At 50.9% G+C, this 140,096-nt stretch overlaps 3 protein-coding genes and 3 pseudogenes across 3 annotated transcripts; 5 read left to right on the top strand and 1 right to left on the bottom strand.

Moving 5' to 3' along the window:
- The first annotated feature begins 29,749 nt into the window (after positions 1-29,749).
- LOC148593789 (olfactory receptor 14J1-like) lies at positions 29,750-30,347 on the top strand (annotated as a pseudogene).
- A 9,765-nt stretch (positions 30,348-40,112) lies between these two features.
- On the top strand, positions 40,113-40,721 carry LOC148593790 (olfactory receptor 14J1-like). Its single transcript, XM_088529480.1, has one exon. It carries the CDS (start codon positions 40,113-40,115, stop codon positions 40,719-40,721), a length of 609 nt encoding a protein of 202 aa, XP_088385606.1.
- A 19,930-nt stretch (positions 40,722-60,651) lies between these two features.
- Positions 60,652-98,061, top strand: LOC148593791 (coiled-coil domain-containing protein 81-like). The gene is made up of 8 exons (XM_088529481.1): positions 60,652-60,685; positions 70,850-70,911; positions 71,490-71,643; positions 72,854-73,110; positions 74,494-74,579; positions 78,854-78,960; positions 84,744-84,861; positions 97,917-98,061. The coding sequence occupies exons 1-8, from the start codon at positions 60,652-60,654 to the stop codon at positions 98,059-98,061; spliced, it is 963 nt and encodes a 320-aa protein (XP_088385607.1).
- A 7,367-nt stretch (positions 98,062-105,428) lies between these two features.
- On the bottom strand, positions 105,429-110,169 carry LOC148593792 (uncharacterized; annotated as a pseudogene).
- A 10,824-nt stretch (positions 110,170-120,993) lies between these two features.
- On the top strand, positions 120,994-121,605 carry LOC104568757 (olfactory receptor 14J1). Its single transcript, XM_010215656.2, has one exon. It carries the CDS (start codon positions 120,994-120,996, stop codon positions 121,603-121,605), a length of 612 nt encoding a protein of 203 aa, XP_010213958.2.
- Positions 121,606-135,470: 13,865 nt separating this feature from the next.
- LOC104566008 (olfactory receptor 14C36-like) lies at positions 135,471-136,061 on the top strand (annotated as a pseudogene).
- The last annotated feature ends 4,035 nt before the right edge of the window (positions 136,062-140,096 follow it).

A 140,096-nucleotide genomic window follows, 5' to 3' on the forward strand; every position in this document is an offset into this window, starting at 1 on the left:
TTTCCTGGAGACATGTCCCAACAGAGCAGCAGGGCTTCTCTTTTTAAAGCTTTTCTCTTCTCTTCCACGCTGTTCTTCCATGCTCTGTTCTGTGGGTATGTCCCAGGAGCTCTCATAGCCTGGTGCTCACAGGGCTGTATTCCTATGTGCAAGTGTCCTGTTAGTACGAGTGGGACCAGTCACTGGGCAGCCTTATGCCAGAGCTGGCCTTCAGAATAACATTTCCATAATAAAAGGGGATCTGCCCTGTGATGTGCCTGAATCTGACCTGTCTTCAGAAGCTGGAGTCAAACATATGCCCAAGGGGGTGCAACCACAAAAGGGCCTGCTCTTCTGCTTGCAAACTCCATGGGATCCAGGGGATGAGCTCAGCATTCCTAGGTGATCTGTTAGCGTGGATTCAGGGTTCATCTCTCAGTAACCAGTGAAGATGGGGATTAATCTCTGCATTTCCTGCCTTGGGCTGCTCCCACAGGGGACAGTGCTGATGACAGATGCTTCTGGAGGGAATGGGGAGGAGACACTTCAGGGGATCTGCATGGACAGTGTGTGCTTGGGGGTGGGCAGGGAGTGGAGCTTCACAGACTGAGGAACGATGGACAGTGCAGTGACTAGAAGGCAGAGCACTAGATTCAGGTGCACATGGGGAAATCATGCCTCTGCAATCCCCGGAGAGGCTGTGGGGACCCAGAAAGCCCAGGGAAGGGGCACTGGAGAGTCATTCCTGCATCCTCAGTGAACCACCACAGGCTGGGAGTAGTGCCCCCCCCGCCAAACATGTCTCCTGCCATTGCAAACACCCTGTGGTCACTCTGAGCACCGTCCATGAGCACAGACATGTGCCAGCAGTTTTAGTGGTGGTGATCCCAGTCCAGTTGGGTCTGCTTCTCTCTCTGACCAACATGGACCATGTATCACATCCACTCACTCTGCAGAGCAGCACAGCAGCCTGCGACCCTATGGGGACCTCAGGGCAGGGTGCAGGAATGGTCAGGCCAGCACGGACACACTGACTTGGGGAAGAGCTCTCTGGGGAGCAGGGAGGTCCCAGAGAAGGAGCAAGGGAGCCTCCAGACAGAGAAAATATGAAGGAAAATCAGATTTCTCTGTGCCCCAGCTTGGAGCAGGCGGATCTGTCCCCAGTACAGTAGGGGCTGCTGGAGGACTGTAGGGCCAGGGTTCTTGTGCTATGCTGGGCAGTAGGGTGTGCATGGAGAGGCTTCAGGCAGATAGGAGGGTATCTGCTGGGCACCAGAGCAGGAGAGACAAAGAGTGACCAGCCTCATCTCAGGGTCTCATTCCTGTGCCTGGGAGGTCTTGCCCTTGTCCCGGGGCCTGTCCTGAGTGATGCTGTAGACATGGCTGTGCCGGGTCTTGCACCTCTTGAGTCCTGACATGACCTTGTCCCCATCCTGCTGATCTGACTCCCCATCTCTACTTTGCACCTGCCTCCATGCTATGGTATGGAGAGCCTTGGCAAGTACAACTGAGAACACGCATATCCCACATCGGGCAGGGCAGAATGAGCCCAGCTGGGAGAGCAAAGGGGCAAGGTTCAAAGGTCCCTGCCTGCATCATCCCTTGGTTTGGAAACCTCCATCCTGCACACTGAAAAGCTCCATCTTCCTCTTCCATTCTGCCACTGAGTATCAGTCTGAGGTGGGGCTGGCACTGCCACAGTGGGTGGGAGAGGACTGCTGTCATCTTCTCCTCTCCATTGGTATACAGAGACCTGCAGGAAGATGGAACTGGCCATGCAACACTGCAGAGCTGGGGGAGCAGCCAGTGCTGCAAAGGGCACTCCGGGCACTCACCCTGCAGCCCCAGCCTCCCTGTAGGCTGAGCAGCCCCTAGGGGCAGAGAGGGGTGTCAGTCTCCCCATCACAGCCTGTGGGCTGGGGACAGCAATGGCACAAGGAAATGGAGACCACTCACCTCATGACCCACTGTTTTCATGACCAGAGGGTCCCTAACCCTGGCTGCCTGCAGCCCCTCTGGGCAGCCCTTCTCCCTAGAATGACACACGAGTCCTAGTCCTGGGGCTCCTCAGGCGTCTCCAGTGGCAAAGCAGCCTGCCCCAAACTGAAACCCATAGGAACCCATAGAGTTTTGCATTTTTTGCCCCCTCAAGCACACCACTGCTCCTTTGCTCTTCTCTGCAGATATCCCAACTCCCCAGAGAACCTTTCCTCAGGTCACTGTGTCCTTGCTAGCCTGGCCATCCCTGCACCCCTCCTCTGGGTACCCCAAAGGGCACTGGGCTGGCAGTGCTGCTCTGCAGGGTGAGCCACTGTGGGGACACAGGGTGACTCCACACTGGCCGTGATGGTCAGGACAGACCTCCTGGACCAGCATCACTACAGCTGACCACCCTCTCCCCAGGATCTGTGGCTGTGAAGGGTGCCTGGAGCAATCTCAGGGCATTTCACATTGCTCAGGATGTGTTTGAAGATGTCATTAGACCCAGCCCGCTGCCACTCTTGAAAGCTCTGATTTGGGGTAGTGCTCAGTTTGGCCCTTCAATGCAGGTAACTCCATGTAATTTTGAATTTCAACATAAAACCTGTTCCAGGCATGTGCTGTCCCTGGAGACCTCTTCTGCTCTCCAGGTGGCTCCATAACCCTTCTGGAAGAATAGACCTCTGTCACCAGTCCGTTACTATTTATTTGGGACAGTCCCTGGGAGATACTTCTTGAGCACTCATCCTCTCCAGGGCACTGGGCACCCACAAGTGGCAGCTGAATCCAGCCCTCATTCCCATCACTCTACAAGCTGATGCCCCTTGGCCCAGGTACAACCCAGGCACGGCCAGTGGGCCTTTATGGGTGCAGTTCCTTGAGCACATTCTTGGCTCCAACTTGGGCAAAGAGCTCAGCCTTCAGGCACAGTGCAGAGAAAAACCCTTTTATTACAAAGATGTGACTCAGGAAACCAGCTGTGACACAGTGAGGGCAGATTGACAACTGGCCTCTAGATCAGACAGACTGGATTTGTGCCTTAGGAGAAGAGGGATAAATACAAATGTTTGTTCACAATCATGTGTATCACAGATAAAACACATGAAACAAAAGGGTTGCCTGAGAAACATTAGAAATCATTTGCGAAGAGAGATGGGCAGCTCATTGCTACGTAACCTGTAACCTGTGCAGAAGTTTTGTCAGTGTCTCCTTGAGAGCCTTGTTCTTCATGTTGTAGGTGAGGAGGTTCACTGAACAGAGAGCACCACGCAGCACCAGATCCAGAACTGGGGAAGAGATCTGGGGGCTTCAGGTAGGCAAATACTGCAGTGCTGATAAGCAGGGAGACCATGGCCATGTTTGGCAGGCAAATGGAAAAAGCTTTGTGCCTTTTCCATTTGGAGGTGCAAGGGAGGTCAAGGACAACAAGCGCTTCCTCAACTGAATGAGTCAGATGAACTGTAAAATACAGGTACCTTGCTGAATGGCAAGCTCTGAAGATCTGCACGTAGGACACCACAATGAAAATGAAACACCCAAAGGCTAAACAAACGCTAACCACAATAACACCAACTTCCCTGAGGTAGAAGTCTGAGCAGGAGAGCTTGAGGAGCTGGGGGATTTCACAGAAGAACTGCTCCACCACATTGCCTTGGCAGAGTGGAATGGAAAATGTGTTGCCAGTGTGCAGGAGAGCATAGAGCCAAGTAGTGGCACAGGCAGCTGCTGCCATTCTGACACAAGCTCTCCTGCCCAGGAGGATCCCATAGTGCAGGGGTCTACAGATGGCAACATAGCAGTCATAGGCCATGACTGTGAGGAGAGAAAACTCTGCTGAAATGAAAAAGGTAAAAGTTAAGACCTGTGCAGCACATTCCCAGTAGGAAATGGCCCTGGTGTCCCAGAAGGAATTGTGCATGGATTTGGGGACAGTGGTGGAGATGGAGCCAATATCGAGGAGGGAGAGGTTGAGGATGAAGAAGTACATGGGGGTGTGGAGATGGTGGTCGCAGGCTACGGCTGTGATGATGAGGCCGTTGGCCAGGAGGGCAGCCAGGTAGATGGCCAGGAAGAGTGAGAAGTGCAAGAGCTGCAGCTCCCGCCTGTCTGCGAATGGCAGGAGGAGGAACTCAGTGAGGGAGCTGCTGTTGGACATTTGTTCCTTTGCAGCATAGGGGCAATATCTGAGGAAGAAAAGACATGGACGAGTTAGAGAAAACTTCTCTGAGCAAAACTTTCTCATATCCTTGTCCAAACACACGCTCATTGCCTCCCCCCCCATTTTAGCAGGACCATCCTTGAGCTCTATGGCTTCATCTCTTGGCCTTGATGCTGGGGGAGCAGAGCTGGCCTCTCCATTTGCCTTGGTCCCAGCTGCCCTATGCTCTCACCTTGGAGCTGTAGGACGCTTGCACTCATGTTACCCCTCAATTAAATGACACCATGGGGAGCAGAGGATTCCTTTACATCATGTCCACCAGCACTCTTTTGGAGGGGATGTCAGGCAGGTTTCTGCCCTCCCCTTGGAGCCCAACACCTTGGGCTCCTGCCAGCTGCCCACATCCACCTCCCTGCAGCGATTCTGTGACCTCAGATTCCAGGAGGCTTCTCCCTGGGGCACCCAGACAGCACCTGCTGTAACGGGGGAGCTGAGCTCTTCCGGAGGGCAGCTTGTAGGCCAGACAGGCACCCAGGGAGATGGCAGGACGTCCTAAGGATGGGGTGTCCTGATGAGAGAGGTGGCCCATTCCCTGCCCCGCTCCACAGTACTGCCCTGAGCCCCACAGCTTAGAGGGCACTTGGGCACCTCACAGTCCAGGACCCATCTGCATGGCAGGACCCACAGGGCCAGTGTCTGACCTGCATCAGAAACCCCCTGTCCAGAGAGTCCAAGGGAAGGAGAAGGGCAGCGTGGGCAGGTGGGATCATGGAGTAACACCATGATAGCTGTGCCGAGGGAGGCAGGGTCTGGCAGGGACAGAGGGGCACTCAGATGTCTCTCCTCTCCTGGACATCTGGCTGCTCTGGGACAACTCCTGCCCTGGCCCCCATGGCCTGGAGTGCAGAGGGCTGTGCTGGTGGGAAGGGACGCTGCAGGAGGCACTTTCCTCTCACCCTCTCACCATGATTCCATTGCCTGGAGCCGTCCCTACAGGAACTGCTTCTCTGTCCCCACGTCTCTGCCCTGTCCATGTTCACAGACCCCATCGCACCCACTGGGTGCTCAGCTCTGCCCTGTAGACACCTGCCAGGGGCAGGACCCTGCCCAAGGCACCTCTGTGTTTGCAGGTGCAAATGAGCAGGTGAGACAAACCTTGCTGAGGCTGGGGAGGGGATGCTGGCTGTGTCTGCAGGCTGAGGGGTGGGCGAAGGCAGCCGTGATCCCTCTGAATGTGTGGCTGGGAGTCCCTGCTCTAAAGCACGACCAGCTCCAAACAGGAGAAGCTGGGAGAGCCACCCTGACAAATCCAATCAGCTGCTGAAGGCGCCAGGTTCAGAAGATCCCTCCAGGAACCGCAGCAGTGTAGCCCTGCAGCCAGAGACTTACCATGTCAAGGGCTGGGGAGGTTTCTGCCTGCAGTGAGCTCAGCCATCCTCCCATTCCCAACTGTCTTTCACTTAGGAGCGACTCGTCCCAGCCTGGTGCCTGCGGGCAGTGCCCTGAGTCTTGGTGCTCCTTTATGAGGAGCTGCTCCTGGGCAGAGCTGTCTCTCTGCAGCACCTGCCAGGTTGCCATGGGCTCCCGCAGTCCCAGGAGCCAGGCCCAGCTCAGGAGCAGGGACCCATCTGCAGATGGGACATTTTCTGTCCCCTGTGCAGCCTCCAGGCATTTCTGGGGCTCCAGGGCTGACAGTTCCTGCAAGGCAGCAAGTTTAGCAAGTTTCTATAATTCTATGAATACCCTCATGCTTCAGGTGGTGATTTAGAGTAGTTTAGCAGTACAGCTACTGCCCATTGAGAAGCTCCAGGAGCGCAGGAGGATTCAGTTTGCTCTTGTGCACTCCACAAACTCAGAGAAGGATTCCCTTTGTCCAGCTGCTGGGATGCACAAAACGGTTGCCTGTATGGGAGCTGGTTTTCTGAGCTCCCACTGCAGTCACTGGGAGAAGTGAATCAGCTGTGCACACACACTCGCCCCTTTGGACTTTTTCCAAGGGGGAGGCAGTCCACGTTGAACAGAGCTGGTCCAAGAGAGGTGCAAATGTCCACTTGTTCTGACAGAGCAATGAGAAGATCCACGTCCATTGCAAAGAGCTTGCATGATTCTGTGCAGACACTTGATTTCATGCAAGGAAAACAGGTCTACTCAGCCGTGTCAGATGCCTGAGGTATCCTGCAAAACCGCCACATTCCTAGCATATTTAAGAGGGAACCAACAGGAAAATCAGGCCCTTCGAATTAATTGGCAACCACCTAGGACACCTGGGTTTCATACATGCTCCCCCAAAGTTGAGTGCCACCACTGCCTTCAGGAAAAGTCCCCCTTGGAGACAGATAACAGCTCCCCTCCTCTGGTTAGCCATGCTACTACTAATGCAGCCCCACAGGCATCTGGCATTATTCACATGACCCTGCACCACTGCCTCATGTGGCATCCCTAGTAGCACCAAGACCCTTCCCTTCAGCCCTGTCCTCAGTTCCTCAAGGTTCTATCTGTCCTGACAGACAAGGTTATATTCTTCCCCACACTGTGGTATTACCAGGAGCTTTACTTGGTAGTGGGAGGCAGTATGAATAGCCAAAACAACCCGAAAAATCCCCAGTTTAGAGAATTTCAGACTGGACATAAGGATGAAGAAATGACACCTGAAGGCTGGTGCTGTGGTGCAACAGGACACCCAGGAGGAGTCAAGGATCATCCCATGGCTTTGGGGAGGAACAGCCAGTGGGGATGCAGAGACAACAGTGAAGGGAAGGAGATCCCGTGTGAGAGCAAAGTGGGGAAGCAGGGTGAGTGTCTACAGGCTGCATGGACATAGCTGCGGGCATGAGACAGCACAGGACAGGCTCTGCTGGAGACAGACAAAGGCACTGTCAAGGCTCAAAGACACCAGAGCAGGTCAGCATCTTCTTGGCTATGGCTGTTGTCTCTGCCACCAAGGCCTGTCAGGAGACACTGGGCCTCAGTGTCCCTCTTGCTAAAACCCCGAAAGGTGTCATATCATTGTCCTGCACTGAGCCCTGCACACCCCCACCCACACACTGTCCCCAAGAGGACCTGGAAAACATGTGGGGGAAAGGATCTTCTTTCCCAGAAGCTCAGTGGCCGAGCTTGGACATTTTGCCTGATAAAATACCTCAAGGGTTAATGTGGCATCAGAGCCACCTGCACGTTTCCTCTGCCTACCTGTTATCAGTGATGACAATTTTCTGCTCTAATCAGCCCCTGGAGACACTTCACTGCTAACAACTATCAACGGGACCCATTAAAACTCAACAAAATGTTGTGGGTTGATCTTGACTTTGAATTCTCCTCTCAGTAACTGAGGTTCTGGGGTTCAGCACTGTAGAGGGATGGCTAGAGAGCCGCGTACATGGCTGCCCAGCAGGCCTGCTCAATTCCAGCCTTCAGGTTTCAGTGAAAGAACAAAGGGAGTGCTAACTAGGAGATAAGAAAGTAGACCAAGGTCAGAGGGAATAAAAGAGCTGTTGAACTAAAAGGATGAGCTAAACAAGTAAGGGGGGCTGTAAGGGTCTGAGTTAGATCATTGTCTACCAATTAGGAGCCTGTGTAATTACATCACTAATTGTTAAGAATCATATAAATGTACTGCATGAAAAGCTAATAGACGAAGTCAGTTCCAGCTTCTATGAAGTTGATGTCTGGCATTCCTGACCCGCTCCAAGCTGCAACAAGTGGCGCCCGAACAGGGACAAGATTCCGAACAGGGACAAGATTCCGAACAGGGACCTGGCACAACGGTGCGGGATTCCGGAGGACGACATACGGGTGCAGCCGAGTGATCCGACCAAGAAGGTGGACCGGAGCGGGTAAGCCGGCCGTGATTGCGCACACGGGAAGACGGCGTGGGGTAACGGCTAGAAGCAGAATTCCCAGTGCACGTGTACATGGAGCGAGAAGCTGCTGAACAACTGCTGCTGGACTTATCAGCAAAAAGGGAAGCAGCAGTGAGCACGAAGAAGCTGTATGAGTTGATTAAGTGGGCAAGGGAGAAAGGACATTTAAAGGAGCCACAATTTGTTTTTAGTATAACAGAGTGGCGTGAGATAGGGAACTCATTATGGGAAGCCACTCTGGAGGGCAACAAAGCTGCCAAAGAACTGGGTCAAACTTGGCGCGAGGTGGCGAATCAGCTCAAGTGTATGCAGGCTGAAAAGAAAATGGTAGCAGCCGCGACGCAGATGCTGCAAGGGGAGGAATCAACTCCTGAGGGATCGGCAGTGCAGAAGGGCCCCCTTGGACGAGGCGCCACTGCGGTCCCAAAGAGCACCGCCAAGGAGTTGATCGATAGCGTTCTCGGAGGTGGGTCGTCGCAACTTCAGCGTCCCTTGGAGTCATCACCTCCACCACCGGAACCTGTGCCAGCCGAATCGACCGCGACTCCCGAATCGCCACAGCAGCCATCGGCGCCATCACTCCCGGCAGGGGCAGCTGGAAATAGACCACAGGAGCAACCACCAGAGCGAAGCCGGGACCGACCCTCTGATAAGCTGTTCCGAGAAGCCCCTAGAGTGCTGGTTCAAGCCCAGGCAGATGGGCGAGCCACAGATGGGGGGTGGTCGGGAGCTTCCGGGGGGCTTTCGGGTCCGCGGGTTTCCTCTTCGCGTTGGTCTGGGGTTATCAGGGATGCAATTCTGGAGGGTCAATGGGAGCCGGCTATGAGGGTAGCGTGCCCGGTAACCTTTGAGCCGGATGGTCAAGGGGGGGCAGCGGGTAAATGGGATCCGTTTGACTGGAAAATTCTGAGTCAATTGAGGGATACGGTCGTGCGTTGGGGGATCAAAGGCGAGCCCTCCAGACAAATGCTATCCTACATTTTTAACAGCGATATGCTTCTTCCTAGTGACTGTCAACAAATCGCAAAATTAATCTTGACACCAGGTCAGTTACTGTTATGGGAAAGACAGTGGGCAGCTCACGCGGCACGGGAATGCGCTGTGCCGCGGGGGCAGGATGATCCGTTGTTTAATTTACGGCCCGAAACGGTCATAGGACAGGGAAACTTCGCGGATGTGGGGGTGCAGATGCAGTATCCTCCTATTCTTTTGAGGCTCGTGACACAGACCGCCTTATCAGCGTTTATGTCCTTACCAGAGGAAAAGAAGGGGCCGTCTTTTGTAAATGTTAAACAGGGTGTAAACGAGCCTTTTGGTGAGTTTGTGGATCATCTGCTTAAGGCCTTAGAGGAAATGGACGCGTTAGATGAAAGAACTAGGAGGCTTATGGCACAGTCCTTAGCAGTCGAGAATGCTAATAAGCGAACTAGGGATGTGCTGGTGACATTGCCTCAGGGAGTGTCCCTTGAGGAAATGCTTGAAGAGATTGTTCGTCGGGGTGTGGGAAACCCAGGAGCATTCTTAGGGGCTCGGGTAGAGCAGGCACTGCTTGACTCAGCCGCTCAGCAGGCGCAGGCGACTCGAGTGTTAGCAGCGGCACTGCAACCCCTTGTGGGAAAGGGACAGAAGAAACGGCCGAGTGATGATGGCCCTAAGTGCTTTCGGTGTGGTCGTCGGGGACATATTCGGAAGAATTGTGATGAAGGGCGTGTTTGGTGCCCCCGATGTCAGAGAGACACTCATTCCCAAAAGGCGTGCCGATCAGCCCCTGGTACTGTTTGTTCGGGAAACGGGAATGTGAGCGCGAACCCTGCCCGCGCGAGGAGAACAATGGTGCAGGGGGGGAGCTCTGGCTGCCTGCCACAAGGGGAAGCCTGGGCATTGATCTGGCAGCCGCAGTAAGCATCTGTCTACAAGATGCCTCCCCCGTGCGAATCCCATCCCAGTTTAAGGGCTTACCTTGGTCAGGGAAAAGAAGTGAGGGGTTGATATTGGGACGATCTTCGGCGGGAATGTCTGGTATTTTTGTAATACCTGGAATTATTGATTCGGATTCGGAAGGAGTAATCAACCTGGTGGTATACACATTGACCCCACCGGTAACTATTGCTAAAGGTAGTAAATTGGCTCAATTAGTTCCTTTGCAGAATTTGTTAGGGGCTATTAATCCCCGGGCGGCTTCATTGCCGTCACGGAAGCAAAAAGGCTTTGGATCTACAGGAGGACAAGCCCTCTTAACTCTAAACATGAAACATCAGCCGTTAGTAAAGGTGCAAGTGAGTTTCCGGGGCCAAAACGTGTGCTGTCAAGGGTTAATGGACACTGGTGCAGATTGCACCATCATCTCAAGCGAGTGTTGGCCACGGCATTGGCCAAAAAGGATAGCAGCAGCGTGCATTGGAGGTGTAGGCGGGGTTCAACAAACAGAGGAAAGTGTTTACCCTGTACAGCTTACAATAGACCATCAAGTGGTCAGCACTCACGTGTCTATCCTGCCGTTGCCTGCTCCTATTCAGATGTTGATTGGCAGGGAGTGCATGGCCCAGCTAGGAGTGGTTCTCTCAACTGCGTCAGGACAGGGTTTTCCTTAGCGGCTACTGTCGAGCAGCCCATTGCTATCACCTGGATAACAGAAGACCCTATCTGGGTGGAGCAGTGGCCGCTAACGAAGGAGAGGCTGCAAATAGCGGAAGAGTTAGTAGAGGAACAGTTAAAGGCAGGTCATTTGGTGCCCTCCACTAGCCCATGGAATACACCGATCTTTGTTATCCCTAAGAAGTCAGGGAAGTGGAGGTTACTTCATGATCTTCGTGCAGTTAATCAACAGATGCAGGCAATGGGGGCTCTACAGCCCGGCCTGCCTTCTCCTTCTATGATCCCGGAAAATTGGTACTTGTTGATAATTGACTTAAAAGATTGTTTCTATACCATCCCGCTACAAGCCCAGGACTCCGTCCGTTTTGCATTTACGCTACCCTCCATAAATAGGGCAGCACCTGCTAGGCGCTATCAGTGGGTAGTGTTACCCCAGGGAATGAAGAACAGTCCGATAATGTGCCAACTGTTTGTGGCTGCGGCCCTTCAGCCATTGCGTACACAGTGGCCACACACATTGATCTATCATTATATGGATGATATCCTTTTTGCGCGAGCAGAACCTATTACGGTAAAGGAGGAGGAAGTAATTTCGAAGGCCCTTCGGGAGCGAGGGTTGCAAATCGCACCTGAAAAGGTACAACGTACTCAGCCTTGGAAGTACTTGGGCTGGCTTATATCAGAGGCTACCATTAGGCCACAGAAGGCAGAATTGAAGGTGAGCCTGCGCACGTTGTCTGATGTGCAAACCCTTATGGGGGATTTGCAATGGGTACGGTCTGTCCTAGGTATCACCAATGATGAGATTGCACCATTAGTGCCCTTACTAAAAGGTACCGACCCAGCGACGCCAATCAACCTGACAGAGCAGCAACAACAGTGCCTTCAGAATCTCTCCCAGGTCTTGTCTCAGCGGTTAGCCCGCCGCCGGAGGTTGGACCTCGGTATAACCTTACTACTGTTAAAGGGGCCGACTAGTTACGCTGCTGTAATTAGTCAGCTCACAAAAGAAAAAGGGAGAGAGACGCAGGTATCGGTGCTAGAATGGGTATTCCCTGCAGTGCGCCCAAAAACAGCCCTTGCGACACCCTTTGAGATTCTGGGATCTCTAATTCGGAAAGGTAGGGATCGGGTTGTAGCGATCGCAGGTGAAGAGCCAAACATGATAGGTCTACCGATACAAAAGGAAGATTTAGAGTGGGCAATTAGGCACTCGACAGCTCTGCAGCTGGCGTTGTTGGATTTTTCAGGGGACATAATATCGCACCCAGTGTCGGGGAAAATCGGTCATTTGTTAAACAATTATGATTGGGTCGAACGCCCTAGGCGATCCAAGCGACCATTGGCAAATGCGGTGACAGCTTTCACAGATGCAGGTAAAAAGTCGCGCTTGGCCGCAATTACCTGGCGGAATGGAGATCGGTGGGAGTCTCAGACTTTATCTGCGGAGAAGAAGGATTCCCTTCAAACCTTGGAATTGAAAGCAGTAGTTTGGGCCTTCACCAAGTGGGTGTCAGTACCCTTGAATGTGGTCACTGACTCCTTATACGTAGCAGGAGTGGTAGACCGAATAGAAGATGCCTTGATTAAGGCCATGGAAGATCAGCGATTGGGAAAGATATTTTTTCAACTAAGGAAGGTGATTATGATGAGGTCCGAGTCCTACTGCGTGATACATATCCGTAGCCATACATGGGAATTAGGCCTAGGGGAAGGGAACGCCCGAGCAGATAAGTTGGTGAGTGTAGCCCCTCGGATGGGACCATTCAGTCGGTTCGAGGCAGCAAGAGTGGGTCATGGAATGTTGCATGCTAATGCTAAGGGTTTGGCAAGACAGTTCGGGATATCCTTGGAAGATGCACGGGGAATTGTGCAGGCGTGCCCACAGTGTAGTCACCATGGTCCAGGATTGGGTATCGGGGTTAATCCGAGAGGATTGAGGGCCTTAGAGCTGTGGCAAATGGATGTCACGCATGTGTCGAGCTTTGGAAGACTGAAATACGTCCATGTTTGTGTCGATACCTTTTCTAAAGTCATATGGGCAACGGCACAGCCTGGGGAAAAGGCCATACATGTAAAAAAACACTTGTTAGCATGCTTTGCAGTCTTGGGGGTACCTGAAAAGATTAAGACTGACAATGGCCCCGCGTATGTTAGTCAGACACTCCATCATTTCTGTGATACCTGGGGGGTGGAGCACAGTACGGGTATCCCACACTCTCCTACGGGACAAGCAGTAGTAGAACGAGCCCATCGAACCTTGAAAGAGTATCTGGGAAAATTTGAGGACATTTCTGACCCAAAAGAGCGCCTTTCAGTTGTTCTCTTTGTGCTAAATCATCTGTGCATTTTTGGTGCAGAGGAAGTGCCACCTATTGTCAAGCACACACAGTGTGTTCCTCCCGTGGAGACCAGAATGTGGGTACAGTTCCGAAACCCGAAAACTGGAATCTGGGAAGGTCCTGCTGAAGTGCTGTTCCTCGGCAGGGGTTACATGTGTGTTTCTACCATTTCAGGTCCCCTGTGGGTGCCCAGCAGGTGGACGAAGGTAGCAGAGGGGCCAACGCCACCCACGCAAGATGAAGACATTTCTGGTGCTGATTCTCGTGGGCCTTAATGTCTGTGAGTGGGAGGCTTCGGTACTCCACCCACGGCTGTTCGACTCTCGGCAAAATATCTGGGTAACATTGGCCAGAGAGCTAAATACTACACAATTTTGTGCTAGCTTAGCGACACCCAGCACACCCTTTGTGACCTGTTTGGTAGGGGTCCCACTTAACGATAGCGAAGCGGTGGTTTTTGCGGCTCACTATGATGATAGTTGTAAGAACGCAAGTAGCAGCTGGTGTGACTATAAGAACATGTCTGTCGTGATGTCGCAGTTCGACCAGTGGGTTAACGGTCAGCTGGATATGGATAACCCCCCACAGGAGTTTGAGCTACTAGATTCTCTTAATGCTACTGCTTGCATTTTTTTTTAAATACTAGCGCCACGGCAGTACCACTGCCTTATCCACTCCGCTTATCCAATAACACCACCCCTGTAAACCCGATTGGAAACAGGTTAAGTTGGGAAAACTGGTGCGCCGGGTCAGTCCCTGAGGTTAAAGGTAATGCTCTGCCTCGTAAACTTCCTCCCGGATATTTCCTTATATGTGGAAATCGAGCCTGGGCTGGCATTCCAGCCCAGCCCATGGGAGGACCTTGCACAATCGGTCGCCTTAGTATGATATGGCCCCACGGGCCTCCTGGGAGCCGGAAAATAGCAGTTAGGCGACGAAGAAGTACAAAGGTTGCTATAAGCAGTGATTGCATTGATGATGTTGATTTATGGAATGATTGGGAGGTGATAGTGGCGTCTTTCTTCGGTCCTGGGGTGTCAGCCGCCCGAGCCCACAGGAATATTGAACATCTTGCATGCTGGGCAGTCAAGCAGGCAAACGCAACCAGTATGGTGCTTAGCGAATTGTCAGATGATTTAACCCAGGTACAACACGCTGTATTACAAAACCGTGCCGCTATTGATTTCCTGCTTCTTGCTCACGGACATGGGTGTCAGGACTTTGACGGCATGTGCTGTATGGACTTGAAGGATCATTCAGCGGCGATACATCAACAGCTCCACGACCTGACCAAGCATACAGAGAAAGTAACAAAGGATGTGGGATTCTTCGGTCTAGATGGACTAACGGACTGGTTAGGAATTGGGGGATGGATAAAATCGTTGATGAAATCGTTGTTAATGTTGTTACTATGGGGACTGTTGTTTGTAATTGGCTTAATGATTGCTTGTACCTGTTTGCGCGCTTTAATGTCACGGTTATTAACTGCTTTTTCACGCAATCCGAATCTGACGCCTCAAGGCTGGCTTGCTTCCCGGGGTCACCTAATCTAAAGAAAAGGGGGGATTTGATTTCTCTTTTAAAGTGGGGGTTGAAGAATTGTAATGCTTTAGACGAGGATAGCAACCGCTAGTAGGGCTAGTATTTCTATTTGCTATGTTCCTCTTTATCATGTGTTTCATCCTATGTATATTGATGCTGACATGAGGTATGGTTGAAGGCTGGAAACTTGTACGATCCATAGAATCATAAAACTGTTGTACAAAACAGAACCTAAGACCTTGAGAAAGAAGATGTTTGCCTGCCCGGGTTGAGGGATAAGGAGCATGGAGGTGACTGCCCAGCCAGGCTCAGAGCCGACCTCCTCCAAAAGCAGCTGAAGGCGGCTGCTCAACCGGGCTTGTAGCCAAATTAACTGCAAACATCCTCTAAATTAGTTTGAAGGTCAAACACCCGAGAGGGAGGAGATGAGAAAGGCAGGACCCTCAGACTGACGGTTGCGACCACTTACTGGTATGTGCACCTGCACGACCAGGAGGGAAGGTTATGTGACTGAAGGTGGAGTTTGTCCACCCGCCCCGGTCTGCCTGCTGGCACGTACTGGCCCTACGTGACAGGATGCACCGGGCTTAAACAGATAAAGCAGAGCGTAAAGGGGGGGGGCGGTGAGACTCCTAACACTGAGACCCACGTTGTCTCTGCGGGGACGCCTGCCGAGTTGGGAGTCTGTCAGCAACCCTCTAATCTGCTAACTCAAGAGAATACTCAGTCTCAGTATCCTGCCGACGAGTGTTACCTCAAGAGTAATTATCTATGCTTGGTTTCTGAAATCGGATGGGTGACAGAGAAAATGGGAGAGGCCTTAGCTGGAAGCAACCTCACATACATCAGATGTAGCAGGCAAACAGCTGGTACCCTAGCGGTGGGAAGTGTGAGCCTGCAGAACATCATGAGAGGAAGAAGTGTCCTGTACTACTAAGCAGGCCTTGCTGGTACAAAAGAAAAAGGGGGAATTGTAGAGGGATGGCTAGAGAGCCGCGTACATGGCTGCCCAGCAGGCCTGCTCAATTCCAGCCTTCAGGTTTCAGTGAAAGAACAAAGGGAGTGCTAACTAGGAGATAAGAAAGTAGACCAAGGTCAGAGGGAATAAAAGAGCTGTTGAACTAAAAGGATGAGCTAAACAAGTAAGGGGGGCTGTAAGGGTCTGAGTTAGATCATTGTCTACCAATTAGGAGCCTGTGTAATTACATCACTAATTGTTAAGAATCATATAAATGTACTGCATGAAAAGCTAATAGACGAAGTCAGTTCCAGCTTCTATGAAGTTGATGTCTGGCATTCCTGACCCGCTCCAAGCTGCAACACAGCACCAAATATACCACAAGACCCATTAAAATACAAAAAGCTCTCACAAACCATGTCTCCCCCTGCAATTTTTGTCTAGGCTTGCATGGCTAACTGGAGAGGTTTGGGGACTGTAGCTGAAAGGTGGAGACATCAATAATATACAAGTATTTCTGATTTTACAGGTTTTTATTGTTACTATTAACATCCAGCTTTCAGAGTAATCAACAGCAATATTCTGGAATTGGAATCAATCCAGAATGACTCCCAATGAAGTCTGGACATCTAGGAGAACCAGTGTCCCAGACCTCAAGCACTGTATGGACACTCTTCCTCACCTCTTCCCAACCCTGCTGTTTCTCACATCAGCCACCTGGGACTTCCATCACTCTTGTTAGAAGCTTCTCTGTTCTACTGAAATCAGCAACTGAAAGTTAGAGTTCATCTGCTGCAAATCCCAACTGCCTTCCTTAGAGAGTTCCTTAGAGAACTAGCTGCAAATAAACACAGGATTTTTCTTAACTGCAAAGAAACAGAAATAAAGCATGGAATAATTTCATAAATAATAATTGTGCTCTTTGAGTGTAAGCTAAGTGCAACATGTCAACAATGAGGTCCCCTTGCCACAAGTGACAGCCTTCCTGAAAGAAAGAGCAACCTTTAAATCCCTGAAGTGCAAACCAGCAGCTGGGTCCCGGAGTGAGCAAAGAGTAACAAAGGGAGTCACCATACTGCGGGTCTACAACGGCCTGTAAAGATGGTGTTAGAAATTGTCAGTTTAAGCAGGACATAACAGCTCCTGGGGGTCCTGGGTTTTGATGCTTGATAGCTTCAGGGGAGCTCCCTAAACCAATACTTCCCATGACCCTAGTGCATCGAGCAGACTGAGCAGACACAGAGGAGACAGGAGAAAGAATGGGGAGAGACTCCCGGGTTCAGAATGGGCCTTCCTGTGGCAAAGACAGGATGCTAGAGGCTGAATAGGCAACTGAAAGAAAGGAGGAAAGGTGTGCTTTGCTTTTCAGTGTCTGGAATGCCACATATCTGAAAGCTTCAAGAGGGATGCAGTCTCCCTTCTTCAATACTTGCTCCAGGACTGTGCCAACACTATGGAAAGAGGATGTTGGTTGTTGGAAGCTTCAGCAGTAGGGGAGTGGGGAGATGGTCATCTCACCAACTTGTGAACAAGCCAAAATGCAGCTCCTGAGGCACGGCAGTGCCTTACAGGCTCCATACGGGAGTCTGGACAGAGGGATGCAGTGTGTGGGCCTGTCCTGAGAGACCCAGGATCAAAAGTGTGGGAGATGCAGGATGCCAGGGCTCTACAGATCCTAAAGACAGGCAGGTGCCAAGAACTATACCCAGGGGAGAAACACTACTTGGAGGTGTAATGGCAAACCCCAAAGCATAAGTAAGGTGCAAAAGAGAAACAGCTTTCCTCAGGGTCAGATGAAAGAAAGCTGGGCAAAATTCACAGGATTTGGAGAAACTTCTTCAGATTTTCTACTGGGCCTGACCCGTGGTTTTGGAGCCTATCAGGAACAAATGTCCCGTCTCAAGCCCTCTGGAGGGAAGACATGTATTAAGAATATGTTTGCTCTTTTCTGACATATCATCTCTATCTTATCACAGATCAAGAAACCTTCCTGAGGGCTTTTAAAAGCGAAGAGCCTGTAGACCCTTTTTCAGAAGAGTAGATTCCTTGAAGTTGCAGCAGGGGATCCTGCTGAAGGCAGTTCCCAGCAGGCAGGTCCTTAGGGCCTTTTCCAGTGAACTTTGGGTTATCTCCGAGGATGGAGATCTGAAAATCTCTCTGGATCCTGTGCCAGAGTTTGGCCATGCTCATAGAGAAAAAGATTGGTTCTTAACATCTAAGAAGCATTTTCCATTGTTCATTTCTTTTTCTCTCACTATTGCCTCACACGCCATTTGTGTGACCCTCCAAGAAAATCCAGCTGCTCTGTGCCCTCCACAAAGGAGATTTGCACAGCATGAAGATCCTCCTTGGACTTCTCTGGTCTACGCTGAACAAACCTTGCTCTCCCACCATCTCCTTTTCTGCCGCACACTCCAGCCCCTGGCCATCTTCTTGTCCCTGTGCTGGACTCCCTCTCACTTGTTAGTGCCTGTGCAGAACTGGAGAGACCAAATGGGATCTGGTGTACAGGCATGGTCCCCACTGTGCCAAAAACAGAGGTAGAATGTGTCAGTGGCCCTCCTGGTGGTGTTCTCCCAAATACAAATCCAGGATCGTAGGCAAAATATGGCACAAGGACCCGAAGAGGTTCTCAGATATCCTCCTATCCTCAGAGATAATGTAAATTTCACTGGAAAAGGCCTAAAGACAACACCTCTACTGGGAAGTGTCTTCAGCAGGGTGCTGGATTCCTACCTCCAGATGGCTCCCTAAAAGCAGGCTCAAGGAATCTGCTATTCTGAGACTCTTTCCAAAGGGACCTGTGGATTTCAAATTGCCGCCTCCACCACTGACCAAGAACAGGTATCGCAGAGCCATCCATTACCCTGAGAAGCCTGATTCTTGTGAGGGGGCATCGCTCTGTCTGCAAGTGTCTGCATATCCACAAAGTGCAGAAATGGCTCTGACTGCTTTGTTTAACTACCAGTTTGTATGAGGGATCACAATGGGTTAGGGTCTGGGAAGGGAAGATGTAATGAGGGTCCAGCTTCAACAGAAAGCCTTTAAAGGAGTGAGAAGATAACTTACTCCACCAGAGTGACTCAAATCCCAAAGACTCAGATAATCACCAAGATGATCAGAAACTACAAGCCTGAGCATCAGCTGACAGAAACCATCAAACTGTGAGAACTCCTGGGTCGCACCAGGATGCTCCAAGGAGAGAACAGGGAAGCCAACAGTCCTCCCTCTGCTGTCCCAGTAGGACCCTGGGGTGGCAGGCTGGGCTCTGGAGCAGAGCACTGCAGCACGCCACTACCTGCACACCTAAACAGAGGGTCCTCAGCCTACCTCTGCCTCTGCATCAAGGACACACTGGGATAAGCACCACACTTCTGGCGCCATCCTTGTTTTTCACAGCGCACAAGGCCCAGGTCCGGCCTCAGGCAAGCAGTGGCCATGCTCTGGAACTGCCCGGTGGGGAACACCAGCATCTCGCTTGGCTTTTTGAAGGGCAGGCAAATCAAGAGACATGGACTCTTCCAGTCTCTTCCCGCACTCCAGAGACATCACAGCACCCCCATCAGCCCCTGAGGGTTCCCTGGCAGCAGCTTCCCTGCAACTTATTGCCACTGTCTCTAATCCCTCCATCACCATGTCCACCAGTCTCCTGGCCACATCTTCTGTATCGATGGCATTGGCCCTGCACGTGGCAGAAGCTCTGCAAGGCTTTTCTGGAGCAGGCAGTTTCTTTTTCCCTGTAGATCCTGGTGTTTTACATGCAGGAGCCTCCAGGCCTCCATGTGCCTGGCTGGCTGCCCTGGCAGTGCGCGGTGGTTTGGGAGGCAGATGTGGCACCTCTGCTCTTAGCCCAGCTCTGCTGGGCAGGGTCTCCCTGAGCTTCACAGGAGTCGTCTTGAGAAGGGCAGCGGTCAGGCAGGGCCTTTGCCGTCCTCACTGCTCAGCTCTGTACCTTTGCGATGGCCTGATCGGCATCTTCAAAGCCCTGGGGGTCAGACAGCAAAGGCCGCCTGTCCTTTAGTGGGGACGAAGTTGGCATCCGCCTGCGTCGCCTCGCTGTGTGCGGCTCCTGCTTGCCCACCTGCAGGGAGAAGGAGGCACATGATGGAGAGGGTTGTGTTGCTACAAGCAACCCCTGAGACACAGGAGGCCCAGCCCCATGTCATAGGGAAGCTCATGGTCGAGCACAGCCCAGCTACACATGGTCCAAAGAGGATCTCTGACTCTCTGCACAGGGCTCCCAGGATCCATATGGGCCTTGGAGCATCCCAGTCATGCTTTGTGTTCAAGAAAATCCCCACAGCCAGCAAGAAGCAGCTCCTGGACGGAGAAGGTCACACCTAGCTGGCTTGAACTCCCATGCTTGTGCTCTCCATGCAGCTCCCATCCCTGCTGTCAGCCTCCCCCTCCAGCCCCAGCACTCACCTTCCTTGTGCGCTTGCGCCTGGCAGGACGCCCATTGCTGGGCTGGGAGCCGGCGTTCGCCTGCCTCTCCTTCTCCATCTCCAGGGCACTCGCTGCACCTGGGGACTTGCTGTTCTGGGGACCAACGCGAGCTGCTCCTTCTGCTGGAGCTGCTCTCCTCAGAGTGCGACCCCAAGGGTGGTGCTCTGGCCCAACACACCCTTGGTTGCCATGGGCATCGCCCCATCACAATGGCCTTGGAGACATGATGCCACCCCCTCACAAAGCCCTGGCCGTTGCCATAGGGACTCCCAGGGGTATGTCCTGGTGGTGGCCAAGGGCACCCACAGCTCATCTCAGTGCCTTAGTGGTCAACAAGGGGAGGCCTTTTGGGTCCCTGTGCCATAGTTTGGCCATTCTCACGGGTATTTATCTGGGAGAGCACAGCCAGCAGGGCCACATGTGTGTTCTATCGCTCTTTTTGGCACAGTGGACACCATGTCTCTATACCAGATCCCATTTGGGCTCTCCAGTTCTGGAAGGAAATGAACAAATGGGAGAGAGTTCAGCACAGGGACGAGAAGTTGGTCAGGGGCTGGAGCATGAGACAGGTAAGAAGAGGCTGGAAGAGGGATGTTTGTTCAGCCTAGAGCAGAGAAGGCCAGGAGAGATCTTCATGCTGTGCACAAATACCTTGTGGAGGGCACAGAGCAGCAGGATTTTCTTGGAAAGCCACATTAATTGCATGGGAGACAGCAGGGAAAAGATGGACAATGGAAAATCTGCAGCGTATGAAGGATTCACAGACTTCGGTGTTGTGAAACCAAAGACCTTAACTTAAACGCAACTTATAGAGCTCCTGACCCCAGAGACAGCCCCCATCCTGCCTGGCAGCACGTGGAGCCCAGAAACCCCACAAATCAATGAACCAGATGATCATGCACTGGTCATGCATGAGGCCGTCCAAGGAGCTTCTTGATCATGCGCTGGCCATGTGGCTGCAGCTCCTGCCTTTCCTGCTCAGCCCCCCACCTGCCCACAAGACATTCTTTGCTACTGACCTTAGGCTGACCTCCACATCTCCCCCTTCCTTATTTAGTTTTTATTTGAGCGGTCATCACTTGATTGATTGATCAATCAATTAACCATTGTACACATGATAACAGACAAAGTAGACAATTAACAGCAAGCAAAATACAATTAACCTAATAATCAAAAACTTTACAATTTGTGTTTTCCAAAGCCCAAACTGTCTTAACCAAGAAAATACTCCTATTAAACATGTTTGAAAGGGATTGTCTGTTGTTGACACGGCTAACATTACCCATATGTTTCTTGGCTGTTTGACCCAGTTTGGGACAAAGGCTGCACAGCTGCTGAGGAAAGCCAGGGCTGTACACATCGTGAAGGGACCCATCTTGGTTTCCTGTGTGTCAAAACAAAAGCATAGCTCCTTCCCCAAGTTACTAAGTCTTTTGGACCTTCCCACTTCCCTGTAACTAGATCTTTTATGGTAACTTGGGATCTTGGCTGTAAATTTTCTGACCGTTGGCCAAAGTGTTGAGTAACTCAGCTCTCACCTGCTATATTACGATTTAAAAAATTAAATACATATAAAGCTTTATCCAGTCTTTCTTGGGGGCCATCTCTCTGAACTCCCCCTCTCTGTTTAATGAACATATTTTTTAGGGTCTGGTGCGAGTGTTCAATAACTGCCTGCCCAGTAGGAGAATGAGGAATATCGAAGATATGTTGAATGCCCCATTGTTTAAGGAAGTCCTGGGTTTGCATAGCACCATACACAGGCCCGTTGTCTGTTTTTATCATTTTTGGAACATCCATGACTACAAAACATCTTAACCAGTGCTTACACACATCCCAACTTTTCTCCCCAGTATGTGACCATGCGTGAGTAATAAAGCAGGGATTGGCTCAGCTATTTAACAAAGTCCATAAATTTCACAATTGGGCCATCAGCAAAGGATTGGCAACCTCTCAAAGTGTAGCTCCCTCCAAGCGCTTCACCAGGCCTTCAACATTTAAGGAATCTGTTCCAACATTAAGATTTAGAGTTGTGAATTTTTAAAAAGCCATGGTTGCAGCTACCAGCTCTACCAGCTGGTACTTGGAGCCTGGTACTTGAACCTCAGTTTGCCGCTCTGCGTCCGCTGACGTTTTCCAGGCAATGGCAGCCTTTTTAGTTTGTCCTGATCCATCTGTGAAGACAGTAATACCTGAAAGGGGAGTATGCTGCCAAAGACACCTTGCTAATAAGGGAATGTTAGGAAGTTCTGACCACAACATATGCAGGGGATAGTGAATGTTCATCTGTCCTGCAAAGTCTGCTAAAGCCACCTGCATGGGTAAATGTTCTGCTAATAACCATTGCAAATTTTCCTTGGTTGCAGGAAGATAAATGAATCTTGGATCGCTGTTGTTTAATATTCTTAAGCGCATTGTTGCTTTCTGAATTAACTGTGCATATTCTTCTGTTGCGGTGATAATTTCTTTTTGACTGTCCATGAGGTAAAAAGATCCATTCCAGCACTCGAAGTGGATCTGTCAATGACCCATACGGCACATGAATAAGTGAGCTGGAGCTGGCTTGCTTCCACCTCCCAGCCTTTGGGGCAGTTTTTCTTGAGATGGCCATTCTCTCCACATTGAAAACACTACCCTGCTTCTCCCTTTTAAGGCAGGATTTGGTTTTTCTCAGTCAAATGCACCACCCACGCATACATGACCGGCATAGCTGTTAATATTTCTAAGTTCCCCTGCTGAACTGCCTCTCTGCTAAACATTTCCCAGTGAATCAACCCTCGATCCCCTTTTGTAACCTCGTTATGTGGGTCTGAGGGTGTAAATCAGGTTCCTTCTCCGGGTCCATGGGGCCTGGGTCGAACAGATGGTCGCACGGAGGATCAGTCGCCCCCCCCCATACGGTGGTGCTGATGGTGCTGTTGCATGTGGCTGATCGCTTTTGTCCCCCTGAAGATCCCAGGCCGTTTTTAAGGCGACCATGACCTGCCACCCGGTGCTCACATGTTTTACTGCAGTTGTATCACCATCCGCCATCTCCTCCTTAAGGCCCTTTCCGAGTTCTTCCTACACCTCTCGCTGGAGTGTGCCTTCCTTCGGGAAAGTAGGTACCTTCTCCCGAATCCACTCTAGTAGAGTGACTAAATCCTTCCTAGAAACCTGCCGGTTCTCTTCGTGCACTATGCGCTGCAGTGCGTCCAGGCTGTGTTTCTGCCCTTGAGATATTCCGCCTCCCGTGGTTCCCAGGATGCTGTCCTCTAATTAGGCGATGGGTGCACACCGGAGTTCTTCCTGCTCTGTTACTGGTTCAGCTGGGCTGTGCTGCCGGGTTCGGACTTTGTGAGCTTCCCCTGTGTTCTTGCCCCAGCTTCGGATGCCATTTGCAGTGTCTGAAGCAACCATGGTTTTTGGTGTTGTGAAACCAAAGATGTTTATTTAAGCACAATTTATAGAGCTTCTGACCCCGGAGACAGCCCCCGCCCTGCCTGGCAGCACGTTAAGCCCCAAACCCAACCAACCCATCAACCAGATGATCACACGCTGATCACACGTGAGGCTGTCCAGCGAGTTCCTTGATCATGTGCTGGCCAGGTGGCTGCAGCTCCCGCCTCTCCTGCTCAGCACCCCCATCTGCCGAGGGGACATTCTTTGCTACTGACCTTAGGTTGACCTCCACAGGTGGTGACTTGTGTCTGGGGCCAGGGCACTGCTCTTCCCTAGACCCTCTCCTGGGAAAGCACTGCAAGAGCAAGCACACCCTGGAGAACAACCTTGCCCATGTCCCTGGGACCAATGACAGGGTCCCTTCTGTGTGAGAACGTGACATGCCAGGAGCAGGGCCATGGCTGCCCTTCGTACTCGGAGGTCCTTTCTGCCTGAGCTCCTGATAGCCCCAAATTCTGACTCTGAGGACACTTATTGCTCTGGATAGGCCAGAGGGGGCTCTTAGCTCCCACAGGCTGTTGTGATGTTACCTCAGTGTCCGGTGGTGACAAGGCAGAAAAGGCCCATGGTTTGGATGTTGGTTGTGTTGGCCTTTCTGCCTCAGGATCTGATAGGCCAGCAGCAGGGAAATGGCCTGGATGTTTGTTAGTGAGGTCACTGCTGTGCCAGTCCCTGATAGGCCAGCAGCAGGGACATGGCCTGGATATTGGTAGTGAGGTCACTGCTGGGCCAGTCCTTGATAGCCCAAAAGCAGGGATGTGGCTCTGGGGGTGACTGCGAGGTCACATCCTTCTCTGTAGACTTGACATCATCAAGAGGCTCTGGGTTGCTGAGGTTTCTTGTGACGTCACCTCTGTCCCTGCTGCTGATAGGCCAGAGCCAGTTGAAGGTTCCAGGGCACATTGTGAGGTCACTGCTGCCCCATGCGGGATTGGCCAGCAGCAGAACCAGCCCCAGCCAAGGTCCTGTGAGGTCCCCTCAGTGTGAGCATCTGATCAGAGGACAGGGCTGTGACATGGACTGTGTGGACGCGTCTGTCTGTGTAGAGGACAGGCTGGAAACACTCTGGCCGTGCAGGGCTGTCCCCAGAGCGAGTCCTGGAGATGGAGGTGGAGAAGGAGTAGCAGGTGAATGGCTGCTCCTCATCAATGGATGGGATCCATGGAGTGCAGGAGCGCACGAGGGAGGTGAGCGGTGGGGCTGGAGGGAGAGGCGGGCGGCAGGGATGGGACCTGCACAGAGAGCACGAGAATGGTAGGGAAGGAGAGCTGGGCCAAGATAGCCAGGCTGGAGCTTCTCCAGAGAGGGGACACCTATTCCTGGCCATGGACATTTCCTCTCACACAAAGCAGCCCAACGGACACTCTCTCCTGTGCCTGACACTGGTTCAGGAAGAACAAGGTGCCACCGAAGATGTCCATGGGCCTTGACAGCCTTTGATGCAGCCACCCGGAGGTCCTTATTAGCCCATTGCCTGTTCATGTCATGTGATGGGATGAAGAGGAGTTCAGGGGAGGAGAGCTAGAAGGGTTTGAGAGTGTAGGGCCTGGAGCAGAGACATGGCAGGGCCAGGGTGCCTCCCATTTATGCAGCACCCTGGATGTAGACGGGATAGGCTTTCCCTACAGACAGTGCGGAATGTCTGTGTTTGGGTACAGCATGGAAACGCAGGATGCCCTGGGGCACTTGCCCAGCAATCACTCCAAGGGGCATGGTTTTCCTGTGGGTGCCCTGCTGTATCTGCTAGAGACGTGTGGTTGTGCTGGACACTCCAGGCATCAGACAAGGCCCTGCCAGCACTTTTCTGTGACATCAAATCAAGACTCTGCATTGAATTACAAGAGCTGTTGGTTAATCCTGCAATCTTCCCATACCTCAGCTTCATGGGGAGTGTTGCTGCTGTCGTAGTTGGCATCTGGGGTCATTTCAGATGGCCAAGATGGCCAATTCCCCAACTTGTGCTCTAGGATGATGCAGGTCTCCTAGTAGCTCCATCAGAGCAAGCAGACACTGACACATGCCTTGCACCTCCTCAGTCTCTTCTGCTGTCACCAGGTGTTTCTGTGGGAACTGCTGACTCTCACCCTGCATCTCCAGTGATTGTGGTGGAGCTTTGACAAGGACCTCGTGGGTAGATCTCTGTGCTCTGCTCACTTCAATTTTGGCAAGGGAAATCCCACCATTGCTGTATTTGTGGAGTTTACAGGAGGGATCCGAATACAACTTCAGGTCCAGGCCTAGACAGGTACTGCCCAGATTGATATTTCTGAATCAGCACCTGAATCATGTGTCTATTAACTCCCTATTTGTCCACTCCTCGGTCTCCTGTCTAGTTAACGAATGTGAAATGAGGCTTCCAGAGTGGCGTGTTTCCTAATTCCATAGATAGTCATCCTTTGATGCAATAAATTGCCATGTTGGAATAATCTCTCTCCAATCATTAGCAAAGGACAACAGGTGATTATTTTAGTCTATTGAAGTGCACTTTTCCCAGGAGGAGAGAGCACAAGGGACAGAGAAATTGGTGAGTTCAGCTGGGCCTCTGCTCCTGAGCGGGGCCAGGCTCCTGGGACGGAGGCAGCTTGTGGCAGCCTGGCAGCACTGCCCAAAGACAGCCGAGTGCAGGAGCAGCTCCTGTGCCAAGAGCAGCAGGGCTGCGGGCACTGACTGCTGCTGCAGACAGCAGAGGAGAGAAGGCAGCGAGGGATGAACGGTGGTTTGGAGCGAGGGGAACAGAGCAGAACTCAGTGCATGACAAAATCTTCACAGCTGTGTTGCAGTTCAAACGGCTGCAGCGACCTGGTTCAGGGACGGCACGGCGACCACCCCCAAACCACTCGGGCTATCAGCTAGTTGACACCAATGTGGTGGATGGCAAATGGCCTTTATTGATGGGTAACAAGGTGTTATATAGCTAGGTTTACAACGTCACATCCGTCTGCTTACACCATAGACTAAACACTATTGGCTATTAGGGGCCCTATCTTTCCGTACAGCACGATATCTTCCGGCCGCCGGACCCTAACTATCTGCAACAACTTCCTCCCTCCCTATGCATAACAAAACTAGCTAAAATACAACTATCTTATTCTTATTACTATCTTATTCTCTTCTTATAGTTATACCAATCTTAAAATTACATATCATAAACTTGACATAAAACATAAGGCACAAAGAAGAAGGCGCGTAGAAGGTAGGGGATGACAGGTAATACCAGGGTGTAGGAATAGGGTGTACCTTGGGATAACTGGGGGGTAATACTGAGTGGATATATTCTTAAAGCCATTGTCGGTGTTCTACTAACATGATGTTAACCTTCTCTAGCCGATTCTTGACAAACGGCATGAGCTTATTCAATATACAGGGTCCAAAGATTAGCGTCATCATGATCATTGTGATCGGCCCTATCAAGGTGGATATCAGGGTGGTTAACCACGGCAAACCGGTGAACAAATTTTTGTACCAGCTGCGTTTGGAACAGGGTTCAATGGATGCTAGTTGGCAAGGCATGGCACTGAAAACTGGTGGCCCTGTAGTTATTTTTGTACTAATTGCTCGAGATTGTTCGATCTGTTCAAGTACCCCATTTAAAGGGCTGGTGTGACTCTACCTGTCCTATAGTGACAAGCTGCAAAATTAAGATAACGCAAAGGCATCGCGGCCCCCTCTTGCGGAGGCTGTTTTGTTGTTTTCTGGATTCGGTCAGCGTGGAACTCGCAGGCTCGGGCGGGACGCTTGTCACCGGGGTGTACGGGTTACGGGGGTGTCCGATGATCCGGTCCTGTGAACAGAAACTCACAATTTTCATTAGTTTTATTTTGAAGGTAACAGCCACCTGAATTGGGGTCAGATGCTCTTCCTTTGCAACATGCTTAATCATGAATGCTCCCGCCGGTTTTTCTTTAATTCGGATGTTTACCTTCTTTTTCTCCTTCCTTAAGTTTGAATCGGTTGTGAGCCACTCGTCCTGACTAGTGTCTGATCCGGAGTCGGAACTCGACTGACTGGTCACTTCCGGGCTCCGGTACTTTTTCATTGGGCTTCGGCGTTTTTTGAAATGTCCGCTCTGATCAGTTCTCCGCCCCTCCCTCGGGCTCGCTCCAGGCCCCTCACTCGGACCTCCTCTTCGCCCCTCCCTCGGGCTTGCTCTCGACCCCTCCCTCGGGTCTTCTCTCCGCCCCTCACTCGGACTTGCTCTCGACCCCTCCCTCGGGTCTTCTCTCCGCCCCTCACTCGGACTTCTTCTCGACCCCTCCCTCGGGTCTTCTCTTCGCCCCTCACTCGGACTTCTTCTCGACGTTCCCTGCCACTGTCACAGGGACAGAGCATCCTGCTTCCTTCTCGCAGGGACGTTGCAGGGGGTGAAGCCAGGGAGTGCGGCCAGGTCTGTTCTTCAGAGCAGTGTCCCTGCGCCTGCTGTGTGCCCGGGGCAGTGACTCTGCAGCCTGCGAGGGGCATCATTCAGCCTGCCTGGGGAGCTCCCCATGGGCCTCCAGGGAGGAGCTCTGCGTGAGAGGAGAGACACCTGGCAGGGATTAAGGCAGTGAGGGATTAAGAGGTCTGTGAGAAACCTCAGCAAGCCACTTCATCCCCACCTTAGATTACAGATAGCATCACCATCATCATTGTGCCTTTGGAGGACTTTATGTGACCTAATCACTATGACCTGCGGCCACAGAGCCAGGAGGTTTCTGTAGGGCAGAGCTGAGCACATGGAGGGTGATACGGGATCTGTGAGCCATGGCAGGGACAAGACCCAGGGACAGAGGAAGGGCTGCCGGCAGGGACAGCTGCAGGCAGCAGAGATGGGCACGGAAGGGGCAGGAAGTGCAGGGCAGGAGCTGCCTCCTCTGCAGCCAGACCTCCATCCATATCCAGGGGCATCTCTCCTGCCACAGGCCCATTTCCTGCTGCCCCACCAAGGGGCTCAGCGTCACTGCTCTGTACTGTCACCATCTGTGAGGTGACATGTCCAGCTGCGTACGGTGAAGGCTTTCCAGGATGTCTCTCTGTGCCTCTCCTTGCCTGCCTTGGTAGCAGTGTCATGGTCTAGCTCCTTGTTTCCCCTCCTGTCCAGGTTGCTCCTGTTCCTGCTCTCAGCTCTCTGGGGTTGGGTGTTTTCAGCTGCATTTCAGGCGCTGATGTTGCAAGCTGTGAAACAGAGGGGTCTGCAGGGAAGGAGCTTTTCCATCCCCCTTCTGTCCTGTGCAGCTCCATGAAATGCAGTGCACAGGGCTGGGAAATGAGCTGTATCTCCCTTAAGGAGAGCCCATCCTCACTGCTAAGAGATACCCATGAGGAAGCTGCAGAGATGCTGAGGGTATGGAGGTGTTGGGGAGAATCTGTCTATGGGCAGCTGAAAAGAGCCCTGTGTGCTCTTGGCAAGAAGGGGAGTGAGGAGACTCTCTTAAGTGTCTGGGGAAAGGGCGAGAAATTGAAAATCTGCATTGTGAAATGGGACTCCTCTGCCCTCTGCAAGGTCTGATCTCCTGTTAGCATAGTAGAGGAGTGTGATCATCCTCCAGCATAGAACAGCTGGGAAATAGTCTAAGAGACAAATGAGATGTCCCTAATCTGCACACAGCAACAGTGGAGGATTTCGTCTCTGGACTCAGTAGAAATGCCAAAGAGGTCTATTTTGAGGAACACTCCCCAGGGCTGACAAGCATAGCTCCAATCAAATAAAAAATATTGAACAGTTCAATGAAATTCTGTTCCTCAAACCACCCTCTTTATATTTGGTAGGGAAGATGCTAAAGGGCCCGTTGACATCTTGATTGGATTTCACCTGACAGAAACGGTGAATGTTCAAGCTCATCACCTCTGTTCCCTGATTCCCAGTGCTGCACAGCAGGGCAGACTCCCTGGAGTCCAGGGGCTGAGGTCCCTGCTCCTCGCAGCACACTCAGCCACTGCAAAACAGAACTCAAGCAAAGGACTGAGAAAAAAATCCTCTCAGAAAAGACAGAGGCAGTGTGAGAGTGCATGGGGGGAGGATGTATGAAAAATGAGCAACTAGAGAGTTTTTCTTTTTCTTGAAAAGTTAATTCTAACTTCTCAATGTCTTATCTTTTTTGGACAGTGCCCAAAGACTGGGGGCAAAATGCCCAACAGCAGCTCCTTCAATGAGTTCCTCCTCCTGCCATTCGCAGACACGCGGGAGCTGCAGCTCTTGCACTTCTCGCTCTTCCTGGCCATCTACCTGGCTGCCCTCCTGGCCAACGGCCTCATCATCACAGCCGTAGCCTGCGACCACCGCCTTCACACCCCCTTGTACTTCTTCCTCCTCAACCTCTCCTTCCTTGACCTTGGAGCCATCTCCACCACTGTTCCCAAATCAATGGCCAATTCCTTCTGGGACACCAGGGCCATTTCCTACTGGGGATGTGCTGCACAGGTCTTAACTTTTAACTTTTTCATATCAACAGAGTATTCTCTCCTCACTGTCATGGCCTATGACCGCTACGTTGCCATCTGCAGACCCCTGCACTACGGAACCCTCCTGGACAGCAGAGCTTGTGTCAAAATGGCAGCAGCTGCCTGGGCCAGTGGCTTTCTCAATGCTCTCCTGCACACTGCGAACACATTCTCAATTCCACTCTGCCAAGGCAATGTGGTGGAGCAGTTCTTCTGTGAGATCCCTCAGATCCTCAAGCTCTCCTGCTCACACTCCTACCTCAGGGAAGTTGGATTTCTGGTGGTTAGTGTCTGCTTAGTCTTTGGGTGTTTCATTTACATTGTGGTGTCCTACGTGCAGATCTTCAGAGCTGTGCTGAGGATCCCGTCAGAGCAGGGCCGGCACAAAGCCTTTTCCATGTGCCTCCCGCACCTGGCTGTGGTGTCCTTGTTTGTTAGCACTGCATTTTTTGCCTACCTCCTCCCCATCTCTAGATCTGGTGCTGGCTGTTCTGTACTCGGTGGTGCCTCCAGCACTGAACCCCCTCATCTACAGCATGAGGAACAAGGAGCTCAAGGATGCCATTAGGAAAGTGATTTCATGGACATTTTTCAGCAGTGATAAAATTGCCACTTCTCTCCACAAATGACTTTTTTCTGTATCCCAACCAGATTGAGCACTGTTTCGTCATGTTATTTTTACTCTGTCTTTCATTAGTAGTAATAATGGTTATCATGTTGCTACACAAGTTCTTCGATTCGTGGTATTTATTCTGAGACCACTCTGTCTCACCTAGTCCATTAAATTGTGTCAAATGCTGGATCAGGACAGGCTCCCCCACTGACTCCTATGTAATAGAAAAGGTTCTGCTCAGTGCACTGCCTGAAGGCTGGACTTTCTTCAAAGCTGGTGTCAGTAATAAGTCCAAGAAACTGCACACCAGAAGGGCCTGCTGAGCTGCTTGCTCCATGGGTTTGAGACCACTCACATGACAAGACGGCTGTGATGGCAGAGGACAAGCTCTGCAGGAAGAAAGGTTAGGGGGAAAGAGCAGGATGGGGTGGATGTCCTTGATGTGAAGGGACAGCTCAGATGGAAGGAGCTCTTGCATGGAATGGATCAAGGTCTGGGTGAGAGCTTGCATAGGCTCCCTCCACTTGGGGGAATCTGGCAATCTGAAGGGTGGTGGAGCTTAGGAAAGCCAGCAGGTGTTTAAGGAGCACAGCCACCCAGCACAAGGATGGTCCATCCCGATGCTCATTAAAACTAGAACATGACTTGGGAGATCAGCCTGGCTACACAGGATAATATTGTCTACTTTGTAGTGATGGTGTTCCAATAAGGACAAAAACCAGGTCCTGCCGTTGGGATAAACCAACCCTCGCAGTGATATGGACTGGGGAATGTCCGGGTGCGCAGCAACTCTTTGGAGAAGGACCTTTGTGGGCAGCAAGCTGCATGTGAGCCAGCAACATGCTCTGGAGGCCACCGTGTCCTGGACTGCATGAACAGGAGTCCCTACTCTGTACTCGTTAGAGTGCCTCTAGCTACTGCATCCAGCTGGGGCTCTCTGTAGAAGAACTCTGCTCATCACATGAAGTGAGTTCAGTGTCAGGCCCCCAAGGTGTTTGGGGGCTCGAGTATCACTTGCCCCACTGTGAGGAGAGGGTTGTGAGGAGAGAGTTTGGGCTTGTTCAGTGCAAAGAAGTTAAGGTTTCTGCTGGAAATTCCTTTTTTGTTCTTTTCCTCTGGATCAGCAGCTGACATCGCCAGAGTGAGACCCTTCTACTGGGGTGGGGTTGCCTTTTCAGGCCTGGGCAGCACATGGCCTGCATGCAGAAGCTGAAGGCCATGAGCTTCTCTAGCTTGCTCAAGTGCCACAGCTAATGGGAAGAGAGCAGGAGCCTGTGACTGCCTGCAGGGTGGTTTCAGGGATGATGGAAGTTGTTCTGGTAGTGGGAAAGAAACTGAGAAGGGGAAAGAGCCACAAACTGCCGCTTGAGGTACAGACTTGACTTGAAGAAAAGAGAAATGTCACTTAAGAGCAATGATGTGGTGCATCATGTCACCTAGAGGGGACCTGAGAGCAAACCATGCCATTGTGTTTCAAACAACAGTCACTAAGGACAGAGAGACATGAGAAAAGATGGAGAGATGCTGGGGTGAGAACAAGGTGGGGAAGCAGCTTGATGTCTACAGGCTGCAGGGAAACAGGCACAGGCATGGGAAAATGTGGGACAGCCCAAAGGGGGAGACAGCTGAGGGCAGTGCCACAACCAAAAACCTCCTCAAGAACTAGGTCTATGTCCTCTTGGCCATGGCTGGTGTCTCTGCCATTGAGGCCTAGAAGAAGAAACTTCTTCCTTCTGGCAACAGGGCCTGCTTTCCCCCAGGCGCACAAGGTGTCCTGTATCAGTGTCCTGCCCAAGGCCTTGAACACCCCCACCTACACACTGCTCCAACCAAAAGCCTTGGGCAAAGCATGGTGGAAAGGATGTCCGTACTCAGGGACTGGACTCCTCTGGTCAATCTGCTTGATAACACACATGAAGTGTTGAGATGGCATCAGACGCACCTGCCCGTTGCATTTTCCTACGTTTAATCATGGCTTCCAACTCTCTGCTCTAATCAGTCCCTGGGGAGGCTTTGCTTGGTAATGAACCACAGTGGGACCCATTAACCCTCCAAGAAACTTGAGGACGTGCTTCTGACTTGAACTTCTTGAGAAGTTTCTTCAGTCTCCTCTCAGCATTGATGGTTCATGGGCTCATCTCCATGTACTCCCAAGGGGTCAGTCAAATGCAAAACCCCTCAGGAGCCATGGTTCTTGCCATAATTTTCTTCAATTTTCAAAATCTTCTATAGCTAATCGGAAAGGAGTGTATTGACATTAGACTGATTACAATGAGCAACTGGAAAAGAAACATGTTTTTTTTTTTTTTTTGAGCTTTCTTTATTCTTCCATATTCTGAATCAGCCATATGCACTTTCTCCACTTCTTAGAGTGTCTCCTCCACATGTGTGAAAAGTAATGTTTTTGTGGGGAGACCTGTATGCAGAACCTTCTTGCGCAGCTCCCCAGCCCTGCCACTTCTCTCATCAGCCACTGGGGCCTTGGATCACTCTGGCTAAAATCAAACTGTTTTTCCACTCCAGTAGCTGAATGTTACAGCTCATGTGCACCAATTCCCACCTGAACTAGCTGCAAACAGACAAAAGTGTTAAGTGTGATGAAACAAAATAACCTGGATCCTGGGTTGATAGGAAACAAAATGCACTCCTCAACTGCAGGCTGAGTCCTGATTGCCTCCAAGGAGCTCCACAGCCTACAAGGAATAAACTTCCTTGAACTGCTTTTCACAGCCAGATAGAAAAGCCCAAATAGACACATGGTAAAGGAGCCTGGTTAAGAGACAACAAGAGACTCCTGAAAGACTCCCTGAAGCTCAAAGCAGCAAGGGAAGAGTTGAGACGTATCTGAATGATAAAGAGCAAGGGAAGGAGGAAGACTTAAAAAAAAAAAAAAAAAAGAAAGTGCAGATGTGCAGATCATCTGCTATTGGTGAAAGCATGTATATGAGGAGGCAGATTCCACCCCCATGTTTGACCCTATCCGTGCAGATGTTGCCTGGATTTCCCTTTATGGTCAACGAAGGGAAATAAGTGCTCTTAACAGACTTTTGATTTCAGATGTATTTCCTAATGACAAGCTAAGGGCCTGCAGGAACCGCCTCCAAAATTTTCAGCACTACAGGGGAACACAATGAGCCCAGGGCATCTCCAGCAGTGCCAGCCTCTGTATGTGATCAAATCACCTAATGCACATTTTAGCCATAAGTAGGAACATTCTGAAAGAATAACAAAGATTGCCTTTTCCAAAACTTCAGGCAGTTTTTAACACTATGAAATACATTTTCATTCTTCTAATCTGGCAGCACCATGTTCTTGCACTACTTTCACCATGGCCATGAAGTAAGGCAAGAAGCAGAGGTCTAGATAAAGTTCTCAGAAGGATCTGTGTCAAGGGCACCTTTGCTCTTTTCTGGCCTATCCCTTCTATCTTGAGTAGCACAGTGCATGAAACCCTGCTGAGGAAGTGAAGAACAGCGAGCCTGCTTTGGTGCCTCCAGGAGGAAGACTGTCTTCTGCCACAGACTGTCCTCCATCCCACTTCTACCCAAAGAGCAGCCCACAGCAGTTATCATGGAGCTGAGGCTCACCCTCATCTCAGCCTGTGCTCAGACTTTGTGCTCTTTCATCCCACAGGACTTTGATCCTCTCTTACCAAACGCCAAACCCTCAAACCGAGCCCCAACCCCAGGCAATCCCACAGGTCTGCCCAGGGCACACACTTGCCAGGGCAAGGACAGAGAAGTGACCTCTCCAGTTGCCCCATTAAGACGTTTCTCAGGCTTCACCTTGTTGATGAAGGTTGACTGCAGCCAAGCGGGGCTGCACTTGCTAGAATCCCAGTCCCATTCAGCAGTGAGCCCACATTTTCCTTCTTCATTCTTTTACTCTCACTGAGGCAGGAGCAGGGAGATTTGTCTTTCCCCAAACCATCCTTAATTTACCGGACAATATCTGTGACTTCCTCCTTTGCAGCCTCTCCCTTCTTCCGCTTTCCACATGCTGCCTTACTGACTTGAAGGCCACATGCCAGTTCCCTCTTTAGGCTAGGTGGGCTCCAGCGATGTTTCCTACTTTTAACAACTATTTGTATGGAGCATTCTGCTTGACAGATGCTTAATTAATGGCTGCCTTTCCTGAGGTCCTCCTCCTTTCAGAGGTACTTGCCTTGGTCCATCCTATGGAAGATCTCCATTTATCCAAGCTCTCCATTCTAGCATTTCCCTCTCCTCATCTTCCCTGGTGGTCTCTTCTCCAGAATTCCATGTTGCCATTGAAGGAATGTAGCCATTCAAATGATCTCACTACATCTCCCTTATTCTAATTACGAGGCACACCTCTTGCACATCACTCTTCAAAAGTGATTTCATAGCTGTTTTAGGTAACAGCAGTGTTTTGGCTATTCTGTGTTTGAGACGTATTTTTCTACACAAATATCTAAATTAATCTCTCTCCTCAATAGGCACAAACCCATTTTGTCTAACCCAGTGCCTTTCTGTCAATCTGCCACACACTAGGTCAGAACTGGCCTCCCTAGTAGTAAAACAGGATTGTCTCCTCTATGCCTGATGACTGGGCTCTTCTTCCAAAGCTGGACATAAGAATGGGATCAGGGAATAGTCCTCAAAAATACCCTCTGGACATGTCTGGGTTTTGCATGGGCCAAAGGCCAACAACTCCTGGAGTGATGTGTTAGGGAAAGAGGACTGGATTCAGGTGCCACTTGTAGGTGCCCAGTGCCCTGGAGAGGGTGAGTGCTCAGGAGGGATCTGCTGAGGACAGTCCCACTCATTACAGAGCTGGGACAGATGCCCATCCTGCTAGAAGGGGTTATGGAGCCACCTTGGAGCACAGGAGACGTCCAGGGGCAGAACATGCCTGGAGTGGGGGTGAGTGCTGTGCTGGGAGAGGGGCTGCAGAGAGGGGCTGCAGAAATGATTAATGTATTCAAGACATAGAAAATACGGGGGCGATCACAGAGGTTTCCTCTACAGCCCAATGGAGAGAGCAGTAGACACTAAAAGGCAAGGGCAGATAAATAGTTCTTCACAGCAGATTCGGCAAGTTCCTGAAGATTTCCACTCTTTCATCACTGGAAAACATTGAAAACAGTCCTTCATCTTTGCAGGCAGAGCTCAAGTGCCTGAGCACCAGCACCCAGTGGGACTTGGAGATGTCCCAGTGTCTCTGAGTGACCTGCGTGGGCCTGAGAGCTCTTGCAGGGACCTGCGGGAGAGCAGAGCCCCTTGGAGCTGCAGAGGGAGGCTGGGGACAGGGGACCACGGCACCTGGAATGGCACCAGCTGTGCAGGACGCTGGGACTGCATCCCACCCACTTCTGAAAATCACTTCCCTTTTCACAAACAAATGCGAAAAGTATAACAAATGATGTTTTTGCTTTAATTCTTTCTCTTAATTTCTTTCTAGATTAGTTTTTAAACGAATTTTCTAAACCTTTCTGTTACCATCAGGCCTATACCTGTAAGGTTTCCTTGTCCCACTCAGAGCCCAGCGCTCAGAAAAGCCCCGTGCCCACAGCTGTCCCTGCCACCCCTCACTCTCTGCACAGAGCACGTTGCACTCGGAGGTGTCGTCCTCTCTCGACTGGTGCAGGAAGTTGGGGACCAGCTTCAAGGGAATGCTCTGTTTTGGCAGGGCCAACTTTGCACAAACTAAATCTACCCCAGTTACATCAACTCCCAGAGCCAGGAATAAATGAACCTTCCCCAGAAGAGCTCTCAACTCTTCCCTCATCCCGGCTCCCCTTCAACACCATCCTTGTGCTCTCCGTGTTGATGCCATTCCCGCTGCCTGCCTCTCCCTTCAGCCCCACTTCTCACCTCGCTCCCGCTCTCCTGCAAGCCTGAGAGCTCGTCTGTGGGCTGGGAACAGCCGTTCGCCTGCCGCTCCTTGTCCATGTTCAGGATCCTCTTGTGGGGACCTGACAGTGGCACCAAGGGGAGCTGCTCCCTCCTGATGGAGCTGCTGTCCCCAGAGTGGGGAGCCTGGGATCTTTGTCCCCAACCAGGGCATGGTCACCATGGGGCCCGTCCCCTCACAGCGGCCTTATGGACATGATGCCACTGCCATCACAAAGCTCTGGTGGTTTCCATGGGGACGTTATTCTGATGCCCGGTGGAGACCACCGAGACCCTATCACGATGCCTTTGTGAGGACTATGGAGATCCCATCATGATGCCTTGGTGGAGACCATGGAGAAAGACGCCATCACGATGTCTTGGTGAAGACCATGGGGACCTCATCATTATTGCTTTTTTTGAGATCTATAGCAGAGATCTTCACAAAGCCATAGCTGGTGCTCTGCCCACTAATCCTCATACCAACAATCCTGACTGGCTCTCTTTCCATCCCTAAGCCTCGCTCCCTGCATCCCACTGCTCTCTCACCTGCACCTTTCCCTATCATTTCAGGCCATCACCTTCTCTCTCTTGCTGGAGTCTTCTTCTCCCCTGACTCACTCCCAATTTAAGGCTCTCCTCACCGGCTTGGCCATCTATTTGATGACCTTCAAGTGGGCAGATGGGAAGAGTCTCCTTCCAAATGAAATGTGACACCTGGTAGCTTTGCTGCCTTGCTGTGGGCTCAGCTCCAGGTCCTTCTCCAAATCCTGTTAAAAAAGAAAAAGTAAAGTAAAAAAAACATCTTTGCTCATTGTTCTCTCCATTTTCAGCTTGTAATAAGCTGGTGTGAGTGTACAATAAAGCAATATGAATTATGATATCTGAAATGCAGAATTAAAGCATGAATCCTTAGGATATGTTTCCCCTTGTTGCATGAGTGCATGCCCAGATGTGCAGGGATGCTGCTGCTGGAGGCATGTTCTGTGCATCACTGTGCCAGAGCAAAGGCCACCCCAAGGACATGGACTGAAGACTCCAAAGCCCATGGAGAGACCAGAAGGTTGTGAGGAAGCTCCAGAAGTGCCTTTGCCCACTCTGCCTGTTGACAGCACCAGCAGCACCTTTGCTGGGCCTGTCTGGCCAATAAGCACAAGAAAGGAGATACTCAAGGGGAGCCAGGCACCCAAAGGCCATGCAAATGCCATAGGCACCATGCGTGTATGTGTGCAGGTGCTGTAGGTGGGCACATGGAGCACTTGTGATTGTCACACCTGCATAGCCTGAGGGACAGGGCAGGATGGCAGATTTCTTGAAGCAATCTCTAGAAAAACGAAGGTGCTACTGAAGAAGTCCCTGTTCATATAATCTAGTGGGGTGAGCAGGAATTCAGGGGAGGGGAGCTAGAAGGGTTTGAGAGTTCAGAGACCAGAGCACAGAGCTCGGAGTGATGTGCCTCCTCTTTTTGCAGCATTCTGCATGTACGTGGGACAGTTCTGCATGTAGGTGGGACAATTTTCCCTGCAGTCAGTGCTGGAATTCATTGATTAGGGTAGAGGTAGGAAACTCAGCATAGCCTGGGGCACTTGTCCAGCATGCACTGCAATGGGGCATGGTTTTCCTGCAGGTGCCCTACTGTATCTGCTAGAGACACATGGTTGTGCTGGCCACCCCAGGCATCTGACAAGGCCCTGCCAGCATTTTTCTATGCCATCAGATCAAGTATCTGCATTGAATTACCAGAACTGCTGCTTTACACCAGAATCTTTCTATGCCTCATCTTCATAGTGAATGGGGCTCCTGTTGTATTTAGCATCTGGGGTCATTTCAGATGGGCAATGCAATTCTCCTGAGGCCCCCACCCTGATGCTCTAGGATGATGCAGGTCTCTGAGGAGCTGCATCAGAGCAAGTGGGCACTGGCACAGGCTTTGGACATCCTCAGTCTTTTCAGTTGTCCCCAGGTGTTTGTGCAGGAGCCACTGACTCCCATCCTCCATCTCCAGTGACTGCAATTGCAGCTTAGACAAGGAGCTCTCTTGCAGACCTCTATGTTGTGCTCAATTCAGTTTTGAAAGGGGAATCACTTGACCTGCCTGTGGAGTTTGCAGGATTTTTCTGAATCCCACTTCATGCCAGGGGCTTCTAGACCAGCATGAGATGGGCAGAGTGACTCATCCCCTGAACCTACTGTGAGGGTGACAGAGCCCTGGAACAGGCTGCCCAGAGAGGTTGTGGAGTCTCCTTCTGTGGAGATCTTCAAAACCTGCCTGGATGCCACCCTGTGCCATGTGCTCTAGGTGTCCCTGCTGGAGCAAGGGGGTTGAACTTGATGATCTCTAGAGATTCCTTCCACCTTAACCATTCTGTGATTCTGTGAAGAGATGAGCATCAGAGGTTCCACAGGAGCACATTTCCATTTCTCATAGGTAGTCATGCTCTGATGAACGGACTTGCAATGTTGGAAACCGTTCCTCTCCACTCAATGGGAAGAGACAACAGGTGATTACTTCACTCTATTCCAGTGAACATTCCCCAGGAGAAGGGAGCACAAGGGACAGAGAAATTGGTGAGTTCAGCTGTTCCTCTGCTCCTGAGCGGGGCCAGGCTCCTGGGATGGAGGCAGCTCGTGGCAGCCTGGCAGCACTGCCCAGAGACAACCGAGTGCAGGAGCAGCTCCTGTGCCAAGAGCAGGTGCAAGTACACGACAGTGAGGGGCAAGGCTCAGTGATGAAGCAGGTCCCGTGACAAAGTCCTTTTTCTGCTGTTGGAATGCACAAGGGTTCATTCTGAGAGTGATTGAAATGCCAAAGATTTCTGTTCTATCTAAGAATGCTCCCACATTGAGTAGGCACCTTTGTGTGTTTCTGTGTGCGCCATCATATATATTATATATATGCACATTTCTATACCAACACACTCCTGCAGTGACCCTTTTGCAGAGAACACTGGATTTCCGCATATTGAAGAGCCCTGCCATAGAAGGGGAGGCCGTCGACTCCTGCAGATTTTGTGCAGCAAAGCTACTCCTTCTCTCTGAAGTTTCTGGAATACAGGTGTAGATGGTGAAGTGGCATGAGGACAAGGTCTGTCTCTAGACACCTCGATATCTAAGAAGAGGTAAGGTCTTTCCTTGTTTCCATTTGACTGTTCTCCTCCCTGGCTGGAGTCAGATCTGGTGTGACAGATTCAGATACAAATATCTCTGTTGAGGAGGGCAAGATAGATGGGGACAAATCCTTCACAAAGCTCTTCACCTTCAGACACAACCGGTGTGAGCGCTGTATTCAGCTCTCATGCTGGTGAATGGAGAATATTCCCAGCGGGGTTTCAGGGCCAAGTCCCTTCCAAGCAATGCAAGACGCCATTCCCAGGAATCTCCAGAAATACTAATCAAAGAGCAGTTTGACACATCCAGTTACACCTGCAGCACAGCAGAAACAACTCTTTGGAGCCATGGGAAGTGGGTCCCTGCTGCAGGGAATACAGCCATTTCAATGTGGATCACCTGAAATGGGGCTGAATTAAGGGAGAGAGGAAATATGGGGGATTTTTGAGAAACTGAAATGGTTTGGCTCAGACAAGTCTGCTCTAAATTTTTGCTTTCTTTCCTTCCTTGAACAGGACTCCCAAAGGAGCTAATGTCCAACAGCAGCACATTCAATGAGTTCCTCCTCCTGCCATTTGCAGACACACAGGAGCTGCAGCTCTTGCACTTCTCGCTCTTCCTGGCCATCTACCTGGCTGCCCTCCTGGCCAACGGCCTCATCATCACAGCTATAGCCTGCGACCACCACCTCCACACCCCCATGTACTTCTTCCTCCTCAACCTCTCCCTCCTTGACCTTGGCTTCATCTCCACAACTGTTCCCAGATCCATGGCCAATTCCCTGTGGAACAACAGGATTATTTCCTACTCACACAGTCATGGCCTATGACCGCTACGTTGCCATCTGCAGACCCCTGCACTATGGGACCCTGCTGGGCAGCAGAGCTTGTGTCAGAATGGCAGCAGCTGCCTGGGCCAGTGGTTTCCTCAATGCTCTCCTGCACACTGGGAACACATTTTCCATTCCACTCTGCCAAGGCAATGTGGTGGAGCAGTTCTTCTGTGAGATCCCCCAGATCCTCAAGCTCTCCTGCTCAGACTCCTACCTCAGGGAAGTTGGGTGTCCTGTGTTTAGTATTTGTTTATTCTTTGCATGTTTCATTTTCATTGTGGTGTCCTATGTGCAGATCTTCAGAGCTGTGCTGAGGATCCCCTCTGAGCAGGGCCAGCACAAAGCCTTTTCCGTGTGCATCCCGCACATGGTCGTGGCCTCCCTGTTTCTCAGCAGTGGCACGTTTGCCTACGGGAAGCCCCCCTCCATTTCCTTCCCATCTCTGAATCTGGTGGTGGCTGTTCTGTATGCAGTGGTGCCTCCAACGGTCAACCCCCCTCATCTACAGCATGAGGAACAAGGATCTGAAGAACGCCCTAATGAAACCGGCTCAGTTGGTGCTAGAAATAAGCTGCCTGTCCTAAGTGGTTCCTAATGCGTCTCAGATAGTTCTGTGCTTTGAGCATTCTCTCTGTGTTTATAATGATTTTTTTACATAAGTTTTTGAATGCATCCTGCTTTGCCAGAAGCATGATCCAGCTCTGTGTAATTGCCATACCTGCTGTAAATATGTCTGTCCTTGCGTTTCTGTGTCAGTCATGGCTTCACTCAAATAAAAGTGAATTTCCTCACTGCAGTACTTGAAGGTTGGCCTCTCCTTCCAAAGTCAGATTCTAAAATGTGCTCAGGGACTTTCACCATCAAAGTATCTGTTTCTTTCTCAGGGCTTTCCAGGACCTCCAGCAATGATCTCATATATGATGTGTTAGGGAAGGAGGGTTGGTTTCAGTTCTCACTGTGGGTGCTCAGAGCTCCTCCAGATGGTGAATGATCAAGCACTATCTTCCATGTCACAGGGCTGAAGATGGATATGGAGCCTCCAGGAGAGCACAGGGCATCTCCAAGGGCACCATGTTCCTAGTAGTGAATGGAGCTTCAGAAACTCAAGGGGAGCCACCCAAATGGAAAGGGCAAAAACAATGAATGTCTATGCTAGGGAGAGCTCTGCAGTGCTGCAAGAGGCAGTGGGGACCCAGGAGGCCCAGGGAAGGGAGCCCGGAGAGTCACTGAGGTCACCTTCAGTGTCAGTGTTTGGCTGCCTGGGCAGCTCCTTCCTGCCGGCCTCGGTGCCTGTAGCCAGAGGACCAGCCAGCCCTGCCCAGCCTCCCTCCCAGCTCAGAGGCCAAGGACGGCTCTGCACCAACCCCAACGTGGTACAAGGTTTCTGCTGAAAAAAAATCCTTTTTTGTTGTTTTCCTAAGGACGAGCAGGTGACATCACCAGAGTCAGACCCTTCTACTGCGGTAAGGTTGCTTTTTCAGGTCTGGTAAGCACATGGCCTGCATAGAGAAGCTGAGGGCCATGAGCTTCTTTAGCCTGCTGAACTGTTACAGCTAATGGGAAGAGATCAGGAGACTGTGACTGCCTGCAGGGTGGTTTCAGAGACACTGGAAGTTGTTCTGGTGGAGGGAAAGAAATGGAGAAGGGTGAAGAGCCACAAACTGCAGCTTGAGGTACAGACAGACTTGAAGAAAAGAGAAATGTCACTTAAGAGCAGTGCTGTGCTACAAGAGGTCCCCCAGAGGGGACCTGAGATCAAGCCATGCCTTTGTGTTTTAAAGAACAGTCACCAAGGACAGAGAGACATGGGAAAAGCTGGAGAGATGCTGGGGTGAGAACAAAATGGGGAAGCAGCCCAGGTGTCTACAGGCTGCAGGGAAACAGACACAGGCACAGGGAAAGTGTAGGACAGCCCAAAGGGGAGACAGACAAGGGCAGGGCCACAGTCAAAAACCTCCTCAAGAACTAGGTTTATGTCCTCTTGGCCATGGCTGGTGTGTCTGCCATTGAGACCTAGAAGACGAAACTTCTTCCTTCTGGCAACAGGGCCTCCTTGCCTGCTTTTCCCCAGGCACACAAGGTGCCCTGTATCAGTGTCCTGCCCTAGGCCTTGAACACCCCCACCTACACACTGCTCCAACCAAAAGCCTTGGCAAAGCATGGTGGAAAGGATCCCCCTTCTCAGGGACTGGGCACCTCTGTTTGGTCCATCTGCCTGATAACACACATGAAGGGTTGACTTGGCATCAGAGGAACCTGCACATTGTGTCTTCCTACCTGCAATCATGGCTTCCAACTCTCTACTCTAATCAGCCCCTGGGGAGGCTTTACTTGGTAAAGAACCACAGTGGGACCCATTAACCCTCCAAGAAACTTGGAGATGTGCTTCTGACTTGAAGTTCTGGAGAAGTTTCTTTGGTCTCCTCTCAGCATCTCAGCATCAGAGGTTCACTGGCTCAGTACCAACCACTCCCAATGGGTCAGTCAAATGCAAAACCCCTCAGGAGCCATGATTCTTGCCATAATTTTATTCGATCTTCAAGTCTGCTCTAGCAAATTGGAAAGGAGTGTATCAAAATTGGGCAGATTTCAGGGGCACCTGAAAAAGAGGGATGGCTGGGGCGGAGTTTCAGCTTTCTTTATTCTTCCATTTTCTGAATCAGATATACACACTATCTCCACTTCCTAGAGTGCCTCCCAATGAAATCTGGACATGTGTGAAAAGCAGTATTTCTGAGGAGAGACCTGTATGCAGAACCCAGCTCTCCAGCACTGCCAGTTCCCTCATTAGCCGCTGGGGATTTGGATCACTCTGCTTAAAATCAAACTGTTTTTCCACTTCAGTAACTGAATGTTGCAGCTCATGTGCACCAATTCCCACCGGAACTAGCTGCAAACAGACAGAAGTATTAAGTGTGGTGAAACAAAATAGCCTTGATCCTGTGTCATAGGAAACAAAATGCACTTCTCAACTGCAGCATGAGTCCTGGGTTGCCTCCAAGGAGCTCCGCAACCTACAAGGAATAACCTTCCTTGAATTGTTTTTCACAAATAGATAAAACATGCTGCATAGACACATGATAAAGGAGCTGGTTAAGAGAGAACCAGAGACTCCTGAAAGACTCCCTGAAGCTGAAAGCAGCAAGGGAAGAGTTGAGATGTGTCTGAACGATAAAGAGCAAGGAGAGGAGGAAGACTAAAATCCATGGAAAGTGCAGATGTGCAGATCACGTGAATCAAAGCTGCCTTTCAAATTCATTTGACATGTGGAGAGATGTGAGGGTTTGGTAAAATTATGTCTCTGAGGAGGCAGATTCCCTGCCATGTCACACTCAATCAGTGCAGATGTTTCTGTCAAATAAAGTTGTCTGGACTTCCCTTTCTAGTCAGTGGATGGAAATAAGTCGTCTTAGCAGACTTTTTATTTCAGATATATTCCCTAATGACTAAGTGAGGTCCTCCAGGAGCCACCTCCAAAAATTTCAGCACCAGTCATCTCCAGCAGAACCACTCACTATGGGATCAAATTGAATCAATCCCCCAAAGCAGATTACAATCATAAGTGAAAAAAATCTCAAAGAATAACAAAATTTCTCTTTCTAAAACTTGAGGCAATTTTTTACATTGTTACTTTTCATTCTTCTTATTTGGCAGAACCATGTTGGTGCACAACATTGACCATGGCAAAGAAGTAAGGCAGGAAGCAGAGTCCTAGAAAAAGTTCTCAGAATGATCTGTGTTAAGGGCACCTTTGCTCTTTTCTGGCCTATCATCTCTATCTTAAGCAGCACAGTGCATGAAACCCTGCTGAGGAACTGAAGAACAGCGAGCCTGCTTTGGTGACTCCAGGGGGAATCATAGAATCATAGAATGCTTAAGGTTGGAAGGGACCTCTAGAGGTCATCTAGTCCAACCCCCCTGCATGCACAGGGTCACCTAGAGCACATGGCACAGGACTGCATCCAAGTAGACTCTCTCCAAAATGGGAGAGGCACATCACCCCAAGGTCTCTGCTCTAGTTGCTGCACCCTTAACTTCTTCTATCACTCCTTCCCCAGAAACTCTTCACACCCCTGGAGGATATGAAGAGGAAATGGGCTGAGGGTGACCTCAGGCTGCTAAATCACAGGCTGCCCACATCCAGGGACTTCTTTACTAACTTGATGTTATCATGAAGCAGTCCTGTCCCACATGCTGATCATTGAGGGATGCCACTAATAGCCAGCTGCCACTTGGCAGCACTGTACTGCTGATCACTGTTTTCAGTGAGCCTGATGCTCTATCCACCTGCCTTATGGTCCACTGATCCTCTGCAGATCAGTTCACAATTTGACTAGAAGGAAACTAAGAGAAACCTTTTCAATGCCCTTGCTAAAGTGAGAGTTTACAGAATCCCCTGCTTTGTCCTTCTGCACACGGGCAATTCCTCTTGTGGCGGAAGGTAACCAGGTTGCTCTGGGAAGGGCTAACTTTACTCTTATATCAGGTTGGTAGGTGGTTTTGCCAGGAAAATCTCCTGGCTCCTGTCCCAGTGCTGCTCAGCTACAAAAATTATTATTAGTTTTTCCTTAACTCTCTTGAAACTCCCTTTGCTACTACTTGTCCTTGTTGTCTCTTGTCCTTTCCTGACCTTGGCCCCAATCAGACTTTCACCGAGGACAGTGACACCTTCACCTCTAAGCGCAGCCTTGCTGGGGTCTCCAGGCACCGCGCAGGCAGGCCTGCTCCATGGTAGGAGAGGGGTCTGCAGACAGTGGGGCTGCCTTGGGGACCCTCAGCAACAGGCAGCAGAGCAGGGGCACATTGCAGGCACCTGGCGGTGACAAGAAGGCAGGAGCGTCCCTCCTCCCTGGAGGCAGACGCCTTCTGAGGCAAGGGCACGCTGGAGATGTGGGGGACCCTGGACCCTTCCACAAGGCTTCACACACGGTCTGTTTTTCTCCTGCTTTGGAGGTTTTCCCCACAGATTCATTTTCACTAGTATTCTTACACTTTGCCACTTCTTCCCACATCTTTGCCGCATTTTCCTTTACTTTGATAATTTTCCCACGCTTTGACTTTTTTTCCTTCTCTTTCACAAACATTCCCTTTTATGCTTGTTACCATTTTCCCACACTTGTGAAGATTTTCCTACCCTTCCGTCTTTTACCCAACCTCTCCTTCTTTTCCCATGCTTTCTCGATATTACCGAGCTCTCACTGTTCTTTTTGCACTTTTCTTTTTTTCCCATCACTTCACACTCTTTCCACTTTTGTAACCATTCGCACGCTTTTGACCATATTCCTACACTGTTGTTCCTTACCCATGTTTTTCCCTATTTTCCACAATCTGGACACTTCTCCAATGCTTTTGCACTTCTTCCCACCATTTCAATTTTTTTCCGATGCTTACATCTGCCAGCTATTATTTTCTAACTCTTGTGTTCATTTGCCACACTTTTGCACTTTTCCCTATGCTTTTAGTAATTTTCCCATGCTTTCCCTTCTTTCCCTTCCTTTAACTGTTCTCCTACCCTTGCCATATTCTTCCCACTCATTTCCACTTGCAGAACCTTCTAAAAACCCTGTATGTATCAATAAAACCTATAATCTATAAGGCCTGTGGAGCACAGAGCTGTGGAGAGGACAACTCCTCCTGTGCCCCAGGGACCTGATCAGGAGTGGGGAGAGGAGGAAATGACGCGGTGCCTGGTGCCCCCATGGCGACTCCCAGGGCTTTGTGATGGGGGTGGCAACCTACCCACAGGCCACTGTGATGGGGCAGTCCCTAAGGTGACCATGTCCCTGCTGGGGTCTTCACTCTCAGGAGAGCGACGCAACCAGCAGGGAGCAACTGGCCTCGGTGCCCGTGCGAGAGATCCTCAGAGAGATCCCTGGAGATGGAAAAGGAGCAGCAGGTGAATGCCTGCTCCTCATCCACGGATGGGATTCCTGGAGCTCAAGAACGTCCAAGTGAGGAGAGTGATGGGGCTGGAGGGAGAGGTGGAGGGCAGGGATGAGATCTGCATGGAGGAAGACCGTCTTCTGCCACAGACTGTCCTCCATCCCACTTCTACCCAAAGAGCAGCCCACAGGAGATATCACGGAGCTGAGGATCACCCTCATCTCCACCTGTGGTCACACTTTGTGCTCTTTCATCCCACAGGACTTTGATCCTGCCTTGCCAAATGCCAAATGTCCAAACCAAGACCCAAGCTCAGGCAATCCCATAGGTCTGCCCAGGGCTCACACTTGCCAGGGCAGCAACAGAGAAGTGACCTCTCCAGTTACTCCTTTCAGACATTTCTAGGGCTTCACCTTGTTGGTGAAGGTTGACTGAAGCCAAGCAGGGCTGCACTTGCTAGAATCCCAGTCCCATTCATCCATGAACCCACATTTTCCTGCTTTATTCTTTTCCTCTCACTGAAGGAGAAGCAGGAAGATTTGGCTTTCCCCAAACCATCCTTACTTTGCCGGACAATATTTCTGACTTCCTCCTTTGCAGCCTCTCCCTTCTTCCCCTTTCCACATGCTGCCTGATTGACTTATTGTTTAGTCAAGCTGGACTCCAGCGATGTTTCCTAATTTTACCAACTGTTTGTATGGAGCATTCTTCTGCTTGACAGGTGCTTAATTAATGGCTGCCTTTCCTGAGGTCCTCCACCCTTCAGAGCTGCTTGCCTTGATCCATCCTATGGAAGAGCTCCATGTATCCAAGCTGTCCATTCTACATAGCACTTCCTCCTCTTCCCCTTCCCTGGTGGTCTCTCCTCCAGAATTCCATGTTGCCATTGAAGGAATGTAGCCATTCAAATGACCTCACTACATCTTTCTTATTCTAACGATACGGCGCTCCTGTGGCACCTTGTGCATTTCCTTTTGCACACAGCTGTGTCCCTGGAAATGTGAGAGGCTTTTCCATGTGCCTCCCATACCTGACTGTGGTTTCCCTCTTTGTCAGCACTGGCACCTTTGCCTACTGAAGCCCCCTCCATCTCCTCCCCCACTCTTGATCTAGCAGTGGCTCTTCTGTGTTTGGTGCCTCCAGCACTGAACTCCCTCATCTATAGCATGAGGAACAAGTTGCTCAAGGTGCACTGAAGAAATGGGGATATTTCAGCAGCAGTAACACATCACTCTCTGAAACTGATTTCATAGCTGTTTCAGGTAACACTGGTGATTTGGCTGTTCTGTGTTTGATATGCATATTTGTGCACAAAGATGTCGAGGGTCACTCTCGCACCAAGTGCCAGGGCCCTCCCCACAAGCCAGAGCAAACAACACCTCCACACAAAGCAAGGTCAACTCCACTCTGCTGTTCTCTGCAGCAGAGCTTTATACCAGTGCAGGTGGGCATGCGCTAAGGAGCGGCGTTCTCATTGGCCAGCTACAGATTCCCAGCTGGTTAGTGCTCCTCCAGGTGCTTGGTTGCTAGGCGTCGGTCCAGATCCCCACAAACTCCAGTTTCTTATATATTCTTACTAAGGCCCCAACATCTCCCCCTCTTTTTTTCCAAAAAACAAAAATTAGCAATAAACATTGCAACATTTACAAAAAACAAAGTAACATGGCTGTAATCCTCAGCATTTCCCCTCTTTTTACAAAAACAAAAATTGGCAATATCATGCATCAAAATATTACAAACAAAAACAAAGCAACATAGTTGCAAACACAAGCATGATCATTCTGGTCACACTTTTATGATAATGTTTCATTTTTAAATTCCCAAGACAAAAGAAAATGGTCCCAAAGGAATACACAATTTCATTTTGCTTACAACCACAGAAATTCTTCTTGGAAAGGTAATTGTGCTCTTCATTTCAGCAACAGGAGAAGGAAAAAATCTTACCCTTTGGAGCTGGGGAGGATGGGGGTCCAAGTTAGTATGGTCAGACTGGATATGCTATCATTTTTAGTTTTCAACTGCTGGAAAGTTCTTCCAGTCACGGAGTCCGCTGCTCTTTTCAGTTCCACATCTTGAGGAAGCTGTCCCACGATCCTGTTGCCACTGCCATTCCATCATCAGTCACACCTAAGCAACTGACACAGTTATGATCAGCAAGGACACCTGCTCTATCAGCTTTCAGTGTATCCCAGAGCTTGTAGTTGAAGTCATCATAACCAGCTAGGAGGAGACGTAGCTGTCCCAGATTATAAGCTTGCCATCCTGGGAGGCACTGACTAGAAGCCTGGAATCAGTCCCCCAGTGCATTGCGTAAATTTTAGCCAAGTGTCCCCAGAGTGTTCTTCTAGTACACATTTGAATTCTCTCCACGGGGTCAATGTTGGCTGTGATCTGAGCCAAGATGGCGTTGGTACATGCTTTCCTAGCATCCCTGATTTGGTTTTTCAGTTGCTCGGCCTCCTGGCATAACTGGTCAAGCTCACTCATTTTCCCATGCTAAAGTTGCACTTCACTGCCACCTCTGAGAGGACCACAAATCTGCCCTTCCATCCGCTGCTCATTAACAGGCCCGGTTCGTCCGCCCGCCCTGGCCTGGCCTGCTCCCGGTGACACTGCAGCTTGGGGGGGCGGGAGAAGGAGAAGAGGGTGGCGGTTGGGGGGGGGGGGGGGGGGGCAGGTGGTGGTCGCTGGCTCTCAGCTCCTCCCCAGGGGACCAGTGCACATCGATTCTAATATGTGCACATCAGTCTCTAATCACTGTGGATTTTGCCACAGAGAGGTTGACTCCTGTGCTTCCGCGGGTTGCGGCAGAGAGTTCACAGAGGCAGCCATCGTCTGGGGATACTTGTTCGCCGCGTCCCTCACAACGCGGTAGCTCCCGTTTCCCTGTATCAGCGTGCCGTTCTTGCGAAACGGTGATTGACACTCCGCTGCCTTGTGCCCGAACCTCTGGCATCTTGCACAGGTCCCATTGAATCCTCTCGGGCCCATACCTTCCATCCTGAATCTGTTAGGACACTTCCTCCTCATGTGTCCTAATCGACCACATAGGAAACATGTTCCATGAAATCTCTTGTCTCCCTTTCTAGACATTCTTTCTCCTTTAATTGCTGCGGCCAAAGCCACACCATGTATTTTTGCCTTCTGTTCTTCCGCCATCATTGGCGCTCAGGCACAGGTCTCTATCATCTGGACAATTGAAGCTCCTGGTGGCAAAGTAGCTAATAGTTGCTTACAAGTTTGGTTTGCGTTTTGAACTGCTAGATCTTTTGCCAATATTGCTTTCATTTCCGCAGGCACATTAGGTGCCATATCCAGGGCCTCCTTTAGTCGATCGACAAAATTGAAAAAAGACTCATTCGGCTTTTGTGTTATTTTGGTGTATGGCAACTGTGGCGTTCCTATTTGTGGTAGGGCAAGAAAAGTGGCTAGCGCTGCATTTTTTGATTGCTGTAGTATCCTAGGGTGGAGCGCTGCCTGGGCCTCGGTTGCCCGGTAACGCCCATTCCCCATCAGTTGATCAAGGGTGGCAACCCTTAATGGATCATCCATACTGCGGTTTAAATTCTCCAATTGTTTTTCCTCTAATCTTTCCTGCCATTTTGCTAACCAAAGCATATAAGCAGTAGAGGAAAGCAGAAGCTCCATTATCGCTCTGCTATCTGCAGGCACCATATGGGAATATTTAAACAGAGCAGAGACCTGATTTCTCACCAACTTATTGTCGTGCCCATACTGCATTATTGTTTTTTGTAAGCCTTGAACCAGTTTCCAATCGAGAGGTTCCCACCTAGGGCCCTGGGCTCCCATTACTACAGGAGCTGCTAGTGGTGTTAATACAAATTCTCCTTGTAATTGAGCATTCTCTATGAGTCCTTTATACCGTGCTCCCGCATTAAATGTTGGATCAACAGGTGGCATTCCCTCATCATTACTTCCACCTGCAGTGGCTGGGAGCTCCAGCAACAATCCTTCTTCAGCTGGGTCACTTCCTCCAGCTGCTTTCTTTTGAATCTTAGGAGTATCTTTTCGTGCCTCCCACTGCTCCAATTGTTTATCTACATTTTCCAATCCCTCCACTATAGCCCTATGGGCAGCCTTATATGCTGCCTTCACATCTCTGGCCTTGGACCCGCAGTCTAATCGCCGCATTTGTTCTAATAACTCTGTCATCCTCTCTGCCTGTCCCCGAAGTTCTTGTCGCATTTTTTGAACCACGGCATTATCATCGTCCGATCCATCTGGGATCGGTACTTTAATTGGGTCCACTTCCATTTTGGGCGCTGTGGGGGTTGGTCGCTTTTCCCCCTCCCATTCGGGCGCTGTGGGAGGTGGTCGCTTTTCCCATTCGGGTGCTGTGGGGGGTGGTCGCTCCTCCCCCTCCCATGGGGGGAGATACTCATCCACTCCCCCCCACACTTCTCGTTCGGCCAAAGTTACCAGACACGCCTGTTTAGGTGAGGTTACCTTTTTCTTATTATCTATTTTCTCACACTGATTTGGCTCAGTATTGTTAGTACACTCAGAACTTTCAGACCCATTTTCCTCTTCTTCTCCATGGAGCGCTTCCCAGAAGGCGATAGCGACTAACCGCTCAAACATAGGCCATATGAGACGATATGTTTTTGTGAGGCGCCACGCTTCCTCTGAGCCTAATTGTACACCGTCCCATAGTTCTTTTCCTACTCGCTCCCATGATTCAAATTTATATGCTTGGGAAGCTTCTTCTATGATTTTTCTCTTCTTACAAAATAGCAATAAATCGGTTAACTCAGTTTTTGAGACCTCAATCTTAGTTTTTTGAGCAAGCCTTACGAAGCGTTCAACAGTATCATGTTCCATTGCTGTTGCAGCAACTTCCACTCTAGATGCGGCAATTCCCATTCTGACTCACCAGGTCGTGGTCACAATCCGCTTTTCTCCAGTAAGATCCCTCGCGTTCTCGCACAATCACGTCGCCCGCGATCACGTCGGGGTCACCAGATGTCGAGGGTCACTCTCGCACCAAGTGCCAGGGCCCTCCCCACAAGCCAGAGCAAACAACACCTCCACACAAAGCAAGGTCAACTCCACTCTGCTGTTCTCTGCAGCAGAGCTTTATACCAGTGCAGGTGGGCATGCGCTAAGGAGCGGCGTTCTCATTGGCCAGCTACAGCTTCCCAGCTGGTTAGTGCTCCTCCAGGTGCTTGGTTGCTAGGCGTCGGTCCAGATCCCCACAAACTCCAGTTTCTTATATATTCTTACTAAGGCCCCAACACAAAGATCTGAATTAATCTCTTTCCTCAAGGCACAAAACCACTTTGTCTAATCCAGAGCCCTTCTATCAATTTGCTCCACACTAGATCACAACTGACCTCCGTTGTAGTAAAAGAGGATTCTCTCTCCTCTGTGCTTGAAGACTTTGCTACTCTTCCAAAGCTGGATGTGAGAATGGGATCAGGGAATAGCACTCAAAAATACCCTTTGGACAGGTCCAGGTTTTGCATGGGCCAAAGGTCAAGAGCTCATGGAGTGATGTGTTGGGGAAAGAGGACTGGATTGAGCTGCCACTTGTGGGTCCCCAGGCCCCTGGAGAGGAGGAGTGCTCAGGAGGGATCTGCTGAGGACAGTCCCTCTGATGACAGAGCTGGGACAGATGCCCATCCTTCTGGAAGGGGATATGGGGCCACCACAGAATCATAGAATCATAGAATGCTTAAGGTTGGAAGGGACCTCTAGAGGTCATCTAGTCCAACCCCCCTGCACATGCAGGTTCACCTTGAGCACGTGGCACAGGACTGCATCCAAGTGGGTTTTGAAGATCTCCAGAGAAGGAAACTCCACAACTTCTCTGGGCAGCCTGTTCAGAGCTCTGTTACCTTAACTGTTAAAAAATTGTTCCTTAAGTCCATGTGGAACTTTTGATACTTTAGTTTGCGGCCGTTTCCTCTAGTTCTATCAGTGGCCACCACTGAAGAGAGACCAGCACCATCCTGCTCACTGCCTCCCTTGAGGTGCTTCTAGACACTGCTCAGGTCTCCTCTCAGCCTTCTCTTCTCCAGGCTGAACAGGCCCAGCTCCCTCAGCCTCTCCTCATAGGGCAGATGTTCCAGGCCCCTGATCATCCTCGTAGCCCTGCACTGGACTCTCTCCAGCAGCTCCACATCCCTCTTTTACTGTGGGGCCCAGGACTGGACACAATACTCCAGATGCGGCCTCACCAGGGCTGAGTAGAGGGGCAGGATCACCTCCCTCGACCTGCTGGAGATGCTCTTCTTAATGCAGCCCAGGATCCCATTGGCCTTCTTGGCCACGAGGGCACACTGCTGCCTCATGGTCAACTTGTTGTCCACCACAACGCCCACGTCCCTCTCTGCAGAGCTGCTCTCCAGAAGGTCAGTCCCCAGCCTGTACTGGTGTCTGTAGTTATTCCTCCCTAAGTGCAGGACCTTGCACTTGCCTTTGTTGAATTTCATAAGATTTCTCAAAAATCACTTTTCTTTTCAAGAACAAAGGAGAATGCCAAAGTTTACTGTACTAAAACAGAACAATGAATAAAGGTGGAAAGTATAACAAAGCATTTATTTGTTTTAATTCTATTCCTTAATTTTTCTCTAGCATTGTTTTAAAAGACAATTTCTGAACATTTCTGTTATAATCAGACCTATACGAGTAAGCAGGACTTTTCTTTGTCCCACTCAGAGTTCAGCGCTCAGAAAAGCCCCCTGCCCACAGCTGCCCCTGCCATCCCTCACTCTCTGCACAGAACACATCACACTCAGAGGTGTCGTCCTCTCTGTGTCAAGTGGTGTGGAAAGTCGGGGGACCAGCTTCAAGGAAATGCTCTGTTTTGGTGTGGCCAACTTTGGACAAACTAAATCTACCTCAGTTAAAGCAATGCCCAGGGCCAGAAATAAATGAGCCCTCCCCAGAAGAGCCTGTAACTCTCCCCTCATCCCAACTCCCCTGCCACACCATCCTTGTGCTCTCTGTGTTGGTGCCATTCCCACTGCCTGCCTCTCCTTTCAGCCCCACTGCTCACTTCACTCCTGATTTCCTACAAGCCTGAGAGCTCATCTGTGGGCTGGGAGTAGGCGTTCGCCTGCTGCTCCTTGTCCATGTTCAGGATCCTCTCCTGGGGACCTGATAGTGGCACCAAGGGGAGCCACTGCCTCCTGATGAAACTGCTGTCCTCAGAATGGGGAGCCTGGAGCCTTGGCCCCCAATAAGGGCATGGCGACCATGGGGAGCACCCGCTCACCATGACCTTATGGGCATGATGCCACTTCCATCACAAAGCCCTGGTGGTTTCCATGGGGATGCTATCATCATGCCCTGCTGGACAACATGGCAGACCCCATCATGATGCTTTTGTGGGGACTATGGAGGCCCCTCATGATGTCCTGGTGGAGACCATGGAGAAAGACCGCATCACAACGTCTTGGTGAAAACCATGAGAATCCCATCATGATGCCTTTATAGAGATCCACAGCAGAGATCTACACAAGCCCACCGCTGTATCTCTGTCCACTAATCCTCGTCCCTACAATCCTGACTGGATCTCTGTCCATCCTTAAGCAGAGCTCCCCACATCCCACTGCTCTCTCCAGGGTTTCCTTTGTCCACATCACCTGCACCTTTCCCTGGCAATCCAGGGCATCACTTCCTCACTCTTGCTGTAGTCTTCTTCTGCCCTGAGTCACTCCCAATTTAAGGTTGTCCTTACCAGCTTGGCCAGCTGGTTGATGAAGAGTCTTCTTCCAAATGAAATGTGACAACCTGCAGCCTTGCTGTCCTGCTGTGGACTCAGCTCCAGATCCTCCAACTCCTACTGAAAAAATAAAATGAAAAAAAAAAAAAAAAGAGAGAGAGAGAAAAAAAAAAAGGTGTGTAGGGGGAGACCTTTCCTATTTGTCCTCTCCAATTTCATCTTGTAATTAGCTGGTATGAGGTTACATGAAAACAATATGAATTTCAGCGTATGAAATGTAGAATTAAATCATGAATCTTTAGGACATATTTCTCCTTGAATCAGTGCATACCCAGATGTGCAGGGATGCTGTTGCTGGAGGCATAATCTGTGCATCACTCTGCCTGTTGCAGAGAAAAGGCCACCACAATGGCACTGTGAGAAACAGGGTTGGTGGTGTTTCCTGACGAAATGCTGGAGTTGGGCATTAGCGATAGTATGGAGTTAGGAGATGGAAGCAGCGTGGAGGCCCATTTGGAGTGAGGCTTCAAAGGGCATGCTAAGGGAAGTGTGAAGGTGTGCCAAGACTCATGCTTCGCACACTTTGTGGTTCGAGTGAGAAACAGGGTTGGTGGTGTTTTTCTGCCGAAATGCTGGAGTTGCGCATTAGAGAAAGTATGGAGTTAGGAGATGGAGGGAGAGTAGAGCCCCATTTGAAGTGAGGCTGCAAAGGACATGCCATGGGAAGTGTGAAGTTGTGCCAAGACTCAGCCTTGGTCCAGTTTGTGGTTCAGATGAGAAACAGGGTTGGTGGCTTTTCCTGAAGAAATGCTTGAATTGAGCTTTAGTGATATTATGGAGTTAGGAGATCGAGGCAGCATGGAGGCCCATTTGGAGTGAGGCTTCAAAGGGCATGCCAAGGGAAGTGTGAAGATGTGCCAATACTCATTCTACATGCACTTAGTGGTGCAGGTGTGAAACAGGGTTGGTGGTGTTTTCCTGACGCAATGCTGTCGTTGCGCATTAGTAATAGTTTAGACTTAGGAGATGGAGGAAGCGTGGAGCCCCGTTTGGAGTGAGGCTGCAAAGGGCATGCCAAGGGAAGTGTGAAGCTGTGCCAAGACTCATGCTTGGCCCACTTTGTGGTTCGGGTGAGAAACAGGGCTGCTGGTTTTTTCCTGATGAGATACCCGAGTTGTGCATTAGTGGAAGTATGGAGTTAGGAGATGGAGAAAGAGTAGAGGCCCATTTGGATTGAGGCTGCAAAGGGTATGCCAAGGGAAGTGTGAATCTGTGCCAAGACTCAGGCTTGGCACACTTTGTGGTTCAGGTGAGAAACAGGGTTGGTGGCGTTTTCTGACGAAATGCTTGAATTGCGCTTTACTGATAGTATGGAGTTAGGAGATGAAGGTAGCATGGAGGCCCATTTGGAGTGAGACCTCAAAGGGCAGGCCAAGGGAAGTGTGAAGCTGTGCCAAGACTCATGTTGGGACCAGCGCAGGGGTGTCTGCGTGGAATTTCCAGGAGACAAGCGGGGGTTGGCGATGGATCTTCCAAACACCAGCGGTTTTCGGTGGCATGGCAGTCCTGGTCCTGAAGTGCTCACAAAGGCGGACATGACTCCGACAGCCACTTTGCTTTTGGCTTTCACATCGGATTCGAATACTAGGTGGGGCTCGGCTTTGAACCTGTTCTCTCTGCCCCAGGTCAAAAGCTTGCAGAGGGTCTGTTCATCAGTAGCTTGCTCCAGGGATTGCACGTTGCACCAAATTTCCGTAGGACTCCTGCAATCCCTGCTTCACCATTGTAAATGATGGGGGCCTTTCATTCTGATGGCACTAAAAACAGCGCCTGTTTCACAGCATCCGTGGCTGCATTATACATGGGCATCGAGTAGGTTAGCTGGGCCACGGGGTCACCATAAAGTCCCTGTCCCATAAGCATCTGCACATTCACACCATGCAACGGATCTCCCGGGATGTTATGTGCATTCACCACCTTTTGGATTTGTTTCTCCCACTCCGTTTCCCATAGCAGATATTGCGCGGGAGTGAGGAGGACCTTCGCTATCATTACTTCTCGCCACGTACAACCCAAGTCCTTAGCCGTTTAACTATCCTCAATGGTGACGTCACAGAGAGAGTCCCCTATCTCCTGTCACCCGGTGGCACTAAACATAAGTTCCAGAGTTTGCAGATGTCCCTTCTCTTGTGCCCATTTACACAACTCATAGAGTTTCTTCATACTCACAGCTGCCTCTCGCTTAGCGAGAATCTGCAATAGCAGCTATGTTGCCACCTCCCTATCCATGGTTAAGGCAGTCTTTGCGGAGGGGCCCCAGCCTCTACCAGCCTCCTTCCCCCGGTTCTTGTGCCTGACACCCAGTCCTGGCTGTGTGGATACCTCACACTTGCTGCCACTTCCCGGCTCCCCGATCCTCCACTATGCCAGCCTCTTCCAGCCTCTTGTCACGGAGGACCGGATCCACAGCCACTCCCAGCCTCTTCCAGCCTTGAGGGCTATAAGGATCTTCCACCCGTCGCAGCCGCTTCCCTGCAGCCGGGTACCTGCTCGGGCACCAGATGTTGGAACCAGCACAGGGGTCTCTGCGCGTGATTTCCAGGAGCCAAGCCAAGATTACAAGACACGGACTCAATATGAGTTTAGGTCTTGCTCCATTTATTAGCCAAAGTGCGTGTATATTTATACATGCAAGCATCTGCGAGATTTCCAGGCTCGTTATGATTGGTTGCTAGGAGGGTTGCTAGGTCCTGACCTTATAGGCTTCTTCTCAGCTCTGCAAGGTTGTTTACCCGAAGCATCTAGCTCCTCATTCCCAGCTGGCCAAGGACAATTTGCTAATACTCCCCTGTACATTATCAGCAAGGTGCGGGTGGTGCAGATCCTCAGCACAGCATTTCTCTGCAATTCCCCCTTTTTTCTTTTGCACCAACCAAGCCTTGCTAGTGAGCAAAAATATCATATGCCTAATACATGCAAAAGCACAGCTAAAGATACAAAGCATAAACAATAAAACAACTAGTAACATTAGCCTCGATTTTACTAACACATGCACCCATCCCCAAGTCAATGTTGGTCTGCAGAGTCTTTCTAGCCAAAGAATCCGACGTCCTCCTGCACAGCATTTGTGTGCTTCATTAGTTGATCAATCTGTCAGTGGATCGCTTTCGAGTGGTCCTGCAAGTCCATACAGCACATACCTTCAAAGTCTTCACACCCGTGTCCGTGGGTCAGTAGCAGGAAGTTAATAGCCGCTCTATTTTGTAGCACCGCGTGTTGTACCTTCACTCCAGGATTGCTAGCTGAAGTCAATTCCGCAAGGATCAAGCAGACGCCCCAGACCCCTCCAAACCTGACTCCCCACCTTGCAGTCCATTCTCTGCTTCCTCGTTCTCGACGCATGGCGCGATCTCTGTCAAGGGGTGGCAGACGCCGGGATGGTCGTTCCGCTCTGGTATGGCTCGGGTCCACCTGCTGGCTACCCACAGCGGACCTGTTCGGGTGGAAACACACATATGACCTCGACCATTAAATATGACAGTGGCGGGGCCCTCCCAGATCCCTGTTTTAGGGTTACGATAATTAACCATAACACAGGTGGCATGGATTACAACGGGCGGATCAACATTGTCCCGGAAGACACAGAGGTGATTTAATACAAATAAAACCTTATCCAAACACTCTCTTGGTTCCACTATTGAATTGAACTTTTGCAAATAGTCCTTGAGTGTCCTGTTTGTGTGCTCCACTATAGCCTGATCAGTTGGAGAGTTCGGGAGCCCGGTGGTATGCTTTACTCCCCAAGTCATCAGAAAGCGTTGGACAGACTCACTGACATAGGCCGGACCGTTATCTGTCTTGATGTGCTCGGGTGAGCCCATGACCGCAAAACATGTGGTTAGATGCCTGCAGACATGTAGGGCCCTTTCGCCAGTCTGCGCTGTGGCCCACACAAACTTAGAGTAGGTGTCTATGGACATGTGGACATACCTGAGGCGTCCAAATTCAGGTACATGCGTGACGCCCATTTGCCACAACTCTATCCTTTTTGGTTGCTTCACCGAGCACTTCCATTTGAGTTTGAACACTCTTTTTTTTTGGCTGCATTGCTAAAAATACCCATTCCAGAATGATAAAGCGATGAGTGTAGTGATGGTCGTCTTCTCCCCATTTTTTCTTTTGCCACTGCATGATGAGGGCAAACACGGAGATTGGGTTGGAGACGACCATGACGCGTATCGGAAGCTCAGGGCATCCCCGTCCTGCCCACCAGGTGGAGATGAGCTGTCCTAGGCGATGGATGCATTGTTCCTGAATATAGGGGCATACATTTACATGATTGGCCCACACACGGTCCTCTATCCTGCACTGATAAGCATGTTTACAGGTTCTTCCTCTCCTACTTCTGTGTTCTTGCAGCTGGTGACTTTTCCACGATCTTTTTGCCTTGGTCTTAGTCCGGCTCATGGTATCCGTCTTCTATCAGGAAGCCTCCGTTACTTAGATATGCTCCCACAATCCCCTTTTTTACACTGGTATGATGTATTGAGTAGGCTATATGGATTCAGGTCTGTCCTGCTTAGAGGAATACCTAACATTAGTGCATCAATTGATCTGCTGTCCCAGAAAGCCAAGAACTCTTAATTTGGGTATAACTAACAATGTGCCTAAGAAGCATAACATATCCATTAGTGTTAAAAGTAGCATCAGCTTCTATAATAGCATTAAAAGCAATATTACCTCCTAAAAGCCACAATATACAGCTAATAATAACAGTAACACCTCTTCCTCCCATATGCAGGCTCACACTTTCCACACCTAGGGTACCGGCTGCTTGCCTGCTACGTCTGACGTATGAGAGTTTGCTTCCAGCCAAGGTCTCACCCATTTTTCTGGCACCCGTCTGGCTCCAGTATCTGTAATGACACAAGCACACCCTTTTCCCCAGGTTATCAAGTCCAAAGGTCCTGTCCATTTTCCCATGTTCCAGTCTCTCAGCATCACCTTACACGGACCTGACTTTACTTCTGTCAGGGCTCCCTTTAGCCCAGCCCTGTGTTTGACCATCAGAGGGACTAGGCTATCCTGGGGTAATCTCAAAAAATTTAAAACATATACTGCTCTTGCCAATTTTTCATTTTTTTGTAGCTGGCGTTTCAGCGTTTTGTTCATATGTTCCACTATGTCATGGTCCTCAGGATGCAATGGCATGGTGAAAAAACGATCTTTTAAATCAATTATTAAGATATCCCAATCATATTGGAAGGTTCTCTATTTCCATTTCTATTTATGTTTGCATAGCTTCAATTTGGTTTCCTCCCCAGAAATTGCTTGGAATTTCCATATATTAAGGAGGCCTCCGCTCCAGTAGCAATTGAAGCTTTTAACAATTCGTAAGGACAGTTGCAGGTCCTTCTGTGCCAGTCGCACTGGAGCTTGGCCGTCGCATTCTTGTTTCCCATGCTGAAGTATTTCCCTAATCTCTTTCCAAGGACACAAGTCAGAGTACGGCTCCCAGTCCTCCACTGGTGGTGGGAGGGAACAACTCAGTCTGAGTTATTCCTGGCTTTCCCGCTTTCAAATTCTGCACTTACTTGTGCTTAGTCAGCCCTCTCTGCTGATATATATTACACGATAAAGATCTAAAGACCACACACACAAACAACACAAACACAATTTCTATCCAGTGGCACAACCTCACGTAGCTGTGCACTCCACTAGTGAGTTCCACTGGTTGTCGGCAGGACACTGAGACTGAACATTCTATCGAGTTGGCAGATTAGAGGGTTGATGACAGGCTCCCAACTTGGCGGGCGTCCCCACAGAGACAACGTGGGTCTCAGTGTTAGGAGTCTCACCCCTCCTTTCTCTCTGCTCTGTCTGTTTATGCCCGGTGCATCCTGCCACATAGGGCCAGTACGTGCCAGCAGGCAGACTGGGGTGCGGACAAACTCCACCTTCAGTCACACAACCTTCCCTCCTGGGTGCACAGGTGCGCATACCAGTAAGTAGTCCCAGCTGTCAGTCTGAGGGTCCTGCCTTTCTCTTCTCCCTCCCGCTCGGGTGTTTGACCTTCAAACTAGTTTAGAGGATGTTTGCAGTTAATTTGGCTACAAGCCCGGTTGAGCAGCCACCTTCAGCTGCTTTTGGAGGAGGTCGGCTGTGAGCCTGGCTGGGCAGCTGCCTCCGTGCTCCTTATCGCTCAGCCCGGGCAGGCAAACATCTTCTTTCTCAAGGTCTAGATTCTATTTCACACAATAGTTTTATGACTCTATGGATCATACAAATTTCCAGCTTTCAGCCATACCTCGTGTCAGCATCAATATACAAAGGATACAACACATAATAGAGATGAACATAGCAAATAGAAATAATAGCCCTAATAATGGTTTCTGTCCTCACTTAAAGCGTTACAATTCTTCAACCTCCACTTTAAAAGACGGATCAAATTCCCCTGCACCTCCACCCTGGCTGTTGTCAATCCCTCAGCAACATAAGTCTCCTTGATCTCATTCGCCTTCTCTTCCCCAGCCCCCCTTCTCCTTTTTTTCAAGGCGATCTAACAAGTCCTGGACCCAGCCGGGCCGTTCTTCAGGCACGACGGGGGTGGTCCGGAAGCGGGGGCACAGACGGTGCAGGTGCTGCAGGCACAGGCGAGGCAAGGTAAGGTCTGGGGTCTAGGTCCGGAGTCATATCTGGAGTTAAGATCCGGGTCAAGCTCCTTGGTCAGGTTCAGAGTCAGGTCCCAGGTAGAGGTCTGGGGATAGGTCCAGAGTCAAGTTCTGGAGTCAGGTCCAGGGTCTAGGTCCAGGGACAGATTCGGGGTCAATGGCCACAGTCAGGTCCGCTGTCAAGGTCGGGAGTCAGGTCGGAGTCAAGGTCCAGGGTCATGTATGGGGTCAATGTCCGGAATGAGGTCTGGAGTCAGGTCCGGTGTCAAGGTCCAGGGTCAATGTCTGGAATCAGCATCGGGGTAAAGGTCCAAGGTGAGATCTGAAATCAGGTCTGGAGTCAAGTACATGGTCAAGGTCTGGATTGAAGTCTGCAGTCAGGTCTGGGGTCAAGGTCCGGAGTCAAGGTCCAGAGAAAGGCAGGGATCAATGTCGGGAGTCAGGTTCCAGGTCAATGTCTGGAGTCAAGATCTAGGGTTTTGGTCCAGGGTCAGGCCCGGAGTCAATGTCCGGGATCAAGGTCCGCTGTCTGGTTCGGAGTCAGGTCTTGTGTCCAGGTCCGGAGTCAGGTCTGAAGTCAAGGTGCAGTGTCAAGGTCCAGATTCAGGTCCGGGGTGAAGGCCCAGGGTCATATCTGAGGTTAATGGCCACAGTCAGGTCTGGTGTCTAGGTCCGGAGACAGGTCCGAGGTTAATGTCCGGAGTCAGGTCTGGGCTCAAGCCCAGAGTCAAGGTCCAGACTCAGATTGGAGTCAAGGTCCGGGGTCATGTATGCGGTCAATGTCCAGAATGAGGTCTGGAGCCAGGTCCGGGATCCTGTCTGGAGTCAGGTCCAGAGTCTGGTCCGGTATCAAGGTCAAGTCTGGGGTCAAGGTCTGGGGTCCAGTTCGGAGTCAGGTCGGGGGTCAAGGTCCGGGACCAGGCCATGGCTCAGATCTGCAGTCAAGGTCTGGGCTGATGTCTGGGGTCAATGGCTGGATTCACGTCTGGGGTCAAGCTCCGGGGTCTCATTCGGAGTCAGGTCTGGTCTCAAGCTCCAGAGTCAGGTCTGGATTCAGGTCCTGAGTCAGGTCCTGAGTCAGGTCCAGGCTCAGATCTGGAGTCAGTCTGGGGTCAAGGTCCGGGATCAAGTTCGGAGTCTGGTCCACTGTCAAGGTCTGGGGTCATGTCCGTGGTCAAGGTCCAGGGTCACGTCTGGGGTCAATGTCTGGAATGAGGTCTGGGTTCAGGTCCCAGGTCAAAGTCCAGGATCAATGTCTGGAATCAGCACTAGGGTGAAGGTCCAAGGTGAGATCCGGATTCAGGTCCAGAGTCAAGGTCTGTGGTCAAGGTCCCGATTCAGGACCGCAGTAAGTTCTGGGGTCAAGGCCAAAGTCAAGGTCCAGAGACAGGTCCGGGATTCTGGTCCAGAGTCTGGTCTGGGCTCAAGTCCAGAGTCAAGGTCCAGGATTTTGGTCTAGGGTCAGGCCCGGAGTCAATGTCCGGGGTGAAGATCCAGGGTTAGGTTCAGAGTCACGTCTGGTGTCAGGGTCCAGAGTCAGGTCTGGAGTCAATGTCTGGGCTCAGGTCTGGAGTTAAGGTCTGCAGTCAATGTCTGGGATCATGCCTGGGATCAATGGCCAGAATCTGGTCCGGGGTCATTTCCGAGGTTAAGGTCCAGGGTCAGGTTCAGAGTCAGGTCCTGGGTAGAGGTCTGGGGAGAGGTCCAGAATCAAGGTCCATAAACAGGTCCGGAGTCAATGTCCGGAGTCAAGTTCTGGGGTTTTGGTTCAAGGTCATGCCTAGAATAAATGTCCAGGGTAAAGGTCCAGGATCTGGTTCGGAGTCAGGTCTGGTTCAGAGTCAGGTCTGGTGTCAAGGTCCAGGTTCATGTCTGGAGTTAAGGTCCAGAGTCAGGTCTGGAGACAATGTCCGGTGTCAGGTTAGGGCTCAAGTCCGGAGTCAGGTCCAGAGTCAAGGTCCATGGTCAAGAACCGGATTCAGGTCTGCAGTCAGGTCTGGGGTCAAGGTCCGGAATGAAGGTCTGGAGACAGGTCTGGGGTCAATGTCTGGAGTCAAGGTCTAGGGTTTTGGTCCAGGGTCAGGCCCAGAGTCAATGTCTGGGGTTAAGGTCTGGGGTTAGGTTCGGAGTCACGTCTGGTGTCAAGGTCCGGAGTCAGGTCCGGGGGCAAGGTCCGGGGTGAAGGTCTGGAATCAGCACCGGGGTGAAGGTCCAAGGTGAGATCCAGAATCAGGTCCAGAGTCAAGGTACATGGTCAAGGTCCAGATTCAGGTCCACAGTCAGGTCTGTCCAGAATGAGGTCTGGAGAGAGGTCCGGAGTGAAGGTTCAGAGTCAGGTCCAGAGTTAAGGTCAGGAGGCAGGCCATGGTTCACATCTGCAATCAAGGTCCGGGGTGAAGGTCCGGTGCGATGTCTGGGGTCAATGGCCAGAGTCAGGTCCAGGATCAAGGTCCAGAGTCAATGTCCAGGGTCACAGGCTGGAGAGAAGTCCGGGGTCATGCCTGGGATCATTGGCCAGAGTCTGGTCTGCGGTCATGTCTGGGGCAAGGTCCAGGGTCAGGTTCAGAGTCAGGTCTGGGTAGAGGTTCGGGGACAGGTCCGGAGTCAAGGTCTGGAACAGGTCCGAGGTCTAGGTTCAGGGTCAGGTCCGGGGTCAATGGCCACAGTCAGGTCTGATGTCAAGGTCCAGGGTCATGTCCAGAGCCAAGGTCCGGAGTCAGTTCGGAGTCAAGGTCTGGGTCAGGTCCGGAGTCATGTTCAGAGTCAAGGTCCAGAGTCAAGGTCCAGAGTCAAGGTCCATAGATAGATTTGAGGTCAATGTCTGAAGTCAGGTCTGGTGTTAAGGTCCGAAATCAGGCCATGGCTCATATCCACAGTCAAGGTCCGGAGTTAAGGTCAGGAGTCAAGATCCGTGGTCATGTCTGGTGTCAAAGTCCGGGTTCAGGTCTAGGATCAGGTCTGGGATCAGGTCCGGAGCCAAAGTCCAGAGGCAAGGTCTGGACTCAGGTCCAAAGCCAAGGTCTGGGATCCAAGTCTGGGGTTAAGGTGCGGGGTCAGGTCTGGAGACAGGTCCAGAGTCAAGGTGCGGAATGCAGTCCGGAGTCAGGTCCGGAGTCAAGGTCCAGAGTCAGGTCTGTGGTGAAGGTCTGGGGCCAAGTCTGGGGTCAATGTCTGCAATGAGGTCTGGAGTCAGGTCCGGGCTCAGGTCCAGAGTCAATGTCTGGGGTCAGGGTCCAGGGTCCAGTTTGGAGTCAGGTCCGGTGTCAAGGTCCATGGTCTTGCCCGAGTCAAGGTCTGGAGTCAGGTCAGGAGTTAAGGTTCAGAATCAGGCCATGGCCCAGATCCACAGTCAAGGTCCAGGGCGAAGGTCCAGGGTCAAGCTCTGGGTTCTGGTTCGGAGTCAGGTCCAGTCTCAAGCTCCAGAGTCAGGTCCGGATTCATGTCTGGAGTTAAGGTCCACAGTCAAGGGCTGCGGTCATGTCTGGGATCAATGGCCAGAGTCAGGTCTGGGGTCAAGTTCTGGAGTCAATGTCTGGGGTCGTCATCCAGGTTCAGGTCTGGGATCAGGTCTGGGATCAGGTCTGGAGCCAAAGTCCAGAGGCAAAGTCCAGACTCAATTCCAGAGTCAAGGTCCAGAATCCAGGTCCGGATTCCTGACCAGGTCTGGAGACATGTCCGGAATGAGGTCTGGAGTCAGGTCCAGGGTCAAGGTTCGGAGTCAGTTGTGCGGTCCTGGTCCAGGGACATGTCTGGGGTCAATGTCCAGAGTCAAGTCCGGGCTCAAATCCGGAGTCAAGGTCTGGGGTCACAGTCCGGAGTGAGGTCCGTGGCCATATCTGGGGTCATTGGCCGGAGCCAGCTCTGGGGTCAGATCCTGAGTCGGGTGTGGTTTCAAGGTCCTGAGTCAGGTCCAGGGTCAACATCCAGATTCAAGGTCTGGTATCAGGTCCTGGGTCAAGTCTGTTGTCTAGGTCCAGAATCATGTCTGGAGTTAAGGTCCAGGCTCAAAGTCCGTGGTCATATCTGGGGTGAATGGGCCAGAGTCAGCTCCAGGGTCAAGGTCCGGAGTCAAAGTCCAGGGTCATCTTCTGGGATCAGGTCTTGCAGTACCCCGGGAGGTCCCTCCCGCCCCACCCCAGGAGATGGGCCCCGGTTTTAAGAAAAGGGGCCCTAGTGTCCAGGAACGGACCCCAGTGTCTGGGAAAGGGGCCACGGTGACCGGGAGCGGGGCCATGTTGTCCGGGAGAGGGGCCTAGGTGTCTGGAAAAGGGGCCCAGGCATCCGGGAAAGTGACCCTGGCGTCTGGAGAATGGGCCCAGCACCCGGGGATGGAGCCCGGCATCTGGGAAAAGGGCCTGGCATCTGGGAGAGGGGGCCTGGTGTCCGGGAAAGAGGCCCAGGCAGCTGGGAAAGGGGCCCCGGCATCCAGGAAGGGTCCTCGGCGTCTGGGAGAGGGGACCTGGCATCTGGGAAAGGGGCCCAGGTGCCCAGGAAAGGGGCCCAGTGTACTGGAAGGGACGCTGGCATCTGGGAAAGGGGCACCGGCATCTGGGAAAGGGTCTCCAACGTCAAGGAGTGGAGCCCCGGCATTTGGGAAAGGGGCCCAGGTGTCCGGGAAAGGGGCCCAGGTGTCCGGGATTGGGGCCCCAGCATTCAGGAATGAGGCCCAGGCATCCGGGAGAGGTGTCCTGGTGTCCAGAAAAGGGTCGTCAGTGTCAGGGAATGAGCCCCAGTGTCCGGGAAAGGGGCCCCGTTGTCAGGGAATGGGCACCAGCATCAGGGAGAGGAGCCCAGGCACCTGGGAAAGGCGCCCAGGCATCCGGGAATGGGCCCCCAGCGACCAGGAAATGGGCCCTGGCCTCCAGGAAAGGGATCCTGGCATCCAGAAGAGGTGCCCTGGTGTCCAGAAAAGGGTCCCCGTTGCCAGGGAATGGGCCCCAGTGTCCAGGAAATGGGCCCTGAAATGTGGGAATGGAACCCAGCATCTGCAGAAGGGGCCCCAACGTCCAGGACTGGGGCCCTGGCATTAGGGAAAGGGGCCCTGGTGTCCGGGAAAGGGGCCAAGACATCCGGGAAAGGGGCTCCAGTGTTCAGGAGAGGGCACAGGTGTCTGGGAGAGGGGCCGTGATGTCCATAAGAGGGTTGCTAGTGTCAGGGAATGGGCCCCGGCATCCAGGAAATGGGCCCTAGAATGTGGGAATGGACCCCTACGTCTGGGAATGGGATCCCTTCATCCAGGAAGGGGCCCTGGCATCCAGGAATGGGCCTCGGCATCCAGGAGAGGGGCCCCAGTTTCCGGGAGAGAGGCCCCAGCCTCCGGGAAAGGGGCCCTGTGTGACGGATATGCTCCTTCCCCAGCTCATCCTGACTTCTCACACATAGTCCTATTCAGGTGTTAACTACCACATTATCTGATCTTGGTAGCTGCCTCCCTTATTTCTTCCCCTCACTCAGACATTAACCATCAATAACAGTCCTGATGGCCCTATCCTGATGGGGAGATAAGGCTAACTGTGAGTACACCAGCCAACAGTCATTTCTGAATTGAAAGAATGACTATCAGTCAATCATCTTATCCCATAAATAGGGGGACAGCCCAAGAGCCCACTGAGCTCTCCTTGCATGGCAGCGGGCTGCATGCCAGGATCTCCCCTTGAGCAGGGATGCCTCTCAAGGATACTTCTTGCGGTTAAAGAGATCCTTCTCACTACAGATTCGTGGTAAGTGACTATAGCGCGCCTTTCTCTTTTTGAACTTGTAAACCTTACTTTGTAACTGTGCACAAATCCCTTAGACATAAACCGTTGGCCCGGTCTGGGACTAGGACTGGATCCAGCCACATCCAGACTCCTCTCAGAAGCAGTCTGGAAAGCAAAGGGGTCCAGTCTGAACCTCGTGACCCAACGGGAGGGTGTCCTTGGTAATTCTGTGTGTATCTTGAACCTCCATGCAGTAACTAATAAGTGACCTTGCCATAGAATCTCGTGAAACCATTGTCATTACCAATAAAACCTATTCCTATTTCTTTCCCATGAGTGAAGTGCATTGTGTAACTCACCCCCACTACCACTCGTCCTGTGACCGCCCCTCACTGCAAGAAAGGTACTGAGGTGCTGGAGCATGTCCAAAGAAGGACAATGAGACTACTGAAGGGACTGGAGCACAGACCTTATGAAGAGCGGCTCAGGGAGCTGGGATCATTTAATCTGTAGAAGGGGACATTCTTAGGTGACCTTATCGCTCTCTAAAACTACCTGAAAAGAGATTGCAGTGAGGCCGGGATCGGCCTCTTCTCCAAAAGAGCTACCAAAAACAGGACAAGAGAAAATGGTGTCAAGTTGTGCCAGGGGTTAGATATTAGGAAGAATTTCTGCACAGAAAGAGTAATCAAGCATTGGAACAGGCTGCCCAGGGAAGTGGTGAAGTCACCATCCCTGGCACTGTTCAAGAAACATGTAGATGGGACACTTAAGAACATGGTTTAGCAGGCATGGTATCAAAGGGTTTATGGTTGGACTCGATGATCTTATGGTCTTTTCCAACCATTATGATTCTATGGCTTAGAAATTGATATGAGGTTGCTTCTGCTTCTGCAGCTGGCATGCCAGAAGCAGATGGACAACTTGGGTTTTGCTTGTGGGGTCATTTCTGCCTGAGTGCAAGATTGGACAACAGCAGGAAGAGCATCAGCAAAGCAGCTGTGAGGTCATTTCAGTGATAAATGTAATTCATCATGGTTGAAATTTCTATACTTATTTCATTCTGTTTTGCCTTTTTTAGTACTCAAAATATTATGTTTTAGCAGATACACTATCAAATGCATGTTTGCTATGTTACTATCATGGTGTGGCATTGTATGCTGGTCCTCTATTACTAGTGATGAGTATTTGTAGTAGGGCGTATGTCCATCCTCACCAGAAGAAACGGGACTTCTCTTGTCTGGAGATAAAGACCCCTTTAAACGGGATCCATGTTTTCCTTGTTACTCTGGTTTACTCATACTTTCCTCATGATTCCATTTCAGCTACAGCAACTGATCAAAGCAAAGAGATTTTATTTTTCCCCTTTATCTACACAGAGATTGTAATAAAGCAAAATAATGATGATGATAATAAAACAATAATAAAATAAAACAAAAATCCTCACAGCATCTCCTATTCTTTATGAAAGAAATGCAACAGCAACAAAGAACCCTTAGAAATTGCTTTCAGTCTCTGTTCCTGAAGCAGAATTTTTCACAAGACTTCCTCTTTGCTTTATCTGGTACAATACTTTGACTCTTGCCTTCTGCTTTGTGAGGAAGTGTGCAGCTGGGAAATTTTGAAAGACCTTGTTCCAGAGCTATGCTTTAGCCGTACATTATTTAAACATGTGTATGAGTTACTTATTTTTTTTCCTTAATGCTTTTGATATTCACATCCTAGATTTGAGTGTGTTCAAAGAAGAGGCTTGTGGACCACCTTAGAGTGTCTCTTGTTTCTTACAGATGAGTCACGTGCTGCCAAGTCCCTGCAGCTTCTCTCTCCTTCCACAAGGGTCCACCACATGTGTGGCTTTAGGGTCCTCGCATCCTTCCCAGATGTGACAAGGCCAATCTGTGGTGCAGGTGTGGGAGGAGTGCAGCCAGAGCAGCCTGTGTTTAGTGACCTGGTGCCTGCAGTTTTGCTGATGCTGCATTTTGTCCTGTTCAGGTCCCATCTAGGGACCTGGGGTGCCTCAGTCACTATGTCTAAAACCTGCCTGCTGGTTGACAGTGCTGAATAGCAGGTGCCTGCAAGTTTTGTGGATGAGCGAACTGGCAAGGTGTTGTGGAATAAGTGGAGACAAGGCAGGGCGGGTGAATGACAGAATGCACTTCACTCATGGGAAAGAAACAGTAATAAGTTTTATTGATATGGACTATGGTTTCACAAGATTCTATAGCAAGGTCACTTATTATTTACTGCATGGGGTACAAGATACACACAGAATTATCAAGGAGACCCTCCCATTGAGTCATGGGGCTCAGACTGGACCCCCTTGCTTTCCAAACTGCTTCTGAGAGGAGTCTGGGTGCGACTGGATCCAGTCCTATTCCCAGACCCGGCCAACAGTTCATGACTAAGGGATTTTGTGCACAGTTATGTCAGTAAAATTTACAAGTTCAAAAAGAAATCTTATATATAAGCTTATGTATAGTCACTTACCATGGATCCTTTAGGGTCTGGCAAAGATGTCTTATCTCAAGGAGTATCCTTGAGAGGCGTCCCTGCTCAAGGGGAGATCCTGGCATGCAACCTGCAAGGAGAGCTCAGTGGGCTCTTGGGCTGTCCCCCTATTTATGGGATAAGATGATTGACTGATAGTCATTCTTTCAATTCAGAAATGACTGTTGGCTGGTGTACTCACAGTTAGCCTTATCTCCCCATCAGGATAGGGCCATCAGGACTGTTATTGATGGTTAATGTCTGAGTGAGGGGAAGAAATCAGGGAGGCAACCACCAGGATCAGATAATATCACTGATGTTTAATGTTTGAATAGGGCTACATGTGAAAAGTCAGGTTGGGCTGGGGAAGGAGCACACCTGTCACACAAGAACAGAACCTATTGGCTGGAGTGCCCAGAAGAACCTTTTGATCTTTGCCAATGAGCTGCTGGGACATTTTGGTAGAGTCACTGGTCAGCGCTTTCTCCTCCGATGACAGCAGTCAGCATGAATCAAGACCAGTGCAGTGCCCTCTGCCCTGTCTGGCAGCCAGATTTACAGGATAGAGCTGTGGCTGGATGAGCAGCTGGCCTGTAACGTGAGTATCACTCCCCTCCCGTTAACCTGGGACGCTGGGCTAAGGTAACTCCTTATAAGGTTGAGAGTCCCCTGTGCATTCAGGGTGTGGAAACACCAGCATTTTCAAATCTTTGCAAGGTTGACAGGCCCCTGTATATGCAGGGTGAAATAACACTATAGTATTCAGTGATTCTATGCCATGATTCTATGATTCTGTTTTAATTTTTATTTTCTCTCTGGCAGAAGCTCTGTACTCCACTTAGTTGCGCTAATTGTTAATTCCTGTTTACTAATTGATCACCCAATTTCTATAACAATCGTGCCAGTTAAGGTAGATGTTGTTATCAGAAAGATCTTGTGTGGGTGTATAAAATCAGCTAACTAAAGCCCAGTGGTCGTTGCCCCTCTGGATTATTTTACTGTCTCCCTTAGTGAGTTACCATGACAGGGGTCTGTGAGTGAGGGGGTCTGGGCCCCTCTGTGACACGGGCTTTGGTTACAGGGGTCATTCTGTGTCCTAGCTACAGCTGCCCTCTCCTGTGCAGCCTGCCTTCCCACCACACATCACAGTGAGGCCAAGAAAGCCCAGGCACTGGGGCTACACATCTCTTCTCTGCTATGAGGAGCTATCCACTCTGAGCAGGAGATGGTGAGAGGTGGCTGTTTCAGAACAGGACTGTAGTAACATGTGGAGGAAGAGGAGAAGAGTTGTTTCCTTGTCACCTCCCTCTTTGTGGTGACCCAAGGCCAGGAGGACAAGATGAAGCTCTGGGACTCTGGCCATGGCACACCATGTGATCAGGGGTTGCCAGTAATCCCTGCCTGGGGTAAGGCCTTCAGGAACTTTTCAGAAATGTTATAGCTGAGGGTATGGACCAGGCAAAGGGAGTCTGGCTGTGGAAACCCTGGACTGTGGAGGGCTGGGCAGGCTGGTTGGTGCCACAAAAACTCTGAATGAAGGTCCCTTCTGGAGCAGTGGTGATGCAGCTGCAATGACAGTTGGGTCCTGGCCCTGAGACTGCCTCTGCGCCTGGCTGTGAGAAGGAGTTGGAGCTGCTCCACTGACCGTGCAGAGCCTGTGCGTATGGGATTCATCCCATACAGGGAAACTGGTCCTGCAGGAGAGGCCCCAGAGAATGTCCTGCTCCCCTAGACTCATCTGGTCACAGCAACATCCTCTGCGGGGTGAAAATCCGTTGTCAATATCTGTCAGAGGGTGTCAAGTGAGAACTGCATCTAGAAGGAAAGCAGACGTATCTGAAGAAGGCTAAAAGAAGGCTCCTGCCAGGCTCCAGAAAGGCTGCTAGAAGCTCCTGTGTTGCAAATGAATCTTGCACTTTTCCTCAGCTCAACAGGAATTTCTGTCGAGCACCCCAAACGCTGCCTGTAGTCCTCCCCACTGCACTGCCTTGTGCCTCCAGGCTGTCAGTGCGGGATTTGAGCTGGGAGGCATAGCATGGATTTCCTGCAACAGGATCTTCATGTCCCAATGACTATATCCAGACTGCTGCTGGGCTCAGGTGACAGGTTCTAGCCTAAAGGCAGTGCCCACCTCAGCTCTGCAGCCCCTGTCAGGAGTGGGTTTTTGTGGGGGAGGAAGGGTGGTGGTTGTTTTTTGACGCCTGCTCTTGTCATTTCCCTGGTTAGGCACATGCTTTAATGGCTGTGAGCTGGCCAACAGAGAGCATGACATTACTTTTCCTTGCTTTTCCAGTGGCTGTGCATATCTGGAATGGTATGTCAGACTACATTGTAGACCAGCTGGTGCTGAACAAGGTGGGTCTGCCCTCCTGTCCCTACCCTCCACCCCTCATGGTTTCGGCAGTCCTGACATGTCTGTGCCACATACAGACATAACTTCTTTGAAACCAAAAGAAAATCCCTTGGAGAAGGATGCTGCAAACATGAGGCTTGCCACGGATGATGTCTCCCTAAACGAAATGACAAATCTCCAGTTCAGTTTCATTCTCAAGAGTGGCTGAAAGCTTTCTGGGCTTTTTCTAGCCCCTGCTGCCAGAAGGAAAGACCAAAGAGATAGTCTGGCATGTATTTTGTGTGTGTGTGTCTGTGTGTGTGTGTGTGTATAGAGGTTATCTCCCCTTCTTGGAAACCTTTTCTGGATCTTCTGGATGTGAGAGATGATTTACATGTAATTTTGAGAGGGTGAGGAGGAGGAATCCCCCAGGAATGTTCTTCCAAAGAACCACTCTGAGGCTTCTCCCAAGCATTCCAGAGGGCTCCATCTTGTCCTTTTATACACCATGAGTGAGCAGGGCCCATCACATCATGGACATGTTCTGACTGGGTCTGTTTGTCCACCTCAGAGGCTTAGAAATCCTCTCTTCTGTTTGCAGGATGTGAGAATTATTCGACTTGGGACCTTCCTTGTTAAGAAACAAGTAGTTGATGGCAAGAATGGTCTTCTGACTGTTCACAGACCTGTATTTTGCCTTGCAAAGAATCTTGCAGAACATCATGGTCTCACCCATGATAAGGCCTGTGCTCCTGGTAAGAAGACAGACTGAAGATTTTGCTTTGCCTTGAAGCATTTGTGGGGGTGTGGATAACTGCTGTTCAGCTGTTCCTGTTAGAAGTCTGGAATTCTTTGTTGGATGTTGGATCTTGAGAACAGTTTCAGGGTTTTTTTGTATATATTTTATTATTATCATGACATCATAAAGCAGAATCGAATGGGTCTCTCTCTCCCTCTTGGATTTGCTTTTACAGCTGGCTCCAACCAAACGTTTCAAGGTTACTGCTTCTCATGCGCTGTTGTTAAAACTGACATACTGTAGTTCCCTGTTGAGGCCACAGCAGACCCTGTATGGGTGAAGAGCAGCATTACTGCTGGGTTTTCCAAGCTGCTTCTGCTTCAAAGCAGGTTGAAGTCACCAGTAGTCCCTGCTGTTAGAATGAAGCTGAGACGGGAACACTACTGTGCAGGAACTACCCTCCCCCACTCCCCAAGGTCATCTGTTTTGTGATTGCTGTGAAGTGCTGGGACCAGTGCAGCTGCAGTGTAACATTGGTGATGCCTTGGGGCAGCAGGAGCTCCAAGTTGTGTTCAGAGTTGGCCTTTCCCTTCACATAACTTCATCTCTTTGGTACTATGAACATCAATCTGTCATCCCTCAGGGACAGGCCTTGGACATCAAAAGCAGGTGCAGCACTGTGCAGTTTTGCAGTACTGCAGTACTGTGCAGTTCTGAAGGCTTAGGGGTGGGCAGAAAGAGTAAGGTAAAAATGACAATTAATTAATATTCCTTACTAAGGAAGATGAATGAAGATCAAGCCTGTAAGATGAAGGGCTCTTGTGCAGTACATGTGTTGTCCTCCTTCATTGCCACCACTGTGACATGGCACAGCTAAGTCTCTTCAAACCTGTCATGCCCTGAGTGTGGGCACAGTTACCATGAGCAGTCCCCTTTCCTGGGAATTGTCCCTCTGCTCCTCTCCTTCTGCTGCCACCTCACCTTATGATCACACAAGATAGCCAGGACCCTTTCTTCTTTTGTAGGGAAGAAAGCATGAGGTTGAAGAGTGCTTTGAACTTCACCCAAGGAGGGATGACAATAGCCTTCTTTATGGGCTTTCTCAGGGAGTTGAAGAAGACAGCTCTGTAGCACTGTCCTTCTAGAAGACCTTCCAGCTGCTGACACTCTTTTAGACTGCTAAAGAGTTCTGTTAGTGACTATGTTACTCTTTTGTTGCTACCTAGGTCACAAGCAAGCTGAGCCCCTGAAGCATGCTCACCTAACCATGGACATCTCCTTTTCTTGGCAAATAGTGGAGGCTTGCATAGAGGAGACCATGTATCTTCTCTCTTGCTGTCTTAAGTGTGGGAAGAATGTTGCCCTTGTTCTGAAGGGCATTGGCATACTGGTCATTGAAGGCAATGTTGTAAGAATGAGATTTTACAAAAGCCTTCTGCAGAGGCTGAATGAGTCTGACCTGCTGGTAGAAGCTCTTCTTGGGGTAAGTTTTCTGTTTCTGCAGTGCTACTTCTTGATCCTTCGAAGACCTGGCCAAGCCAAAGCACATGGATTTCTTTTGGCCTGCCACAACCTGTCTGGGCGTGTGAACACTCCTAATCTAGAGTAATGCCACCTCCCTGCACAGTGATCCCTCCTGCCCTTCCCTGGGCCAGTGGGGGCATCAGATATCTCTGTCAATTATCTGGTGATCTTGGCCTTCTTTATCTGATGCTAGAAGGCCAGAGTGTATTTCATCTCTCCTGTATCTGACCAGGCATCTTTGATGGTCATTGTCCTCTTGCTCTGAAGCAACTCCAGTTCTATCTCCATGTAGATTTGTCTTCTGTTTGCTCTGACTCTTGGTGCTGCTCAAAGGAGTAGCTTGCTGTAATTCCCTGTCTCTCTGCTGTGATAGCAGGAAATTACAGCCTGTGGATGATCTGTCAGCATCACCATGTTTTCCTCAGAACATTTTCAGTGGTGTTAGGGTGGCAGCAGGTGGCTGGGCTTATTGCTTACCCCACTCTCTGAGCAAAGAGACAAGCAGAGCAAGGTGCAGATGGGACCACATTACCTCAGCTGTTGCCCCTGCGTTGGTCAAACTGTGCTAACCAGCTCTTTTGTGTGTCTCTGGCATCATCACAGCATGAAGGAGGACTTCTGTGCTTCAGTGTGTGCACCTGCACCCTGCTAGTGATAGCCACACTGTGCCAGAGAGACAGTCAAGGGCTAAGCCAGAGATGGAAGCAGCCTTAGCCCAGTCTGGGTTCCCAGCTCTGGCTTTACCTTGTGTCCTTGTCCATGACACACTTTCAGTTCCTTCTCTAGGCAAGGGATTTTCCTCCTGCATGTTTTTTTCAGTGGATCCCACTCCTCAGCTGACCTCTGAACATACCAGAAGTTTGACATTCACAGTCGTTACCACTGTTGCAGGGGAAAAGAAGGGCAGTGAATTCCTATTGCTGCTTTCTGCAAAAGCAGCCCTTTGCATCTCAGGAGAGAATTTGGACTTGAGCTCACATCTGAATACTTTGTTTCCAGCTCAGGAGCAAGCAAACCAAGGCAGCAGATATAATGTAATACTCTGAAAGGTAGGTTAGTGAAAGGACTTTGCCTGGGCTCTCCTCCAATGACTTGTTCACTAGGGAAGAACAGACTTCTGGATGGAGGCTCTTGATCCTTGCCCTTGCCCAGGGCTTTGCAGTGTTATTCCTCATTCTCCTGCTATTCTGTAGAATGGAGGGGCAGCTGTGAGGAACAACAAAGATTGCATTAGGACTTCAGAAAGGCTATAGCTTCTCTGGACAGTGGAAGCACTGGCAGCTCTTTTGAGTAAGAAGACCCTTTCTTGGCAGCATCTCACAAGTGTCCCTTGCCTTTGCAGATGCCCGAGATGAGGGATTCAGTTCTTTTAGGAACCGAAACAGCTGCTTCTCTGACATTTTCTGGCTCTGTCATTGTCTTTCCATCGTAAGTATGTTTTCTCACTTCTTGGCCCCTGGCTGATTAAGCAAGCATATTCTCACCACATGTTTGGCAGCGTTGAATTGCCAGGGTTTGTGATGACACTATGTAAGTGATTTGGGAGTAACAAGTTTCCAGTGGCTGGTAACCAGAGAACTCCAGTCTTGTTCTGGCTTTGTTTGGGTTCTCTGTGGTGGGGAGCTTGTGCAGAGCTCACTGCTATCTCCCAGAGGGCAGCAGGATTTGTTCCCTTGCTGGCCTGGGGGCTGGAGGCTGTTCTTTCCAGGTGCACTGACACGAGTGTGGTAGGGACTGCAGCGGAATATGGAGGGCAAGCGTGGAATTTCAAATGGGGGTGGAATGCTGGAGGAAAGGAGACTAGTTTAGGATCCCTTGACAGGAGTGTGGATTGTATCTTGGAGATCGTCTCCAGTGGCAATTTGGGAAAGCTTTGTCCCAGGAAGATGAAGGAAGCCCTGGAGTAGCCCAGAAAGAAAGCTTATGCCCCTCCAGATACTGGAGATCTACTCTGAGTCACTCCACTCCCTAAGACAGTCCTGTAGGATTTAGCCTATTTGGCATATTCTGTTCTGGGAGGGGATGGTCTTCATAGTGGCTCTAACATGCGTCTGTGTAGCCATAGTTAACATAACCTGCAAAGGAAATGTGGTGTCCTTCCTTCAGAGTGCTGTCCTTCCTTCAGAGTGCTGTCCCTTCATTCTTTCTAGGAGCGAGTTGGAGACTTGCCCCAGAAAACCATTTGTGAGAGGACCTCCACCTGTGAGACCTCCACCTGGGAGAGGCTCCTCTCTGAGGCTTCAAGGTGTGAGAATGCCTCCTAGTGTAAAACTTTCTTGGGAAGAGGAGAGTGAAGAAAGTGCCTTAGGTGTTGGGAAAGGTAATGGACCTTGATTGTGGGGTTTGTACCTTCTCCTCTCTTTCTTGTTGTTCGGTGTTGGAGCCAAGATTCCTGTATGGTATGCCAGATGGCATGAGGCACTAGATGTGCTGCTGCTCAGCAAAAATGGGAGCTAAGCTTTCCCATTGACTCCCACATGCCCTAGTGTACCCTGCAAACTGTTCTTCCATTTGAGGAGGTTGTGAGGGAGAGAATCAAATTTTAAGACAATCCGTGAGAATCATCCATTCTACCTGGAGCAGAATAGTATTTGAAAGTGTGACCTATCTCATGATCTGGCTCATGACAACAAAGTGTTCTGGAGAAGATGGTCAGAGGTGTGATACTGGGTGCCAAGACTTAATTGGATTTTCTAAAGAAGTAACTCTGTCCTTTCTCGGTGAATTTCTCCTACATATTACCAAAGACACTGCCTTTGGTTTCACTGTGTCACCAGAGGTAACACAGGCTTGTGAGACCTGTAGAAGGATCCCAGGACCCGTTCCTCTCATGTGAAGAATTTAATGCCCAAAGAGACTCTATTAGGTCATCAGCAGATCTTCACCAGCTCCATTTTCATATTTTGCATTTGAAACATCAGGAGAAAATCACCATTGCAAGAAATGATGTTGCAGAGAGAAAATGAGGAGTTGGCAGCAGCCAGTGTGAGGACGGCTAGGACCCTCGGAGACCTGGCTTTAAAGGAATCTGATTCAGGCTTCCCAGTTCTATCACAATCTGGTGCAGAGCTGCAATTCACTCTTGTTCTTATGGTCATTGTGATTTTGCTCTGAGGTATTTTCTTGTCTCCTGCTCACAGAGAAGCATCTTACCAGTTTTCAGCTCTTGTGGGAGCGACCCTCACCTATCTATCTTGTACCTCGACATAAGACAGAACAAGAGGAGAAAGATGAGGAGCAGGAGCATTGTGACAGGTGAGCAGCTTAAAGCAATGGACATGGGGGACTGTTCATATAATTCTGAGTAGGCACAGGGACTACATGCCACAAGCACCAGTGATCCCTTGCTAGAAGGACAGTGCAGAACAAATCCTTGGAGAACCACATATTGGCTTCCCAGTTCTTCCTGCCTCTGCTTCCAACCTACTTGCCTCTGTGAAACTCTAGGGAAATCCTCATTCAAGGAGAAGGAGGTCTTCCTCTCATATCCTTTAGATGGAAGTAAAGTAAACAGGATGCTTTCCATCTAATGACAGTAGAGCTGGGAGCCTAAGGCCCTTTAGTGAGGCTGAAGAAAAGTCTGTGCTCTTATTAGGCATTCTGAGGAAGAGAGGTGAGTGTATAAGGCTTGCCCCACCATGGGGACTGTTCCCAGAAGCCAGGGAGAATGTAGTGAGACAGAATTAAACACAGAGGAGCTCTTTCTTTGCTTGGAAATAATGTAGTCATGCAAAGCAAAGTGATATCCCAGCCATTCTGTCACAAAGAACAAGGAGCAGCAGTTGTTCTCACAAGGTTGGGAAGACGTTAGAGCCCTTTCCTTCATGTGAAACCTATTCTTGTGACTAGCAGCTGCAGGGCATGGCTACCCTCTGCTGGCATATGCCTCTCTGTGCCCCTAGAGGAGTCCTGAAATCTCATCCAGTGATGAGGACATTGAGTCCAAAGTCAAATGCGTCTGTGCATGGGCTAGGAGAGGGAGTGAGAGAGAAGATCTATCCCTGCTGTGGCTGGATCCTTTCCTAGGCATGTCCCCAGGGGCCATTAAGTTGCAGTGAGGGTGGGGTGGCAATCCGGCTTTCACTGTGCTCATACCACTCCTTATGGTGCGTATTTGCAGCATGATCCCAGCTATCCCACGGGTCTCTGCTGAGGTACAATCACAAGATTCAAGAAGGCAGTCCTTTGAAACTGGACCATCAACTGCGGGGTCAGAAGAGGTAGGTGTTCCTGATGGAGGTGCTTCTTGTGCCAGCCTGAATTGTGGAAAAACATCAGTCGAGGGGATCTGGCTCTGCAAGACCCCTGCAAGATGTGTCCCTTTGAGACTTCTCTGCCCTTACGGCTTGCTTTCAAACATGCCAGTTGTGCTTTATTTTTGCAATGCCTCTGTCACTGCTGTGTTCTCCATGAACAAAGCAGAAGATCCTCTTGGGCCCTGTTTCAGGAGAAAATGTCACTGCTGGGCCTTCCTGGGATTCAAGACAGAGAGTTTCTCTTCAGCTCTGTGGTCTTTCAGGTGCCTGGTCAGAACAGGAAAAGGATACTCAAGTCTTGCTAGGATTCTCTTAAGGGCAAAATGGGACTGTGAGGCAATCCTGAGAATGCAGTCAGAGGAGAGCATGAGAAATAACCTTTGCTCCTGGGAAAAAGCAGATTGTTTTTCAGGGAAAAAAAAAAAAAAAGACCAGCTGTGCCTATCCTTCCCCCTCCCTCCCTAACAGGATTGCCTTGCAGATTCCCTAGGTTTTGGTGGAATGCCTTCACCTGGGCTCTCCTCCATTGGCTTTTTCATTAGGCAAAAACGGATTTCTGGATGGAGGCTCTTGATCCTTGCCCTTGCCCAGGGCTTTGCAGTGTTATTCCTCATTCTCCTGTGTTCCCCTGCAGCCGCTATTCTGTAGAAGGGAGGGGCGGCTGTGAGGAACAACAAAGATTGCATTAGGATTTCAGAAAGGCTATAGCTTCTCTGAACAGTGGAAGCATTGGCAGCTCTTTTGAGTAAGAAGACCCTTTCTTGGCAGCATCTCGCAAGTGTCCCTTGCCTTTGCAGATGCCCGAGATGAGGGATTCAGTTCTTTCAGGAACCGAAGCAGCTATTTCTCCGATGTTTTCCGGCTCTGTCATTCCAATGTGAGTATGCTTGCTTTCTTCTTAGCCACCAGCTGATTAAGTGATGATCTTCCAAACCACATGTTTGATTGGGCTCCATTGCCAGGGTTTGTGATGACACTATGTAAGGGATTTGACAGTAACAGTTCCAATGGCTGGTAGCCAGAGAACTCCAGTCTCATTCTGTCTTTGTCTGGGCTCTGTGGATGGGCTTGTGCAGAGCTCACTGCTACCTCCCAGATGGCAAAGAAGGGGAGATTGCCTGTAAGCTTGAGGCTGTTCTTTCCAGGTGCACTGACATGAGTGTGGGAGATTTGGCTGGGAAAGCTTACAAGGAGTTTTCTCACAGGAAGGCGAGGGAAGCCATGGAGCAGTCAGGGGAAGAATCTAATGGCACTCTAGATACTGGAGATATCCACTGAGTCACTCTACTTCCTGAGACAGTCCTGCAGGATTTGGCCTATTCTGCATATTCCACTCTGGAAGAGGATGGTCTTTATAATTGCTCTGTCATGTGTCTGTGTCCCCATAGCTAACATAAACTGCAGAGGAAGTGTTCTTCCTTCAGTGTGTACTTTCGCTCTTTCTAGGAAGGAGCGGAAATCTTCATGGAAATTCAGTATGAGATCTACTATACTGGGTGTGAAATCAACTTTGGAAGAGGACAGTGCAGTAGATAGCTTAAGTTTTGAGAAAGGTAATGGAACAGATGATTTTAGCTGGGGGTTGGCCATTCTTCTTCTCTCCTCCTTGGGGTCAGGTGTTGGAGCAATGGCTCCAGTGCAGTGTGTCAGATGACACTAGATGTACTGCTGCTTAACTTGTATGGGAAAGGACAAGTGACTCCTCAGAGAGCAAGCCTTCACAGAAGCTCAGCCCTTCCAGCTACTGTTGATCTTCTGAGTTAAAGTTTCCCACTTGTGCTCTTCCATTTGAGGAGGTTGTGAGGGAGAGAATCAAAGATGAGGACAATCCTTGGGAATCATCCATTCTGACTGGAGTAGAACGGCAGTTGAATGCATGACCTGTCTCATGATCTATCTCATAGCAGGAAGGAAACACAGAGAAGATGGTTAGAAGTGAGGCACTGGGTGCTAAGCCTTCACTGGATTCTCAAAGCAGGCAGCACTGCCCTTTCCTTGTAATTTTCACCTACATATTTCCAAACCACTGCCTTTGGGTTGACTGTCACCAGAGGCAACACAGGCTTGTGAGACCTTTAGAATGATCCTAGGATCTTTTCCCTTTATGTGAAAAAGTTATTCCCTAAAGAGACTGTGTCAGCTCATCAAAACACTTGCATAAGTGTGCAAGTGAAAATCACAGAGCAGGAGAAAAGCACCACGGCATGAAATAATGTTGCAGAAAAATAAGGAAGACTTGGACAGAAGTCAATATGAGGATGGGCAGTAGACTGCCTAGGAGACCTAGCTTTGAAGGAATCTGACTGGGGTCTCACAGTTCTTTCACAGCCTGGTACAGATCTGTACATCACTCCTGTCCCAGAGCTCACTGAATATGCTATGAAGTGTTTTCTTGTCTTTTGTTACAGAACGTCTTCATGCTGAGCGCCTCCGTTTGTGGGAGAGGCACCTTCCACCCATAGTAAGGGCTATGAATGTGGGAGAAGGAAAAGATAAGGGGAAGGAGCATCGTGGTAGGTGAGCAGCTTTGAGCAGTAGATGTGAGGGACTGTCCATATAACTCTGAGGGCCTTTTATCCCATCTCACAAAGACTAGCACTCTCCTGCTGGGTAGGCAGCACAGAACAAGTCCTTGGAGAATCCCATGTTGGCTTCCTGATTCTCCTGTGTCTGCTTCCAAGTTACTTGCCTCTGTGAAACTCAAGGTAAACCCTCATTCGAGTATAGACTTGGGTCAGAGTGGCTGGAGAGCTGCACAGCAGGAGAGGATCTGGGAGTGTTGGTCGACAGCTGGCTGAACAAGAGCCAGAAGCCCAGGTGGCCAAAAAGACCAACAGCATCCTGGCTTACATCAAGAATAGTGTAGCCAGCAGGACCAGAGAAGTGATCATCCTGCTGTACTCAGTGCTGGTGAGGCCATACCTCGAACACTGTGTTCAGTTTTGGGCCCCTCACTACAAGAAAGGCACTGAGGTGCTGGAGTGTGTCCAAAGATGGGCAACAAAACTGGTGAAGGGACTGGAGTACAAACCTTATAAGGAGTACCTGAGGGAGCTGGGATCATTTAATCTCTAGGAGAGGACACTCAGGGGTGAGCTTGTTGCTCTCTACAACTACCAGAAAAGAAGTTGTAGTGAGGCGGGTGTTGGTATCTTATCCAAAATAGCTACCGAAAATAGGACAAGAAGAAATGGTCTCAAGTTGCAGCAAGGGGAAGTTCAGATTAGACATTAGGAAGAATTTCTACATGGAAAGTGTAGTCAAGCATTGCACAAAGCTACTCAGGGAAGTGGTGAAGGAACCACCCCTTCCATTGTTCAAGAAACATGTAGATGAGGCACTTAAGGACCTGGTTTAGTAGCCATGGTGTTGAAGGGCTTATGCTTGGACTTGGTGATCTTGAAGGTCTTTTCCAACCATAATGTTCTATGATTCTATGATTCTTCTCACACTCTTAGGAAGAAGTAAACAGGATGCTTTCTATATACTGACAGTAGGGCTAGAAGCCTAAGGCCATTAGGGAGGCTGAAGAAAAGTTTATGCTCTTATTAGGCCTTCGAAGGAGGAGATGTGTGTCTGTGAGGCTTGCCCCGCTATGGGAACTGTTCCCAGAGGCCAGTGAATATGTAGTGAGACAATATGAAACACAAAGGAGCTCTTTATTTGCCTGGACAGGATGTAGTCACGCAAGGCAAAGTGATACTCCAGCCATCCTGTTGCTAAAGACAAGGAGCAGCAGTTGTTCTCACATTAAGGTTGGTATGAAGGTATAAGGTTGGTGACCTTGGAGCCCTTTCCTTCATGTGAAACCTGTTTTTGTGGCTGGCACCTGCAGTGTGTTACTACAGCTTGGTCAAGGAGGTGGATAGGGAGGAGTGGTAAGAAAGAAATGGATGTCAGGAATGCAGTTGAAGGAGAGGAGTCCCTTGGATGAACACCTCCCCCAAGGAAGGTCTCTTTCTACTTGTGCAGTTCTCTTCCTTCCACCCTCAGCAGCAATAAGGAGCGAGTGCCATTTCCAGACAGACATTACCTACTTGGGGACATGTGCCTTCAAAATAGGCAGTCCTTCCTGGCAAAGGACAGTTTGTTTGGCACTCAGGAGAGCATTTCCGTATGGGCCAGGAGCGACTAAATACTGAAGGAGACAAAGAGTCAGAGCAAGGTCTTTTATTATTATTGTTTGTCTGAGAGTCTTTTTTTTTTTCATGTCTGAAAATGAGAATGCCATGCCTAGGAAATGGTGGGAGTACTTTATTGATACTCTTTTCCCTCTTTGGCACTGGTTGCCCAGCAATAATCAATTTTCCTAACCCAAACATTAATACTTCAGAAACACTGAGCAGTGTCTAATGCACTTGGCAGGACAGGGACTAACAGTGTGTCTTGGAGCCTGTCCATGTAGATGACTCCGCTGCTCTCCCTGGTGCATGGAGAGAAATCCTCAATGAAAGCACCCATAGCTTTCTCTGGGCATGTGGAGCATGCTGGTTATTTTGGTGAGGGGTAATTCCTGTTGCCACTGATATGACCAGAATCACTAGGGCATAATTGCTGCTTCTTTCAGATCTGCCTTCTGCTGCAGAAATAGGTGCTCAGCTTATGAGCAATGAGTGGAGATCCAGCTCTCCTTGTGCTCATACCACTCGTGTGTATTTGCAGTGTGATCCCAACCATTTCGGCAGTCACAGATGCAGAAGCAGAAGGTTCAAGGAGGCAGCTGTTTCAAACTAGACGATCAATTGCAGGGCCAGTGACTGAAGGCGATCAGGGGTCAGAAGAGGTAGGTGTTTCCTGATTGAGGTGCTTCTTGTGCCAGCCTGAATTGTGGAAAAACATCAGTCGAGGGGATCTGGCTCTACAAGACCCCTGCAAGATGTGTCCCTTTGAGACTTTTCTGCCCTTACGGCTTGCTTTCAAACATGCCAGTTGTGCTCTGTTTCTGCAATGCCTCTGTCACTGCTGTGTTCTCCATGAACAAAGCAGAAGATCCTCTTGGGCCCTGTTTCAGGAGAAAATGTCACTGCTGGGCCTTCCTGGGATTCAAGACAGAGAGTTTCTCTTCAGCATTGTGGTCTTTCAGGTGCCTGGTCAGAACAGGAAAAGGATACTCAGTCTTGCTAGGATTCTCTTAAGGGCAAAATGGGACTGTGAGGCCATCCTGAGAATGCAGTCAGAGGAGAGCATGAGAAATAACCTTTGCTCCTGGGAAAAAGCAGATTGTTTTTCAGGAAAAAAAAAAAAAAAAGACCAGCTGTGCCTATCCTTCCCCCTCCCTCCCTAACAGGATTGCCTTGCAGATTCCCTAGGTTTTGGTGGAATGCCTTCACCTGGGCTCTCCTCCATTGGCTTTTTCATTAGGCAAAAACGGATTTCTGGGTGGAGGCTCTTGATCCTTGCCCTTGCCCAGGGCTTTGCAGTGTTATTCCTCATTCTCCTGTGTTCCCCTGCAGCTGCTATTCTGCAGAAGGGAGGGGCGGCTGTGAGGAACAAAAAAGATTGCATTAGGATTTCAGAAAGGCTATAGCTTCTCTGAACAGTGGAAGCATTGGCAGCTCTTTTGAGTAAGAAGACCCTTTCTTGGCAGCATCTCACAAGTGTCCCTTGCCTTTGCAGATGAGGGATTCAGTTCTTTCAGGAACTGAAGCAGCTACTTCTCCGACATTTTCCGGCTCTGTCATTCCAATGTGAGTATGCTTGCTTGCTTCTTAGCCACCAGCTGATTAAGCGAGCATATTCTCACTACGTTACATTGCCAGGGTTTGTGATGACACTATGTAAGTGATTTGGGATTAACAGTTTCCAGTGGCTGGTAACCAGAGAACTCCAGTCTTGTTCTGGCTTTGTTTGGGTTCTCTGTGGTGGGGAGCTTGTGCAGAGCTCACTGCTATCTCCCAGAGGGCAGCAGGATTTGTTCCCTTGCTGGCCTGGGGGCTGGAGGCTGTTCTTTCCAGGTGCACTGACACGAGTGTGGTAGGGACTGCAGCGGAATATGGAGGGCAAGCGTGGAATTTCAAATGGGGGTGGAATGCTGGAGGAAAGGAGATTAGTTTAGCATCCCTTGACAGGAGTGTGGATTGTATCTTGGAGATCGTCTCCAGTGGCCGTTTGGGAAAGCTTAGAAGAAGCTTTGTCCCAGGAAGATGAAGGAAGACCTGGAGTAGCCGAGGAAGAAATCTTTTGCCCCACTAGACACTGGAGATCTGCTCTGAGTCACTCCACTCCCTAAGACAGTCCTGTAGGATTTAGCCTATTCTGCATATTCTGTTCTGGGAGGGGATGGTCTTCATAGTGTCTCTAACATGCGTCTGTGTACCCATAGTTAACATAACCTGCAAAGGAAAAGTGGAGTCCTGCCTTCAGAGTTGTGTCCTCCTGCTCTTTCTAGGAGCGAGATGGAGATGTCCTCCATGGAATCAAGTGTGAGAAGTCCACCTTGGAGTGCACTAAATCCTATCTGGGAAGAGGAGAGAGGAGAAGAGGATCCCAGTATCGAGAAAAGTAATGGAGCAACTGATTCTTGATGAGTTGATTCTTCTCCTCTCCTTCTTTGTGCCAGGTGTTGGAGCCAAGGCCCCAGTGCAGTGTATCAGTGCCATGGCATATGGCACTGCTGCTTAGCCAAGATGGGAAAGGTCAAGGGACTCCTCAGGGAGCAAGACCTCACAACAGTCCAGCCCTCCCAGTTGTAGATTTAAGCTTTCTCACTTGACTCCCACATGCCTTAGTGTATCCTGCAAACTGTTCTTCCGTTTGAAGAGGCTGTGAGGGAGAGAATCAAAGATGGGGACAATCCTTGGGAATCATCCATTCTGCACCAAGCAAAATGGTAATGGAAAGCACGACCTATTTCATTATATGAAAGCAAGATGATCAGAAATGTAGTAAAGGGTGCCAAGACTAAATTTTCAAAGCAAGCAGCACTGCCCTTTGCTTATGATTTTTCTGCTACACTTTTCCAAACCGCTGCCTTGGGTGACTATGTCATCAGAGGCAACACAGGCCTGTGAGACCTGTAGAAGGAACCCAGGACCTATTTCCATCATGTGAAAAATTTAATGCACAAAGAGATTCTGTTAGGTCACCAACACATCCCCATAAGTTCCCTTTTTCGTTGTGTGGGCAAGATAGAGCAGAAGAAAAGCACCATGGCAAGAAGTGATGTTGCAGAGAAAGTATGAGGACGGGCTATACACTGCCTTGGAGACCCAGCTTTTAAGGAATCTGATTCAGGCCTCCCAGTTCTATCACAGAGTGGAGCAGACTCCCAAGTCATTTCTCTTCCAATAATTACTGTGATTCTGCTCTCAAAAGTTTTCTTGACTCCTGCTTACAGGAAATGTTCGTGCCATCCGGCTCCTTCAGAGAGTGAAGCGTCAACCCATCGAATTTAATACTATTGATATAGTGGCAGAATTTGAGAAGAGATTCAGGCGGAAAGAGCTTCATGGCAGGTGAGACCCTTGGAGGAATGAATGAGGGAGAGCCTCTAGCCTTATCTCAAATGGAGGGAGATGTCTCCTTTGCACATAACATCCATAATTCCTCTCTGGCCTTTCCTGCCATGCCGCAATGACTAATGATCACTTGCTGAACGGTTTTCCTGTTGCCTTCCTGTTTCTCTTGCCTCTGATTTCAAGTTACTTGCCTCTGTGAAACCCAAGGCAAATCCTCATTCCAGAAGTGGAGGACCATCTTCTCATACCCTTTAGATGGAAGTAAACAGGATGTGTTTGTTTTTGTATGTTTGTTTTGTTTTGTTTTGCTGGGGCCCAAAGTTCATTTTATGGTGCTGAGGAAAACTTTGTGCTCTTGTAAGGCCTTATAAGGAGGAGAGGTGTGCCTATAAGGCTTGCCCCACCATAGGGGATATTGCCAGAGGCCAGTGAGTATGTAGTGAGACAGGATCTAACACAGGGGAGGTCTTTCTTTGCTTGGAAAAGATACAGTCTTGCAAGGCAAAGACTATCATTTCCTTCATATGAAACCTGTTCTTCTGACTAGCCCCTGCAGGGTATGGCTACCCTCTGTTGGCATATGCCTCTCTGTGCCCCTAGAGGAGTCCTGAAATCTCATCCAGTGATGAGGACATTGAGTCCAAAGTCAAATGTGTCTGTGCATGGGCTGGGAGAGGGAGTGAGAGAGAAGATCTATCTCTGCTGTGGCTGGATCCTTTCCCATGCACGTCTCCAGGGCCATTGAGTGGCAGTGAGCGTGGGGTGGAAATTCGGCTCTGCCTGTGCTCATACTACTCCTCCTGATGCATATTTACAGCGTGATCCCAGCTATCTCAGGAGTCTCTACTAAGGTGGAATCACAAGGTTCAAGGAGGCTATCCCTTGAAACTGGGCCATCAGCTGCGGGATCAGAACAGGTAGGAGCTCCTGACTGAGGTGCTTCTTGTGCCAGCCTGAATTACGGAAAAGCATCATCCTATGGGTAGTGGCTGTAGAATATCCCTTCTGATATACTACTTTGAGCCCAAACTGTCTTTGTCAGGGGCTTGCTTTCAAAGATGCTGGTTGTACTCAACTTTTGCAATGCACCTTTTGCTGCTGCATGTTGAGAGCTGCTGAGTGGATTTGGGAGTGGGGCACAGACCTTTGAGAGATTGTCTCGCAGATTCATCAGAGAACTAAAATCCAGTCAAGAGTTCCCAAAGGCTCAGCACGCGAAAGAAGGAAAGCAAAGATGACTGTTGAGAAGTCAGCTGAAGAAACGCCAAGTATTCAGGAAGTTGTGAAGTACCCCCTGGGAGAAGATAAAGATGTGACTGTGAACATTTACTTCTCCCGCATAGAGGATGAGATGAAAAGACAGGCTGAGCAACTGGAGACTCAACAGAAGGGGTATGCATGTGCCAGTTGCAGGAAAGGCCTGGGACTGCTGAGTAGTAAAGATCCACTGAGAGATCGCAGTCCCAGGTTCACTGTGTTGGATAGAGCATCCTGAGGCTCTTCACCACATGGAAGTGATCTGGGTTCCATCCTGACACTAAGCAATTCTATGCAGTCCCAAGCAAATGCCCAGCACTTCTTTGGAGATGGGGTGCTTTGGCAGCAAATGGGACCAGAGTGGAGATGCTGGGGAAGGAGAGGGGAGGAGAAGCAGGAGGGGACTGCATCATAGAGAGAGAGAGATGTCAGTGCTGCTACAGTCACATTTCACCATGAGGAACACAATGCTGGCGTTGAATCAGACTTCCCTTCCACCCAAGGGATAGCTCTTGTGTGCTCAGAACAGGCTTCAGCTGTGGGACTTTGAAATCCTGAATGTCCGAGCACAAAGGGACTCCTTTGGGTTTTGTCTGCACCTTTTCAAACCTCTCTATGAAGGCTGGAGATTAGAGACAGGATCACCCCTAGTTTTGGCCCCAGGCTGATGCACTGCAAAGGGGATCCTTTTTGGATACAGAGGCCTGCGTAACATTATGGTGAGCATGGAAACATCATCAGAAATCATAGAATAGAATAATAGAATCATAGAATGCTTAAAGTTGGAAGGGACCTCTAGAGGTCATCTAGTCCAACTCCTCTGCTCACGCAAGTATGTCCAAACATACATGGCTTGACATATTCTGCAGTACTTCTCTGCCATTCATCCTGCGCATAACACAGCCTCTTCCCTTCTCACTCCTTAGCTCTGGGAAACAGGGCAATGTTCGGAGACACAGGAAGAAGAAGACAGACTGATGCCTTCACACAAGAAGCTTTGTTCTCCTGAATTAAACTGAATCCTCCAAACGGTGTGAACCCTTCCTGGGTGGGGTATGAGGGAAATAATGAGAGTCCCAAGGTCAAGAAAGGAAAGCTCAAAAACAAGAAAGTTGGGGCAATGAGGGGCCATGGCAACAAATTCTGGCTGAGAACTAATGGTCTATGTGGTGCTAAGGAGAACCTGGCAATCTCTGCGGGCCCTAAGAGCACTAATAGATCTTAGTGACTCTGACCAGCCTCCCTCAGGGCCTGCATTCACCCCTGCCCACCGGCGCAGACCCTGTTTTGGCTCAGCCACTGCCTAAGCAATGTGGGAGGAGTGCAGGTCTCTAGCTCTGCCATGGGCCCCACTGATGTGGACTGCAACCCAGAGCCTGACTGCCCAGGCCACATCATATCTGCTTTGTTACCACAGACCTGCCTCTGTGTCACCTCTTTGCTTCTGGAAAACCCATTCTGTCCATCTCCAGGTCGGCTTTTCTTTCACTGACCATTGGTGAGGTGTTTCTCACCATGGGTCTCCAGTGTCTAGCCAGTTACCTATCTTTCCCCCTCCCATGCCAGTGCCCACTTGTTCAGGCCTCTGCTATTTACCCAGGCCTGTATTTCTCCACACTGCAACACTGGGTTAGAGCAGAAAATACCTCATCCAACAGAGAATTGCTGCTTGTCACTGCAACATTGCTCAGACGAGGGTGTTACCTCCCAGCACAGGGCAAATCTACTGCCAATGTGACTCCCCAGACCACACGCGGGGCACAGTGAGGTGCTTCCCAGCTGTGTGCGAGCAGTATCAGGGGAAAGACCAGCCTGGCCTGGTCCGCCTCTGGCTCATGGGAGTCCCCAGTCCCCCCCATCACTTTTCCTGATGATCCCATGAATCTGTGCTGGTGGCGGTGGCTGTGTCTCTGCCCTGGCTCCACTGCAAGGGGAAGGAACAGGCGCAGCAATGATGTGGGTGCTGCATGCTAGGTGCAGGAAGGATCCAGCTGCCCTGTGCCCTGCTGAGAGCCCTGCTCTGCCTGGAGCCCCTCTGGGCTTGGCCTGGCTATGTGGCACCACAGTGAGTAGGAGGTGTGGAGGCACCTCCTGGCAGTAGCCAGACCCAGGCTCTTCCTCTTGAGGCACAGCAGTTGTGGGAGAGCTGTGTCCTTCTGGAGTCAATTGCAGACCCTAAGAATACCGCCTAGAGATAGGATCCCCAGGGGAAGTGTGCTGTGGGCAAGTGGGAGCTGTGAGCAGCACAGTACCACACAGCCCCTCTGCATGGAGTAAGGTTGGTTTGTGTTTTGTCTGCAGGGAGACCAATGCCGGTGAGGGGTGGCTGCAGGATCAGCACGAAACACGTCTCGGGCTAAAAGCTGGACTGGGGCACACAAGCAGTTTTGAACTCTTGAGATTTACCTTCTGAAATGCCAGTTTGTGCTGACTTAGAGTTTGCATTTGTTCTTATTGTTCACCCCCACTACTCTCTATTTGACTTCGACAGCATAGTGACAGCAAATATTCCCTGTGCTCTATAAGAGGTGCAGTGAAGGATATCGGTTATGTTGTAAGAAGATTTTGTGCATCTAATACAAAAGGGAGAAAAAGCAGTAGTGATGATGATTGCTGATTTTGGGACCATAGCTGTGATAAAGGAATGATTTTGTTGATACTCTGTTTGATACCAGAGTATCCTCACAGAGTATCCTCCTATTCTGCAAGCCGATCCTCAACTATGGTCCTACAAGGATTTCTGGCTGACTTACAGGAATGTGCTTGAGCATCAGGCAAGTATTTTCAGGATCCCAAAGCAATGTTGTGGCTTGTTTTTTTTTTGCCATAAGTTCCAAGCCCTTGAAATATCACTCATTCTACTATACACATCTGGGAGAAGTGGTTGTCTGAGCCCAGTACCCTCTAACTAGGTTCTCTCTTGAGCTAATATTTCATTCATATGTATCAAATCATATTTTTAACATAGCAAATCAATATCTAGCTTACAAAAAATAACAATACAGTGGCTATTACCAGTACAAGCATAGAGTGTAACATTAGTTGCAGCACATTCATGACTTTTGGTGACCAAAAAGATGTTATACCAATGATGTTCTGTAGATTCTACTTTTGCTAATCAAATCAGTTTGTTATTATGTCATTTTTACTTCTCTTTCTTCTAAGCCTTTTCCAGTTTCAGACAGATGTTGAGTAACCTTCATATTTTGTTTAAGAAAGTTGATATTTATTATTGTTTTTCTCATTGTTTACACTTAAGGTGTACTTCTTGTGGGCCACTAATATATGATTGGCCTTACATGTTTGTAGTACCCATTTTACTTTACTGTTAAAACCATGACAGACTTCCCATCCAGTGTTATTATAAATAGTTCAAATTAGATGAACCATAGATTAGTGTAACATTATTGCCTGTTCTCAGTCATTGCTAGTCTCATGCTATAATAGATGGCATTCCTCCTATGACCGTAGTTCTAAAGATGGGTCTTGACTTATTTTCAATGCCTGAGTTGGTCCATGGACAACATGAAAAGGCAGAACCTGTTAAATCTATGTTCCCACAGTTACAAGGCACATTTTCCTACAAGATGAAATATTTAGGTCTTGGACAAAATCCAAGCCTCAGTTATGGTTAACTTACTCCCTTTACTGTCTACCACATCCCATGTTCCTTTTCCCTTGTAAAGCAACAGAGTCACCCAGATTGATCCTTGAGTATGATGATTAGGTGGTACTGGCCCATAAAGAATCACAGAAGGGTTGAGGTTGGAAGGGACCTCTAGAGATCACCTAGTCCAACCCCCCTGCTCAAGCAGGGATACCTATAGCACAGAGTTGCATCCAGGTGGGTTTTGAAGCTCTCCAGAGAAGGAGACTCCACAACGTCTCTGGGCAGCCTGTTCCAGGGCTCTGTTACTCTCACAGTAAAGAAGTTCCTCCTCATATGGAGATGGAACTTAGAATCATAGAATGCTTAAGGTTGGAAGGGACCTCTAGAAGTCGTCTAGTCCAACCCCCCTGCACACGCAGGGTCACCTAGAGCACGTGGCACAGGACTGCATCCAAGCGGGTTTTGAAGATCTCCAGAGAAGAAGATCTCCAAAAATAAAACTTGCTGTGTTTTAATTTATACCCATTACCCCTTGTCCTGTCACTGGCCACAGCTGAGAAGAGATTGGCCCTATCCTCTTTACATTCTCCCCTCAAGTATTTATAAAGATTGATCAGATCCCCACCTCAATCTTCCCTTCTCCAGGCTAAACAGGCCTAGCTCGTTTAGTCTTTCCCCATACGATAAATGCTCCAGTCCCTTAAACATCTTAGTCACGCTATGCTGGACCCTTTCTAGAAGTTCCACGTCCCTCTTGTGCTGGGGAGCCCAGAACTGCACCCAATACTCCAAGTGTGGCCTCACCAGAGCTGAGTAGAGGGGCAGGATCACTTCCCTTGACCTGCTGGCAACACTCCTCCTCATGCAAGCCAGAATCCCGTTGGCCTTCTTGGCTGCAGGGTCACACTGCTGGCTCATGGTTAACTTGTTATCAACCAGGACTCCGAAATCCCTCTCCACGGAGCTGTTTTCCAGCAGGTCAACCCCTAATCTGTACTGGTGTCCAGGACTATTCCTCCCCTTGTGCAGGACCCTGCACTTCTCCTTGTTGAACCTCATGAGGTTCCTCTCTGCCCAGCTCTAACCTGTCTAGGTCTCTCTGAATGACAGCACAGCCCTCTGGAATGTCAGCCACTCCACCCAGATTGGTATCATCTGCACTCTGACCCCTCATCAAGTCATTGATGAACAAGTTGAACAGCACTGGGTCCAATACTGATCCCTGGGGGACACCACTGGCCACAGACCTCCAGCTAGACTTGGCCCCATTTATTACGACCCTCTGAGCTCTGCCACCCAGCCAGTTCTCACTGTGGAAGAATGGCCTGAAACACGGGAAACTTAGAGAAAAACTAGGGCCTAACAGAAGCTTTGGCATTACAGAAGCTTGCTTGGGGTGATACACAGTTGCCACTTCCAGGATGGTTGGTACACATGGACTCTGCTTCTCCACGGTTCCCTAGGCAGCACAATCTGTCCTCCTTGCAGCTGCAAAGGGGAGTAACAGAGGCTGGAGCGGAGTGAAGACACCGCGGCCAAACTCTATTGTACTCCCTGTGCTGGGCTGCTGATAAGCCACACAGTAGCTGTCCAATGGGAGATATATGATAACATGTCCGGTGCTGAGTCAGGTGGCAGATCACTCCTTTTGGATGAACTTTGCTTGAACTTTGCTCATTAGAATGTCAAAAAACACCTCCATCCCAAAAGTTACCCGCCTCTGAGGTACAAGCACTCCTCACTGAGCATGTACTCTAGATTTTCGATTGATTGTACCTTTAAATGAAGGCGAGAAACTTTTTCACCAATCAATAATAATATTAAGTAAGCCTACAGTCACTCAAGCTCCACCTGAATGTAAAGAAATTATAAAAGGTGAACTCAGGAGGAAGAAGTGGGAGGGAAGAAACCATCGTAACTCTTATGTCAGTCCTGAAGGGACTGAGGAAAGCCATAGCAGAGTACAGATATTGGACTACAGAGGAACAGACTTTGGTTTCTTCAGTGAACTGGTGGGGAAGTCCATGAGAAGCAGCTCAGAAGGATATAGGAGACCAGGAAAGCACATCTTTTAAGGACAGCAACCGACAAGAATGGTCCATCCTGATACACATTTTTCAGCTTGGCTGAAGAGGGACTCACACCTGAGCTCCAGAGTAATAAGGCAGCGTATGGAAGCGGGGAAGGAGGGAGAGGACACAGCAGGAATTTAGAAATATTGTCTGGCAACAAAGGCATGGTGTTAGATAGGACAGTGCTCCTCTAGGATTGACAATGAAAGGGGTTGTTAAGGGAATTAAATCTTTGAAAGGTTGTGGAGGCTGTGCAAGATCCCAGTGACTGAAAAAAGGCAATTGTAACATCCATCTTCTAAAAAGGCCAACAGGATAATTCAGTGAGCTACAAGTAGTTGAGCCTCATTTTGGTGGGGAATGTGACATGAAGAGAATCCGCTCACATCACATTTCGGATTGCATCAACTGATTGCAAAGATTAAATCACTTGAACAGGCAAAAACAGTGTACATTTGAAAACCCCACTGTCTATATTGCAAGGTATCAAAAAATACAGTAATCTTGCTCCACTGAGTGAGTAGTAAGGTGACATGCTAGAAGCTGATGAGAAGTTTAATGCAGCTCATGGGAGCAGCCGCAAAGGTGTTTTAGTGATAGCCTAAGGTATAAGGCCCACAGACTTCAGAATTTTTTATTTGCATCTTCATTTTTGTTTTAATTTTATTCACACTACATTTTCAGAAGAATGTTCCACATCCCCCATTTTAAATGGAATTGAAAATATAATGGAATCATAGAATTAAAGAATGCTTAAGGTTGGAAGGGACCTCTAGAGATCATCTAGTCCAACCCCCTGCACATGCAGGGTCACCTAGAGCACGTGGCACAGGACTGTGTCCAAGCGGGTTTGAAGACCTCCAGAGAAGGAGGCTCCATGCAAAAAAAAAAAAAAATCCCTATGGATCCTCTTGTCCCTCTAGCTAAGCAGTCCATGTTTTGGGCTCAGAGATGACATCTTGAGACGGCCACAGGCCATTTGAACTTAAACATCTACACTCAAAAGAAAGTAGGCTTGTGAGAGTATCTTTGAAACAGGTGGGGGACACCATTCCCACTGCACAAATCCTGGCTAATCCCAAGAATTTTTCTCTGAGCTGTGGTCCCCAGCACCCCTCACAACTCCACACTACTGCTCCCCAAAGTTGGCAGACCCAGAGCTGGTCTCCTCCTCACTGCCCCATGCCCCTGTGGAACTCCTCAGCTCTCTGTAAGAACCACCAGGGGCATAGCCCAGTTCCACAGGGAGCAGCCCCTGTCTTGCTGAGCCTGTGCCCTGCCAGGTGCAATGGAAAGGCTACCAAGTCCAGGAGCTGCCATGTGCAGGGGTCTGGGACAGAAAGGGTCAAAGAACACAGCCTTGCCCTGGGACAGCAGGATGCTGCCTGCAGGCTCTGGAGGCCTGGCCATCCTCAGGGTCCCCCACCAGCGCCAGTGCCGGCACCAGCACAGTATGCCGGGCTGCCTTCCCCCACACTACACATGACCCCACGGGTGAAGGGGCAGCTAGGATCTGTGTGAGTCTAGTGCGGGAGAGCCCACCTCTGGCAGGGCATCAGCCAGAACCAGGGGGGTTGCATTGCTCCAGAACATGGGGCCAGGCTGCATCAAAGCCTTGCAACGTCCGCACTGCCCACTCCCAGAGCCCAGTCTCCCATCCCTGTGTCCTTCTGGGACACTTATGTGAGGACTGCTGGTGACCATGTTCCCTCTTTGGAGTATCATGTGGCAAGATAAGGAAGCTTGCAGTTTTACTGTTTTTGGTCAGATGAAGCCCAAGCTTGCAGCTTTGGAAAGCCTTGCTACTTCCTGAGTCTTTGGAATTCTACTGACTGCCATGGGGAAAGTTATCCTCTCCCTCCTTAAAGGCTTTCTGTCAAATTTGGACCTTCACTGCATCTTCCCATCTCAGACCCTAATCCATTCTGATCCCTCTTAGACATGGGTAGTTAGGGCCTTCTAGGCCAGTGCCAGGACCATGGCTGCTGTTTCCCATGGTGAGGTCCCTTTTGCCTACCTAGGGCATGATAGGTCAGTTTTGGTCATGTGGTTGGTATTTGTGGTATTGGGTCACTATTCCATAAGTGCATGATAGGCCTGTGATAGATGCATGGCTACTTTATCTGGTTGTGAGGTTACTTCTGCCTCACAGCAGAATAGGCAGCTGCTAGCCCTTTGAGGTTACTTTGAGGCACCTCAGTGAAGATGCCTTGGCTGAGACAGGAGCTCATGGTGTCCATCTGGAGTGCAAAAAATGGGAGCAAAAATGAGGTGAAAGCAGAGACTGGCAACAATGGAGAAATGCAAGAACTCTGGGCATGCAGGGATGATGTCTGGAAGAGCAATACTCAAATGGATTTGAGACTTGCAAGGGAGGTCAAGGACAACAAGCGCTTCCTCAACTGAATGAGTCAGATGAACTGTAAAATACAGGTACCTTGCTGAATGGCGTGGCTGAGTTAATGGTAGCAAAGCAGGTAAGGCTGAGCTCCTGTGTGCTGTCTTTGCCTCAGTCTTCAGAGTAAGGTCTCTGGGCCTCTGTGCTTAAGGAGAGGGTTCAAGGAGGAGAAGAGCAAGCAGCAGTGGAGGAGGATGCAGTCAGGGTATTCGATCCAAGTGGGCAGGCTCTTGGGTGCCCTGGATTACCTCACAACAGCTGCCCACCTGCCCTCCTGCCGCTAGCTTCTCACACTGCTGAGAGAGGAGTGAGCTCCCAGGCAAAGCAGCAGCATGTCCTCTTTTCCTTCTCTCCCTCTTTTCTCTTCCAAGTCTGTCACCTCAGATGGGGGAATGTCCTGATACCCTTGATGACATCACAGCGCCTGCCTGCCCACTTGCCTGATTGCTGTTGGCCTATGAAGCTGCTGTGATAAACATGACCTCAGAGTTGTCAGGGCCCTGGCAGCATTAAGAGGCCTCAAAGTCCCTGATGAGCCCCACCTGGGGCTTCCACCCATCCACTGCCATGGCCTCAAGACTCCACTCCATCTCAGCCCGGGGTCTACACTCCCAGCCTGAGCTATGTCAGAGAGTGACAGTCTTCCTGTCAGCCAGAGCCATGCCCATGTCTGACGGTAGGCACCAGTGATGTAGACTGTGACCTGTGGACTGGCTTTTTGTCATGGCCTTGGGATGTGCTGGCTGCAGGAGGCATTTGGTCAAGAGGAGAGAGTTTGATCCCATGAGCATGAGGGGGGTGGTTCAAGACAGTGGCTGGGAGTATCATAAAAGCTTTCCAAAAGGTCTGGGCAGTGGTAAGGTCCCAGTTTTGTCCCAGGCCTTGCCAGTGGCAAACATTATGAAGCACCCATGTGCTCTTCTCTGGGTATCAAGAGGGAGAAAACCAGCATAGCAGCATCTCTCTGGGACCCGCATCCACTTCTTGCTGAAAGGGCACAAGACAGGCAAGAAATGCAGTGGTTTCCTGGGGTCCAGCAGAGAGGGTAAGAGCTGTCTGCAGAACTCACTTCACAGCAGCTCCAGATGAGTGGCTGGCTCTCAGTTTTTGCTCTCCAAATTTACCTTCCTTTGCCTTGCACAGCATCACAGAACAGTTGAGGTTTGAAGAGTCCTCTGGAGATCATTTAGGCCAAACTCTTGCTTGAACAGGATCACCTAAAGCACCGTGCCCAAGACTCTGTCCACATAGCTTGGAATGTCTCCAAGGATATCCAAGAATATCTCCATAACCTCTCTAGGCAACCTGTTCTAATGCTCTGTTACCCTCACGGTCAAGAAATCTTGCCTTATATTAAGACAAAACTTCCTGAATTAACATCTGTGCTGGTAATTTCCTGGACATTGAATACTCCCTCTGTCATAGCTCACAGCACAAATGTCTTGGTTCTGTGCACTTGCCTTATCCCTACTTACTCACCTACCAGATTGTCCCGGCCAGCCCAGTTGCAGCAACTTGCAGCCCTACATCTTTGCACAGTGGGAAAAGCCCTACTCATGCAACACCACAGGCTGCTAGGGTCCTCATGCCTCTTATGCCAACTGTTGCTACTGCTGGACTCTGATCCACCATCAGGAGTTCAGATACAACCACGAGGCAATACATCCCGCTCTGTCTCCAGTCTCAGCCTCTCTCCAGCCAACAAATCAGGCTAAGGATTGATCATAGACTGGACTGAGAGCACTGTCCTCTCCCCTCAGATTGTTCTCAGTGTAGATGAAGGGCTGATCCTGCTACGAGGGTCTCTGGCAGAGCTATCTGCACAAATCCTGACAGTGGAAAAGAGCAGCCCCTGTGAGCAGGGGAGGTGCAGGGAGGTTCTCAACACATCAAGGGGCTGGTGAAGATACAGCCACAAGATGCTTTGGAAGAGGATTTGGGATTCCTTTGCAGCTGATCATGCTTCCCTTTCCAATTGTAATACCTGTTGCTCCACTGTGCTCCCACCTGTGGCTGTTCTGGGGCAGCTCTGCTTTCAGGACAGTCCCTGAGGCCAGCCACATCCCCAGCCCCAGGAAAGGGGATGCTGCCCTTTGCCCATCTCCAGATGCTGGTGGGCAGAGCGGTGCAGGGGAAGGCCTGGTGCCTGGGTGAGCCCACAATCAGCTCTAACTGTTCCTGTGGCCCCTTCATCACACACCTTGGGGCTCAATCAGAGTTATGGGTACCTTGTCGGGGATTGCGGCGGGTCTGCCGGTGGGCTCGGGGACTGGCGCCCCCGGAGGCGGCCATGACCTCTGCGGGGCGGAGCGCATGCCCGGAGCCCTACGCAGACCGCCCCCTCTCTCGGGGCGGGTACATAAGATGGCGGCAGGCAGCTGGCGGTGGCGGCCGGGCCTCCCCCCACGGCAGCCCGGCGGTACCAGCGCCAGGGGCAGCGGCTGGCCAGGGGCAGCGGCTGGCCAGAGGCAGCGGCTGGCCAGAGGCAGGGGCTGGCCAGGGCAGCAACCATCTACTGCATGACCGAGGCAGAGCTGGTGGACGTGGCACTGGAGGTTCTGGCCGAGGTCAGAAGCTGCAGCGCGAGGAAGCGCAGGAGAAGACCTGCAGCACAGCCAGCATAGAGGAGCGCAGCAACTGCGACAGTACCTCACCTCAAGGATATGGTAGGGATATGTCCTAGGATTTTGCAAGGGGATGTAGCTCAGTGGAAGGGTGGCTGCATACAGGAGGTCCTGGGTTCAATCCCCAGCATCTCCATGGTGGGAGGCTTTTTTCCCTGAATCTCCAGCCCCCTCTCTGCACTCAGTGCTCCTCTTCTGACATTGCAGACTTGTCCCCTGACAGGATTTCCTCTGGAAATGTAACCTCTCATATGGGAAGAGCCCAGCCACATCATCAGAGAGCCTAGCTTGCCCACCTGAAATGACATCTTTCTGTCACTGCTGTTACAACAAGTGTTACTGACTAGCCAGCCGTAGGAGTTGTGAAGTCCTCAGACACAACGAGTGCATCTCAGGATCTCTCTCCTCTCGAGAGAGACGACAGCCCTGTGAGACATGTGGGTGTAATGTGTAAAGATGAAAGGACTGGATGGTGGCAGGGAGGCTATCTTAGCTGCAGCAGCAGGACTGCCCTGGACAGGCAGACAGGTACATCAGACACATCAGGGACACTAGACCCTGGGAGGTGAGAGCTCAACAGGAGGGAAGACGGGAGGCAGGTGGAGGTGACCACTAGGACATAGCTAGTGAATAGTTCCCATCCCAGCAGCTCCACACAGAAGCAGGAGAGTGGGCACTGGGGTCATGGCAAGAAGTGGGAACCAATTCAGCAGCCACGGATGTGGGACTGGGGGCTGGTGATGGAGAGGCAGGTAAAAGCACCATGGCAGCAGATGCCTGGGCCAGTGGCTTTCTCAATGCTCTCCTGCACACTGGGAACACATATTCCCTACCCCTCCGCCAAGGCAATGTGGTGGAGTAGTTCTGTGAGATCCCCCAGATCCTCAAGCTCTCCTGATCACATTCCTACCTCAGGAAAGTTGGGTTTCTTGTGGTTAGTGTCTGTTTAGTCTTTGGGTGTTTCCTTTTCATTGTGCTGTCCTACGTGCAGAACTTCACTGCTGTGCTGAGGATCCCCTCTGAGGAGGGCCAGCGCAAAGGCTGGCCTCCATGTGCCTCCCGCACCTGGACGTGGTCTCCTTCTTTGTCAGCATTGCAATATTTGCCTACCTGAATCCCCCCTCCATGTCTTCCCTAGCTCTGGATTTGGTGGTGGCTCTCCTGTACTCAGTGGTGCCTCCAGCAGTGAACCCCCTCATGTACATCATGAGGAATAAGGAGCACAAGATGCCCTGAGGAAACTCATCCAATTGTTATAATGTCAGCAATATCTGTACTGGGGGTCTTGGTATCAAGGATATGTGTTGTTTTTTTATTTATTTCTTACTTTTGTTGTGTTACATTGTTGTAAAAGAAAATAAATTTTCTGGTTCATGCTATTTGACCTCAACAGTCTATCACATGAATCTGACTCCTAGGCATGTTTAATTCCAACTGAGTCAGTTTCCCACCATGACAAGCAGAAGTTGCTGGAGGGGCTGCAGGCCCAGGGCTCTCAGGATGTGCTGGGCACCAGGGTGGGCATAGAAGGACTGCAGGCAGGCAGGGAGGAGATCTGCTGGGCACAAGAGCAAGGGAGACCTCATTATGGGGCCTCCTGCCCCTTGTCAGGGAGCTTCTGCCCTGTCCTTGCTCCTGCCCTGACTGATGTTGTAGACATGGCTGAGCTGGGTGTGAGGGGACAAGCTGGTCTTGCCATTGTTCTGCAGAGATGACTTCCCATCTCCAGCCTGGCCTTTTCCTCTCCCTTGGGATAGGGAGACCTGCAGGAGGATGGAGCTGGCCAGGGACAGCCCCACAGCTGGCTGAGAACTCAGTTGTGTCACAGTACAAATGGGATTCCCATTAACCTGTCTTTACAACACGCTCATTGCCACCACACTGAGCATTCCCAGCTGCCAGAAAGGAATACATTGAAAAGAGCTCCAGACCCCTTTTTATTTCTTTGTTACATTTCATTTTTTATATCTTGTGTTGAGCTTAGCCACGTCCAATCTCTCCCTACCCAACACACCCTGGTCTGGCTCACTCAGGGAGACATTCACTCTCTTTTGATTAATATGGTCAAAGGCATTTGTGCAACCAGTTGACCCGCTCAGCTGCAAGATGGTCAACTGCTCCACTCAAGTGGTCTTGCAGCTTATCTAAAACAAGGGCCACCCGTCACACCCTTCAGCTTTCCTTGCAAGAACTGTGGTCCATCACACTCTATGTTCTTCCTGGAACCTCCTTCCATTACAGGAGTTTATTGGTCAGTTGTGAAGGAAATTTCTATTATACTTTAGTTTTACAGGAAACAACATGCAAGGCCATGTGCCCCATGAGCAGAACATCTCACCTGACCTTCCGCAGCCCCGCTCTTCTTATAAGGTAGAAGTGCTGCAAACAAAGCAGTCTAATCCAGCCAGAGTTACAAAGGTTTTCAAAGGTTACACTAGAAGTGCAAAATCAGTCCCAGTGGCCCATTTCAGCTTTCCATAGAACTAACTCATACTTACGGCAAAGAGATTGGTAGAACCAAGAATCATGGATGGATCTGATTCCTCATGTAAAATAATGTAGGCGTAGAAATTTACTCCTGCTTAAAAGTTAGACAGAAAAATGCTCAGGATCCCTCTTGTGCTCCTAGCCAAGTGGCACCTTCTTCCTAGTAATCACATGTAGCAACTAAGAAATATGATTCCTGCTGCTTACAAAATGCTCTGGTGCCTAAAGAAGGAAACCTCTGACCTGTCCCATATTGTCCTATATCTGACTTGGACAAAAAGAGCAACCCCCAGGAGAAACCTGTATTCAGGCTCACCAAAGCACCTATTCAAATAGCCACGCTTCGTGCTATTTCATCCTACGTGACTTGGATCCTGGCTTTGAAAAATGCCTAACTTGAAAGTAGCCCTGAAGCCCTAGTTCCCTCACAAAACACCAAATCCCCAAACAGCCCCAAAGCCCTGGCTTCCTGCACAGCTGTGCCCAGTGCAGAGGCCTGTTGGTGTAGGAGAGTAGAAGGAAATTCTCCAGTTCCCCACTGAATGTATTTCACATCCCTTGGTACAATTTGAGACATTCCTGAAGGATTTAGCAGCAAGTTTTGGACAACAACAGGGGTGAGTGCACAGCACTGTTTTCCAGGACTGTTCTCTGCCTTGTTGTGTCTTCTCCATGGCAGTGACCTACAGAGCTCCCAATGACATGAGCTGCCCCCCTCCTTTGGACACTCTCCCTTAAAGTATTTATAAACACTGCTAAGATCCCCTCTCCGCCCAGGATGTCATTGGCCTTCTTGGCCACAGGCCATCATTGCTGGCTCAAGGTCAACTTAGAATCATAGAATCAAAGAATGCTTAAGGTTGGAAGGGACCTCTAGAGGTCATCTAGTCCTCTAGTCCTGCACACGCAGGGTCACCTAGAGCATGTGGCACAGGACTGCATCCAAGCGGGTTTTGAAGATCTCCAGAGAAGGAGACTCTACCACCTCTCTGGGAAGCCTGTTCCAGCGCTCTGTCACCCTCACTGTTAAAAAAAAAAAAATCCATAAGTTCATGTGGAACTTTTGATGCTTCAGTTTTCAGCTGTTTCCTCTAGTTCTGTCGGTGGCCACCAGTGAAAAGAGGCCAGCACCATCCTCTTCACTCCCTCCCTTGAGGTACTTACATACATTGATTAGATCCCCTCTCAGCCTTCTCTTCTCCAGGCTGAACAGGCCCAGCTCCCTCAGTCTTTCCTCATAGGGCAGATGTTCCAGGCCCTTGATCATCCTTTTAGCCCTGCACTGGACTCTCTCCAGTAGCTCCACATCCCTCTTGTACTGTGGGGCCCAGAACTGGACACAATACTCCAGATGTGGCCTCACCAGGGCTGAGTAGAGGGGCAGGATCACCTCCCTCAACCTGCTGGAGACGCTCTTCTTAATGCACCCCAGGACCCCGTTGGCCTTCTTGGCCACAAGAGCACACTGCTGCCTCATGGTCAACTTGTCATCCACCATGTCACCAAGATCCCTCTCTGCAGAGCTGCTCTCCAGAAGTTGAGTCCCCAGCCTGTCCTGGTGTCTGGGGTTATTCCGCCCCAGGTGCAGAACCTTGCACTTGGCCTTGTTGAATTGCATGAGGTTTTTCACTGCCCAGTTGTTCAGTCTGTCCAGGTCCCTCTGGATGGCAGCGCAGCCCTCTGGGGTATCAGTTACTCCTCCCAGTTTCGTATCATCAGCAAACTTGCTGAGGGAGCACTCTGTGCCTTCATCCAGGTCATTGATGAATTGAACAGGACTGGACCGAGGACTGACCCCTGGGGGACCCCGCTAGCTACAGGCCTCCAACTAGACTTGGCACCACTGATCACCACCCTCTGAGCTCTGCCATCCAGACAGTTCCTAATCCACCTCACTGTGCACTCATCTATCCCATACTTCCAGAGCTTGCCCAGGAGGATGTTATGAGGGATGGTGTCAAAAGCCTTGGTGAAGTCGAGATAGACAACATCCACCGCTCTCCTCTCATCTATCCAGCTGGTCATTCCATCATAGAAGGCTATCAGGTTAGTCAAGCATGATTTCCCCTTGGAGAGTCCATGCTGACTACTCTTGAGCACCTTCTTGTCCTCCATGTGCCTGGAGACAATGGCCAGTATGAGCTGTTCCATCACTTTTCCAGGGACGGAGGTGAGACTCACTGGCCTGTAGTTACCTGGGTCCTCCTTCTTGCCTTTTTTGAAGACTGGCGTGACATTGGCCTTCTTCCAGTCCTCCGGCGCCTCCCTCGTTCTCCAGGATCTTTCACAGATAATGGAGAGCGGCCTAGCTATGACATCCGCCAGCTCACGCAGAACTCTGGGGTGCATCCCATCTGGGCCAATGGATTTGTGGGTATCAAGTTTCCTTAGATGCTCTCTGGCCCAATCTTCCTCTATACAGGGCAAGTCTTCCTCTCTCCAGGCTTCTTCTCTTGTCCCTAGGGCCTGGAAATCTAAAGGGCTGCCCGTGGTAAACACCGAAGCAAATAAGGCATTCAGCAACTCTGCTTTTTCTGTGTTATTCGTGACCAGGTTGCCCATCCCGTTCACCAGCAGACTCACGTTTTTCCTGATCTTCCTTTTGCTGTTAATATATTTGAAGAAGTTTTTCTTGTTATTTTTAACGTCCCTTGCCAGATTGCGTTCCAAATGCGTCTTAGCTTTCCTTGTCACATCTCTGCATTCCCTGACTATGTTCCTGTATTTCTCCCAGGGAGTCTGTCCTTTTTTGCACATTCTATATACCACCTTCTTCTGCTTAAGCATTGCCACAAGCTCCTTTCTTATCCGCGCAGGTCTCCTGCCCCCTCTGCCTGACTTCTTACACACAGGGATGCACTGTTGCTGGGCGTGGAGGAAGTGCTGCTTGAACACTAACCAACTCTCTTGGGTCCTCCTTCCTTCTAGAGCTCTAGCCCATGGGATTCTTCCAAGGAGGTCTCTGAAGAGGCTAAAGTTGGCCCTCCTGAAGTCCAAAGTTGCAAGGCTACTTACCGCCCTACCACCTCCTTGTTGGATCCTGAACTCCACCAGCTCATGGTCACTGCAGCCAAGGCTACCCCCCACCTTCACATCTCCTACAAGTCCCTCGCTATTTGATAGCACGAGGTCCAGTAGCCTACCTCTCCTCATCAGCTCCTCCACAACCTGTGTCAAAAAGTTATCATCTCCAGGACTGTTTGTGCCTGGCTGTGTTGTCCTTCCAGTTGATGTCGGGGTAGTTGAAGTCCCCCATGAGAACCAGGGCCTGTGACTGAGAGGCAACATCCAGCTGACTATAGAGGGCCTCATCAACCTCCTTGTCCTGGTCAGGTGGCCTGTAGCAGACACTCAACACAGTGTCTCCCACATTAGCCTACCCTTTAACTTCTTTCCCACCAGAACACCCAGGTCCTTCTCTGCACTGCTGCTCTCCAGCAGGTCAGCTCCCACCTGTCCTGGGGCATGGAGTTATTCCTCGCAAGGTGCTAATCTTGACTGTGTTGAACATCATGACGTTCCTCTACTCCAAACTCTCCAGGCTCTCCAAGTCCCTCTGAATGGATGCACAGCCCTCCAATGGATCAGCCACTCATCCCAGTTTTATACCCTCAGCAAACTTGCTGCACTGTGTCCCTTCATGCAGGGCATTAATGAATAAATGGAGCAGGACTGGACCCTGGGAGACGCCGCTAGCTACAGGCCTCCAAGTAGGCTCTGAGCCACCAATCACAACCCTAAAACCTAAACCCTAAACCCAGCTGCTCACATGGAGGTGACCTCACAGGGGCAAACCCCACCATATTCCTGCTGCTGCCTGTGGCCTTCAGAGACAACAGCTTCCTCAAATCCCTTCCCCAGACAGGAACCACTGCTGCCCTCCCAGCTCCTCTCACCAGAGAGACCCCCCACCCACCGCCCACACCTGCCTGCCTGCTGCCGGCCAATGAGGCACTCACAAAGACATGACGTCACAGCGCCGTCCCGCCCAGCTCTCTGGCCCTGCCCTCCAGGGCAGCAATGACCTCCCCAGCCCTTCCCCGCCAGGAGCCCAGCCCGGGCTCAGCGGCTGCTCCGCAGAGATGATCTCAGCAGCGCAGAGCCCCGCAGGGCCCGGCTGCTGCCCAATGAGGCGCTGCGGGAGCGGTGACCTCACAGTCACCAGGCAGAGCCAGCCCTGCTGCTGCCCAATCAACTCTGCCCGCAGCAGGGACCTCACAGGCAGCAGCCACGCCCTCTCCCTGCAGCTGGCCTATCAGGGGCTGTGGCAGCAGTGACCTCATCATGCCCAGCGCAGCCATTGACTGTCAGCTGCCATGGCAACGCTGTGGTCCCCTGCCCCGCCGGCAGCTCTGCCCTCCCCTGCCGTGGGCAGCGCCATCTCGCGGGGGCCGCATCGGGCATCACGGTGCTGGGGGCAGCCAGGCCCTGTGTGCAGGGCAGGTCGGGGCCCCGGGGTGCGTTGGCTGTCCCGGCGGCGCTGGGCTCTGCCGCAGGGGCCCCGCGGGGCTCCCGGCTGTGCTGGGGGCTGTGTGGGGATGGGGCAGGGAGGGGAGTCCAGCTCTGGGCTGCCGGTGCTGGGTGGTTTGATGCAGGGACGTGGGGGCTGTGTGAGCTGCTGTGTTGGGCTTCCCCTCGTACTGCCCGCCATGGCGGAGGAGAAGAGGGGCAGCCACTGCCAGGGAAAACTGCCCTGGATTCTCTCCTTCTGCCCCCCAGCACCCACACAAGTGTTGGAGCTGCTCCGCAGGAGCCTTGGGACTCAGGGAAGCCCCAGGAGCCCTGGCTGCCACATTGTCCCCGATGCGAGGTGGGACCCTCAGGCAGCAGTCTCCAGCCCTGTGCAGCCACTGTCACATCCCAGGATCATCAGGGGTCTTTGCAGTGACAGTTTCTGTGTGACACCTTGGGAAGGAGCTCCCGACGCTCTGAGCCTTGGTGGCGAGCAGCAGGATCACTGGGAACAAGAAGTGAGGTCCAGGCTGCGATGCTCGTCCAAGCAGTCCCCATCTCACTTGCCTCCTTGTCCTTGGATCTCTTCTGCAGCTGGAGAGGAGGGATGTTCTTCCTTTTCCAATACGCCCTCGCTCCTCACCTTGCTGAAAGGGGCTCCCAGTGTGGCCCTGCTGCCTCCTGTCCCCACTCCATTCCATAGAGCTGCTGCAAAGAGCAGCCATGGGGTGTGTGGGAGCAGCGCTCAGGAGCAACAAGGACCCACTGTAAAATGAGGGTCTGCACCGATGTCACCAGGGAGACTTCCCTGTGCCAGGGAACGTCCCAGTGCGTCCTCTGGGTCTCAGTAGGGCACTGCCGTGGAGATGGATGAGGCAGGGGGAGAGCAGAGACATTTCCCTCTGTCTCCTGGAAGCAGTCACCTCCCGTCAGTGATGTTATTTTGCAAAACTGCTGTTCCTCATCTTGGACCTTAAGTGCTCCTTGTACTTTTCAGTGTACTTTTCCCTGGGGCTTGGGATCCTCTCTTGGAAGGCTGCACAGCCCTGAGACCCTGGATCTTAGTGGGCTAGATGATGTCTAGAGGTCCCTTCCAACCTCAACCATTCTGTGATGTGCATTTTTGACCCTAGACGTCTCAGGAAATGGCCACACACTGCAGTGCTGCTGTCTCGGCTCAGTGCAAAATCTGTAATATGGTGCAATGCCACAGGATCTGCATTTTGATTCAACCAGCATTTTGTGAGATGACCAGCTCCATGCTCTGCAGCCGATGAAGTTGGAGAACATGCCCACAACTTCCCTTTGTGCTCTCCCTCATGTCTGCAGAATCCTGGAGACAATCTTACAGAACAGAAGACCCATCCGTCTGGAATTCCATCAGAGATGTGATTTTGCAAGTCACTGCCAAAGGAAGGACTTCTTTGGGTTGCTCATTTAAGTCTGTGGCACCTCATTCATGATGCTGTGAGCCCAGCTCTGCATCCTGGGGCCTTGGCCCTTTCTGTCCCATCTCCTGTGTGTCTACCCAAGGTCTTCACCATTCCCCAAGGCCATGGGAAACATTGGTTTAGGGAATACATGTGAAGCTCAGACATCTTGTGGAGCTGAAGGTGTAATGGAGACTGTCTGGGATGTGACTTTGTCCCCATTCGTCCTCCTGCTCAAAAACCTGAGGATCCAGGAGATCTCTGGGAAGAGCCAACAGGAGAGCTCAGGTCCCTTGGGGCCAGGTATTTTCAGTCATAGGATCCCTCTACGGACTCCAGTGAATAATGTCACCCGTAGAAGGGTGTTTTATGGGAGCTCACAAGGATCCTCAGTGAACAGGGCTCTGGGCCAAAGGACAAAGCGTATTTACCACACACAAACTAAACAACAGGCATGTGCAGTAGTACTGTTTCAGCTCTCCAAAATATGTCTGCAAGCTTTTATTTACTCCCATTCTAGAGTGGGACATGGTGCGGCCGCGCTGCTGTAGCAGCCCGCAGAGCATCCCCGTCGCTCTGGCTCTCTGCTCGGCGCTGGCCCCGTCTCAGGGCAGCTCTCAGTGCCCCGCGGCTCGGCAGCAGCAGAAGGCTCTGCGCAGGGCTCGCAGCGCTGTCCTGAGCCGTCCCAGCCGTCGCGCGGGAGCCGCAGTGGGCGGGAGGGCACTGATGCCTGTGGGGGAAGGAGTGCTGTGGGCAAGGAGCTGCGCAGGGCAGGGCGAGCGCCTGCCTGTCCCCCCACCCCGGGCTTTCCCAAGGCTCCTGGCCTGGGCATGGCAGCCACAGGGCACTGCCTGCTGCCGGCCTCAGTGCCAATCACCGTCCCGGCACAGGCTTGCCATGCCCAGGAGGGCTCTGCTCTCGGCTCCGTACCTGCCTCTACCTCTGGTGAGTGCTTGAAGGAAGACGCTGGCATCTCCTGCTCCTGTGGCTCGGGGGCAGCGTGCGTGGGGAGAGCGAGGACACAGAGCCATGTGATATGAGCTGGCCATGCTCAGGGTGCTGCTGCCTGGGATGTCTGGGGGAAGGGTTTGGTGCGGGGGCTGCTGTGAATGGCCGCGAGTCCCCAGGGGAGGGGGCAGCGGCTGTTCCGGCAAGGGGACAAGGTTGTCTTGGGGCTGTAGCAGCAGGGCCGTGGTGCGGGCCCCGATGGGCGGTGGAAGCGGAGTCAGCCGGTGTGTGGCACAAGGGGGCCAGGCGGGTGGGTGTGGAAGGGGCTGCTGCTGGGACTGCCCCTTCCCGCCCTGCTCTGCATCCATGCCCCAGGATTCAGGGGACAGAGAGCATGGCAGCCCTGCGCCTTTGGCTCCTGCAAAGGGACAGCAGGCGGTTTCCCCGCGGCAGATAGACCCAAGGGTAAAGGACTGAGGGTGGCAGCTTCCGACCCCGTGCAGGGGGACACGTGGCCGGGGGCAGGTCTGCACAGCCCCGCTGCAGCCCCCCCAGCACTGCTCACATGGAGGCTCCCTTTGGGGATGGCTGCTGACGACAAGCTCCCCGCTCACCTGCTGAGGAGGCCCTCCAGGCAAGGCAGAGCTGTCTGACCTGGCACCTTTGGGCAGCCGTGTTCCGAGAGGGGGGCTGTCGCTCTCAGCACAAGGCCCCGCGGCCAGGGGAGAGGCCTCTGCCTCCTTTTCTGTGGGAAGTGCTGGAGTGGCAGCTGCATTTTCCACAGTATCCTGGGGCTCTCCGAGTGCCAGCGGGGTGTCTGCCTTTGTTCTGCGGGTGTTTGATGGAGTGACAGGTGCATTTTCTCCCACATCCTGCAAGTCTCCAGCCAGAGGAAACGCTGCTTCCACGGCTCCGTGGGGCAGTGCTGGGGTGAGAGGCAAGCTCTGCAGGTCACCGGCTGCCTCCCTGGCAGTGTCTCGTTCCTTGATGCTGTTGGAGCCAGGCAGCTCCACGCGGCACGTTGGTGGGTCTGCCAAAAGGCTCCTGAGGCTCGGCATGATCCAGTGCATGCACACAGGGTTGTTCGTCTGGTCCCATTGCAACAGCTCTTCCTCAGCCTTCTCTTCCTCATCGCTCCACTGCACTCACTCATGCTGCTGTGCTCCCACCTCATGGTGCCCCTTGGGGGCATGGGTGCACAGCCACTCCAGCACCTCTCACTTGGACCTCGCGTCCTTGAGGACCTCCACTCGTGTCAGCTTCGGTTGCCACAGGCTGTGGAAGGAGTTTCTGGCACACAGCTCAAGGGAGAGAGTGGGGCTGGTGAAGGGAGCTGGTTTTCCACTAGCAAATGCCCCCGTGGCCATGCCAGCCCTGGGACAGGGTGGCTGTTGCAGCAGGGCACAGTGGCTGACCTCAGCACAGGGAGTGTTTCCAGGTGCCCCAGCCCATGCCTTGCACTCACCTCCTTGGGTCGAACACTGAGGCATCCTGACACTGTCAGGGAGAAACATTTCCCCTTGGCCTCTAGTTCCTGGCCCTCGCTCTCCTTTGGGGTTAGCTCCTTCCTTTTGAGGCTGGCTTCTGGCAGCTGCGCCAAGCTCTGTCCAGTGCACGCCAGGCAGCTCCTCTTGAGCTCCTCCAGCAGCTCCGTTGTGACTGAGAGCACGGACAGGTACTTTGCAGGGTTGTCTCTGTGTATGCGCTGCGGCGCGTCTCTAAGGCAGCAGAGGATTCCCAAAGGCTGCTGTTTTGAGGCCCGCCATGCAGGCTGCCCTCGCAGTGGCACCGGCCCGTAGCCAGTGCCCCAGGAACTTTGTGTACTGGCTGCCAGGACCTTCCTTTCTCCATGGCAAACACTGCTCTCACCATGCTCTGCGCTCTCCCTCTGGGCTGCGCTTGCCAGTGCTGATTGCACCACGGTGTGTGCCAGTGTCCTCTGCAGCACTGCTCCCCTGAGCTCCTGGGCATGGGCTGCACTCATGTCCTCCGAAGGGCTCAAGGCTGCAGGCAAGAGGGCCAGGAGTGCGTCCAGCCATGCTGCGGCAGGGGACACGCAGCTGTGCGGGGCAGGGTGCTGCCTTTCGGCTTCAATTGCCTCGTCGTTACCTCGAGCAAGCACGGGCGCCACCACCCGGGAACTCAGGCCAAATGAAAACAGACACCAATATGGTGGATGCAGCAAATGGCGTTTATTGCAGGTACATCCGAACTTATATAGGGCGCCTGTGTGCGGAAGCGCGCCCCGTAGCCAATAGCATTAACATCGCCTTATACGGGCACGTGCCCATCTCCCCTGCACGTGCCCATCTCCCCTATTCTTTCCGCACAACACGAGATCTTCCGACCGCCGTACCCTACATCTCCCCCTCCCCTAGACATCCTATGTCAACGTAAACGTCCCATGTTAACCCAAACATCCTATGTTAACCTAAACATCACTACTTTGAACGAGCTGCCACAAAACCTGCAACAATAGGATAACACACAAGTGCGGTGGCCTATTCTCATCGCGTCTATGAGGGTTTCGCTCCTCCGGCTTCCTCGTCTCCTCCAGACGGGCGTATGGGTTGCGAGGACGTCCCACAGTTCGGTCCTGTAGGAGAAGACTTGCAGTCGCTATTAGTCTTAAGGTCCGGCCTCACCCATCTTGCCGGCACCCATTTGATTATTCCCTGCCGTCGCACAGCTGCATAACCCCTTCCCTGGGTTACCAGGTCCCAGCCGGGTTCCCAAACCCCCTGTTCTGGGAATCTGACCAGAACTGGAGGTCCGTCCTCCACAGCCGTGACCGCCCAATGTTTATCTATTGACGTCTTGTTTTCGTCACCCCGGACAAAGTGGTTTAGCGAGTATAACGCTCGCATTAAAATTTCTGGTTGCTTCACCACGGGGATTCCTTGGGGATGTCCTTCCCCCTCCCCAAGAACCCTAATCTTCTCTTTGAGTGTTTGGTTCGCTCTCTCAACAATAGCCTGCCCCTGACTGTTATATGGGATTCCATGTACCAGACAGATCCCCCACTTCTCGGCCCAGTCCTGTGTGGACTGAGCCGTGAAGCAAGAGCCGTTGTCTGTCTTGATGGTGTGTGGAACACCTAGCCAGGCAATGACAGTAGTCCAGTGTTGCTGTGCGGCATGTGCAGTCACCTTGCGGTGCTGCGTAGCCATGATTATCCCACTGTGCGTATCCACCGTGATGGCCAGCCATAGTTGCAAAGGCTTGACTGCTGGCAGTACGGGCAAGCTGCCACCACGTCTCTAGCCGCTGCTAGTGGGATCCCGCAATGCCTTGCCTTTTTAATTGGCACCCACACCGCAGTCAGTTCAACGCCAAAATGTCTGATGCATGCGGCCCTGCCTTTAATGATTAGCTTAGCCATCGCCGTTAAATAGGACATGTAGGCTGTTGTCAGTTGTTTGGACAAGATCCACCATAGGGCATGTGGTCTCTCGGGGTTCCCTTGTCCTAACAGCCCCACGGCTCCCCTTCTTGTTACATTTAGGTATAGCTCAACAGGGCGCGCCGGGTCCCACCTGCAAAGGTGGCTTTCAGAGGCTAGGCTTTCGATCTTTTTTAGGGCCTCGATAGCTGCGGGCGTCAGTTCCCGCTTCTCCCATGGGTGCTGGCCCTTCAGCAGTTCGAACAACGGTGTCATGAGGTCGGTAGGTATGCCAACCAAGGCGTGCAACCATTGAATCGCCCCTACCAACTTCTGAACATCATGCAAGGTTCTCACCTCCAGGTCAAGTTTGATCGGCTGTGGACGGACGGTTTCAGGAAGGATTTGTGTCCCTAAGTAAGACACCGAACCACCTCTCTGCGTCTTTGCCTCCTGAATATACAGCCCTTCCTGCTGTAGATGATCAACCACCTCCTTTTCCAGTTTGTCAGTAGCCTGCTGCATGGCTGTAGCCAACAGCAAATCGTCCATGTAATGGATGATCACCGCCCCGGGGTGGCGGTCACGAATGGGTTGCAATGCTTGGGCCACTAACCTCTGGCAAATAGTTGGGGAGTTTTTCATCCCCTGAGGGAGCACCTTCCACTGATATCTCTGCGCTGGCTCTCTCAGGTTTAACAGTGATGTCCATTACCACGACCGGCTGTAGGGTACGGCGCTCGGAAGATCTCGCGATGTACGGGAAGAATAGGGAACTAAGGCATATGCCATATTAGGTAAAGAGCAACGCTTATTGGCTATATAGGCATGCTTCCGCCTTTGCTACCTTTATAAGATCCAGCCTGCATATATTAAACGCCATTTGCAGCATCCTCATATTGGTGTCTGTGCTCTCTGGCCCGGGCACGGGTTGGACGTGCCTGGCCGCCTCGGCGGACGGAGTCGATTGCCAATGTCAGGCAACACCGGCCATCCTCGAGGGATCGCCACGGGTAGTGGAAGCCACGGCTGAAGAGCCCCCATGTCCTTCATTCTCTTCTTTACCTCTCTTAAGTCATGTAGCAATCTAAACTTACTTTTATCCTTCTTTAGAATGACAAAGATAGGCGTATTCCATGGGCTCAGGCTCGGCTCTAAATGTCCTTGATCCAATTCGCGTTGTATAATGGCCCGTGCGGCCACCAGCTTCTCTTGAGTTAAGGGCCACTGCTCTACCCACACCGGCTCCTCTGTTTTCCATTTCAAGGGAATGGCCTTGTTAGGGCTCAGCAGGTAAGCAGTGGCCCCTACGCTAAATTTGTCAGGCGAATGCCGAGTTGAGCCAATACGTCACGCCCGATTAGGGATTCCTGTATTGTCACTATGAATGGGCGGACAATCGCTTGCATGGGGGGCCTTCCCGGGTCCTCTAATTCACACGCCAGAGGCACAGCACTGCATCGCGCGTCCGTTTTTCCCCCCACCCCATCTAGCAAGCCCGCTGGGGATGCCGGCCAGGTAGCCGGCCAGTTGCTTTCTGGTATGCACGTTACATCTGCCCCTGTATCAATTAACATTGTGAGCTCTAATATCCTTGGGGTCACTAGTGGGGGGCCGTGAAGGCGCACCTTAACACGGGGTCTCTGCTGGCAGCCTAGGACCAGGGCCACCTGGCTTCGTTCTCCTCTTGTTGTCCTTGTCCTCCCTCCCCAGGGTGCCCCGTCAGATACGCCCTGGGGCTCTGCTTCCACCCTCCTTGGGGGGGGCGCACACTCGCGGAGAAGGGCGGCCCCCCCTCGCCCCTCCCCACCCGGAGTTTCTCTGCGACCTCCGGCAGTCTCGGCCCGATGCCCTTTGGCCGTCTGCTCCCCCACGGAGTCCCCCCGCCCGGAGGAGGAGTCGTCTGACCCCTCCCCCGCCTTGGCTGCCGGATAGACTTGTGGCGCTTCTTCCGCCCCCACAGTATCGGTCACGCCCACTGCCACCCATGCTGTTTCCCAGGTCTCGCTCTCTTCCGGAGTTCTTTGTAAAAGTTGCCTGATAGTTCCCCAAGTCTTCAATTCTTTTGCCGATTTACTACTCATACTGTACTCCGTTAGTGCAGTAGTACAGGCAGCCCAATGCTAGGGAAAACACAACATCCCTGGCATTGTGAATCGCCCCCTCCTTTCAGGAACCGCTCAATGCAGTTTCACAGAAATATCTCATTCCCGAGCACACACTAACACTCACTGAATCGCCCCATCCTTTCAGGAGCCGCTCGATGCAGCACTTAACTGCGCTAAGTTTCACAGAAACATCTCATTCCCGAGCACACACTAACACGACCTTCACTGTCGCCTCCACGGAGTTCTCGCCGCTTCCCTGGCCGCCTCGTCTTTCAGGAGCTGCCCGCCGAATCACGTCGGGGTCACCACTTGCTGCCTTTCGGCTTCAATTGCCTCGTCGTTACCTCAAGCGAGCACGGGCGCCACCACCCGGGAACCCGGGCCAAATGAGCACAGACACCAATATGGTGGATGCAACAAATGGCGTTTATTGCAGGTACATCCGAACTTATACAGGGCGCCTGTGTGCGGAAGCGCGCCCCGTAGCCAATAGCGTTAACATCGCCTTATACGGGCACGTGCCCATCTCCCCTGCACGTGCCCATCTCCCCTATTCTTTCCGCACAACACGAGATCTTCCGACCGCCGTACCCTACAGCAGGGCTGCGTCTCTTGGCACTCATTTCCGTGCAGAGCTCTGGGAGGATGTTGTCAGCAAGAGCAGCGGGCTGAGGCCAGGAAGCTGACATGGATTCCAATGGGGCCATTGCCCATTGGGAGCTGACAGCGATGGCTCTGGCAGAGCTGGCTGGTCTCTCTGCAAAGTGGGGGCTGCTGGTATTTGGATCTTTCAGCTTCTCTGAAACCCCTCTGGCCATTGTCTCCCAGCATAGGAGCTGCTCCAGGCCAGCAGAGGCTGTTCTCCCTTGGACATTCTCAGCCGTGGCCACTTGCTATTCAGGAGGCTGCAGGTTTCCAGCTTGGGCCACTGATATCTTGCTAAAGGGCCAAGGCAGAGCCTCTGTTCCCGGCACAAACGAGGAGTGTCCCGGGAGCTACTGGCTTTTGATAGGAAGAGTTTTCTTCCTGGCGCCCTCTTCTGGCACCATCCTTGTTTTTCCCAGCGCGCAAGACCCAGGTCTGGCCTCAGGCAAGCATGCTCTGGAATTGCCTGGTGGAGAACACCAGCATCTCGCTTGGCTTTTTGAAGGTCAGGCAAATCAAAAGGCACAGACTTTTCCAGCCTCTTCCCACACTCCAGAGACATCACAGCACCCCCAGCAGCCCCCGAGGCTTCCCTGGCAGCAGCTTCCCTGCAAGTTATTGCCACTGTCTCTAATCCCTCCATCAACATGTCCATCAGTCTCCTTGCCACATCTTCCATATCGATGGCCTTGGTCCTGCACCTGGCAGAAGCTCTTCAAGGCTTTTCTGGAGCAGGCAGCTTCTTTTTCCCTGCAGATCCTGGCGTTTTACGTGCAGGAGCCTCCCGGCCTCCATGTGCCTGGCTGGCTGCCCTGGCAGTGCGAGGTGGTTTGGCAGGCAGATGTGGCACCTCTGCTCTTACCCCAGTCCTACTGGGCAGGGTTTCCCTGAGCCTCACAGGAGTTTTCTTAAGAAGAGCAGCGGAGGGATAAACAGCTTGCGGGGTGGAAAGAACGTCATTGACAGTGTCCTCTGCCATCTGCAATGAAAGTGCACAGGAGAATTCCCAAAGACCTTTGCTCCACCCTCCAGCCTTCCACATGGAACCTTCCTGTGGCCCCTCATGCCCTCCGTGACCACAATGCTTTCCCATGCACATGGACAGCTGCCAGCCTGTTGCCAAAGTCTGGGAGAGACCTTTGGAGAGGGCTCGTCACTGTGGGGCAGGCAGAAGATGGCCACATGGAGCAGCACCGTGGCCCAGCGTGAAGCTTGGCCTTGCAGAGTGCTGTGCAGAGCACGTGCTGCTGCTGTTCTTCCCTCCACTTCCTGCCTGCTTCCCGGCAGCTCCGTGCAGTCAGGCAGGGCCTTTGCCGGCCTCACTGCTCAGCTCTGTACCTTTGCGATGACCTGATCAGCATCTTCAAAGCCCTGGGGGTCAGATAGCAAAGGCCACCTGTCCTTTTGTGGGGACGAATTCGGGGTCTGCCTGCGTTGCCTCGCTGCGAGCGGCTCCCGCTTGCCCACCTACAGGAAGAAGGAGGCACATGATGGAGAGGGTTATGTTGCTACAGGCAGCCCCTGAGAGACAGGGAGCCCCAGCCCTATGTCAAAGGGAAGCTCATGGTCGAGCACAGCCCAGCTACACATGGTCCAAAGAGGCTCTCTGATCCTTCGCACAGGGCTCCCAGGATCCATATGGGCCTTGGAGCATTCCAGTTGTGCTTTGTGTTCGAGAAAATCCCCACAGCCAGCAAGAAGTAGCCCATGGCCAGAGGAGGTCAGGCCTGGCTGGCTTGGCCCTCCATGCTTGTGCTCTCCATGCAGCTCCCATCCCTGCTGCCGGCCTCCCCCTCCAGCCCCAGCACTCACCTTCCTTGTGGCTTGCGCCATTGCTGGGCTGAGAACAGGCACTCACGTGCCTCTCTCTCTTCATCTCCAGGGCACTTGCTGCACCTGGGGACTTGCTGCTCTGGGGACCAACGCGAGCTGCTCCTTCTACTGGAGCTGCTCTCCTCAGAGTGCGACCCCAAGGGTGGTGCTCTGGCCCAACCCAGCCTTGGTTGCTATGGGCATTGCCCCATCACAGTGGCCATGGAGACACGATGCCACCCCCATCACATTGCCATAGGGACTCCCAGGGGTATGTCCTGGTGGTGGCCAAGGGCACCCACATCTTCTCTCAGTGCCTTAGTGGTCACCAAGGGGAGGCCCGTTGGGTCCCTGTGCCGTAGTTTGGCCACCTTCACTGATTTGTATTTGAGAGAGCACAGCCAGTGGGGCCACATGCGTGTTCTACCGCTCTTTTTGGCACAGTGGAAACCATGCCTCTATACCAGATCCCATTTGGGCTCTCCAGTTCTGCAAGGAAATGAACAAACGGGAGGGAGTTCAGCAGAGGGACAAGCTGGTCAGGACTGGAGCATGGGGAAGGTAAGGAGAGGCTGGAAGAGGAGTGTTTGTTCAGCCTAGACCAGAGAGGCCGGGAAGGATCTTCATGCTGTGCACAAATACCTTGTGGAGGGCACGGATCTTGGAAGGCCACACTAATTGCATGGGAGGCAGCAGGGAAAAGATGGACCATGGTCGATTTGCAGCGTATGAAGGATTCATGGAGTTCGGTGTTGTGAAACCAAAGACCTTTATTCAGAGTGAAATGCAGCTTATATAGATCTTGGCCTCAGAGCAGCCCCCACCCTGCCCAGCAGCACGTGAAGCCCAGCAATCCAAGCAAACAATCAACCAGATGATCACGCTCTGATAACGTGCGAGGCCGTCCAAGGATCTTCTTGATCATGCACTGGCCAGGTGGCTGCAGCTCCTGCCTCTCCCGCTCAGCCCCTCACCTGCCCACAAGACATTCTTTGCTACTGACCCTAGGCTGACCTCCGCATCTCCCCCTTCCTTATTTAGTTTTTATTTGAGCGGTCATCGATTGATTGATCGATCAATTAACCATTGCACACACGATAACAGACAACGTAGACAAATTAACAACAAGCAAAATACAATTAACCCAATAATCAAAATCTTTACAATTTTCTTTGTCCAAAGCCCAAATTTTCTTAACCAAGAAAATACTCCTATTAAACATGTTTGAAAGGGATTGTCTGGTGTTGACATGGCTTATGTTACCCATACGTTTCTTGGCTGTTTGACCCAATCTGGGACAAAGGCTGCACAGTTACTGAGAAAAGCCAGGGTCGTACACATCGCAAAGGGACCCATCTTGGTTTCCCGTCTGTCAAAACACAAGCATAACCCCTTCCCCAAGCTACTAAGTCTTATGGACCTTCCCACTTCCCTGTAACTAGATCCTTTATGATAACTTGGGGTCTTGGCTGTAAATTTTCTGGTCATTTGCCAAAGTGTTGAGAACTCGGCTCTCACCTGCTATGTTACAATTTAAAAAATTAAATACATATAAAGCTTCATCCAATCTTTCTTGGGGGCCATCTCCCTGAGCTCTCCCTTTCTGTGTAATTAACATATTTTTTAGGGTCTGGTGCGTGCACTCAATAGCTGCCTGCCCAGTAGGAGAATGAGGAATACCAAAGATATGTTGAATGCCCCATTGTTTAAGGAAGTCCTGGGTTCACATAGCACCATATGCAGTCCCGTTGTCTGTTTTTATCATTTTTGGAACATCCATGACCACAAAACGTCTTAACCAGTGCATACACACATCCCGACTTTTCTCCCCAGTATGTGACCGTATGTGAGTAATAAAGCAGGGATTCGCTCGGCGATTTAACAAAGTCTAACAAATTAGGCAATGGGTGCACACGGGAGTTCTTCCTGCTCTGTTCCTGGTTCAGCTGGGCTACACTGCCCGGTTTGGACTTTGTGAGCTTCCCCTATGTTCTTGCCCCAACTTTGGGGGCCATTTGCAGTGTCTGAAGCAATCACGAACTTCAATGTTGTGAAACCAAAGACTTTTATTTACACACAACTTATACAGCTCCAGACCCCGGAGACAGCTCCCATCCTGCCTGGCAGCATGTTAAGCCCCAAACCCATCCAGCCCATCAACGAGATGATCACGCGCTGATCACACTTGAGGCTGTCCGGTGAGTTCCTTGATCATGCGCTGGCCAGGTGGCTGCAGTTCCTGCCTCTCCTTCTCAGCCCCCCAGTCTGCCGAGGGGACATTCTTTGCTACTTACCTTAGGCTGACCTTCACAGGTGGTGACTTGTGTCTGGGGCCAAGGCACTGCTCTTTCCTAGAGTCTCTCCTGTGAAAGCACTGCAGGAGCAAGCAGACCCCGGAGAACATCCTTGCCCATGTTCTTGGGACCAACAACAGGGTCCCTTCTGCGTGAGAATGGGACATGGCAGCAGCAGGGCCATGGCTGCCATTAGTACTCTGAAGTCATTTCTGCCTGAGAAGCTGATAACCCCAAACTTGTGACTCTGAGGACACTTATTGCTCTGGATAGGCCAGAGGGGGCTCTTAGCTCCCTCTGTTGTGATGTGATGTCACCTCAGTGTCCGGTGGTGACAAGCCAGAAAAGGCCCATGGCTTGGGCGTTGGTTATGTTGGCCTTTGTGCATCAGGACCTGGCAGGCCAGCAGCAGGCCCATGGCCTGGATGTTGGTAGTGAGGTTACTGCTGTGCCTGTTCCTGATAGGCCCAAAGAAGTGACATGGCTCTGATGGTGACTGTGAGGTCACATCCTTCTCTGTAGACCTGACACCATCAGCAGGCTCCGGGTTGCTGAAGTTTCTTGTGACGTCACCTCTGTCCCTGCTGCTTGTAGTCCAGAGCCGATTGAAGGTTCCAGGTCACGTTGTGAGATCACTCCTGCCACGTGTGGGATTGGTCGGCAGCAGGACCAGCACGAGCCAAGGGCCTGTGAGGTCCCCTCAGTGTGAGCCGCTGATCAGAGGGCCGGGCTGTGACATTGGCTGTGAGGACATGTCTGTCTGTGCAGAGGACAGGCCAGAAACACGCTGGCCATGCAGGGCTGTCCTCAGAGTGAGTCCTGGAGATGGAGAAGGAGCAGCAGGCGAATGGCTGCTCCTCATCCATGGGCGGGATCCCTGGAGCGCAGGGGCGCACGAGGGAGGTGAGCAGTTGGGCTGGAGGGAGAAGTGGGTGGCAGGGATGGGACCCACGTGGAGAGCACGAGGGTGGTGGGGAAGGAGATCGGGCCAATATAGGCAGGCAGGAGCTTCTCCAGCGAGGGGGCACGTATTCCTGGCCATGGGCATTTCCTCTCACACAAAGCAGACCAACGGGCACTCTCTCCTGTACCTGACGCTGGTTCAGGAAGAACAAGGTGCCACTGAAGATGTCCATGGCCTTGACAGCCTTCGATGCAACCACCCAGAGGTCCTCATTACCTGTTCATCTCATGTGATGGTATGAAGAGAAGTTCAGGGGAGGAGAGCTAGAAGGGTTTGAGATGGCAGAGACTGGAGCAGAGACGTGGCAGGGCAGGGGTGCCTCCCATTTATGCAGCACACTGGATGGGCTTTCCCTACAGCCAGTGCAGGAATGTCTGTGTTTGGGTACAGGACAGAAATGCAGGATGCCCTGGGGCACTTGCCCAGCCATCAGTCCAAGAGGGCATGGTTTTCCTGTAGGTCACCTGCTGTATCTACTAGAGACACGTGGTTGTGCTGGATACCCCAGGCATCTGACAAGACCCTGCCAGCACTTTTCTATGCCATCAAATCAAGACTCTGCACTGAATTACAAGAGCTGCTGGTTAATCCTGCAATCATCTGTGCCTCAGTGGGACTTCCTAGGGAGTAGGGCTGTCATTGTAGTTGGCATCTGGGGTCATTTCAGATGGCCAAGGCAATTCCCCACCTGGACTCCAACTCGTGCTCTAGGATGATGTAGGTTTCCCAATAGCTCCATCATAGCAAGCAGGCACTGGCACATGCGTTGGACCTCCTCAGTCTCTTCCAGTGTCACCAGGTGTTTCTGTGAGAGCTATTGACTCTCACCCTGCATCTCCAGTGATTGTAGTGGAGCTTTGAGAAGGAGCTCGTGTGCAGATCTCTGTGCTCTGCTCACTTCAGTTTGGCAAGGGGAATCCCACCACTCGTGTGTTTGTGGAGCTTACAGGAGGGGTCTGAATATGACTTCAGACTCACATCTAAGCAGGTACTGCCCAGATTGATATTTCTGAATCAGCACCTGAACCCTGTATCAGTGAACTCCCCACTTGTGCACTTCTCGGTCTCCTGTCTAGTTAAGGGATGTGAGATGATCCTTCCAGAGTGGGACGTTTCCAACTTTCGTAGATAGTCATCCTTTGATGCAATAAATTGCAATGTTGGAAGCCGTCTCTCTCCACTCATTAGGAAATGACAACAGGTGATAATTTTAGTTTATTGAAGTGAACATTTCCCAGGAGGAGGAGAGACAAGGGACAGAGAAATTGGTGAGTTCAGCTGGGCCTCTGCTCCTGAGCAGGGCCAGCCTCCTGGGATAGAGGCAGCTCGTGGCAGCCTGGCAGCACAGCCCAGAGACAGCCGAGTGCAGGAGCAGCTCCTGTGCCAAGAGCAGCAGGGCTGCGGGCACTGCCTGCTGCTGCGGACAGCAGAGGAGAGAAGGCAGCGAGAGGGGAACGGCAGTGTGGAGAGGGAGAACAGCGGAGAGCTTGACATGGTGAGTTTCTGGCTACAGGGCAGCGCTACTTAGGCTCCTGGAGGGGTCTTCTGAACTCAGTCCATGCCTTTTGGATTGGATTTTTAATGATCTCTCTCCTGGAGTATCCACGGCATAACGCGTGAAGGAGATGCTCCAGAGCAGGGATTCCCTGCCATACTGACAGGAACAGAGAGAGCATCCTGATCCATTCTTCCTGCTCCGTTCTCCCAGGATGGGAAGACAAGTAGCAAACCCAGATCTGTGCAGGAATGTATTTTGGGGCAGTCTCCCTGTAACTGCTCTGTGCCTGGGGCAGTGACTCTGCTGCTTTTGAGCGTTTGCGCTCAGCCTACCCAAGGAGCCCACCTTGCATATCCATTGAGAAGTTCTGGGTGGGAGAAGCAATACCCAGCAGGGCATGTTCTTTCTCCTATGAAGAGGTGCTGCATGTGTCAAGGCTGGTCACAGCTATAGCTCATGCACAGGACATGTCTGAGGGGACCTTTCAAGAGGAAGGTCACTAGAAGGACTGATTGAAAAGAATAGGAGCTTTCCTTTGGGTCTGTGAACTTTCAGTTTCCTACTTTTTGCAGGAAGAATGAAGGAACAAGTTTTTTGTTTTGGCAAGGAGCTGGGAGATTAATAGGTCTATGAGAAACCTCAGCAAGCTGCTTCATCCCCGCCTTAGCCTACAGGCAGCACCAACATCACCTTTGTGGCCTCATAGAAATTTGTGGCCTGCTCATTCTGACCTGCTACCACAAAGCTGCCTGTGGACAGTGGTCAGTCCCGGGAGATTTTTGTAGAGCAGAGCTGAGCACACAGGGAGGTGTTGGATCTGTGAGCAGTTGCAGGGACAAGACATAGGGACACAGGAAGAACTGGCAGCAGGGACAGCTGCAGGCAGCAGAGATGGGCAGGGAAGGGGAAGGAAGTGCAGGGCAGGAACAGCCCCCTCTCCAGCCAGACCTACAGCAGAGGAGAGGGGCAGCTCTCCTTTCATGGACCCATTTCCTGCCCCTCCACCAAAGGGACTGAGAGCAACTGTCCTGTTATGACACCCTCTGCGAGGTGGCATGCCCAGCTGGTAGGGTGAAGGCTTTCCAGAATGCCTCTCTGTCCCTCTCCTTGCCTCCATTGGCAAACCCTCCTGTCCATGCTGCTCTTGTTCTTGCTCTCTACTTTCTGGGCTTTGGAGTATTCAGCAGCAGTTCAGATACCAATGCTACAAGTAGTGGGATTACAGAGGGATTACCAGAGGAGTGAGGTTGCCCCAGCCCCCTTCTGTCCTGGGAAGGTCCATGAAATGCAGTACAGAGAAATATGCTGACTCTCTCTTAAGGGAAAGTCCATCCTAAGTCCTGACAGTCCTCTGGCACTTGCCTCATGGTGTCCTGCCAGGCTACAACCTGCCCTCCAGAAAGGCTCTGCTGTCTCATAGCATATCTGTGATACTTGACCAACCCATGAGGAAGCTGTAGAGATGCTGAAAGTATGGAAGTGGTGGTGGCAGGCAGTACATGGGCATCAGAAAAAATCCCTGTGTCTTTTGCTAGAAGGGGAGATCTCCCTCTGATGCTCAGAGAAAGGAAGAAAAGGTGGAGATCGGCACTCTGAAAATGGACCCCTCTGCTCTCAGCAGGGGCTATAGTCTTTTTGGATAACATCATTGCCCAGCTAAAAGAAGTGTGAGCCTCAGAGATCAGGGAATGAGACAAACAGACAACATGATTTTATTAATTTGTTCATTTTCCTTGAAGAGTGTCTCCTAATTGGTTTCTGTCTTTTCCTCCTTGGTCAGCTAACCATGTCCATAGGGAGCAAATGTCCAACAGCAGCTCCTTCAATGAGTTCCTGCTAATGGCTTTTGCAGAGAGGCGGGAGCTGCAGCTCTTGCACTTCTCCCTCTTCCTGGGCATCTACCTGGAGGGCCTCCTGGCCAACAGCCTCATCATCACAGCCATAGCCTGTGACCACCGCCTGCACACTCCCATGTACTTCTTCCTCCTCAACCTCTCCCTCCTCGATCTTGGCTGCATCTCCACCACAGTGCCCAAATCCATGGCCAATTCCCTGAGGAACGACAGGACCATTTCCTACTCAGGATGTGCTGCACAGGTATTTTTTCTTTCCGTTTTCGCTTTGGCTGAGTATTCTGTCGTCACAGTCATGGCCTATGACCGCTACGTTGCTATTTGCAGACCCCTGCACTATGGGACCCTCCTGGACAGCAGAGCTTGTTTCAAAATGGCAGCAGCTGCCTGGGCCAGTGGCTTTCTGTATGCTCTCCTGTACACTGTGAACACATTTTCCATTTCACTCTGCCAAGGCAATGTGGTGGAGCAGTTCTTCTGTGAGATGCCCCAGATCCTCAAGCTCTCCTGCTCACACTCCTACCTCAGGGAAGCTGGGGTTACTGTGGTTACTGCTTTTATTGTCTTTGGTTGTTTCATTTTCATTGTGGTGTCCTATGTACAGATCTTCAGAGTTGTGCTGAGGATCCCCTCTGAGCAGGGCCGGCACAAAGTCTTTTCCATGTGCCTCCCACACCTGGCCATGGTCTCCATGTTTGTCAGCATCGGCACATTTGCTTACCTGAAGCCCCCCTCCATCTCTTTCCCAGTTCTGAATCTGGTGGTGGCCGTTCTGTACTCTCTGGTGCCTCCAACACTGAACCCCATCATCTACAGCATGAGGAACAGAGAGCTCAAGGACTCACTGAAGAAACTGGCTCAGTCAGTCCTAGAAAAAAGCTCCCTGTGGTTTAGATTAGACATCTAAACCACATTAACATAAGTGGTGTCTAATGTGTCTCAGATGGTTCTGTACTTTGGGCATTCTCTCTGTGTTTATCATGATTTTTTTTTACTTAAGTTTTTCAATTCTTCTTACTTTGCCAGAAGCATGGACCCCATCTGTCTAATTGCCATACCTGTTGTAAATATGTCTGGCCTTGTGGATCTGTGTCAGTCTTGGGCTGCACTCAAATAAAAGTGGATTTCTTCAGTGTAGTGCTTGAAGTTTGGGCTCTCCTTCCAAAGCTGGAGTCCATGATGTGCTCAAGGACTTTTACCCTCAAAGTCTGTTACTCCTCTTAGACTCTCCAAGGGCTCCAGGGAATTATCTTTTAGATTATGTGTTAGGGAATGAGGGTTGGATTCAGTTCTCACCTGTGGGTGCTCAGACCTCCTGCAGATAGTGAGTGGTCAAGCCGTGTCTCCCATATGACAGGGCTGGAGATGGATATGAAGCCTCCAGGAGAGCACAGGGCATCTCCAAGGGCACCATGTTCCTAGGAGTGGATGGATCTTCAAAAACTCAAGGGGAGCCACCCAAAGGGAAAGGGCAAAAGCAGTGAATGTCCAGGCTAGGGAGAGCTCTGCAGTCCCACAAGAGGCAATGGGGACCCAGGAGGCCCGAGGAAGGGAGCCTGGAGAGTCACTGAGGTCACCTTCAGTGTCAGCATTTAGCTGCCTGGGCAGATCCTTCCTGTCAGCCTCAGTAGCCAGCCTGTAGCCAGAGGACCAGCCAGGCCTGCCCAGCCTCTCTCCCAGTTCAGACACCGGGGACGGCTCTCCACCAACCCCAACGTGGTACAAGGCTGGGGCCAGCAGGGTTTGTGGGGGTACAGGGCAGTGAGAACTGTTATGGGGACCATGTCAGAGGGACATTTCCCCAGGGCTGGGCACCCTGCCCTGGGTGCTGTCTGCACAGTGGGGCCCAGGAGCCGTGTGCGGGTGCAGGGATGGGCACACGTGGAAGCCCCCCCTTCTCCCATGTTCCGCTTGGGAGAAGGGAACCTGCCAGGAGCTCTCCCAGCCCGGACCCAGCAGCACCAGTGATGACCAGCCCTGCTGCTGCACCCACACTTTCTTGGTGCTGAACCCAACCACGTCCCCAAGCCGCTCCCTACAGCTGGCTGCAGGGACACCCATGGGGCCTGGCCATTCCTGCTCCTCACAAGTCACTTATTCAAGGCAATGCTAGAAGAACAGGCCTGGTACCATCCTCTTGGCACTGCACTGCCTGTGGCTGTGACAAGTGAGCAGTCCCCTCCAGAGAATGGTTCCTGGAACAGGCACTTGGGAACACGCAGTTGGCAGTGTTGATGGGAGTCCATCCAGGACATGCCCTCTGGGTGGACAAGGAGGCGTCAGGCTGCCCTCAGCCTGTTTGGAAGGAGTTATCCCCTGGGAGGACTGCAGGGAGGAGGGACATGAGTCCTCCTGTGGTTTGTGAGGTGAAGGTGTTGACATGTGCTGCAGACCAGGGCACTGCTGCCTCCTCAGCCCTCTCCCAGCTCCTGCAGGAGCCAGCCAGGCCTGGAGAACAACTATCCCCACAACCTGCGAGCCAGGGCAGGGAGCATGTGTGCACATGGGGTGCCCTTTGAGCTGCACACTTGCTAACATTGCTTAAAGAAGACTGTACCCACCTCTTCATCCTGCTTGGGTGGTTGATAACTCCCACTGCAGTCTCGCCCTTGTCACTTACAAGCTTGCACCCAAGCCCTAGACCTCATGTTCAAAGAGCTCCACACATCTGAGCTGCCCCTTTGCACAAAGGGCAGCCTCCTTGCTCATCTTCCTACGCTCTCTTCTGAAGATCTCGTACCCTGCCACTGTACAGGCTGTATAATCCTGTATGAGATTCCACCACATCCCAGCTATTCTAGCAATAATGTTTCAGCTAGATGGGTACCTCCATCTGCTCCTCTCTCTGCCCCAGGCTTTATGCACTTGTGCATGTTTCAGTTGCAGAGCCGCCGCAGTGACACAGAGAAAAGATTGGTGATGGTGAAACTTGTTATACCAAGGGCCAAGGACACAGTGTTTGTGGTGGCTGCACTTCAGAGCACAGGCATGCTGTCATGGAGAGCAGGTGGCAATGTGATGGTGAGAGGAGGGTCCCAATAAGTGAGCAAAGCCTGCAGAGCCCAGGGTCAGGGAGAAACAGAGCTGGGCCACCCATCCCTGGCAGGAGAGGGTTTTGCTGCCTGAGATCCCTCTGCAGCACCTTGGGGCCTGGGACAGAGCTGAACTGATCTCCAGGAAGGACGATGCACCAGTGAAGAAGGTCCTGCCTTGGACCGCAATCCAGTGACCCTATGGACATATTAACACTGTTCTTATTCCTGTCATCTGGTAATGAAAAGAGGGTGACAGAGAAGAGAACTAGAAGGTTTCAAGAGCCCAGGGACACGAGTGGAGACCTTTGTGTGATGTGTGTTCCATTAAAGCAGCACACTTGGATGTGGACAGCGCAGACTGTGCCTGAAGCCAGAGGTGGAACTCATTTCTTTGGGCACAGGTAGGACACTGGGGATATCCTGGGGCACTTGCCCAGCACCACTCCAAAAGGGCATGGCTTTCCTGGGGGTGCCAGGCTCTATCTGCTAGAAACATGCAGTTGTGCAGGATGCCCCAGGCAGCTGACATGGCCCTTCAGATCTATTTTTATGTCATTGGATTAAGAGTCTGAGGGGATGGCATGGGTGATTTTGCATCATAGGGACATACTGGTGTCCCAGCTTCATAGTGGGCACTACTCTAGCAGTACTGGTTGTGGAGAAATGCTGTGCTGAGGATCTGCACCACCTGCGCCTTGCTGATAATGAACAGGGGAGTGTTGGCGAATTGTCCTTGGTCGGCTGGGAATGAGGAGCTAGCTGGGAAAGAGTAGCTAGCCATTTCGGGTAAACAACTTTGCAGAGCTGAGAAGAGCCTATGCAGCCGGGACCTAGCAACCCCCCTAGCAACCAATCATAGCTAGCCTGGAAATCCCTCATATACTTGTAGGTATAAATATATGCGCACTTCGGCTAATAAACGGAGCAAGATCTTAACTCATATTGACTCCGTGTCTTGTAATCCGGCTTGGCTCCCAACAATTGGTCATCTGAGGTCATTTGTGATGGCCATGGAAATTCCCCACTTGGCCCCCAACTCAGGATGCAGAAAGATACGGGTCTCTCAGATGCTCCATCAGAGCCAGCAGACACTAGCCAGCAGACACTAGCACATGCCTTGCACCACCTCTGTCTCATCCAATGTCATCATGTGTTCCTGGGTGGCCACCTCATTCCCACTCCCCATCTCCAGGGATTAACTGAAATGAGACAGATGCCCGCTGCCACCAGAGCTCCTCTAACAAGACAGCTGACATTCATGCACACCCTGCAAACAGTTAGCGTCATTCAGAGCAGGCACTTGATTCAGTGATGCAAAAAGAGACCTGCAGGGACACGTAGGGTGTCTGGGGTGTCCTGCACAACTACATGTCTCTAGCAGATACAGCATGGGGCCTTTAGAAAAATCATGTCCCTTCAGAGTGGTTGCTGGCAAGAGGCCTACAGCAACTGATATTTCTTACCAGTTACCTATCACCTGGATGCCACTCCTGTCTAAGGACAAGTCCTCCTTATCTCCCGCCAAGCATGCTTCAGAAATGGGAGAGCCACATCACACCAAAGTCTCTGCTTTAGTCACTGCACCCTTAAATTCTTGTAGCTCTCCCTCTCCAGAAACTCTTCTCACACTTAGATGAGGGAAATGGGCTAAGGATGACCTCATTGTGGCAAGTCACAGGCTGCCCAGGTCCAGGGACTCCTTGGGCATCACCTTGTCCTTCCTGGAGAGGGGTTCACCTCTGTCACAGGACTAAGTTGCCATTAATTACCTGTAGGACACAAACCCCTCTTCTGTTTCTCCCTGGCCTTGAGCATTCCAGATTTTGCTCTCTTTGTGGGACCTCCTTTCCGCATAACCCTGACAACTGCTAAGTCCCTGCTGTCAAGTTGGGCCAATGCACACATGGTGTCCCTGGCTTTTGGCAACAGCTTCCACCATTGCAGATGTCTTCTCTGTGCCACAGCTGAGGTTCTCCAAACCCAAAAGGAGTTTTGGGCTTGTTCAGTGCAAAGCAGTTAAGGTTTCTGCTGAAAATCCCTTTTTTTTGTTGTTTTCCTGTGGGTCAGCAGCTGACATCACCATAGTCAGACACTTCTGCTGGGATGAGGTTGCTTTTTCAGGCCTGAGCAGCACATGGCCTGCATGGAGAAGCTGAGGGCCATGACCTTCTTTAGCTGGCTGAACTGTTACAGCTAAGGGAAAGAGAGCAGGAGCCTATGACTGCCTGCAGGGTGGTTTCAGGAATGATGGAATTTGTTCTGGTATTGGGAAAGAAATAGAGAAGGGGAAAGAATCACAAACTGCAGCTTGAGGTACAGACTTGATCTGAAGAAAAGAGAAATGTCACTTAAGAGCAGTGCTGTGGTGCAACAGGTCCCCCAGGGGGGACCTGAGATCAAGCCATGCCTTTGTGTTTCAAAGAACAGACACCAAGGACAGAGAGACATGGGAAAAGATGGAGAGATGCTGGGGTGAGAACAAAATGGGGAAGCAGCCCAGGTGTCTACAGGCTGCAGGGAAACAGACACAGGCACAGGGAAAGTGTAGGACAGCCCAAAGGGGAGACAGACAAGGGCAGGGCCACAAGTCAAAAACTTCCTCAAGAACTAGGTCTATGTTCTCTTGGCCATTGCTGGACTGTCTGCCATTGAGGCCCAGGAGAAGAAACTTCCTCTCCATGGCAACAGGGCCTCCTTGCCTGCTTTTCCCCAGGGACACAAGGGGTCCTGTGTCAGTGTCCTGCCCCAGACCTTGAACACCCCCACCTACACACTGCTCCAACCAAAAGCCTTGGGCAAAGCATGGTGGAAAGGATCCCCCTTCTCAGGGACTGGGCACCTCTGTTTGGTCCATCTGCTTGATAACACACATAAAGGTTTGGCTTGGCATCGGGGGAACCTGCACATTGCCTTTTCCTACCTGTAATCATGGTTTCCAACTCTCTACTCTATTCAGCCCCTGGGGAGGCTTTGCTTGGTAAAGAACCACAGTGGGACCCATTAACCCTCCAAGAAATTTGGGGATGTGCTTCTGACTTGAAGATCTGGAGAAGTTTCTTTGGTCTCCTCTCAGCATCTCAGCATCAGAGGTTCATGGGCTCAGCACCAAATACTCCCAAAGGGTCAGTAAAATGCAAAATCCCTCAGGAGCCATGATTCTTGTTGTAATTGTCTTCAATCTTCAAGTATGCTCTAGCGAATTTGAATGTAATGTGTTAAAATCAGGCAGATTTCAATGAGCACCTGAAAAAGAAAGATGGAGGTTTCTTTTTCAGCTTTCTGAAATGTTTTCCAAGGAAGTCTGGACATGTGTGAAAAGCAGTATTTTTGAGGAGAGACTTGTATGCAGAACCTTCCTGCCCAGCTCCCCAGCCCTGCCAGTTCCATCAGCCACTGGGGACTTGGGTCACTCTGCTTAAAATCAAACTGTTTTTCCCCTCCAGTAGCTGAATGTTACAGCTCATGTGCACCAATTCCCACCTGAACTAGCTGCAAACAGACAGAAGTATTCAGTGTGGTGAAACAAAATAGCCTTGATCCTGTGTCATAGGAAACAAAATGCACTTCTCAACTGCAGCATGAGTCCTGAGTTGCATCCAAGGATCTCCACAGGCTACAAGGAATAACCTTCCTTAAACTGTTTTTCACAAATCGATAAAACAGGCTGCATAGACACATGATAAAGGAGTCGGTTAGGAGAGAACGGAAGACTCCCTGAAGCTCAAAGCAGCAAGTGAAGAGTTGAGAGGTGTCTGAATGACAAAGAGCAAGGGGAGGAGGAAGACTAAAAACCATGGAAAGTGCAGATGTGCAGATCATCTGAATCAAAGTGGATTTTCAAAGTGATCAAACTAATCAGACATTTAGAGACATATGAGGGATTGGTGAAAGTATGTCTATGAGGAGGCAGATCCAAACCCATGTCAGACCCCATCCGTGCAGATGTCTCTTCAAATCCAGTTGTGTGGACTTCCCTTTCTAATCAGTGGAGGGAAATAAGTGGTCTTACCAGACTTTTTATTTCAGATATATTTCCCAATGACAAGCTAAGGTCCTGCAGGAGCCACCTCCAAAATTTTCAGCACCATAGGGGAACGCAACTAACCCAAGGCATCTTCAGCATCACCAGCCTCTCCAAGTGATCAAACTGAATCAATCCCCTAAAGCAGATTATAGTCACAAGTGAGAACATTCTCAAAGAATAACAAAAACTGTATTTTCCAAAACTTCAGGTAGTTTTTCCTATTATGAAAAACATTTTCATTCTTCTTATTTGGCAGCACCATGTTCATGCATTACATTGACCATGGCAATGAAGTAAGGCAGGAAGCAGAGTCCTAGATAAAGTTCTCAGGATGATCTGTGTTAAGGGCACCTTTGCTCTTTTCTGGCCTATCATCTCTATCTTAAGCAGCACAGTGCATGAAACCCTGCTGAGGAATTGAAGAAGAGTGAGCCTGCTTTGGTGCCTCCAGGAGCAACAGTATCTTCTGTCATAGACTGTCCTACATCCCACTTCTACCCGAAGAGCAGCCCACAGAAGATATCACGGAGCTGAGGATCACCCTCATCTCCACCTGTGGCCACGCTTTGTGCTCTTTCATCCCACTGGACTTTGATTCTGTCTTGCCAAACGCCAAACATCCAAACCAAGACCCAACCCCAGGTAAACCCATAAGTCTGCCCAGGGCACACACTTGCCAGGGCAGGGACAGAGAAGTAACCTCTCCAGTCGCCCCTTTCAGACATTTCTCAGGCTTCGCCTTGTTGGTGAAAGTTGACTGAAGCCAAGCAGGGCTGCACTTGCTAGAATCCCAGTCCCATTCATCCATGAACCCACATTTTCCTGCTTTATTCTTTTCCTCTCACTGAAGCAGGAGAAGGGAGATTTGGCTTTCCTCAAACCATCCTTACTTTCCTGGATAATATTTCTGACTTCCTTCTTTGCAGCCTCTCTCTTCTTCCCCTTTCCACATGCTGCCTTTTTGACTTGAAGACCACATGCCACTTCCCTGTTTAGGCAAGCTGGGCTCCAGAGATATTTCCTAATTTTACCAGCTGTTTGTATGGAGCATTCTTCTGCTTGACAGATGCTTAATCAGTGGCTGCCTTTCCTGAGGTCCTCCACCCTCCATAGCTTCTTGCCTTTGACCATCCTATGGAAGAGCTCCCTTATCCAGGCTATCAATTCTACATGGCATTTCCCCCTCCTCCTCTTCCCGTCGGTCTCACCTCAAGAATTCCATGCTGTCGTTGAAGGAAGGTAGCCATTCAAATGATCTCACCACATCTCCCTTGTTCTAACTACTTGGCATTCCTGTGGCACCTTGTGCATCTCCATTTGCACCTGGCTGTGACCCAGGTAATGCGGGAGGTTTTTCCATGTGCCTCCTGCACCTGGCCATGGTCTCCCTCTTTGTCAGCTCTGGCACTTTTGCCTACCTGAAGCCCCCTTCCATCTCCTCCCCAGCTCTGGATCAGGCACTGGCCGTTTTGTACTTCCAGCACTGAAGCCCCTCATCTACAGCATGAGGAACATGGAGCTCAAAGATGCACTGAGGAAATGGGTTGAGCTGGGGTTATTTCAACAGCAATAAATTGTCCATCACTCTTCGAAAGTGATTTCATACCTGTTTCAGGTAAAACTGGTGGTTTGCCTGTTCTACATTTCATAATCATATTTATACACAAATATGTGAATTCATCTCCTTAACAGGCACAAGGAGACCCCACTTTGTCTGATTCAGAGCCCTTCTGTCAATCTGCCCCACACTGGGTCAGAACTGGCCTCCCTAGTAGTAAAACAGGATTGTCTCCTCTGTGCCTGATGAATGGGCTCTTGCAAAGCTGGATATAAGAATAGGATCAGGGAATAGTCTTCAAAAATATCCTCTGGACGTGTCTGGGTTTTGCATGGGCCAAAGGTCAACAGCTCATGCAGTGATGTGTTAGGGCAAGGGGTCTGGATTGAGCTGCCACTTGAGGGTGCCCAGGTCCTTGAAGAGGGTGAGTGCTCAGCAGGGATCTGCTGAGGACAGTCCCGCTCATTACAGAGATAGGACAGATGCCCATCCTTCTGGAAGGGGATATTGAGCCACCATGGAGCACAGGAGACCTCCAGGGGCAGAACATGCCTGTAGTGGGAGGTGAGTGCTGTGCTGGGAGAGGGGCTGCCAAGAGGGGCTGCAGAAATGATTATTGTATTCAAGACATAGAAAATATGGGAGTGATCACAGACATTTCCTCTACAGTCCAATGGAGAGAGCAGCGGAAACTAAAAGGCAAGGGCAGAGTAGTAGTTCCTCACAGCAGATTCAGCAAGTTCCTGAAGATTTCTACTCTTTCACCACTGTAAATAATTGAAAACAGTCCTTCACCTTTGTAGGCAGAGCTCAAGTGTTCAAGCACCAGCACCCAGAGGGACTTGGAGATGTCCCAGTGTCTCTGAGTGACCTTCATGGGCCTGAGAGCTCTTGCAGGCGCCTGTGGGAGACCAGAGCCCCTCAGAGCTGCAGAGGGAGGCTGGGCACAGGGGACCATGGCACCTGGAATGGCACCAGCTGTGCAGGACTCTGGGACTGCATCCCACCCAGTTCTGAAATTCACTTTCCTTTCCAAGAAAAAAAGTTCATATAGAAGTCTAGTGTGTTAAGACAAAAAAAAATGAAGAAAGATGGAAAGTATAACAGAATTTATTTGCTTTAATTATTTTTCTTAATTTCTTTCTAACTTTGTTTTTAAAGAGCTTTTCTAAATATTTCTGTTATAATCAGGCCTATGCCACTAAGCAGGAGGTTTCTTTGTCCCACTCAGAGGAAAGCCCCACTGCCCACAGCTATCCCTGCCACCCCTCACTCTCTGCACAGAGCACGTCACACTCGGAGGTGTTGTCCTCTCTCGAGTGGTGCGGAAAGTGCAGACCAACTTCAAGGCAATGCTCTGTTTTGGTGTGGTGTCCCGATCCAGTATCGGAGGAGGTTTCAATACGATCCCGAGAGCGAGATTAAGACACAAACGAGGTCAAATGCCGTACAACCTTGTAATCTTTTTTCTCATAAGCGCAATAGGACAGAGAGAAGAAGAAGAAAAAAAGAAAGAAAGATAAGCAAGCAAGCAGGAAAGAGAGATGTAGCAGGATTATAGTTACCACCACCACCAGTCCAGCAAAGTGTCATTGGCTCTGCTTCGCTGCAGGCACAGGTGCCTCGGTGCTGGTGATGTCCCGCACGCATCTTGGTGCAAGTGATGTTCCACACACCTCGATGCAGGTGATGCCCCGGGAAAGAAGCCGTGCACCCCAGAAGAAACCGCACACACCTGGGAAGAAGCGGCTGCACGTGCCTGGTGAGGGGGAGTCCTTTTATGTCCCTGTTCTTGCAGAGTCTGTCCCCCTTCTCTGCGTGCTCTGGTGCTCCTCTTCCTCTAACTTGAGTGCCAGCACTGCTCCATAGACACTGCTGGGCATTGTTTGGGGCTTGTGTTAATCTCACAGTCCTCCCAGAGGTGGGGTGCCAAGGTCAAGAAGTAGATAACTGTAGGGAGGCAAAACATCTGGAGCTGACATCACGGTTTTCCCAGAGCCAAGGCCAAGGAGTCATTAGTTGTATGGAGATAAGACACCTCGAGCTGACAGACAGGATGCTTAGGTCAAGAAGTCCTAAATGTTATGGCAACAATGTTGAGACAAGACGATTCGAAACGGTCTCTTACATATGGCCAGCTTTGCACAAACTACATCTACCCTAGTTAAAGCAATATCCAGGGCCAGGAAGAAATGAGCCCTCCCCAGAAGAGCTCATAACCCTCTTCTCATCCCAAGACCCCTTCCAAACCATCCTTGTTCCCTCCATGCTGGTGCCATCCCTGCTGCCTGCCTCTCCCTTCAGCCCCCTGCTCATCTCACTTGCACACTCCTGCAAGCCTGAGAGCCCGTCTGTGAGCTGGAAGCAGATGTCTGCCACTCTTTGTCCATGTTCAGCATTGTCTCCTGGGGACCTGACACTGGCATCAAGAGGAGTCGCTCCCTCCTGATGGAGCTGTTCTCCTCAGAGTGGGGAGCCTGGGGTCTTTGCTCCCAACAAGGGCATGGTCATCATGGGGACGGTCCCCTCACAATGGCCTTGTGGGCATGAAGCCACTGCCATCACAAAGCCCTGGTAGTTTCCATGGGCATCCTATCACGATGCCCTGGTGGAGACCATGGAGACCCAAGCATGATGCTTTGGTGGAGATCCGAAGAAGAGATCTACACAAGGCCACCACTGTATCTCTGCCCACTAATCCTCATCCCTAAAATCCTGGCTGGATCTCTGTCCGTCCCTAAGCAGGGCTCATGCATCCAATTGGTCTCTCCAGGGTTTCCTTTGTCCACATCACTTGCACCTTTCACTGCCATTCCAGCCCATCACTTCCTCACTCTTGCTAGAGTCTTCTTCTCCCCTGAATCTTTCACAATTTAAGGCTGTCCTCACCAGCTTGGCCAGCTGGTTAATGACCATCAGGTCAGGAGATGGGAAGAGTCTCCTTCCAAAACGAAATGTGACACCTGGCAGCTTTGCTGCCTTGCTGTGCATTTAGGACAAGGTCCTCCACCAGCTTCTGCTAAAATACAAATTGAAAAAGAAAACAACAACAGAAAAAAAAAAAAGGGTGGAAGATGATGGTGAGGGAAGCCATTTGCTCTTTGTCCTCTCCATTTCATGCTTTTAGTACACTGGAATGAGGTTACATGAAAGCAATATGAATTATGGTATCTGAAATGCAGAATTAAACCCTTGTAGGGAAATGCTGTGCTGAGAATCTGCACTGTGCTAAGAATCTGCACCACCTGCGCCTTGCTGATAATGTACTGGGGAGTGTTAGTGAGTTGTCCTTGGCCGGCTGGGAATGGGGAGCTATGTGGGAAAGAGTAGTTAGCCGTTTCGGGTAAACAACTTTGCAGAGCTGGGAAAAAGCCTATGCGGCCAGGACATAGCAACCTCCCTAGCAACCAATCGTGAGCTAAAGCTTTGCAATATGCATGAAGCTAATTAACGAATGTATAAAAGGCAGCCTGGAAAGATTAATAAACGAGTCTTGTCGATGACCATATGGTGTCGCAGTCTCCCTTTCTCCAACAAACCCTGAATCCTTAGGACGTTTCTCCTACTTGCATCTCTGCATGCCCAGATGTGCAGGGATGCTGCTGCTGGAGGCCTGTTCTGTGCATCACTGTGCCAGAGCAAAGACCACCCCAAGGGAACTGGCTGAAGTCTCCAAAACCCATGGAGAGACCACTAGGTTGTGAGGAAGCTCCAAAAGTGCCTTTGCCCACTCTGCCTGTTTACAGCACCAGCAGCCTCTTTGCTGGCCCCATCAGGCCACCAGGCAGGGGAAAGGGGATACCCAGGGTGTGCCAGGCACCAAAAGGCCGTGCCAGTGCCGTAGGGACCATGGGTGTGTGTGTGTGCAGGGGCTGTAGTTTGGTACATGGACCAATTGTGACTCTCACACCTGCCTAGAGGAGAGAAGGCAGTAAGAGGTGAACGGCATTGTGGAGTGGGAAGACAAGGGGAGACCTTCACAGCTCACACAGTGAGTTTTTGCTTAGAGGATAATGTCATGGAGTTTCTTGAAGGGGACTTAGGGAGCCATCCCACCCCATGGCTGGCAGCATTTTTCACTTCTTTCTCCTGGCTTTTGCAGTGCAAAGGAAGAGGAGCTGCCTCAGAGCAGGGATTCTCTAACATACCACCTAAGGGCAGGGCATCCTGCTCCCTTCATCCACAGGAACAGCAGTGATGACAGGATGAGAGGTCTGCACTTCAGAGCAGTGTCCCCACACCCAGAGGTTCTGTGTGTCCAGAATAGTGACTGTGTTGCCTATGAAGGTCAGCACTGAGCCTGCCCAAGGAGCTCCTCACAGGACTGAGGGGAGAAGTTCTGAGTGGGAGTATTATCCTCTACCAGGACAGGCTCCTTCTCCTGCTGGGAGGTTGCTGCGTGGGTCAGATCTGCTCACAGGTCTAGCAGTGAGCACATTTCAGAGGACATTTTGCAAAAGAAAATGCAAAGCAGGCATTTCCTGAAAGAGAAGCCAGTAAGGTGGTGCTTACAATTTCCTTCCACTTGGCAAGAGGAAAATGGAAATGAAACTGTCAGATTTGGACAACAGATTGAGACTCATTAAGAGTTTGAAGGAGCAGCCAAAGAGTCTGCCAGGGACTTCTGATTGTCCCCTCAGTCATCCCTTAGTCCATAGACAGCACCAGCTTCTCCTGGGCTGCTGCATCAAGGTTTATCTGAGCTGCTCCTTAGCACCTGCAAACATGGGGGTGCACCGGGCACTCCCCTGCTCTTGGGAGGTTTCTGCAGGGAGAATTGAGCTCACTTGTGAGTGTGTTTGTCCTTTGTCTGAGTGAGATGCAAGTGCAGGACAGTGAGGGGCAAGGCTCAGTGATGAAGCAGGTCCCATGACAAACTCATAGCAAGGCTGTTTTTTTCAAGTTGGGTTGCACAGTTATGCTTAGAACAACTGAAATGCCAAAGATTTCTGCCTGACCAAAGAACACTCCCACACTGAGGAGGCACCTATATGTGTTTGTGTGTGCACCATCATATATATATATATATATATGTGTGTGTGTGTATATATACACGCACATTTATATATCAACAGAGTCTTGCACTGTTCCTTTTGCAGAGAAGACTTGATTTCCAAATGTTGAAGAGCCCTGCCATAGAAGGGATGGACATCATCTCCTGCAGGTTGTGTGCATCAAGATTACTCCTTCTGTCTGCAGTGCCTGGAATAAGGGTGCAAACAGTGAAGTGACATGAGGACAAGATCTACCTCTGGACATCTAGATGTGCAGAAAGGGTAAGGTCTATCCTTGTTTCCATTTGACTGTTATTCTCCCTTGCTGCAGTGGGATCTGGTGTGACTGATTCAGATTCAAATATCACTGTTGAGGAGGGCAACATTGATGGAGACCAATCCCTCACAGAGCTCTTCTCCTTCAGACACAACTGGTATGAGGGCTGTATTCAGCTCTTGTGCTGGTGAATGGAGAATATTTCCATTGGGTGTCTGGACCAAGTCCCTTCCAAGCAATGCAAGACACCATTCCCTGCCATCTCCACAAATACCACTCAAAGACTAGTTTGACACATCTATTTCCACCTGCAGCACAGCAGAAACAACTCCTTTGGTGCCATGGGCAGGGGTCCCTGCTGTGCGGGACACACCGAGCCAGTCCAAAGTGGAGCACCAGAAAGGGAGCTGAAATAAGGGAGAGAGGAAATGTGGGGAATTACTTGAGAAATTGAAACGGTTTGGCTAAGAAAAGCCTGCTCTAACTTTTTGCTTTCTTTCCTTCCTTGGACAGGACTTCTGTGCCCCAAAGGAACTAATGTCCAACAGCAGCTCCTTCAGTGAGTTCCTCCTAATGGCTTTTGCAGACAGGCGGGAGCTGCAGCTCTTGCACTTCTCCCTCTTCCTGGGCATCTACCTGACTGCCTTCGTAGGCAATGGCCTCATCATCACAGCCATAGCCCACAAGCATCGTCTCCACAACCCCATGTACTTCTTCCTCCTCAACATCTCCCTCCTTGACCTTGGCTGCATCTCTACCACTCTCCCTAAATCCATGGCCAATTCCCTGTGGAACACCAGGACCATTTCCTATTCAGGATGTGCTGCCCAGGTCCTTTTTTTTTTGCCCTTTTCATTTTGGCTGAGTATTATCTCCTCACAATCATGGCCTATGACCGCTACGTTGCTATCTGCCAGCCTTTGCGCTACGGGACCCTCATGGACAGCAGAGCTTGTTTCAAAATGGCAGCAGCTGCCTGGGCTAGTGGCTTTCTCAATGCTCTCCTGCAAACTGGGAACACATTTTCCACACCGTTGTGTCAAGTCAATGTCATTGGGCAGTTCTTCTGTGAGATTCCCTAGATACTCAAGCTCTCCTGCTCTGACTCTTATTTGAGGGAAGTTGGATTTATTGTGGCTAGTATTTGTTTATTGTTTGCGTGTTTCATTTTCATTGTGGTGTCCTACGTGCAGATCTTCAGAGCTGTGCTCCAGGTCCCCTCTGAGAAGGGCCAGCACAAAGCCTTTTCCATGTGCCTCCCACAGCTGGCCATGGTCTCCCTCTTTGTCAGCACTGCATTTTTTGCCTACCTGAAGCCCCCCTCCATCTCTTCCCCAGCTCTGGATCTGGTGGTGGCCACTCTGTACTCCGTGGTGCCTCCAGCGCTGAATCCTGTCATCTACAGCATGAGGAACAAGGAGCTCAAGGAGGCATTGAAGAAACAGATTCATCTGGTACTAGCTCAGCAGCAATAAACTGCTCATCTCTCTTCACAGGTCATTTCTAATTTTCTCAGACTGCTCTTGCACTTTGGCCATTGTATCTGTGATAATGTCCGTACAAACCTACATGAATTCATCCCACTTCTCCAGCAGGCTCTACTGGGTCTGTCTCATCCAAGGACCTTTTGTAAATGTGTCTATTGCTCTCTCTGAGGGTGGATCTCTGTAATAACAAATATTTCTTCAGTGCTGGGCTTGAAAGTTGGTTTGTTCTTCCACAACTGGAGCCAAGAATGAGCTCAAGGACTTTCACACTGTTGCTTTTCTGGGGCTCTCTGCATGAGCTCAAGACTGTGAAATCATGGGGTGATGGAGAAGGATGGGGAATGAAGGCTGGATTCAGCTCTCATTTGAGGGTGTCCAGTCCCCATTGTGTTGGCAAATGCCCAAGAGGTACCTGCCTGGGATTGTGCCCCACATGACAGGGCTGTTGGCAGGTGCACACTATGCAGACCCTACAGGCACAGGGAAGTGAGCCTGGAGAGTGGCTGATATCACCTTCTATGAAAAAAAAAAAAAAAGGCATTTGGCATACGTCCCTGAACACAGCCTGAGCAATTGAAAATGCCCTGTGATTGATCAGAGCATCCTCTGGAGCCATAGAGTGCTTGGTGCGGGATTATCATATGCAATGATGCCTTTTAAACTGGGTTTGATCCACAACCCAAACACCCTGACCACAGTGGCCAGTGCAGAACCACCTCACGACCTTGGGCTACAACATCCTGCTCACTGTACAATGGCTTGGGTCTCTGCAACAGGCACAGGAAATGCTGCAGGAATGGCCATGCAGGCCAGAACCAATGTAGTCCTTGGGGAAACTCCTTCTGGGGAGTAGGGACATCCTTGGAGAAGAGGAAAGTAGCAATTATGTGAAAAAAAAAGTCCTTCAAGTAAATGCAGGAAAAACAGGGCTGGGGCAGGGGGGTCTTCATGTCACTCCACTGCCTGTGGCTGCAATAACTGACCATCCTTCTCCAGTCGGCAGCAGGCACATGGCTCAGATATGGGGCTGTAAGGTCGCTGCTGCCTCAGTGCTGTTAGACAAGAATGAGGCTGTCACAGAAAAAGTGGAAGCAAGAGATGCAATACTTTCACCCTTATGAAAGAAATAGAAATATGTTTTATTAATATGAACAGTGATTTTCACAGAATCACACAATGGCTGAGGCTGGAAGGGACCTCTAGGGATCACCTAGTTCAACTCCCCTGCTCACGCAAGGACAGCTAGAGCATGTGGCACAGAGTGGCGTCCAGGTGGGTTTTGAAGATCTCCAGAGAAGGAGACCACAACTTCTCTGGGCAGCCTGTCCCAGGGCTCTGTCACCCTCACAGGAAAGAAGTTCTTCCTCATATGGAGGTGGAACTTCCTGTGTTTTGACTGGCACCATTATCCCTTGTCCTTTCACTGGCTACAACGCAGAAGAGTTTGGCCCCATCCTGCCTACATTCACCTCTAAGGTACTTGTGCATGTTGATCAGATCTCCTCTCAATCTTCTCCTCTCCAGCCTAAACAGGCCCAGCTTGCTTAGTCTTTCCTCATACGATAGATGATCCAGTCCCTTAATCATCTTCATGGCTCTACGCTGGACCCTCTTTAGAAGCTCCTCATCCCTCTTGTCCTGGGAAGCCCAGAACTGCACACAGTACTCCAGGTGCGGCCTCACCAGAGCTGAGTAGAGGGGCAGGATCACCTCCCTCACCCTGCTGGCAATGCTCCTCCTGATGCAGGCCAGGATCTCATTGGCCTTCTTGGCTGCAGGGGCACATTGCTGCCTCATGGGTGGCGTTGTCAACCAGGACTCCCAAATCCCTCTCCACAGAGCTGATTTCCAGCAGGTCAACCCCTAATCTGTGCTGATGTCTGGGATTATTCCTCCCCCAGTGCAGAACCCTGCACTTGTCCTTATTGAATCTCAAGGTTCCTCTTTGCTCTCTGCCCAACTCTCCAACCTGTCTAGGTTTCCCTGCATGGCAGCACAGCCCTCTGGAGTGTTGGCCACTCTACCCAGTTTGGTATTGATCTCAAACTTGCTGAGGGTGCACTCTGTGTCCTCGTCATTGCCTGTGCCAAGTCATTGATGAACAAGCTGAAGAGCACCGGGCCCACTACTGATCCCTGTGGGACATCCCCGGCCACAGACCTCAACTAGACTCAGCCCGATTTATAACCACCCTCCGAGCTCTGCCATGAATGGGGCCACTGACATGACAAGAGGCAACGGTCACGAATGGAAGCACAGAAAATTCTGCCTGAATTGGAGGAAAATCCTCTTGAGTGTGAGGGTGACAGAGCAGTGGCAGAGTTCTCCCAGAGAGGTTGTGGAGTCTCCTTCCCTGGAGATATTCCAAACCGACCTGAACATAATCCCGTGCAACATGGTCTATGTGACTCTGATTGAACAGGGGAGTTGGACGATCTCCAGAGGTGCCTTCCAATCTCAAGCATCCTTGATTCTGTGGGATCTTCTACAGCTCCAGATTCCCTTGTCAAGGCTTTGTGGACTGCAGGGTGGTGGCAGGTGCAAGGCAGAGCTGGGCAGTGAGGTCAGCTGGTCAGAACGCCAGAGGTGCAGGGCCAGGCTCTGCCATGTCTGTGGCATGACCAGGCCAAGGCCAAGGGCAGCAGCTTCCTCCCAAGGGAGATGAGGCCCAGCAAGGAGGCTGATCCCTCTGTGTCTCCCCTGCTCTCGTGCACAGCACATCCCCTCCCTGTCTACCTGCAGCCCCTTCCAAGCCCACCCCACTGCCCAGCACAGCACAGGACCCCGGCCCTGCAGAGCCTGCGGCAACTCCTGCCCTCAGCTGGGGCACACAGAAACCTGGCTCCCCTTTGCATTTTCTTTCTCCGCATGCTGCCCTGCCTCTCTCCTGGGACATCTCTGCCCCCCACAGAGCCTTTCCTCACATCAATGTCTCCATTGCTGCATGCGCTGCTCCTGCACCCTGCCCTGTGCTGCACATGGGGACCCAGACTGTTGGTGCTGCTTTGCAAAGAGACCAGCTGTGAGGCCATGTCCATGGTGGTCAGGGAGAGAAGCAGACCCAGCTGAACAGGCATCCTGCTGGGACTTGTCTGTGCTCATGGACAGTGCTCAGAGCAAGCCCAGGGTGTTTGCAATGGCAGGATTTGTGTTTGGGTGGGCACTAGCTCCCACCTCTGGTGTTTCATGGTGGGTGCAGGGATGACCCTGCAGTGCCCCTTCCCTGGGCCTCCTGGTTCCCCAGTACCTCTCCTGCACTTGCAGAGCCCTTCTTTCCTCATGTGCGCCTGCATTGGTAGCTTTATCTTCTGGTTACTCCTTGGTTGAGCATCCCTCTTTTTGTGGGGCTCCACTCACTGCCCTCACCTGGGCCGTGGAGGTCTCCTGAGCTCTCCTGGGCATCTCCTGGAGATTCTCCTCCACAAGGATGGAGGACAACTCCCAGCAGCACTGCCATCTGTGGGGCAGCCTGCTGCAGGTGATTCAGAAAGCATTTCCCATCTCCATTGGCACTGGTCACAGAGAGGTGAACTCCGAGTGCTGCCCTGGGTCCCTAGGATATCACACAGATCAAACATCCTCGGAGCTCGTCCCCTGGATCCCATGGAGTTCACAGGCAGAACACCAAGACCCCTTTCCGTGCAATTCTTGGAGATGAATCTTTGAATAGAGGCCACTCTTGAGGCAAACCACAGGGGAGATGCTCTTTTATTACAGGTATTGGTATTGTGGAGGCCAGGTTTGGCATGAGGGTGCCCAGGGCCGGTCCTGCACAGAAATGCACCGGGAAGCACCATGCTACAAGAGCACTTAGGGCAAATAGACCTGAGAGGCTGCATCCAGCCTCTCCTCCCCTCCACTCATGCCCCACTTGGAGTGTTGGAGCAGTGTAGCGGGAAGGGACCAGTGTACAGCAACATGTGGCTATGACCCTCACGGCACAGCAAGTAAAATCACCCCCTGACTGTGGCTAGGGGAGCTGAGCTCTCCTAGTGGTCACGGGAGCCCTGGTATCACTCTGTC

This window comes from Tinamus guttatus, unplaced genomic scaffold, assembly GCF_059628265.1.
Source record: "Tinamus guttatus ecotype Peru unplaced genomic scaffold, ASM5962826v1 Tinamus_guttatus_pri_ptg000332l, whole genome shotgun sequence".
NCBI lineage: Eukaryota > Metazoa > Chordata > Aves > Tinamiformes > Tinamidae > Tinamus > Tinamus guttatus.

Coding starts and splice junctions, on each gene's coding strand:
- LOC104568757 (XM_010215656.2), top strand. CDS start 120,994: ATGGCCTATGACCGCTACGTTGCTATTTGCAGACCCCTGCACTATGGG.
- LOC148593791 (XM_088529481.1), top strand. CDS start 60,652: ATGTCTGGAATCAGCATCGGGGTAAAGGTCCAAG. Junction 60,686..70,849: donor CATCGGGGTAAAGGTCCAAG/GTGAGATCTGAA, acceptor TTGCTTTTCCAG/TGGCTGTGCATATCTGGAAT. Junction 74,580..78,853: donor TCTGTCATTGTCTTTCCATC/GTAAGTATGTTT, acceptor CGCTCTTTCTAG/GAAGGAGCGGAAATCTTCAT.
- LOC148593790 (XM_088529480.1), top strand. CDS start 40,113: ATGGCCTATGACCGCTACGTTGCCATCTGCAGACCCCTGCACTATGGG.